Below are 144,179 nucleotides of genomic sequence, written 5' to 3'. Positions count from 1 at the left end.
TCTGGCTACCAACCATTCATCTTTGGTTTCCAGGTTGCGTTGTGGTTCGACCATCACAGTGGCCCCTCTTACGTGTCTTCTAGCTACCACAGGAAGGGGGCACACCAACTTTTGACGTGGGGGCATAATAACCCGATGACAGGCAGGGAGACGGATGACCCCCACTTTCTCTGTGTGTTTATGACTCTGTGTCTGAACAGTCCGACAAGCGTTGATCAGATTCTGCAGTTGTGGTTCTGACTGCCCGGATACTTGCGTTGACGCCTCCAGCAGAAGGCGAGTTAAGTCCAGTTCTTTTAGGGCGTTCATACCCAACACCACTGGAATTTCTGGGAAGGAGGACTTTCGGGTCACCACGACCCCGACCCTAGGGAGGGTTTGCTCATAAACTTTCATGGACATCCAAGTGACCCCTACTACGTTCTGTGCTCCCCGTCTCGCACAATTCCTTGTGACGCAGCCTAGCCGTCCACACTGCCAGCATTTTCGGTCAATTTCGGGGTCCCTCCGGAGGGGGTTGATCGCTGCCCGGTAGGGATGAGCTTCGAGTTCGAGTCGAACTCATGTTCGACTCGAACATTGGCTGTTCGCAAGTTCACCGAACAGCGAACAATTTGGGGTGTTCGCGGCAAATTCGAATGCCACGGAACACCCTTTAAAAGTCTATGGGAGAAATCAAAAGTGCTAATTTTAAAGGCTAATATGCAAGTTATTGTCATAAAAAGTGTTTGGGGACCTGGGTCCTGCCCCAGGGGACATGGATCAATGCAAAAAAAAGTTTTAAAAACGGCCGTTTTTTCAGGAGCAGTGATTTTAATAATGCTTAAAGTCAATCAATAAAAGTGTAATATCCCTTTAAATTTCGTACCTGGGGGGTGTCTATAGTGTGCCTGTAAAGGGGCGCATGTTTCCTGTGTTTAGAACAGTCTGACAGCAAAATGACATTTTGAAGGAAAAAACTCATTTAAAACTACCCGCGGCTATTGCATTGCCGACAATACACATAGAAGTTCATTGATAAAAACGGCATGGGAATTCCCCAAAGGGGAACCCCGAACCAAAATTAAAAAAAAAAAAATGACGTGGGAGTCCCCCTAAATTCCATACCAGGCCCTTCAGGTCTGGTATGGATATTAAGGGGAACCCCGGCCAAAATTAAAAAAAAAAAACGGCGTGGGGTCCCCCCAAAAATCCATACCAGACCCTTATCCGAGCACGCAACCTGGCAGGCCGCAGGAAAAGAGGGGGGGACGAGAGTGCGGCCCCCCCTCCCTCCTGAACCGTACCAGGCCACATGCCCTCAACATTGGGAGGGTGCTTTGGGGTAGCCCCCCAAAACACCTTGTCCCCATGTTGATGAGGACAAGGGCCTCATCCCCACAACCCTGGCCGGTGGTTGTGGGGGTCTGCGGGCGGGGGGCTTATCGGAATCTGGAAGCCCCCTTTAACAAGGTGACCCCCAGATCCCGGCCCCCCCCCTGTGTGAAATGGTAAGGGGGTACATAAGTACCCCTACCATTTCACGAAAAAAGTGTCAAAAATGTTAAAAATGACAAGAGACAGTTTTTGACAATTCCTTTATTTAAATGCTTCTTCTTTCTTCTATCTTCCTTCATCTTCTGGTTCTTCTGGTTCTTCTGGTTCTTCCTCCGGCGTTCTCGTCCAGCATCTCCTCCGCGCCGTCTTCTATCTTCTTCTCCTCGGGCCGCTCCGCACCCATGGCATGGGGGGGAGGCTCCCGCTCTTCTCTTCTTCTTTTCTTCTTTTCTTCTCTTCTTCTTTTCTTCTCCGGGCCGCTCCGCAATCCATGCTGGCATGGAGGGAGGCTCCCGCTGTGTGACGGCGCTCCTCGTCTGACAGTTCTTAAATAACTGGGGGGGCGGGGCCACCCGGTGACCCCGCCCCCCTCTGACGCACGGTGACTTGACGGGACTTCCCTGTGACGTCACGGGGAATGCCAGCATGGATTGCGGAGCGGCCCGGAGAAGAAAATGAAGAAGAGAAGAAAAGAAGAAGAGAAGAGCGGGATCCTCCCCCCCATGCCATGGGTGCGGAGCGGCCCGAGGAGAAGAAGACAGAAGACGTCGCGGAGGAGATGCTGGACGAGAACGCCGGAGGAAGAACCAGAAGAGCCAGAAGAACCAGAAGAACCAGAAGATGAAGGAAGATAGAAGAAAGAAGAAGCATTTAAATAAAGGAATTGTCAAAAACTGTCTCTTGTCATTTTTAACATTTTTGACACTTTCTTCGTGAAATGGTAGGGGTACTTATGTACCCCCTTACCATTTCACACAGGGGGGGGGGCCGGGATCTGGGGGTCACCTTGTTAAAGGGGGCTTCCAGATTCCGATAAGCCCCCCGCCCGCAGACCCCCACAACCACCGGCCAGGGTTGAGGGGATGAGGCCCTTGTCCTCATCAACATGGGGACAAGGTGTTATGGGGGGCTACCCCAAAGCACCCTCCCAATGTTGAGGGCATGTGGCCTGGTACGGTTCAGGAGGGAGGGGGGGCCGCACTCTCGTCCCCCCCTCTTTTCCTGCGGCCCGCCAGGTTGCGTGCTCGGATAAGGGTCTGGTATGGATTTTTGGGGGGACCCCACGCCGTTTTTTTTTTTTTTTTGGCGCGGGGTTCCCCTTAAAATCCATACCAGACCTGAAGGGTCTGGTATGGAATTTAGGGGGAACCCCACGTCATTTTTTTTTTGAAATTTTGGCCGGGGTTCCCCTTAATATCCATACCAGACCTGAAGGGCCTGGTATGGAATTTAGGAGGACTCCCACGTCATTTTTTTTTTTTAATTTTGGTTCGGGGTTCCCCTTTGGGGAATTCCCATGCCGTTTTTATCAATGAACTTCTATGTGTATTGTCGGCAATGCAATAGCCGCGGGTAGTTTTAAATGAGTTTTTTCCTTCAAAATGTCATTTTGCTGTCAGACTGTTCTAAACACAGGAAACATGCGCCCCTTTACAGGCATACTATAGACACCCCCCAGGTACGAAATTTAAAGGGATATTACACTTTTATTGTTTGACTTTAAGCATTATTAAAATCACTGCTCCTGAAAAAACGGCCGTTTTTAAAACTTTTTTTTGCATTGATCCATGTCCCCTGGGGCAGGACCCAGGTCCCCAAACACTTTTTATGACAATAACTTTCATATAAGCCTTTAAAATTAGCACTTTTGATTATTCATGTTCGTGTCCCATAGACTTTAACGGTGTTCGCATGTTCGAACAAACTTTTTTCCTGTTCGCATGTTCTGGTGCGAACCGAACAGGGGGGTGTTCGGCTCATCCCTACTGCCCGGGGTTGTTCGGACCTGCTCCGCAGAGTTGCCACCTCTTGCCTGAGGGAGGCGACCATATCAACTAGGTTTCGTACGACCTTTTCCATCGAGGGCATCCCCGCATTCGAGGCAGTGGCAGGGCATGGGGCAGTCGCTTCCTCCCGCTCCACTGGCCACCTGGCTCCATGAGTGAGGGTAACCTGGCTTCTGGCACCAACCCGTTCATGGTCCAGCTCTTCCTGTTCCCTCTCAATGACCTCTTGTAGGATAGCAGCGAATTTCACTGTACCATCAGCCCTCACTCGATCCCTTAAGTCTCTCTTTAATGAAGAGGACCATACACCAGCGAGGAATTGGTCCCGGATAAGCTGATCGGGGTTAGGGACCCCAGTTCCGGCGGGGGCCATTTTCTCATCCAACCAGCACCAGATTTCCTGTAAGGCCACTGCAAATTGAGGGATAGTCTCTAGGTCGTGCTGCTCCCGACAATAGAAACTTTTCCGGAGTTCGGCTATGGAGGTACTTTCGCCACTTTCTAGGTGACCCACAATAGCTGTTCTGCTATCCCTTTCCTTCTCGGGCAGAAACATCACAGCCCGGCGTGCTTCTCCTTCTAGCGCATTAACCCAAAATCTGCAAATTGTGCTGTGGGTATTTTGAACAAGCGGACCGAACTGTCCAATCTCTCCACCCAGCCTGTCAGGGGCATATTTGTGCCATTAAATTTTGGAAGCAGGGCCAAAGCCGCTCCATATGGTGCCATGATTGACCCTCTAGCCACTCCCCCCGCTTGAGGATGGTGGTTCAGAGATCCTGCCGACTACGCCAAAATGTAAGTGGGTGTAGGGTGTAGCGGCTTCACAGAGGGAATCACACGTACTGACTTTATAACCAGGCAACGTTTATTACCGGAGAGATGGTGGTAGAAAGAGTATTTACAGCAGTAATACAAGTAGTTTCACTCCAGACATGGAGGCATAGATACACAGCACAGTCACTTCTGATGTAAGCAGTAGTTGTATTCGTCAGCACTATAGTCACTTCTTACTGACTGACACAATATAAACCCAAGCACACAATGCGTATCTATAGAGGCTGATATTCACACACGTTACCCGGTAACAGCAATATTCCTTCAGCAGATGGATATAGGCATCTGATACACTTGTCCCTCCCTCATAGCGAGGACACCAGATTTATTATCCGCAATGGGGAGTCTTTCATCCCACCAGGATTGTTGATACAGGACTCCGGAGGAACCCTGAGCTATCCCTCACAGGCCGGAACACTCTCCCTAACTTCTCTTAACTCTCCCTGACAAGCAGGTTCACTCACCCTGTCTGTGTACACACGAGAACTCAACTCAATGTGGCTGAGCTTTCCTATATAAAATATCCACCCAAAAATGGCCGACCAAATCTCTCGAGATTTGCTTGTCCTATCAGACCAACAGGCTTCTCCAAAATGGTGCTGGAGACAATATAGAGGCCAAACAGCTCTGAACCTATGTACACATAATAAACATATCATAGAGGCTGGAAGTGAGAATATACACTTGTTAACCCACTACCTCCTGCAGCCAGCTAGGCTGCCCTGCACACAGCTGCTTACATACAGGTGGGAATTTTTAATGAATGGAAGAACAGAAAATGTATAGTTTCATCAAGAACTGTAATAAACACATGGGCACAAGACATAGAGGTATTCTTCACTTAGTCTACCACACTCCTGAATTCTTTCAAAGAGTGGTCTGCGAGCTGACCCTAATTGCAGTAAATGTAGTAGCCCCAAACCTTGAACCTTGATGAAACTTATCCATCTTCTTTGGCATTGTTCCAAATCAGTTTGTCCATTGACCCAATAGCATGTGTTCAAGGTTATTTTGACCCCTCCTTTGTGGACAAACATTGGTTAATAGCAATTACTAGGTCCCTTTTCGCAGCCTGTAGACTGATATCCCTATAATGGACTTTGGCAAACCCACCTATCCAAATTATTGGATATCAAAGCTTAATAAATATATACACTTAGTACCTGAAAAATGCAAGGCAAGTTTGACTTAATCTGGTTATATTGGACTGAGTTTATATGCCCTCTACTAATCAATTCATGGTGGTCTGCTGTGTCATTCATTGGTTGTTTAGTGTCAAATGATTTGCTGTAGGCCAGTGGTTCTCAAGTACCCCAATAGGCCATGATTTAGGAATTTCTCTTAGATAAAATAGCTGTCCAAAATACCAAGCCATTGACTCTGATTTAAAGCACCTGTGCAAGATAAAGGAAAACCTGCAAACTTGGCCTGTTGGGGGTACTTGAGGACAGGGTTGAGAACCACTGCTGTAGGTCGTCTAGCTGTCATTGAGTAATTATACTGACATCCCTGTGTTTTGAGCGGTATATGGTTTACCTTTGTTCTCCCTTTCTTTTCACATTATATTGCCCTGTATGGCAGAGAGTCTCTGTGTTTTTCTTATGTACAACAAAAGATTTAATAAAAAAAGATGATTGATAAAAGGATATATAGGAATTTGGAAATAAATAGGTTTGTCTAGTTATTTGGTAAATATAAAATTGATGGTTATTTTCATTGACATAAGCCTTGGCAACCTATCATAAGTTAGCCTATATTGTGCAATTGTTCAGTTTGTTATAAAGGGGCCTATGGGCCTCGAATTCTTGAACTTGCCTGTTGCTTGTTCCCAGCTGTTATCATTAAACCTGCTTCACTGGGGAGCCTGCCTGCTATGATCATTTGTTGTTCTACTTCCCGAAAGAGCTCCTTATTAGACATTGGAGACTGCTCCTCCAGGATTTTATCTGTTTTATAAATGCTTAAAAGCTTCTCCTTTAATTATCATCATCTCTCAACAAGATGATTGATTACGAAAATCGCTTTTGGTGCTCTAACACAGTAATTCATCTAAACCAAATCTACAGAAAATATCTGTAAGTAAAGGGCATCCAAAACCACATGTTGGTAGTAACACAAAGGGGTTGATTTACTAAAGACAAATAGACTTTGCCCTTTGCAAGTACAGTAAAACCTTGGATTGCGAGTATAATTTGTCCTGGAAGCAAGTTTGTAATCCAAAGCACTTGTATATCAAAGCGAATTTCCCCATAAGAAATAATGGAAACTCAAATGATTCGTTCCACAACCATTTATTCATACGTTCTTCAGTTTATAGTCCATATAAAAAGATTCTAGCAATGTGACCAGGTTGTGTAACCATAAAATGTCCATCCACAAATGGAAGCCTCCACAAGGGAATTAGAAGCAAAATCCAGCAGGAGCTACAGATTATAAAAGAGAAGAGAGGCACCTCTAAGTGTAGCAATATGGTTATATTTAATGAAGGTACAACATTTAGCAACTCACATGGTTGATGATTAATAGAGGCACATCTAAGTATGCAGGCATCCGGGGTAAAGCTGTCCACATAGACCATCCTCTGTACCGCCGGCTCTCACCGCTGTCAGTCTGCAATCGTGACCGGGAAGACTACCCTGCAGTAGAGCGATCTGAAAGCCTGGCTTGAAGCGCTCGTGGAGTGCAGCGTGGAAGGGACGACGTCAATGGAGGATGGTCTATGTGGACAGCTTTACCCCGGATGCCTGCATACTTAGATGTGCCAGTTTTAATCATCAACCATGTGAGTTTCTAAATGTTATACCTTCATTAAATGTAACTGTATTGCTAAACTTAGAGGCGCCTCTCTTCTCTTTTATACTCAGTTGTGACATGACGCTACTTGTATATCAAGACATCGCTTGTATATCAAGTCAAAATTTATAAAAAAAATGTTGCTTGTCTTGCAAAACGCTCTCAAACCAAGATACTCTCAAACCAATGTTTTACTGTACAATTGATTCAGAGCTTAATAAATGAGGGGAAGTTCTGCTGACTTTTGCCATCCAATCAAATGCAAGCAAATATAATGTTTTGTTTTTTTCCTTGCATGTGATTGGGTATTCTTTGTAAAGTGAAGCTTCACCTCATTTACTAAGCTCTGGAGCACATTGCACTTGCAAAGTGCACAGTCTATTTGCCTTTAGTAAATCAACCCCAAAGTGTTTTCCATGATATTCCATACCTCCCAACTTTTTATGATGGGAAAGAGGGACACCTGTTAGCAAAAGTATGTAAGCATAGGACACACCCCCTGCCACGCCCCCCTTAAAGGAGAATTCTACAAAAAAATTATTTGTTAAACCCACAAGTGCTTTTTTTAACCACTATTATTCCTTTATATCGGCTTTTGACAATTACAAATGCAGCAATTTAGAAACTGGATGAAAGATTTAGTACTGGGAAACTTTTTGAAAGATAAAAAGTGCATTTTATATACAGCTATATAGATCAGACAAAAATTAGGGACACATTAGGAGGAATGAAGGACAGAGGGGCATTGTTCCAAATCAGGGACAGTCCCTCCAAATCAGGGACAGTTGGGAGCTATGATATTCTATTCAAGAACAACAATAAAAGTAAAGTGGTTTTCTGGTAGACCTTGTGTGTCTATGGGCACTGGGTGTTTTGTATGATCCTTTATGATTCATCACTGTGTAAGGGCTCTTCCCTCTCCCTTTTTTTCTATATTTGTTGACAATATTACACTATGTTTTTTATTCAATTTTTTTTGGGATGAATTCGTATGAACTCATGTTTATCCTTTACGAGTGGAAGTTTTGCTCATATGCACCAGGACTGGTTCCTAAAGGCCCAGGCTGGGTTTAAGCCACTTGTTTGATTTGGCTTGCCATCTGGTAAGCATTCTACCTACCATTTGCTGTTCTATTTGATCCATCCGGTCATCCATCAATTTTGATTTATCATTGAAGATTTGAATTCACTTATTTTTTTGGACTTTATATGCACTTTAAAGAACTGTTTATATATTCTTTTTATACCACAGTGGTATCCACATGTAAAAGGTTAAGCGCGTTTTTTTCTGTTTTCTACAATATAAAGGAATAGTAGTGGTAAAAAAAAAGCTCTTGTGGATTTAATTAACCTTTTGTTTTGGTTAATTCTCCTTTAAGAGGGTGTGGCAGGAGGTGTGTCCTATGCCTACATACGTTTGCTAGTAGGTGTCCCTCATTCCCATCTCAAAATGTTGGGAGGTATGTAACACTATCTGTGATTATAGTTGACATTAAAAGTCCCACTACAGTTCTCAGATCAGCAGATGACCTTGATCAAGAGCACCTAAGTTGGCTGATCAGAACTCCCCCCAGCATTGCCACTCATCCCAACTACCCGCCAGCAATGCCACTCATCCCATTCCCACCAAGGAGTAAGAGAAGGAATAAAAATAGAGAATACATGGAAGGGAGAGGAAAAGAGGGGGAGGAACAAAGAAAAAGGGAGAGAAAGAATAATAAAAAGAACAAGAAAGACGGCTAGTGATAGGGATGGGGAAAAAACAAGAAATTAGGATAGAGAAAGAAAGGAGAACAAAGAGAGGGGTACATCCTAAAATGTACCATAAGGGGTTTCAATATTGTACGAGTGGAAGCGCTAAATGTGCATTAGGGGCGCAAATTTCTTGTCTTGCCTTGGGTGCTAACAACCCAAGCTACGAAAATAATTTCACTGTTAGGGGTCCCCACAACTTGGGAAATTTTGTCAAGGGGTTACGGCACTAGTAAGGTTAAGAACCACTGATCTGGAGGAATGAAGGATCATCTGAAGGATCTGGTGGGAGCACTCCGTTCATGGAGGTTGTCTGAAGACATCACACAAGCTTGTTTTTGTTTTGTTTTTTTTTGCACAATGTGGATTCATTCATTTTATGTTTTTGGACTTTTTTCATATTATTGCAATATCAGTGTTTATCACTATAATTGTTTATTTCACTTTTACAGCGCTGTCACACCTATATTGTTTTTTAGTGTAAATTTGCTGTCCCCTCAAAATAACTCAACACACAGCCATAAATGTCTAAACCGCTGGCAACAAAAGTGAGTACATCTAGAATTTGCAAAGCTTTCAGCAAGCTTTGAACATCTTTCTTGAAGTTTTTAAAGTACCCTACACCTTAATTTTTGGTTTTTAAGCTCAGGTTTAGGGGGATTGTTAACTGTTACTTTAAAGTAGCTGCTATCAGCCTTACAACACTCTTAAAGTGGTGTTAAAGTGTTTGTAAAGTCTTGTTTAAAAAAATAAATAAACAACAAAAATATATTTACCTGCTTTGTGCAGTGGTTTTGCGCAGAGCAGCCCAGATCCTCCTCTTCTCGGGTCCCTCGCCGGTGCTCCTGGCCCCTCCCACCTATCGAGTGTCCCGGATGGCTAAGACACTCGTGGACATGGCTGGAGAGAGATGGGGCTCAGGTAGGTAATTAGGGAGTGCTGGGGAGGCTGCTACACACAAAGGGTTTTTTTGTTTTTTTTTATCTTTGTAGCACCCTCTAGTGTGCTAAGAGAGTAGTACTGTGTTTTGGTAGAATAGGTAAATTTCCAGGCTTGGCTGTTTTTGATCTTGGTCTGGGAGTGACTCAGGGTAGAGCTGGGTGATTCACAGGCAGAATCATCAGGACATCTCACTTCTTTCCAGAATGTTCTGATACTTTCTGGAAGGAGAGGTGGAGCTGTTTGGGGTGTTTCTAAGGAGCCCTGACCAATCCCCAACTTGTATTGGCAGGGGGCAGGCCTCCTTAAATACCTAGGGTCAGCCCAGCTGAGGGGGGAGTTGTTCGGGAAGAATCTGGAGTGCTAGGCTGTCGGTGGCCTTGGAGGGAGCTCCCCAGTCTGGGGGGGGGGTGACCTTGGGCCTGGGCTCTGGTGCTGACAGGACCCTTTGAGAAGATGTGGAGGCGTCCTGGACTGGAGGAGACTGGGAGAAAGGAGAGGACAGGGGGAGAGAGAGCACTGCCAGGCAAGTCTCCAGGGAGGAACTACAGGTCGCAGCCGGGGGGGCTGGTGAGTGATGCACAGTCAGGAGGACTGGGGAGACACGCCTGAGAGGATTGGGAGGACTGGGATGGGTGCAGAACCAGAAGAGTGGACTGTGGAAGAATGGGCAGGAGAGAGAGGCAGCTGCAGCCATGAGGGCTGGCAGGGTCTGAAGAGGTGGTGCTGGGAGCAGTAGCCACTAGAGTTGCCACCTCATCCCTTTAAACCCGAACACCTTTGAATTACACAGGTTCTGAGGCTAATTATATGCAGCTAAGGCACCAAGTGAGTTTAATTGCCACCTTAATCAGCCACAGAACCTGTGTAATTAATATGTGTTCGGGTTTAAAGGTATGAGGTGGCAACCATAATAGCCACCTGTAAGACAACTAGCACCAAGGACTGTCATATTTTTGCTACACCATAGGGAACCTAGGTCCCTACCCGCAAAGAAAATTTAAAGGCCTGGCTGAGTCAGTGTTAGGCCTAAACCTGTGCTAGTTGGTCCTGAGAGTTCAAGCATGTGGTGTGTTGGAGGTGTTGAGGAGGAATAGTCAGCAAGGAAGTGTTGTGCTGGAGTGAAGACTGGAGTGTATATACAAGAAGTGTATATAGTGGGTCCCATGTAAATATTCTGCAATTCAGTGGACATCCCATATTCCCTTATCCCATCCAAGTTAATTCCTCTCAATAAAAAAAAATACAAAATGCATGGACTGTTTTCAGTCTAATGCCGTGTACACACGGGCGGACTTTTGAGCATCAAACGTCCGACGGTCTTTTTGACGGACTTTCGATGGAGTTACAATGGACTTGCGAACCACCGGACTTGCCCACACACAAACGGACTAAAGTCCGTTCGAAAGTCCTAAAGTCCATTAGAAAGTCCGGTCGTTTGAACGTGATGACGTACGAAGGGACTAGAATAAGGAAGTTCATAGCCAGTAGCCAATAGCTGCCCTTGCGTCCTTTTTTGTCCATCCGACTAAAATACAAATTAACTGATTTTTTGACCGGACTCGAGTCCGTCGGAAAGATGTGAAACATGTTCCAAATATAAAGTCTGTCTGATTTTCGACAGAAAAAGTCAGCTGAAGGTCCGATGAAGCCCACACGCGGTCGGATTGTCCAACGGATTTGTTCCGTTGGACCAATCCTAGCAAAAAGTCCACCCGTGTGTACACGGCATAAGAGTGACTGGAAATCGTGTGCCTGGCTGGACAGGGTGACAGGTGGACTACAATACTCAGCAGCCCTTACGGAGGTACCGCTACATCTTAATGCATAGAATGCATTAAGATGAAAAAAAAAAAATTTGCCTTTACAACGCCTTTAAAGCTTTCTGTGTTTTTTCCCCCTAAATAGTTAAAGTGACAGGTTCTCTTGATAGCCCTTTCTCTCTTCTGCTGATACTACCTTCATTGCATTTCCCTGCTTCTTATCTTGTCTGTTCAGAATACCCAGTAAGGGGGAGAAAATGACCATGTGATCTCCACCCTTTGCTCTACCTGTGCAGTATTCAATGCCTTAGCAGCCCATCGCCAAGTTCAGCCCACTACTTCTTTGATCTTATCCAGAGCTTTTAAAGTGAATGTATAGAGAAAGATTTAAACCCCTGTGGAGTTTTTACTTCCGACTGTGTACCCAATGAGGAGATTCACCTTCTCTTTTTGTCCCGGTAATCATTGTTTACAAGACAGAAAGTAACAGGAAGTCCAAAATTTTACGTCTGTCACCAGAACATGACCAGAGGGTAAATCTTTCAATGGGGACATATGTTTTCATGACAACTGTCTGCAGTGTGATACGTTAACAAAAATGATTTTAGATTTGTTTTTCAGTGCATTTGGCAGCCCATTCAAATGAACGTAACAATAATATGTGACATAACCCACACTCTACAGCTGATTGCCCTGGTGTGAATGGGTCCTTAAACTCTGTTGCTATACAATGTGGCCAAACCGTTCTACAATGCTATATTACCTACCTATCTCTGTATTTAAGTTGTAACCTGGATTGTAGCTGATAAACTTTTTCTTTCTTACTGCTGTATTATCCTTCTTCAGTGTGGACAGGGTTAAAGTGAATATTCTTTAACACAGAAGTGCAGCAGCCATATTTAAGAAGGACACTTTGCAATGCTTGTTTATGGAAACAGGGTGATGCAGGGGGAATCTTGGCTGGGTCTGGATCGACTTGAGGACAGCGATTGGCTGATTCAACAGAGCAAGAGGAAGTGTGTCTGCAGACTGGTGAGGAGAAAGGAAAGTCTGGGCTGGAAGCAAGCAGGTGGGGGAAAAAGCCTGAGTTGCTGCTGCTGGATGAACGGATCCCTGCTATAGCTGACCACAATTGGGTGAGAAAGCGACTAAGAACCTTCTCCCTGGTAGGGTGTGATTTGGAAGCCTGGTAAGATCAGATTGTACTAGAGAGCACCCCCACTGCTTGTAAGGAAGGTAAAAAGGGATTATCTAAGCAGAATTGAAAAAGAGACATTACTTCTTCTCTTTTACAACTCTTTTAGGATAAAAATGTTAGTACACATTGACACGGCTTGTTGCTGATTTTTATATCCAGTTCTTGCGAGATCCTAATTTTTCAGATATCTTAATTGGGGTTCAACAAAGATATGAAGGCATCAAGGTCTATTGATTGTGCAATCAGTCTTTGTAGGCATTGCATGTCAGCCTTTACTGGCCCTATTTGCACGCACTGTGATATTTGACCCTGTTATTGTTCTTATTCTGTTGGCTGTATTGATCTTTGGTACACAAGCTACTAGACACTTATGCCCTGTACACACGGGCGGACTTTTTGGCATCAAAGGTCCGACGGTCTTTCCGACGGATTTTCGACGGAGTTATGATGGACTTTCTAACAAACGGACTTGCCTACACAAGATCACACCAAAGTCCGACGGATTCGTACGTGATGACGTACGACCGGACTAAAATAAGGAGGTTGATAGCAGTAGCCAATAGCTGACCTAGTGTGGGTTTTAGTCCGTCGGACTAGCATACAGACGAGCGGATTTTTCGACTGGACTCGAGTCCGTCGGAAAGATTTGAAACATGTTCCAAATCTAAAGTCCGTCTGATTTTTGACCGAAAAAGTCCGCTGCAGGTCCAATGAAGCCCACACACGGTCGGTTTGTCCGACGGATTCGTCCTGTCGGACCAGTCCAGTAGAAAAGTCCGCCCGTGTGTACAGGGCATTACTCTTTATTGTCATATTTTGTGCATCTTTAACCACTTCAATACAGGGTATTTTCATCCCTTTCCTGCCCAGGCCATATTTCAGTTTTCAGCACTGTAACATTTTTAACCACTTCCCTACCCGCCTATAGTAATATGACGTCCACAGATGGGATCTCCCATCCTGGGTGGACGTCATATGACGGCCTCGGGTTTCCGGCCGCCTAGGGGGCGCGCGTGCCCGCCGCGTTGCTCAGGACCTGGTGCGTGTGCCCAGCGGCCGCGATGTCCGCGGGGAACTCGCGATTGCCCGTTAACCGGGCCGGACCGTGGATCTCTGTGTGTAAACACAGAGATCCACGTCCTGTCAGCTCAGAGGAGAGCGATCTGTGTTCCCAGAACGGAGGAACACTGATCGGTCTCCTCCCCTTGTACGTCCCCGCCCCCTACGGTTAGAAGCATTCCCTAGGAAACACATTTAACCCCTCCCCGCCCCCTAGTGGTTAACCCCTTCACTGCCTGTCACATTTACACAGTAATCAATGCAATTTTATAGCATTGATTGCTGTATAAATGTGAATGGTCCGAAAAATGTGTCAAAAGTGTCCGATGTGTCCGCCATAATGTCGCAGTCACGAAAAAAAATCGCGATCGCCGCTATTATTAGTAAAAAAAAAAAATAAATTAAAAAAAAAAAAAATGCCATAAATCTATCCCGTATTTTATAGACGCTATAACTTTTGCGCAAACCAATCAATATACGCTTATTGCGATTTTTTTTACCAAAAATATGTAGAAGAATACGTATCGGCCTAAACTGAGGAAAAAATTTTATTTTTTTTTTAAAAATTGGGATATTTATTATAGCAAAAAGTAAAAAATATTGTGTTTTTTTCAAAAAATTTTCGCTCTTCTTTTTTTTATAGCGCAAAAAATAAAAACCACAGAGGTGATCAAATACCACCAAAAGAAAGCTCTATTTGTGGGGAAAAATGACGTCAATTTTGTTTGGGTACAACATTGCACGACCGCGCAATTGTCGTTTAAAGTGCGACAGCACTGAAAACTAAAAATTGGTCTGGGAAGGAAGGGGGTGAAAAGGCCCGGTATTGAACCGGTTAATGACAATTGCGCGGTCATGCAACATTGTACCCAAAATTTTTATCATTTTTTCCCCACAAATAGAGCTTTCTTTCGTGGTATTTGATCATCTCTGCAGTTTTTATTTTTTGCGCTATAAATAAAAGAAGAGCGAAAAGTTTGAAAAAAAACACAGTATTTTTTACTTTTTGCTATAATAAATATCCCATTTTTTAAAAAAAACAACAATTTTTTTCCTCAGTTTAGGCCGATATGTATTCTACAAATTTTTGATAAACAAAATCACAATAAGCGTATATTGATTGGTTTGCGCAAAAGTTATAGCGCCTACAAAATAGGGGATATATTTATGGCATTTTTATTATTATTTTTTTTTTACTAGTAAGTGATTCTAACTGTAGGGGGAGGGGACTCACTTGGGGAGGAGGCCGATCGGTGTTCCTATAAACTAGGAACACACAATCTGTCTCCTCTCCCCTGACAGGTTTACACACATAGATCCACGGTCCTGCTATGTAACGAGCGTTCGCAGGTGCCTGGCGTACATCGCGGCCACTGGGCATGCGCATCGGCTCCTCGTCATATGACGTCTGCCCAGGATGGGAGATCCCATCTGCGGACGTCATATGACAATGGGCGGGGAGGGAAGTGGTTAAATAGAAAATTAAAAAAAGAGACATCACAGCAAACCCTCTCCCTGTCTGAGGACTTGAATTGAATCAATGCACAAGTCTGAAGACCCTGAAGAGGGCACCCTGGGTCTGGTAAGAGACTAAAATTGCACAAGTTAAAGTGGTTCTAAAGGCTGACGGTTTTCACCTTTATGCATTTTAATGCATGAAGGTAAAAAACATTCAGTATGCAGCTCGCCCCACAGCCCCCCAAAATTTACCCAAGCCCGATCGAGATCAAGCTATGTGCACAATGTGCTGGGTGGCTGCCCTCCTGGGTCTCTGCCTCCTCATTGGCTGATAGACAGCTGCTGACCCAAGCCCTATTGTGTGTGTCTTATGGACACACACAATGGGGCTTGGGGGTGAGCATACACAAGTGCCCCATAGCAAGCAGCTTGCTATGGGGGCATTCGGGGAAGAGGAGGAGAAAGGAGCCCCCGTGGGGCATCCCTAAAAGAGAAGGATTGGGTCTACTCTGTGCAAAACCATTGCACAGAGCAGGTAAGTATAACATGTTTGGTATTGAAACAAACAAAAAAATTCCACTTTAATCTGTTTTCTTCTGGGAACTGTTGTGCTTTTTTCAAGGGTTCCATCTTTGCCAGCCATCATTCATTGGCCAATGAGATAAAACGGGGACTCTTATAGCAAGTTAGGACTGTCTTTATATACTGTTGGTAGATAAAAGCAATTCAGTTCTGTTAATTACTGATAGTCAGAATACTGCAGGTATCAGAATACTGCAGGTGTTTAACCATATCTCCCAAAGTAACTTTAATGTCTTGATTGTATAAGTACACTTTCTTATTCCTTCTTCCTTTAGGCTATGCTTGGTCTAATAAATTCTTTGTTGGTAAGTACTGGATAAGCAAGGTGTCTCATCTTCCGTTGTACAAAGAAATCACAAAACATTTCACTGTCTCCTCTTGGGGTAGCGCTACATACACAAATTCCAAAGTTGAAAAATGGCAAACACAACAGATGAAGTGCAGTTTATCCTGCGTGGATTTGGAAAACTATATAACCCATTTCCCACCTTCAGCATCTTCCTCATAATTTATATTGTTACATTGTGTGGAAACCTTCTGATCATTGCACTAGTGTCTACATATCACCAACTCCATACTCCCATGTACTTATTTGTTGCTCATTTGTCTATATGTGATATTGTGTTTACTACTAATATTATACCTACCATGCTAAAAATTATACTAAAGGGTATGTATAAAATTTCCATGCCAAGATGCATCTTCCAGTACTATGTCTACAGCTTGTCGACAGCTGCAGAATGTTTAATTCTTACTGCGATGTCCTACGATCGCTATTTAGCCATCACCAAACCCTTACATTACACGTCCATTATGAACCTCAGCGTTTGTCTTCAGCTGGTTGGTAGCTGCTGGTTGACTGGGGCTCTGTCAACTTTAATTATGGTATTCATGATATTCCTGCGACCTTTCTGTGAGCCCAACGTCATTGACCATTTCATCTGTGATGTTGCTCCTCTCCTTAAACTGTCCTGCTCGGACACATTTGCTGTTGAAGTAGCCATTTTTCTATTCTGCATTCCACTGCTGGTAACTCCATTCATGTTCCTCGTGGTGACATATGTCTGTATCTTCATAACCATAGGTAGAATACGCTCTTCCAACGGCAGAAAGAAAACCTTCTCCACCTGCAGCTCACACCTGACCTCAGTTTGCACTTACTTTGGAACCCTCATGACAGTTTATATGGATCCAAATAGAGGGCACTCAACAATAAACAAGATCCTCTTTCTTCTGTACACCGTGGTAACACCATTGTTTAATCCAATCATTTATAGTATAAAAAACCAGGAAATTAAGAAAATTATTGCAATGGTGTTCAGCACAATACGGTCTTATTTTAAATGCAAAAATTAGGCATAATGCACTTTTCTCCATCAAACCGAAAAGGATAAAGAGACTATAGGATATCCTGTCAGACTATGGGGTAAATTCACTAAGCTTTACCGCATGCGGTAAGGGTACCATGTTGCTCATTTGCATAAATTATCCCACGCGGTAAATAAAGTCCAATTCATAAAAAAAAAAAAAATTTAAGATTTTGCGGTAAACAACAAAAAGAGAAAAAAAAATGTTGGTAAATATCGCAAAAAATTGTGCTGTTAAGTCCAATTCCCAAACTAAAGAGGAACTAAAAAAAGTGCAATATTTAACACCACCCTTTTGGTGGCAGTAACAAGTGCGGTACCATAAAGAGGGGCCTATTCAAACCCTCAGCCCTCCTAGAGCCTAATTCCACCCACAGAATGCCCACAGGAAGGGGTACTATTCTACCCACAGGAAGTTGTGCAATTCTACCCTCAGAGAAGGTCTAATCCCCACCCACAGAGGGCCAAAAGAAAGTTGACACTATTCAACCAGCAGTGGACACACAAAAATGCATTATACATCCCGAGTACACGAGTATTTTTATTTTTTTTATTAAATGAAAAAGTTATGACGTGCAGTCTAAATTAAATGCAATACATGGCTGAAATTTAACATCAAGAACTTAAAAAAAAAAGAGAACAGTCCAGTAAAGAGCACTTTCAACAGCTTTAGTAGGCCATACATTTACAAAACAAAAAAACAAATTTTTATGAATGTATGCCATGGTGGATTTAGTAAAGGAGCACAAAGCAACATAACAGTTATTTTCAGGCAACAGATCCACTTGAAAAAGATACGTCTTGGATTACCAAGCATCAGGAGACGTACATTTGAGAAGGTAGTTCAAATTTCAATGCCTCCAATTACAAATTACAGTAAAAAATGGTAGATTAAAAAAAAATTTTTTGCAAAAGAAAAATAACAAACATGTTATAACATAAAATGTTATATGGAAATGACCTTAAAGCGGGGGTCCACCTATCTATCGTTTTTTTTTTTTTTAGTTCATTCACAAACTTTTCTTCTCAGCATTACATACTCACATATTGTGTGTAATATGTCCGCCTGTGTCAGATTTCGTCGGAAAGAATAACTTATATTATTCACTGCAGGCGGTTTCCATCTTCATTGTGGGCATTTGAAGCCCACAAGCATTTATTTCCTGGATGTGGTGAATGCTGTGCTCCCAGCATTCACCGCTCGATCCCGCACATGCTCAGTGGCATCCTGGGAAGCCTGAGACTAGCTCCCAGGAGTCTGGGAGAGGCTGGAAACACGCCTACTCCCACGGGAGGAGAACCAGGAAGTGCAAAGAAGAATAGAAAAATAAAAGGTAATTACGGCGATTTAAATTTTTTTAAACGGCATGTCAGCATCTAGGCAAGGAAGAGAATACATACAGATATTGTTCAAAATTTGGGTGGAACCCCGCTTTAAACAACCCTTAAAGTAGTTGTAAACACTTACAACACACTTTTTGCTACAGGTAAGCCTATAATAAGGCTTACCTGTAGCTACCCTGGATATCTCCTAAACCTGAACGGTTTAGGAGATATCCCCTGTATTTACATGTGCCAACGTCATCAGCACATGCGCACTGAAGCAAACAGAAGCAACGGCACGTACATGCTGTTGCTTCAGTTAGGCTGTGCCGTTACCGGCGGCTCCCGCACGCACGCGCGGGAGTGACGTCATCGCGGCTCTGGCCAATCACAGCGTCCGAGCCCACGATACCCGGAAGTAGCTACGGGAGCGATGTCGCAGGCCGGAGCAATGAACGAGGACGATCTAAGGTAAGTAATACATAATGAGTGAGTATGCAATGCATACTCGCTCATTATGCCTTTGTCTTACAGGTTTTTTTTTTTGGTTTACAACTACTTTAAAGGAGAAGTTCAGCCTGAGCTTTTTAGGCCGTTCTTCTACTATGCGTCACAGGAGTGCAATTTGTTTTGCACTCCTGTAACCCGTTTTCAGCAGAGAGCGGTCTGAAGTCCGTTCTCCGCTGACATCACTACAATCAGTCCAGGCACCGCGTCATCCCGACTTCCGAAGTCTGGATCCGCCAGCTGCCTTGACTGATGGCAGTCTCAGCGAGCCGCTGAGACGGCTGCTCCCCGCCCCTCCACAGCTCAGCGCTCCAATGAGCGTGGAGGAGCAGAGAGGAGAGCTGCTGACTGATAGTCAACGGCTCTCCTCTCGGGGATCTGTGAAAACCGAATCATCCGTAGTGTTTGGAGGCTCGGTTCTCAGTGCAGAGACAGCATTCGTTATTTAACGCAAAATTCTTAGTGAATTGAACTTTCACAACTTATTTACCACATGTGCTAATTTACCACAGTTTATTTACCGTTATGTAACTCTTAGTGAATTGACCCCTATGTGTGCTTGTATATATACATACATACAAATACACACACACACACACAAAATATAAGTTAAAAAAAGTGTCAATTATGAGTGGAGAAAACTCTTTTTTCAGCTTTCTCCAGATTTTGGTATATTCCCGGATTGGGCTCCATTGTTTGTAGATTTCACAGTGCTTGGGGAGGGAATAAATTTACAATCCTAGTGTCTAAGGCTGGCCATAAATTATACAATTTTCTTGTACAATTTTCCTTTAGATTTACCATATAATATCAGGTCAAGCCTAAACACTTTCAAGTTATATGCAGTCAGGCAGGACCTTGCACTACATGGATGAAGGTAAATCTAAAGGAAATTGTATAATGTAAAGCCATCTTAAGTTTTGCAGAAGTCCGGCTGGCACAGTATGCAGGTGTTTACAGCCTTTATAGTGATGAGCTTGGACATAGCTCGGAGCTCCTATTTGGAGACAGGTGTGTGTTCTGGTTAGGACCAGAGGTGCTCTATTCAAGAGACAGCACTTCATGCTGGAGGAGAGATTCCATGTCCATCAGGCTGAGAGAGTTGAGGCAACTAAGCAAGTCTTGGCAACTGAGATAGGGTTGTCACCTTTTCTTTAAGCCAAACCTGAACCCTTTATTGACGCATGGCAAAAAAATGTTTGCTCCGCTTAGACTACCCCTAATTAGATCAGGGTCATCTAATATAGGCACTCCTACTTAGAGACCCCCCCATTAGATCAGAGTCTCCTTACATCAGTACCCCCTAGGCTACATTTACATTGGAGATTGGGGCCAGTGAGAATAGTAGGTAGGTGCAGCCACCAGCCCTGTTCATTATAAGAACAGGTCACCGGAGGCCTTCGCTATTCGCTGCTGTCCACACAACCAGCGTTTACCTGAGGTTACCTTCACAGTGAACAGGGCCGGCGGCGTCACCTAGCTGCCGAGAGCCACAGCAGGAATCTCAGATTTTTGCCGCTAGCTACTATTCTCACTGGCCCTAATTGCTGGTGTGAATGTAGCCTTAGAGACCCCCCTTTATATTAGAGTAACCTTATATAAGCACTCCCCTTACATACCCCCATTAGATTAGAGACCAACTATTAGATTAGCACACCCTTAGAAACCACCCTTTAGATCAGAGTCCACTTATATCAGCGCCCCCCCTTAGAGACCCCAATTAGATCAGGGACCCCCTTATATCGGTGCCCCTGCCCCTTAAAGACCCCCATTAGCTTGCCTTACCATGTGGCAGCCACTGCGAGCCAGGAAGTGGGAGCCGGAGTTGGGGGACGGAGCTGGGAAGTTGGGCAGCTCTACAAAGTGCTATTTTCCTCCCACTGTGCACAGTGCGTTATTGGTTGCTAGAATGCCGGTGGTCCTAGTAACCAATGACTGCAAAGGTAAATGAGGCAGGGAAGAAGCTGTAGCACAGGCAGGCGCTGCCAATAGGAATAGTCACTGGGTGCATTGTGTGAGAGCACATGTTGCACTCATTGAGGATACCTCACTGAGTGGAGCCCAGTTCCGGAACTTGCTCCTGCACTGGCTCCAGGACTCCAATCCAGATCTGCGGGACAGATTCACTTGAAATCCCAGGACAATTGGGAGATATGTGTCTGGGTTTCAGGCAGACTGAAACCCGGGCACATGATTCAAAACCCGAACTGTCCGGGTGAATCCCGGACAGGCGGCAACCCTAGACTGGGAGGGAATCTGGGAGACTGAGGAAGCCAGGACAACTTGGCGATTCCAGGGGACTGAAAGAGTCTGTAAGTCCCAGAGGAGTGATAGAGCCTTAATGTGTCAGGAGAACCCCTATCGAGAGGCCAGGAGTGGGCCTGTACAGCAGGGAACTGTAACTACAGGCTGAGTGAGCCAGGAAAGCCCAAAGAGCCAGGAGAAGCTGGGTGAGATGGCCCTGAGGGACCAGTGACAGAAGCAGCAGCGCTGCTGAAGAGAGAACCAGGTGGCTTGGTGTTTTTCATTACTTGTTTTTCTGGTAAAAAATCCGCTGCGCAGGCAACTGTTTATGGACTATTTACTTCCATTTGTTTAACCACTTGCCACCCGCCTTATAGCAAAATGACGGCGGCAAAGTGGTTTCAATATCCGGACTGGACGTCATATGACGTCCAGCAGGATAACAGCTGGCATGCACCCGTGGGGGCGCGCATCGCAGCGATCGGTGGTGTGGTGTGTCAGTCTGACACACCGTTACACTGATCTCGGTAGAGATTCTCTGATGGAGACTCTACCATGTGATCAGCCGTGTCCAATCACGGCTGATCACAGTGTAAACAGGAAGAGCCGTTGATCGGCTTTTCTTCACTCGCGTCTGTCAGACGCGAGTAGAGGAGAGCCGATCGGCTGCTCCTCTCACAGGGTGGTCTGTGCTGATTGATTATCAGCGCAGCCCCCCGAGGATGCCCTCACTGGATCACCAGGGATGCCACTAGGACCACTAGGGATGTCACCACCAGGTATGCCACCCTAGACCACCAGGGATGCCAATCAGTGCCCACAATGGATGCCAATCAGTGTCCACAATGGGCATCACTGATTGTTAGGCATTATTGTTTGGCACTGATTGGCATCCATCCGTACCAGCAATTACTGTACATCAGTGCCACCTATCAGTCCCCATCCATGCCCATCCGTGCCACCTATCAGTGCCCATCTGTGCCGCCTATCAGTGCCCATCTGTGCCACCTATCAGTGCCCATCCGTGCCCCCTATCAGTGCCACCTATGTGTACCCATCAGTGCTGCATATCAGTGCCACTTATCAGTGCCCATCAGTGCCGCCTATCAGTGCCCCATCAGTGCCGCATATAGTGCCCATCATCAGTGCCCATCAGTGCCACCTCATCAGTGCCACCTCATTGGTGCCACCTCATCGGTGCCCATCAGTGCCGCCTTATCAGTGCCCATCAGCGCAGCCCCATCAGTGCCCATCAGTGAAGGAGAAAACTTACTTATTTACAAAGTTTTGTAACAGAAACAAAAAAAACGTTTTTCTTTTCAAAATTTTCGGTCTTTTTTTTATTTGTTTAGCAGAAAATAAAAATCCCAGAGGTGATCAAATACCACCAAAAGAAAGCTCTATGTGTGGGAACATAATGATAAAAAATAAGTTTGGGTACAGTGTAGCATGACCGCGCAATTGTCATTCAAAGTGCAACAGCGCTGAAAGCTGAAAATTGGCCTGGGCAGGAAGGTGTATAAGTGCCCGGTATTGAAGTGGTTAAGCACTTGCTGACCGCCCACAGTAGATCAGATGTCAAGAGCCCCCCCCTTACCATCAGAAGTTAGGAGTCCCCCACCCTCCCTTACATCTCAGTGCACCCCTCTTACCTTGTTCTGCTGCTGGGAGGAACCTGGGGGCAGAGCTGGGAAGTAGAAAGTTGATGTGAGTACGACCAAGGACCTTATTCTCTCCTAGGCGAGAATTCCAGAAGTGTGGGGGGTTCTCCAAAAAAATGGTTTCCTCAAATTAAAAATAAATTCCTGATTGTGAGAGAGGAGAATAAAATGATCAAAAGTGGATGGGGAGGGTGAAGGTCGACTTGAAAAGATAAGTCCATATTTAGGTGTAAAATGAAACATGGTCACATTCTGCAGCCCTTACCAGCAAACTTCCCCCTTACAGAATCTTCTCCCCAGAGGCTCCTGTGATTTTTTTGAATTTGGCATAGCTGTACGTATTTCCATTCTTACAACTGCATCATTTTTTTTTGCAGGAACTTGTGAATGACAAAACTTAAAGTGGAACTTCACCCTAAACAGGAAGTACCACTTGTAAACCGAGGCTTTAAAAAAAAAAAATCCCCTGCAAGGCAATGGCATTGCATACTAGCACATTATGAAATACTTACCATAGAAGTCCTCCAGCGGTGCACTGCCACAGCTGATAGGGCTTCCATATTCCCTCTTGTACCCAAGAGCCACTGATTGGAATTGCAATGATTTACAGGCTCTGATGCAAGCAAAAAAAAAAAATAATAATAAATGCATGCTTTTTTAATAAATATGGGTGCATGTTTAAAGAGGTAATAAACCGCACCAATTTTTCTTCTTTTTTTTATTTTTTTTTAGACCCTGCAAAGTAAAGGCATAATGTGCACATTATGAAATACTTACCTTAGAACGAAGCCCTCCAGCACCGCGCTGTCAGCGCTGACAGGCGCTTCCATCTTCATATTATAGGCTTACCTGTAGGTACAAGGTTACAGAAAGGGTTTACTTCCACTTTAAGCCATTAAGCAAAATATTCAAAATCGTAAAGCATTTCTCTAACATACCACATGATGGCAGACATATTCCACCCATGTAACTGGTCTCTAAAAACCACTTGCTTTGTGCAAAGTTTATTGAATTATGCTCTAAAAATAACGTTGGTGTGCTACAGAACACAGTAGTAACCAATCAGAAATAATCACTGACTGATTAGACTACAGAAAAGTAAAAGGGTTCTTCTGACTGGTTGCGATGGACATGATGTATGAGGGTAGAAAGGTATAAAAGGTTTCTTGTTTGTAGAGCAACCAATCTGCTTTTTTGATTTGTGTCCTTAACCTGGATGTAGAAATGACAGTTCACTGGTTTCTGTAGGCAATAGGAAATTTCTGACCATCAATTCCTATAAAGCCGTGTACACACGAGCGGAATGTCCGACAGAAAAAGTCAGACGGAAGCTTTTCATCGTCTATTCCGATCGTATGCCTCATCGGACTTTTTTTTTTCGAAAATTCTGTTGAACCTAGAAATGGAACATGTTTTAAATATTTCCGACGGAACCAATTCCTATTGGGAAAACCGCTCATCTGTATGCTGTTCCGAAGGACCAAAAAGACGCATGCTCTGAAGCAAGTACAAGACGGAAGCTACTGGCTATTGAACTTCCTTTTTCTAGTCCCGTCTTACGTGTTGTATGTCACCGCGTTCTGGACGGTCGGACTTTGGGTTGACCGTGTGTAGGCAAGATGGCTTGAATGGAATTCCGTCGGAGTTCTGTCGGAGAAACCTTCAAAGTTTATTCCAACGGCAAAACCGGTCGTGTGTACGCGGCATTGGTGAATTTCTTAAGGCTGCTCCATAAAAGCGTTTTCCACTTGGTGACTAAAATGGGACATGTAAAGAGGGACTTCCCTCAAAAAATAAAAAAGGCCATTTTTGTTCTTGTTTTCTGTGCTGCCCCCCTTAAAGTAGAACTTTTTTTAATTTTGGATAGCGTAAGGAAGGGTTATACCCCTGTAATTTTTTTTTATTTTATTTTTTTATCTGTGTCCCTTGGAGGAGATTTAACTTCACTCTCTGTCCTATGTTTTATATAACGTTTCTTCTATTGTATTCTATTTTTTGCTGGTAAAGCAGGACTCCAGGCAAAAACTTTTTCCCATGTCCTTGTTGCTGATCTCCTACCTTCACCAACTATGCCATCCATGTTCTTCTGAGCTCTGTAGTTCCTCTGCAATAGCCTGCTGAACTTGCTGAAAAAAAGGTATTGCCCGGTGACTTCCTGTTTGTAAGACCTTCGGTTGCTATCCCTCCAGTAACCTCAGCCAGCCGTCAGACACGCCCCCTTGTGGTCCTTTGAAAGCGAGCAGGGAGTTCTATTTTTGCATGGCTCGCTATAGTGGTCTGAGGGGGTCTCACAGCCCCCAGTCTGTGCCGCCCATAGAGGTGGTGTCCTCCTCCTCCCTGCTAGCACTGCCGCCGTCCTCCCCGCCGCCACCACCCACCCGCCATCCCGCCATCTCTCTCCAGTGTGGGGATAGTTACAGATCATCGGAATGACAGAGCGGATCTCAGGCTGATAGGTCTGTATGTGAGAACACCACTCATGGTACAGCCCCGCCTCCCTGTACATTGGAACAGTGCGCTCTGTGCTGTCTATCACCACGAGCGGTGTTCTCACATACAGACCTATCAGCCTGAGATCCGCTCTGTCATCCCGATGATCTGTAACTATCCCCGCTCTACAATGATGGGCACTGATAAGGCACTGCTGTCACCACACTGTTGGGCACTGATAATCTGCACTGGTGGTCCCTGACATTTGGCTCTGGTGGTCCCTGTAGGCTGATTACAGTTAGAGAGAAGAGGATGTGATGTAATAACTCTTCTAATGCGTACACACGAGCGGACTTTCCGGCAGAAAAGGTCTGACAGAACGAATCCACTGGACATTCCAATCGTGTGTGGGCTTCATCGGACCTTTTCTGTCGAAAAATCTGACGGGCCCTAGAAATAGAACATGTTTCAAATCTTTCCGACGGACTCGATCCCTATCAAAAAAACGTTCGTCTGTATGCTAGTCCGATGGACCGAAAACGACGCAAGGGCAGCTATTGGCTACTGGCTATTGAACTTCCTTTTCTAGTCCGGTCGTACGTCATCATGTTTGAAACGATCGGACTTTGGTGGGATCGTGTGTAGGCAAGTCCGTTTCGTCGGAAGTCCGTCTGAACTCAGTTGAAAAGTCCTTTGGAGTTCAGTCTGACGAGAAGTCCGCTCATGTGCACACGGCATAAGAGAATCCTCCCTGCCAGAAAAGATGATGCATTTTTTGAATCACAGAGCTGACTTCCTGAAAATTAAATCAGTCATATCTCTTAAACGGTAAGAAATTTCACAAGCATAGTAACTGTTTAGTGTTTTGTGTGTGTGTGTGTGTGTGTGTGTGTGTGTGGGGGCGGGTGTACTAATGGGGGATTTTTTGAAATTCCTGGAGTTCTGCTTTACCCACTTCAGCCCCAGAAGATTTTACCCCCTTCCTGACCAGTGCGTTTTTTTGCGATTCGGCACTACGTCGCTTTAACTGACAATTGCGCGGTCGTGCGACGTGGCTCAAAAACAAAATTGACGTCCTTTTTTCCCCACAAATAGAGATTTCTTTTGGTGGTATTTGATCACCTCTGCGGTTTTTACTTTTTGCGCTATAAACAAAAAAATAGCGACAATTTTGAAAAAAATGCATTTTTTAAAACTTTTTGCTATAATAAATATCCCCCAAAAATATTTTAAAAAACATTTTTTTTCCTCAGTTTAGGCCGATACGTATTCTTCTACATATTTTTGGTAAAAAAAAAATTGCAATAAGCATTTACTGATTGGTTTGCGCAAAAGTTATAGCGTTTACAAAATAGGGGATAGTTTTATGGCATTTTTACTAGTAATGGCAGCGATCAGCAATTTTTATCATGACTGCGACATTATGGCAGAAACGTTGGACAATTTTGACACATTTTTGGGACCATTGTCATTTATACAGCAAGCAGTGCTATACAAATGCCCTGATTCCTGTGTAAATGACACTGGCAGTGAAGGGGTTAACCACTAGGGGGCGGGGAGGGGTTAATTATGTCCTAGGGATGTGACACTAACTGTGGGGGGCGTGGCTACATGTGACATGTCACTGATCTCTGCTCCCAATCACAGGGAGCAGAGATCAGTGACACTGTCACTAGGCAGAACGGGGAGATGCCTGTTTACTTTAGCATCTCCCTGTTCGTCCTCTCCGTGAGGCAATTGCGGGTATCCCCGCGGACTCGATCGAGTCCGCAGGACCCGCGACCCGACTCACGGAGCTCCCAGCTGGTGTGTGCGCAATGGCACGGCGGCAAATTCAAAGGGACGTATGGGTACACCCATTGGCCCAGCTGTGCCATTCCGCCGACATACATCGGCGTGCGTCGGTCGGGAATCGGGTAAAGTCCCATGGGAGAATTTTAAGTTGTTTCCCTTCCTGTCCCATAGCCCAAATAGGTGAGATAAGGGGGAATCCTTGCAAATTAAGTGAAACACTTGCCCGCCACCAAGTCACCATAACTAGAGTGCCCATTGGAAGATTTATTTTCTTTTTTAGTACTTTTCTTGGTACAAATCAAAATTTGGCATTTTCGTTTATTTTCACTTTCAATAATAATGGTAAACAGGACAAATAGAGAGGGTGAATCTCTACAGGGCAGAGGTAGCAATAAACACCTGACAGCTTGTCTAATCCCTCTCCACTCTATCCAATACACAAAAAAAGTTTTGCTCTTAGTTATACTTTAATGATGTGCGGCAGATACCCTGCATAAGCCCAGCGCTCTAGCAGGGAAATTCCCCAAACACTGCCAAATCCTGCGAATGCACACACTGGGGGTTATTTACGAAAGGCAAATCCACTTTGCACTACAAGTTCAAACTACAAGTGCAAAGTGCACTTGAAATTGCACTGAAAGTGCACTTGGAAGTGCAGTCGCTGTAAATCTGAGGGGTAGATCTGAAATGAGTGGAAGCTCTGCTGATTTTATCATCCAATCATGTGCAAGCTAAAATGTTGTTTTTTATTATCCTAGCATGTCCCCCTCGGATCTACAGCGACTGCACTACCAAGTGCACTTTCAGTGCAATTTCAAGTGCACTTTGCAATTGTAGTTTGCACTTGTAGTGCAAAGTGGATTTGCCTTTAGTAAATAACCCCCACTGTGTTCTAGCTGAGTGCTCTGGTCAGCACTCTTGGAGTTGCACTGTGGGCAGTACAGGCTACATTATCCTCTCCTCCCTGAGAAATGTGGGAATAGGGGAGGGGAAAGGTATTTACTGAAAACAAAACAAAAATATATGTGATTCTGGGAGGGAGTAAACCATTATTATAGGTGCCGCCTTTCTCAAACAGGGTTCCATGAAACTCTAGGGCAGGGGGATTGAATTAAAATTCACCAAGGTCCAGTCAGTAAAATTTTCTTCCAGCAGAGGTCTGAATCACGCTTGATTGTTAAAGGCACCTCTGTGCATTGGCAAACGCGGCGCGTTTTTGCGAGTGCCAAACCGCATGGTGCCACCGTACCACGCAGCTCGGTATGGTGCAATTTAAAAAGAGGGTAAGGGGCTTCTTTCTCTGTGTTTTGAAATAGTTGGGCCACCTACACGGAGAACATAGGATGCCATCCCAGGGCCCCTCTCTGCCACCATCCCAGGGCACCTCTCTGCCACCATCCCAGGGCACCTCTCTGCCCTCATCAAAGGGCCCCTCTCTGCCACCATCCCAGGGCACCTCTCTGCCACCATCCTAGGGCACCTCTCTGCCACCATCCCAGGGCCCCTCTCTGCCACCATCCCAGGGCACCTCTCTGCCACCATCCTAGGGCACCTCTCTGCCACCATCCCAGGGCCCCTCTCTGCCACCATCCCAGGGCACCTCTGTGCCACCATCCCAGGGCACCTCTCTGCCACCATCCCAGGGCCCCTCTCTGCCACCATCCCAGGGCACCTCTGTGCCACCATCCCAGGGCACCACTCTGCCACCATCCCAGGGCACCTCTGTGCCACCATCCCAGGGCACCTCTCTGCCCTCATTCAGGGTCCCCTAAAAGCAACTGTGATAGGGGGCTCAGGACAGTAAGGCCTTGTTTACATTTTCAGCTTGGGGCAGTAAAACCCCATAGTTGAGCCCTGTTTTTACTCCCCCCCCCCAACTGCACCCCCCTTACCTGGGGGCGTAGGGTGTGCACATGTCGCAGCTGCAGCAGGAATTATACACCCCGTCATGCTTGGCATGTGTAGCGCCTGTCAAGCGTAAGTCAAGTGAATGGGGCCGCACGACTAAGGCCGTGCAACCTTGTGCAGTACAGCGACCGAAGGGTTAAAGCAGGCAGGGAGGAGGCATTGTATCGCCTCCTCATCACCTGCTCAAACCCCTTGGATCCCACACTTGCACGCTGCAACTGCGTGCATTGCACATGGTTGCAGGGTGTTTGCAAAGTGGCCCCATTCACTTGAATGGGTCGCTATCACCCACCAAAAGCAACAAGGGGTATAATTCCTGCCGCAACATGTGTACATCCTCAGCTGCTGCCTCTGCAGCTAAAGGGGGAAAGGATGAACGTATGTAATGTTAGCAGTGTAATATGTAGGTGGTGCTTTGAGTGGGTGTGGCTTGAATGTGGACGGGGGTAAAGGGCGCCCCATGACCTCAAATTGCCTGGGGGCCCCGTGAGTTGTCAGTCCGCCCCCCTGGCTCTAGGGTTTTTTTCCAGAGGTTGCTAGGGGCTCCTTGAGAACACTGAGCAATACATATACATTTTCAAAAAGAGTGCGAACAGATAAGAATCCTTACTTGTAATAGAGGCATGCAATATATTTTCTGTAGTAGAAAAACTTGCACTGCACTACCTTAAGTTGCAATTGCGCAGTCACGCAACACTGTACGCAAATGAAATTTTTATCATTTTTTCCACACAAATAGGACTTTCTTTTGGCGGTGTACGTTTTTTATTTTTGTGATATAAATAAAAAAAAAATAAAACAAAATATATATTTTCTACTTTCTGTTATAAAACATATAAAACAAAAAAAAAATCACGTTTCTTTCAAAGTAAAAATTTCTGCTACATGTCTTTGGTAACAAAAACAATCTCAATAAGTGTATAATAATTGGTTTGTGCAAAAGTTCTAGTGTCTACAATCTGTGGTGTATACACATATACTGGAATTTATGCAACTATGATGCTTTACTGGTAATGGCAGTGATCAGAGACTTATAGCAGGACTGTAATAATGTGGCGGGTGATCTGGCGCTAGCTGATGCCGGCTGGAAGGTACACTAACTGACACTGACATCAACAGTGACACTAATGCCCCGTACACACGATCGGACTTTGTTCGGACATTCCGACAACGAAATCCTAGGATTTTTTCCGACGGATGTTGGCTCAAACTTGTCTTGCATACACACGGTCACACAAAGTTGTTGGAAAATCCGATTGTTCTAAACGTGGTGACGTAAAACACGTACGTCGGGACTATAAACGGGGCAGTGGCCAATAGCTTTCATCTGATTATTTATTCTGAGCATGCGTGGCACTTTGTCCGTCGGATTTGTGTACACACGATCGGAATTTCCGACAACGGATTTTGTTGTCAGAAAATTTTATATCGTGCTCTCAAACTTTGTGTGTCGGAAAATCCGATGGAAAATGTGTGATGGAGCCTACACATGGTCGGAATTTCCAACAACAAGGTCCTATCACACATTTTCCATCGGAAAATCCGACCGTGTGTACAGGGCATAATACAGTGTTCAGTGCTAATACTATACACTGTCACTGTACTAATGACACTGGCTAGGAAGGGGTTAACATCTACCAGCAATCAAATGGTTAACTGTGTTCCTAACAATGTATAACCTGTGCTGCTTTTACTGATCGCTGTTCACAGTACACACGGTTCTGTTTTTTAGTAAACACAGAACTCTGTGTGTGTGTCAGGAACCATGAAACAGACAGAGAAAGAACATGCAGTAAAAATCACACCTTTTAATAAAATGGGAAAAATGGTACAACTGGTAAACGTAGTCAAAACATAGCCAGGGTTTGGTAGCCAAATTGGGTAGTCAGAACAAGCCAGGAAATCAGGAAGCCAGAGATCAACGTAGTCAGAAGCAGCAGACAGAATCAGGAGCCAGAAGGAACATCAGCCAGGCAAGTCTTCAACAGGAACACAGCAGATATGTTGACCAAGACGAAGGCATTGAAAAAATGAACCAGGCAGTTTAAATAGCCAGAAGAGGCTGGCTGTGGGCTTGACTGACAGGAGATGATCAACAGGTGAGCCACTGTGGAATGATGAGTACTGGCAATTAACCGACAGCTGAGCAACCTGAGCACAGAGAGAAGGGCTGAGAGCCCAGCCCTGACAGTGTGATTGGCCACAGCCGATCTGCAGCCGAAATCATTGGCTGAAATCCGCTGCCAAACAATCACAGCACGGGTTGGCAGGGGGGCGCGCGCACGTGCGCCCCAAACCCGGAAGACTGGCAGCAACATACCAGTACGTCTTCTGGCCTGCACCTGCTGCCAGCTCACAGTACAACTACTGTGGGTGTGTGGACGGCAAGTGGTTGTACTTATTGTACAATATAAAAAATGTAATATGATGGCCTACCTAAACAAACCATTTAACATCTATACAATCAGACAGGCCCTTGTTACACACTGTAGATGTTGGTAGCTCCAAAAAAGATGGTACAATTCCATTTTAACGTATGTGGCCAGCTTTTGGGATTCTGTTGATGGTAAACTGTCTCCGGAGGCTGGATCTCCCTGTCTGGCTTCAGCTTTGGGTTGCTACATGTTTTTCGGGAGACAAGCATGAGCTTATCATATCTTTCCCATACCGGCCGTATCGGTAAAATTCCAACCAGGTCAGTAAAAGGCAGCCAACTGGCAACTCTACCTACCCAGGACAAGTATGCAGATAAGGACTTCTGATTTCTTGTCAACTCTCCCACTTGGCATATTTGTCTTTAGTCAGGGACTGAAAGTAGTGAAGCCTGTGATCATAGTCAGCAGAGTTCCCAACTGTCTCTTGTTTGGAACCAAATTCCTCCGTCCCTGTTTTTTTTTTTTAGCTGTCCCTCTTTTTGGTCTAATGTATACACCACTGTAAATAGATCCTTCTCAAAGGTGTTTCACTGCACTAAATCTTTCATCAAACTTCTAAATGACTGAAGTGGTTGACATGAAATATGAACAAAGCATATCTCTCTATAATATGTGCAGTTGTGCTCAAAAGTTTGCATACCCTGGCAGAAATTGTGACATTTTTGCATTGATATTGAAAATATGCCATGGCTCCTTTGGCTCCTTTGTAGATCATAATGATAAAAGAAATGATAACAGAAATCATCCAAATGGCCCTGATAAGTTTACATTCCCTGGAATGTTTGGCCTTGGTATAGACACACAAGGTGACACACACAGGTTAAAATGACGATGAAGGTTCATTTCCCACATCTGTGGCTTTTTAAATTGCAATTGGTGTCTGTGTATAAATAGTTAATGATATTGTTAGCTCTAACATGGATGCATCAAGCAAGCTGGATATTGAGCCATGTGAAGGAGAAAAGAACTGTCAAAAGACCTGCGTAACAAGGTAATGAAACTTTATAAAGATGGAAAAGAATATAAAAAGATATTCAAAGCCTTGAATATGGCAGTCAGTACTGTTCAATTACTTATTAAGAAGTGGAAAATTCAGCCTGGTTAAGATGTCTAACAACCCCCTCTGGCCCCTTCTAGGTCAACTCTAGGGCCACATTGGATTCATATCTTACCTGAGTGCTGACACCCCAATAATTATCCCTTGAGCGCGAGCCACATTAGTTAATCAATTTCACCTTGCCACAGCACTCGGGTTTTAATATACTGCAGTGCCTAATGGAGCCCCTGCGTTGGTTTACTGTCTGAGGCTGTATCAAGTCTGTTTTTGTGTTAATGTACATCTTGTGTACCTTTGTATGTCTTTATACACAAATAAAAAAATATAAAAAAAAAAAGAAGTGGAAAATTCAGGGATCTCTTAATACCAAGCCAAGGTCAGTTTGACCAAGAAAGATTGCAGCCCCTACTGCCAGAAAAATTGAGGATTTTTTTTTTTTCCATTATCGTGCTATAGTACGTTTAGCAAGCCAGTAGCATAAAGAAAATCAGTCTTTGCCTTAAGCAGGGAAGCTTCTCTACTGGTTCACTGAGTAAAGCAACCTGTGAAGTTTGAGGTACTGGGGCCCCAGAGGCCTTTGTGAATAAGACAAACACCCTATTCCAGAAGCATTGCAGATGAGGACGTTCCCACAAAATGTGATACAATGTGGCAATAGAGACAGCCATGAAAGCACAAAGGTGAGGAATTCAGAAAAAGCCTCGAAAGACAGGAAGGAACCATATTTTCAACTTTCATATTCGCTTCCACCAAGGAAATGTTCAAAACACCCTTGTATGCTAAATAGGAACAGCTATGCCAAAGGTCTACATCTTTCTCCAAAGCCAAATCTGAGTCCCAGGCCAACATATAAGGCAGTTTGTCAGCAGGGTCCACCAATAGCCTATAATTAATCAAAATGGCCCCTCTCTGACCCACATCCTGGGTGCACCATTTTTCATAAGGAGTTACCTTAGGATTAGACATGTGCACAGCCAAAAAATTCATTCATTTGCGTTTTCGTTTCATTACTTTATTATTTTTTTCGTTTTTCGGGTCATTCGTTATGATTGCGATTCGTAAATTCGTTCATTCGTAAATTTGTAAATGCGTTCATTCGTAGATTCGTAAATTCGAACATTCGTTCATTCGTACATTCAGACATTTTTACATTTGTACATTCGTAAATTCGTACATTCGTAAATTCGTAAAATCGTACATTTGTAAATTAGAAAATTCGGAAATTTGGAAATTCGAAGTTTGAAAATCCGAAAATTCAAAAATCTGAAATAGTAACTAACTATTAAATTATAGGTATTGTAATTTCCTTTCAAATTTGACTGTCAGTGAACGTAACAAATACGAATTTATCCGAAGTTACGAATTATCCAAAACAAATGCTGCATCTAAACAAATGGAACGGAACAAATTAATAATAAATAATAATAATAAAACGTTGTTATTATTATTGTTATTTGTTATTATTAATTCATTACGCTCCATTCCATTTTTTCGGATCATTCATAACTTTGGATAAATTTGTATGTGTTACGTTCACTAACAGCCAAATGTGAAAGGAAATTACAATACCTATAATTTAAAAGTTACTTGTAATTACTGATAGTTAAATTATTATTAGTTAACTATTCTTTCAGATTTCCGAATTTTTTAATTTACAAATTTACGAATTCACTAATTTACTAATGTACGAATGTACGAATGCCCGAATTTACGAATGTCCAATTTTATCGAATAGTCGGAAAAAATTCGTTAAACGCGTTTTCGTTAATTCGGATATTCCCGAATTAGCGAATTTGTCGAAATTCGTTAAAAAACTAATTCGGAACGAAACGAATTGCACATGCCTACTTAGGATCCACAAGAATCCCTGGGCCCAAAGACTATAGGAAATTGTACATTTGGTAGAATCAAAAGATTTCTGATGTAGGCATTTTCAGCTTGGAATGACAGTGTTGTATAGTAAAGGGGCCCTTAGGGGTCAAAAAGTGGCCAATCCTATAGAGACCTTTATTTAGCCACCAACGAAAATCCTCTGGATCTAAGCTCGGTGGAAAAGCAGGGTTGTTAAAAAGGTTGGACAGTGGGAAAAAAGGCGATATAAGGTTGCAATTGCAATGGACCCTGTCCCACAAAACCAGGGAGTGAGATAACATAGGAGCCGAAATTGGAGACCGGCATTGAGTGGAACTGAGTGAACCGCCGCTCTCAATATAGCAATCCACTCAGGTTTTTCATAAAACCGCCGAAAATTGGGTTAATTGGGCTGCCTGATAATACAGTGCGAGATGCAGAAGGCCAATGCCACCTTCGACAATCTATAGCCCTTATCTCCCCAAATATAGCGAATTATCTTGGATTGGAATTTGGTCTGTACAATTGAGATGGGTAAGGAGCGAAAATAATGAAGGAGACGTGGTAGTAAGGTTATCTTAACAGAGTGGATTTTACCTAACCAGGATAGACCATGATCTGCCCATCCCCGGAGATCCTCCTCAAATTTCATTTTTCTATAGCCAATTTGTTTTTTAAATGAATGATATTCTTAAAGCGGATCTCCACCCACCCACTCACCATTTTTTTTTCTTTTACCCCGTGAGTCTTGGTAACTAAGCATGTTGGTCTGTTAATGATTAAAAGTGGTTGTGTGTAAAAATAAAGGTCAAAGTTTATTACATAATGAAAATTGGTTTAACCCTTTCACTGCCAGATCCATTTTTGCATTTTTTTTTTTTTTTGCACATATGTTTACCCACTTCAGCTCCAGAAGATTTTTGCCCCTTTATGACCAGGTCATTTTTTGCTATTTGGCACTGTGCTGCCTTAACTGACAATTGCGCACTGTGCCCATACGAAATGTATATACTTTTTTCCCCACAAATAGAGCTTTCTTTTGGTGGTATTTGATCACCATTGGATTGTTTCTTTTTTATTATATAAAGGAGACCAAAAATTTTGAAAAAAATTCAATATGTTTCACTTTCTGCTATAAAACATATCCAATAAAAAAAAAATATCATTGGTATAGTGAGAGTATATAGTGCCAGGCCCATACACAATACTGCCATGGAGTATAAACCCTCAATTTAAACAATGGGAAAAGGAATATGTATTGGATTAGGGCGTTAAATGGTCTCCTCCAGACAATTAAAAAAACATGTTAACATTTAAATATTTATTAGAAAATAGAAAAAGACTTAAAGCGGAAGTAAACCCATCCATAAAAGCTTCATTTCCGGCACGTGCCGGAAATTTAACACTCTCATTGGTTGCGCTCTCAACCAAACTATCAAACCATCCAATGGCCGGTGTCTAAACTGAGCACATGTGCAGCATCACGACAGTTGTAGATTAAACAGAGGCATAGATGGCTTACACTTACACTTTAAAGACATGAAGTATAAAACAATAGGGGAATAACGCACACGCCCCTATATATATATAAAAACATTGGTGAATACAGTATACAAAAATGTTTTAATTTAAAATTTTACCATTTTTTGTAATTGTCTGGAGGAGACCATTTAACGCCTTAATCCAATACATATTCCTTCTCCCAAAAATAACATTTCTTAAAAAATTATAACCAAAATGTATTCTGCTACCTGTTTTTGAAAAAAAAATCCCAATAAGTGTACAGTATATTGATTAGTTTGCGTAAAAGTTAGAGCACCCACAAACTATGGTGTATATATACTGGAATTTTTATCTTTTAATTTTTTTTTATACTAGTAATGGTGACAACCAACGACTTGTAATGGAACTGTGATAGTGCGGAGCGCAATCTGACACTGACTGATGCTGGGGGGAACTGACTAACTGCCACTGACATCACCAGTGCCACCATTACAGTGATCAGTGATAATAATATACACTGTCACTGTACTAATGACACTGGTTGGAAAGGGGTTAAACTCTAGGGTCGATCAAAAGGTAAAATGTGTGCCTAACTATGTGTAAAGTATGCTGCTTTTCCTAAGAGATCTCTTAGTTTCCCATTGCTGCTTTGCAGGGATGAGAAACAGAGAGATCATTCTATCTGTGCAGAGCTCTGTGCCCATCAGTGACGCCAATCAGTGCTCATCAGTGCCACCTATCAGTACCCATAAGTGCCTCCTCATCAGTGCCACCTAATCAGTGCCCAAAAGTGCCGCCTCATCAGTGCCCATAAGTGCCACCTCATCAATGCCCACCAGTTCTGCCTATTAATGCCCATCAGTGCTGCCTCATCAGCGCACATCAGTGAAGGCGAATAGTTACTTAGTTACAAAATTTACTGACAGTAAAAAACATTTTTTTTTTTTCAAAATTTTTGGTCTTTTTTTTTCTTAAAAAATAAAAAACCCAGCAGTGATCAAATACCACCAAAAGAAAGCTCTATTTGTGTGAAGAAAATGATAAAAAATTTGTTTGGGTACAGTGTAGTATGACCGCACAATTGTCATTCAAAGTGCGGCAGCGCTGAAAGCTGAAAAATGGCCTGGGCAGGAAGGGGGTATAAGTGCCCTGTAGGCAAGTGGTTAAAGAGACAGTATAAAAATAACAAATATAATAAAATTAATAATATTAAATATATATATATATATATATATATATATATATATATATCTTTTTTTAAGGCGCTCCTGTCCCCTCATACTTGTACGCAGAAGTGAATGCATACGTAGCCCATATGTAAACGACGTTCACTCCACACATGTGAGGTATCGCCGCGAACGTCAGAGCGAGAGCAATAATTCTACTTCTAGACCTCCTCTGTAACGCTAAACTGGTAACTTGTAACAAAAATTTTAAAGTGTCGCCCAATGGGGATTTTTAAGTACCGTAGTTTAGCGCCATTCCAAGAGTGTGCACAATTGTAAAGCGAGACATGTTAGGTATCTATTTACTCGGCGTAACATCATCTTCTATATTTTAACAAATAATTGGAGTATATATTGTGGGTTTTTTTTACATTAAAATTCATTAAAGTGTATTTGTTCCAAAAAAAAATTCCATTAGAATAATCGTCAAGCAAATACAGTGTGACAATAAAAAATTGCAATGGCCGCCATTTTATTCTATAGGGTCTCTGCTAAAAACAAATACATATGTATATAACGTGTGGGGGTTCAGAGTTATTAGTTTAACAAAAACAAAAAACACAGATTTTTCCATCTATGAGGGAAGTGTCAGAACTGGCCGGGTACAAGGTAAGTGGATAATTGTGATAAAACATCTCCCTTGTCATATGTCTGGAGTTCTGGGCCACAATAACAGCCAGGTGACCTGGCATTTCCCTCCTGGCAGGTTTGTACTGTACACAGAGGACATGGACTAGGAGTTCTCCTCTCAGGGTTATCACAGCCCCGAGCACTCAGCTCCCGCCCACTCTACAGAGAGCCCTGCCAGAGCTGTGTGTGTGTGACTGACAGACATGGAAATGGCTGGAGGGGCCCGCCGACCAATCAGCGCGCTCCTCTCTTGCTCGAGAGAAGCTGTCACCGGCGGCCAATAGGAAGGCGCCTACGAGGCTGATTTAAAGACACGCAGAGGGAGGCGCAGCGCTAGGTGGCCGGGCACAGTGAGATCCCCCCGCAGTGATACACAGCGAGCAGGTGAGGAGGGGACGGGGGTGATCTGTGTATTGTGTATGACATCGGGAGGGGCGCCGCCCTCACCTGATAGGAGGCGAGGCTGCATTTGTTTATATTGTATTCTTTGAGAGCAGCGGGTCTTCTCTAGACAGGTGGGTGGAGATTTTATTCTTTATATGCTAATGGAGATCTATCTAATCTATCCTTAGTCCTCCCCCCCTTTTTTTTTTAATATATAATTTGGGGGGGTTCTTCTAGTCTTCTAGATAATTGGGGGGAAGGTGTGCTTATAAGCCCCCCCAATTATATATAGAAGGCTATAAGGCCCCCATAGGGGTGCTTATAGTGTGTGTGTGTGTGTGTGTGTGTGTGTGTGTGTGTGTGTGTGTGTGTATGTATGTATGTATGTATGTGTGTATATATATATATATATATATATATATATATATATATATATAGTTGGGGGGGCTTATAGTCTTCTATATAAATAGAATAAAACTACAAGCGCCCCCTTAATTATTTATATATATATATATATACACACACACACTTTTATTGTGGGGGCTTATAGATATAAACATATCTATCTCTGTTGTTTTTTTTATTTATTGTGGGGGACCTGATCACCTTCTAGCAAAAAAAAAAAAAAAAAAAAAAAAAAAATATATATATATATATATATATATATATATATATATATATATATATATATATATATATATATATATATATATATATATATATATATATATATATATATAATATATTTCTCTCTCTCTCTCTTTTATGGGGGGAGGGTGCTTACAGTCTTCTATATGAATTGGAGTGGGGGGGCTGAGATATATATTCTCTATCTATGCGCGTAGTCTTCTATATATGGAGGGGGGGGGGGGTCTGATGGTCATCTCTGTATATGGAGGGGGGGGGGGGGGTGCTTACAGTCTTCTAAATGAATTGTGGGGCTTGGATAGACAGATATATATCTATGCGCTTTGCCTTCTATAAATAGGGGGGGTTCTGATGGCCTGCTGTATTGGGGGGGGGGGGGGGTTCTGATGGCCTGCTGTATTGGGGTGGGGGGGGGTTCTGATGGCCTGCTGTATTGGGGTGGGGGGGGGGGGGTTCTGATGGCCTGCTGTATTGGGGTGGGGGGGGGTTCTGATGGCCTGCTGTATTGGGGTGGGGGGGGGTTCTGATGGCCTGCTGTATTAAGGTGGGGGGGGTTCTGATGGCCTGCTGTAGGGGGGGGGGGGGGGGTTCTGATGGCCTGCTGTATTGGGGGGGGGGGGGGTTCTGCTGCAGTGACCAGTACCCTGTACGAAGCGTTGGTTCCTGGCAGGGTGGTGTTGTTGGAACATTCATAATCTGACGGCTGATTTATTTTTTTCTTCTCGCTGGTTCCTGTAACACGTTGATATCGGAGATCAGGTGTTGCTGGCGTGTTCTTCATCCCCGGGGGAGCGATAATGATTGGCTGGGAAATGACGGCTAGCTGTTGACTTGGCCGGAGATGTGATTTGTGATGAGGTTTACAGCAGGGTGTGTATGGATGGGCGATGAGTGCCGTAGAAGAGAGCCCAGCATCAGCAGCAAGCAAGGAGGTTTTTGGGTGTTTTTTTTTGGTCCCCAAATTTCCCTCATATGACCACAACGTTGTAATGATGTGCGGTACCCACAGAAGTGTTTATAAAATAGATTTTAGGAAAAGTGTGGCCTCCTAGGAGTTACAAACACGGGGGTAACATTTCAACCTCCCAACACAAGTTCAAAAACCACTTGCAAGCTCAAAACATGTGGTTTATTTGCCAGCATTGATGGCCGGTGGAGACCATCCCCCCAACGCTTACCAATGTTGTATGAAGCGTTGGGAAGCTGCAGTACAAAGCCTTGCCCATGGAAATGGAATGTCCACACAGAGGACAGATCTGTTCAGTCTTAATGACCTGACGGTTGGTGGTCACCTACATGTAGGAACCTTCATTGCTTGTCCTTCATTGCTTGTCCTTCAGATGACTTGGCAACATGTCCATGAGGTCCCTTACTGCTGCTGGAATCTTCTCCCTGGTATGTGCCGGCAGCATAGGCTGTCCTCATTGGCTAGCGTGGAATGACATCACTCCTGCACCAGAAATATAAACTGAGCTGCAATTGTGAACCTTTTCGAAATTCGTGGTTTTTTTTTTTTCTCAACTTTAGGTTGGCGCCTCCCGTCGTAACGATTTTTTTTTTTTTTTCCCCACCTAGACGAGGATTGCTTATTTGCCGCACATCCCAGGAGGCCAAGTTTCAAGTTTTGTTCTTTACTCTCAAGTCCTATTCAAGACTGATTTGTACAATTTACATAGACGGGAATAAGAGAACCTCATCCGCACGTCCTATCCCATGCCGCCATCTTGAATCTCCCATAACCGGGTGTTGGTTGTCCCTTGCTTGCACAGCAATTATGGGAAATTCAAGATGGCGCCATGAGTCAGGACCTTGGCAGGAGGGCGCCTATAAATAAAGGTCAAGATTCGCTAGGATTGGACTTGTAGGAACCTTGTTAAGGTAAAATAGAAAGTAAAATTCGTAGGTGGGGGTGAAGTTCTCCTCAAACTGCAGATGACTAATGGGTTTGTTGTGGGCACTAGAAATAGTATAACCACTTCAGCTCTGGACAATTTACCCCCCCCCCCCCCCAACATGACCAGGCCATTTTTTTGCATTGCAGCACTGCGTTATTTTAACTGACAGTTGTGCGGTCCTGCATCACTGTACCCAAATAAAATGTCTCTCCCCCCCCCCCCCCCCTCAAATAGAGCTTTCTTTTGGCTGTATTTGATCACCCCTGCGCTTTTTTTTTTTTTTTTTTTTTTTTTTTTTTTAACTAGTCATGGCGGCGATCAGCGACTTCTTGCTAAACTGCTATTATTGCGGTGGACAAATCGGACACCTAATTTACATGTTTGATACTTTTTTGGGTACCAGTGCTAAAAATATGCACTGTCACTGCACTAGCAGGAAAGGGATTAAAATCAGGGGCGATCAAGGGGTTAACTGTGTGTGTAAACAGTGTTTCAGTGTAGTGGGGGGGGGGGGTTACTAGGGGAAGACATAGATCTGTGTTTCTGCTTTACATGATCTCTGCCAGTGATGGTGAACCTTGGCACCCCAGATGTGTTTGAACTACATTTCCCATGATGCTCCACTACACTGCATCCATCCATGAGCATCATGGAAAATGTAGTTCCAAAACATCTGGGGTGCCAAGGTTCACCATCACTGATCTATGCCTTCCTTACTGACAGAACGGCAATTTGCCTTGTTTACATAGACAGACTGCAGTTCTGCCTGTGTACAGAACGATCAGCGGGTGCCGGTGGACATCGGGACTCGCAGACTTTATACAGCTTGTCTGAGCTTCCAGAAAGCAAGGGGTGGAAGCTGAAGTTACACACTGCAGAGCTCAGTGAGGAGAACACTTGAGAGTTGATTTGGAGAGAATGGACACACCCTCCTTCACACAGCAAACAGGAACAGAACTGAAGCTGTCAATCACAGGCTGTGTGCTGGAGCTCCCCTGTCACTTTTTTTTTTTTGGAAAACATCAAGAGGTGACAGACAGAAATGACACTTGGTGCTTTGATTTGAGATAAGTACACTCTATAGAGCAGTGATGGTGAACCTTGGCACCCCAGATGTTTTGGAACTACATTTCCCATGATGCTCAACTACACTGCAGAGTGCATGAGCATCGTGGGAAATGTAGTTCCAAAACATCTGGGGTGCCAATGTTGGCCATCACTGCTATAGAGGGATATGCTTTTTTCATATTTCATGTCTGAGGTTTACAACTACTTTCTGCCAACTACAAGTGGACTATCGTAGTGCAAGAGACTGTTGGAGTCAAACAGAGCTGTCACTGCATGGTTGGTGAGTCCTAAAGGAGATTGTACAATCAGATTGTAATTTATGGTGAACATGAGAGGTAATTCCCATCCCTTTTAGAGGTGGAAATGAAAATTATGAAAATTCATGATGCACTTGGCGGAGATTGTTGTGTCTTGTGTGGTTTTATAAATGTATTGTAGGGCTGAAACAACTAATCGATTAATCGACAACTAATCGATTATGAAATTAATCGATTACTATTTTCATAATCGATTAATCGGCCAGTAACATAATGGGGTTAAAAATAATAAAATTAGCCCTTTATAGTACAAAAAGAGCAAATAATCGCTACTGTAAATATTACTTTCACAGTTCTACAGTAAAAAAATGAACCCCTTACAGTAGTGATCATTTGCTTTTTTTGTACTATAAAGGGCTCATTTTAGTTTTTTTTTAACCCCATTATGTTACTAAACATTTTAGACCTGTATTACATCTTTGTGTTTTTTGGTGCTTTTTGCAGAAACACACTACAATTCATTTAACATGGTTTTCTATGGGACACTTTCACAACTATACTTTTTTTCAGCCGCTGCATATTTGGAAAGGGTCAGGGACTTTTTTTTTTTTTTTAACGCAAAACGGTGCTTTTTTGGTTCAATATACTTCAACGGAGAAGCTGCAGAAAAGCATGTAATTCGTTTTTGCAACAAATTGGCCAAAAAACTGTATTTCTCTTCTAATAGTGTATATATAGTATATCTCTTCTGTCTGTTATTCTCAGAGTGGATTTAATATTTTGCTCCCTAACCATATAGTTTTTTATATTTACCACTGCATAGAGATATTTAAGAATACATTGTTTTTTTTTTAAACTTTACATACTAACTAAATTATACACCACACTTTTTTTTTAAGGTTATTAACCGATTAATCGATTAATCGAAACAATAATCGACCAACTAATCGATTATGAAAATAATCGTTAGTTGCAGCCCTAATGTATTGTATTCGACTTTTTAACTATGAATTCTTAAATTGGTATGAATTTGTCGGCCTTTATTGGCACCTGTTAAATCGTTGTTAAAAATCCTGCTTACTGCATTTTTGGTGCATAGTTGGTCAGGGAAAAAAAAAAAAACTTCACCAAAAATGTACCTCCCCATTGAAATGCATTGAAAACGCAGTTCCATTGCTGACAATAGGGCGCGACTTGTCATAACATTTGACAGTTCCAAATTGCATGAGAAGTCGCACCAACGTGAACGGGGGCTTAAAGAGTTGTAAAGGCAGAAGGTTTTTTTTTTTTTTTTTTTTATAGCTATGCATGAACCACTTCAGCCCCGGAAGGATTTACCCCCTTAATGACCAGGCCATTTTTTTGCAATATGGCAATGCATCGCTTTAATTGATAATTGCGTGGTCATGCGACGTACCCAATGAAAAATTGACGTCCGTTCTTTTTTTCTTTCCACACAAACAGAGCTTTCTTTTGGTGGTATTTGATTACCTCTGCGTTTCCCCCCCCCCCCCCTTTGCACTATAAACAAAGACCGACAAGTTAAAAAAAATATTTTTTACTTTCTGCTGTAATACATATCCAAAAAAATATAAAAAAAAAAAAAATCTGTGTCCTTTTTTTCTGTCTCCAAGGGGAGATGTCAGGGGTCTGTTTAGACCCCTGACACCTCAAAGGCCCCAAATTCAGCAGTTTATTAAAATTTAATTTCCATGTTCTGTGGGAGACCAGATCTAGTGAGTGCAGGGCCCTGAGTTTAGTAACACTTAAACTATTATATATTTTTAGGGATGCACTGAAATTTCGGCCACCAAAACATATCGACCGAAAACTGCCCTTTCGGCAAAAAGCCGAAAGAATTCTTGCCGAAAATGGGGCGGGGCTCCGGTGTCGCCTATCAGGGGGGCTTCCTATATCGTAGAAGAGAGGAGAGCCGCCGCCTGTTTGATTACAGCGCAGGGAACATCACAGCTTCCATTTCAATAGCCGTGTGTTCCCCGCTGCGCGCCGTCACATACAGCCCCCCCTTGTCCGGGGGACTTTGATAGACAGACCGATCATCTGTCCCAAGTCCCCCAGACAAGGGGGAAGGGCTGTATGTGACGGCGCGCAGCGGGGAACACACGGCTATTGAAATGGAAGCTGTGATGTTCCCTGCGCTGTAATCAAACAGGCGGCGGCTCTCCTCTCCCTTCACTGGCTGCCCTACTGGGGACACTGGCTGGCTGCATCTGACGGGCACTGGTGAGGCTGCATTGACCTCTTGTACCATGTCCCCAGTCTCTGACCCTCTCCTGTACCATGTCCCCAGTCTCTGACCCTCTCCTGTACCATGTCCCCAGTCTCTGACCCTCTCCTGTACCATGTCCCCAGTCTCTGACCCTCTCCTGTACCATGTCCCCAGTCTCTGACCCTCTCCTGTACCATGTCCCCAGTCTCTGACCCTCTCCTGTACCATGTCCCCAGTCTCTGACCCTCTCCTGTACCATGTCCCCAGTCTCTGACCCTCTCCTGTACCATGTCCCCAGTCTCTGACCCTCTCCTGTACCATGTCCCCAGTCTCTGACCCTCTCCTGTACCATGTCCCCAGTCTCTGACCCTCTCCTGTACCATGTCCCCAGTCTCTGACCCTCTCCTGTACCATGTCCCCAGTCTCTGACCCTCTCCTGTACCATGTCCCCAGTCTCTGACCCTCTCCTGTACCATGTCCCCAGTCTCTGACCCTCTCCTGTACCATGTCCCCAGTCTCTGACCCTCTCCTGTACCATGTCCCCAGTCTCTGACCCTCTCCTGTACCATGTCCCCAGTCTCTGACCCTCTCCTGTACCATGTCCCCAGTCTCTGACCCTCTCCTGTACCATGTCCCCAGTCTCTGACCCTCTCCTGTACCATGTCCCCAGTCTCTGACCCTCTCCTGTACCATGTCCCCAGTCTCTGACCCTCTCCTGTACCATGTCCCCAGTCTCTGACCCTCTCCTGTACCATGTCCCCAGTCTCTGACCCTCTCCTGTACCATGTCCCCAGTCTCTGACCCTCTCCTGTACCATGTCCCCAGTCTCTGACCCTCTCCTGTACCATGTCCCCAGTCTCTGACCCTCTCCTGTACCATGTCCCCAGTCTCTGACCCTCTCCTGTACCATGTCCCCAGTCTCTGACCCTCTCCTGTACCATGTCCCCAGTCTCTGACCCTCTCCTGTACCATGTCCCCAGTCTCTGACCCTCTCCTGTACCATGTCCCCAGTCTCTGACCCTCTCCTGTACCATGTCCCCAGTCTCTGACCCTCTCCTGTACCATGTCCCCAGTCTCTGACCCTCTCCTGTACCATGTCCCCAGTCTCTGACCCTCTCCTGTACCATGTCCCCAGTCTCTGACCCTCTCCTGTACCATGTCCCCAGTCTCTGACCCTCTCCTGTACCATGTCCCCAGTCTCTGACCCTCTCCTGTACCATGTCCCCAGTCTCTGACCCTCTCCTGTACCATGTCCCCAGTCTCTGACCCTCTCCTGTACCATGTCCCCAGTCTCTGACCCTCTCCTGTACCATGTCCCCAGTCTCTGACCCTCTCCTGTACCATGTCCCCAGTCTCTGACCCTCTCCTGTACCATGTCCCCAGTCTCTGACCCTCTCCTGTACCATGTCCCCAGTCTCTGACCCTCTCCTGTACCATGTCCCCAGTCTCTGACCCTCTCCTGTACCATGTCCCCAGTCTCTGACCCTCTCCTGTACCATGTCCCCAGTCTCTGACCCTCTCCTGTACCATGTCCCCAGTCTCTGACCCTCTCCTGTACCATGTCCCCAGTCTCTGACCCTCTCCTGTACCATGTCCCCAGTCTCTGACCCTCTCCTGTACCATGTCCCCAGTCTCTGACCCTCTCCTGTACCATGTCCCCAGTCTCTGACCCTCTCCTGTACCATGTCCCCAGTCTCTGACCCTCTCCTGTACCATGTCCCCAGTCTCTGACCCTCTCCTGTACCATGTCCCCAGTCTCTGACCCTCTCCTGTACCATGTCCCCAGTCTCTGACCCTCTCCTGTACCATGTCCCCAGTCTCTGACCCTCTCCTGTACCATGTCCCCAGTCTCTGACCCTCTCCTGTACCATGTCCCCAGTCTCTGACCCTCTCCTGTACCATGTCCCCAGTCTCTGACCCTCTCCTGTACCATGTCCCCAGTCTCTGACCCTCTCCTGTACCATGTCCCCAGTCTCTGACCCTCTCCTGTACCATGTCCCCAGTCTCTGACCCTCTCCTGTACCATGTCCCCAGTCTCTGACCCTCTCCTGTACCATGTCCCCAGTCTCTGACCCTCTCCTGTACCATGTCCCCAGTCTCTGACCCTCTCCTGTACCATGTCCCCAGTCTCTGACCCTCTCCTGTACCATGTCCCCAGTCTCTGACCCTCTCCTGTACCATGTCCCCAGTCTCTGACCCTCTCCTGTACCATGTCCCCAGTCTCTGACCCTCTCCTGTACAAAAATATTTTTAAAAACGGTCATTTCGGTTTCGGTTTTTGGGATCAAGGAAGATTTAGGAAGGAAGATTTATTTTTGGTATCGGTTTCGGGGAACACACGGCTATTGAAAAAACCCATTCTGTGCATCCCTATTTATTTTTAATATTAAGTTGTGAGGTGTACATGATCTGTCATGTGTCAGTTTATTGCCATACTACCTAAATTGGTCTTTTTCAGTGTCTTTATCTTGCCGGAAATGGCATTTTTTCCTGCTTCATGTATTTGTGGTTTGGGGTCATTTGGGGTCTCCCCAGGCTCTGGTAATCCCCCGCACTCTCCTAGGATAGGATCCCTCCACCCTCTACTTGCATCTTGTTGCCTTTCATTAGGATGACCTACATTACACTGAGAATTTCCAGAGACAACGGTTGGGGATTACTCCCAGCTGCTCGGTGTAGTAGTAGCAAAGCAATCTGTTGTGTTGTAGCAGTTATCAGCGGCTGTACAAGGGCGGTGTGTTCCCCGATCAGTATGTATGGGAAGACGCGGGCCCATTTACATAGGAGAGTGATTGATGGCGGTTTTATTGCCTGTCATAAATGCAGTGTTAATCAGGTGACCTCTACTCATCCGTGGGGCTCGCTGACGGCCATGTTTGCTATAGACATGCTTTTTGCCTAGACCAGAGTAATGATGCTTGACTGCAAGGTCATCGAGGTGATCTGTATTGTATTCACCGTCTACAGCAACATTATCCCACCTCTACACATTGTATATGTATAGAGCAACATTCTCCAACCTCTACACATTGTATATGTATAGAGCAACATTATCCCACCTCTACACATTGTATATGTATAGAGCAACATTATCCCACCTCTACACATTGTATATGTATAGAGCAACATTGTCCCCCCTCTACTCATTGTATATGTATAGCGCAACATTATCCAACCTCTACTCATTGTATATGTATAGAGCAACATTATCCCACTTCTACACATTGTATATGTATAGAGCAACATTATCCCACCTCTACACATTGTATATGTATAGAGCAACATTCTCCCACCTCTACACATTGTATATGTATAGAGCAACATTATCCCACCTCTACACATTGTATATGTATAGAGCAACATTGTCCCCCCTCTACACATTTGTATATGTATAGAGCAACATTATCCCACCTCTACTCATTGTATATGTATAGAGCAACATTATCCCACCTCTACTCATTGTATATGTATAGAGCAACATTCTCCAACCTCTACACATTGTATATGTATAGAGCAACATTATCCCCCCTCTACACATTGTATATGTATAGAGCAACATTCTCCAACCTCTACTCATTGTATATGTATAGAGCAACATTATCCCCCCTCTACTCATTGTATATGTATAGAGCAACATTCTCCCACTTCTACACATTGTATATGTATAGAGCAACATTATCCCACTTCTACACATTGTATATGTATAGAGCAACATTCTCCCACTTCTACACATTGTATATGTATAGAGCAACATTATCCCACTTCTACACATTGTATATGTATAGAGCAACATTATCCCACCTCTACACATTGTATATGTATAGAGCAACATTATCCCACCTCTACGCATTGTATATGTATAGAGCAACATTCTCCAACCTCTACACATTGTATATGTATAGAGCAACATTATCCCACCTCTACACATTGTATATGTATAGAGCAACATTATCCCACCTCTACTCATTGTATATGTATAGAGCAACATTATCCCACCTCTACACATTGTATATGTATAGTGCAACATTATCCCACCTCTACACATTGTATATGTATAGTGCAACATTATCCCACCTCTACACATTGTATATGTATAGAGCAACATTGTCCCCCCTCTACACATTGTATATGTATAGAGCAACATTGTCCCCCCTCTACACATTGTATATGTATAGAGCAACATTGTCCCACCTCTACACATTGTATATGTATAGTGCAACATTATCCCCCCTCTACACATTGTATATGTATAGAGCATTTGTTCAGGTAGAAAAGTGTTTAGGCCTCATGCACACGGGATGTTAAAATAATGTTCTGAAAACGCCAGTATCTTTGTAGTGATTTTATTTAATTTTTTTTTTAACTTCAGCGTTTTTCAATGTTATTGCAATAGCGGTTTTTAGTGGTTTTTAGCGTTTTTTTTTTTTTGCTTTTTTCCGCGTTGGCGTTTTTCAGCTTTTTTTTAAAAACGTTGGTGAGCGACGTTTTTGAGCGTTACAACGTTTTTTACAGCTGAAAAATGTCTCTCAGAACCCACTGGTCCTGGGTTTTTTTACAGCTTAAAAACGCCTATGCCACTTGCAGCTCAAAAAACGCCTAGGTGGGCATGAAGCCATAGACTAACATAGACAGACGTTTTTAAGCTGCAAAAAACGCTCAAAAAAGCGGCTGTAAAAACGTCCGTGTGCATGAGGCCTTAAAGTGAAGGGAAACCCCAACGATGAACTTATTCCCTTTTGGTCTGATAAATGCATAACATTATATCTGTATGAAAAGTGCACAGTTGTAATTGTTTCTCCTGCCAGAAAGCAGTGATGACCTGTTCACTCTCCATCCTATCTCGGGCCCTGCCCAGTACACCTCTGTGATCTGCAAAATGAGAGAAAGAGGTGTTCTGTAGTTCTGTCCTAGGGAGATGTATTTTGTAGTCCTGTCCTAGGGGGAGATGGTCTGTAGTCCTGTCTTAGGTAGAGGTGTTCTTTGGTCCTGTGCTAGGGAAAAGATAAAAGGCAGAGGTGTTTTGTAGTCCTGTCCCAGACAGGTGTTCTGTAGCCCTGTCTTAGGGAAAAGGGGAGAAAAGATGGGGGAGAGATGTTTTGTAGTCCTTTCCTATGGAGAGGTGCTAGGGAAAAGAGAAAGGCAGGGGTGTTTTGTAGTCCCATCTAAGGGAGAGATGTTCTGTAGTCCTGTCTTGGGAAAAGGGGGAGAAAAGGTGTTTTGTAGTCCTGTTCTAAGGAGCAGTGAAACAGGAGAACTGTTCTGTATTCTTGTCCTGGAAGGGGGTGTGTTCTGTAGTCCTGTCCCCTGGGTGAAAAGAAAAAGGGAGTGATGATCTGTAGTCATGTCCTGGGATGTGGTGTTCTGTAGTCCTATCCTAAGTATATATACACACATGTGCCAACGCTCAGGACCAATGGTGATCTAACATAAATTACAGTGTTTTTCTCATGTAGTCCTATCCTAGGGAGAGCTGGCCTGCGATCCTGCCCTTTTGGGAGAAGGGAGAGGTCTTCTGTAGTCCTGTGCAAGGGAGAAGAGAAAGGGGAGGTGTTCTGTAGTCCTGCCATATCAAAGAAATAAAGGGAATATTTGGGACTTTAAATGAGACGCAACGGGGAATATTGCGCCTCCATCCCTGGTTTCTTTTGCAAAAAGAAGGGGGGGGGGGGGGAGGTGGGAATTTAGGTGAGGTGCGGGGGGGTAGAGCCAGACAAGTCCATATACATATGTAAAAAATTTTATTCTTTATTAGACCAAAGATAGGGCATGGATCAACCCATATAAATGCATAATAGCACATTGGCATATAAAATAAAAAGTACTAACATACATATTGAGGATAGTCACCAACATTACACAAAGTAAATATTATACATCACAGTCCCCCAAATGGAGTAGGCATAACCTTTATATCTGGGTGGTAGAGCAATAAAAACCTTCTAGAATCATAAATATGAGATGGATGCATCAAAATAAGCTTGACGACGTTTCGTGGACTTCTTCTATCCACTCATCAGGAGCAAGTGCATCCATATATTAAAAAGGGGATAAAAAAAAAAAAAATCACCATTATAGTTTGATATAACCACAGACTGGAGGGGGTAGAGGGATTGAGTATGATGAACAAATGGCCATAACTGAAAGTACTCACATAAGAATAGTAGTCCTGTCATAGGGAGAAGAGGTGTTCCTTTTTATCCCTGTCATATGGAAAAGAGAAGGGAGAGGTGTTTGGTACTCCTGTCCTAGGGAGAGAAGATCTAGTGGGCCTGTCGTAGGGAGAAGAGAAAAGGGAGAACTGTTCTGCAGTCCTATCCTTCTGTTGGGAGAAGAAGATATGTTCTTGCCTACAGAACAGTGTTTTTAGTCCTTTCTTCCTGCCATAGGAAGAAATGAAAAGGAAGAGGTGTTCTGTGGTCTTGCCTTCCTGTCCAAGGAAGAAGAAATGTGTTCTGCCGTCCTGTCCCAGGGGGGAGCTGTTCTGCCGTCCTGTCCCAGGGGGGAGCTGTTCTGCCGTCCTGTCCCAGGGGGGAGCTGTTCTGCCGTCCTGTCCCAGGGGGGAGCTGTTCTGCCGTCCTGTCCCAGGGGGGAGCTGTTCTGCCGTCCTGTCCCAGGGGGGAGCTGTTCTGCCGTCCGCCCTCCTGTTGCAGGGAGAACAGAAAAGGGGAAGGTGTGCTGTAATCCTGTCCAGGGGTGACAACATTGCTCCTCCTCTGGATGCAATACAATGAGTACTCTAGCACAGTGTTTCTCAACTCCAGTCCTCAAGGCGCACCAACAGGTCATGTTTTCAGGATTTCCACTATTTTGCACAGGTGATTTGATCAGTTTCACTGCCTTAGTAATTACCACAGCTGTTTCATCTGAGGGAAATCCTGAAAACATGACCTGTTGGTGCGCCTTGAGGACTGGAGTTGAGAAACACTGCTCTAGCAGGTTGTGTATTACTGGCAGGATTTACATACTTTATAATATATCTGCCTTTTTTTGAAAACCACAAAAATACTACATGGTGAAAAGTACCTAGATGTGCCTGTACTTCTAACATCCCCTCAACCAGAAGTTAGAACTTTCATATTAGCGATTTGGTTGTGCAGAGGAGAATATGTGCTTCAAGCAGTACACCCCCAGTGACCCTGTGAGGAGCTTCCTGGATTCTGATTGTAGTGGTTTACAGGCAACGTGGATTAAGGTAAATGGAGGGAACGTTGTAATTGTAGAACAGCTGTGGTGTGCTGGAATGGATTCAGATTTTTTTTTTTTTCTGGTTTTACTTGTAGTTTTGGATTAGTTGTATAATTGTATTATATAAATTTATTTTATGCTGCTATTAAAGTCCAATTCCAGATATGTGTAAAAATAAAAAATGTTAGATGCCAAGTATTAAAAAAAAAAAAAAAAAAAAAAAAAAAAATACACACCATCTAGTGCTGCCAGTACAGTTTGTGTAGTATGACACCCAACATCCTGTGACTGCCTGTGAGCCCAAGGTGTCATGGGGGACATCATTGTGCTGACCTTAGGAGATGGAGGTGAGATGCTGAAGGATGAATTGGTTGAGCCTCGTGGCTTGAGTTCAGCAGCTGTCCCCAAACTGGGAGAATCTCCAAGGTTCAGAAATCCACATAGGTGCGTTTAGAGAATGAGTGCCAAATGATTTCAAGAGCCTCAACACCCTTTATTATAATCACAAGTAACAGGAAAGCATTTCAGTTCCTCAAGGTTTAGACAATGTAGCAAAAGTATCTATTGGACTGGAAGTGAAAACTCCTGGATGCAGAACTCAAGTAATGACTGGAGGGGAATACGCTGATCAGCCATAACTTTGACCACCGACCAGTAAAGTCAATAAAATTGATGATCTCGTTACAATGTCATCTGAAAGTAGGTGGGATATATTGGGCAGCAAGTGAACATGTCCCTGAAATGGTTTTCTAAACCAAATAACGCTCCATTCACACTTGTGCCACTTGTCATGCAACTTTTGACATCAAAGTTGCATGACAAGGCGTTCCCCCATGTTTTCCAATGATACGTATTCATATATGCGTAACTTAAAGTTGCACCGACTTTAAAATAGTTCATGCACTACTTTGTTTGGACTTTCATGCAACTTGAGGGCCATAGACGTCAATGTTAACCCTCAGAAGTTGCATGAATGTTATACAATGCAACTTGTGTTCAACAGTTGTCCATTATCACTGGTCAAAGCCAAAGTCTTATCCGAGTTTCACCCATCCAAAGTTGCACTCCAAAGTTAGCAACTTTGGAGTTGTACAAGTGAATGGAGCCTTAACGGGCATCGCTGCTTAGCCACAGACCAGTCAGGGTGCCTATGCTGACCAGTGTCCACAGCCATAAGCCCCTACAATGGGCATGTGCGAATCAGAATTGGAGCAATGGAAGAAGGTGGCCTGGTATGAATCACATTTTTCTTAAGTCATGTGGATGGCCGGGTGCGTGTGCGTCACTTTGAAGATATGGCACCAGGATGCGGTATTGGGAAGAAGGTGAGCTGGCAGAGGCAATGCTTTGGGCAATGTTCTTGGTCCTACCATTCATGTAGCTGTTACTTTGATATTTACTACCTCCCTAAACATTATTGCTGACCAAATACACCCCTTCATGGAAATGCTATTTGCTGATGGCCGTGGCCTCTTTCAGCAGGATAATGCACACTGCCACACTGCAAAAATCTTTTGTTTGAGGAACACCACATCGTGTTTGAAGTGTTGACTTGGCCTCCAAATTCTCCATATCTCAATCCATCAAGCACCTGCGGCATGTGCTGGAAAAAAGTCTGATAAATTGAGGCCCCACCAACTAAGTATGGCTTTGTGGCAGATACCACAGCATCGGAAGGAAAGGAGAATCGGCGCCAAAGAAATGGTGGATAATTGTGGATTCCAATTCTAAATGATGCCGCTCAGTCCTAGTGCCTCACTAGTTTGTAATCAGTAAACAAAAAAAGCAGCGCAAATCTATAGAAATTACACAATTGCATACAAAATTCTGAAATTTAATAATGGACACCTTATAATTTAGTGCATATACCAACACCTCCTTACAAATACTATCCCCTTCCCGCCGACCGTACGTAGATGTGCGTACTCGGTTTTCCGGGGTTATACCAGGATGATGCCCGCAGCTGCAGGCATCATCCCGGTACCGTTGTTTACAGCGGGCGATCGGCTACCCGTGTATAACAACCGATGCGGCTAAAAGCCGCTCGGTTGTTATACCGGAGGAGCGGGAGGGGACAACCCCCCCCCCCCCTCCCGCCGCTGTTACCGGGCCTCCCGTGCGATCAGAAGGCCCGGGTGTCCAATCGGGTACCTTCGGCGGCTGGGGGCGGGCTGGAACGAAGCTGTGAGCGGCTTCGTTCCAGCCTTCTCGTTGTAAACGCGGAAGCGACGTCATGACGTCACTTCCCGTTTACTCGGCTGCCAATGGCGCCGAATTTAAAAAAGTACACAGTATTCAGAATCGCCGTTTTCAGCGATCTGAATACTTTGAAGTGCAAAGAAGGGATCGGGGGTAACCCCCCCCCCCCATCCCTCCATAAAGAGTACCTGTCACCACCTATTACTGTCACAAGGGATGTTTACATTCCTTGTGACAGCAATAAAAGTAAAAAAAAAAAAAAAATTTTTTTAAAACACAATTTATAAAGTAAAAAAATAAATAACATAAATTTAAAATAAAAAAATTTTTTTTTTTAAAGTGCCCCTGTCCCCGCGAGCTCGCGCAGCGAAGAAAACGCATACGGAAGTTGCGCCCGCATATGTAAACGGTGTTCAAACCACACATGTGAGGTATCGCCGCGATCGTCAGAGCAAGAGCAATAATTCTAGCCCTAGACCTCCTCTATAACTCAAACCTGGTAACCGTAAAAAATTTTTAAAGCGTCGCCTATGGAAATTCATAGGTACCGTAGTTTGTCGCCATTCCACGAGTGCGTGCAATTATAAAGGGTGACATGTTTGGTATCTATTTACTCGGCGTAACATCATCTTTCACATTATACAAAAAAATTGGGGTAACTTTACTGTTTGGATTTTTTAAAATTCATGAAAGTGTCCCTTTTCCAAAAACTTGCGTTTAAAACACCGCTGCACAAATCCCGTGTGATAAAAAATATTGCAACAATCGCCATTTTATTCTCTAGATTCTCTGCTAAAAAATATATATATAATGTTGGGAACTCTAAGTAATTTTCTATCAAAAAATACGGATTTTAACTTGTAAACACCAAATTTCAAAAATAGGCTTAGTCATGAAAGGGCTATACCACTACTTCATATACCTATTGAACCTGTAATCTAACTGTTATATAAAAAAGTGCAAATATGAAAATATTCTCAAACTAAAACCATATTTCATAAATAAGTGAAAAGTGTCTTATTCAATCGAAAAAAATTCAGTTTTAAGTGCTAGTGTGCAAAAAATTAAAAAATCTAGATTTCAACCCCCCCCCCAAAAAAAAAGTATATCAAAGAATAGAAAGCGTGATCCAGCAATTTATATTCAGATTTCCGATGTGCTGCTTTCATCTCTCCTAAAGTGACTCGTGAGAGGCTGTGGCTGGTCAAATTATAAACCGGCAATTGCGCGGAGTTATATATTTAGGAAGATCCACTCTGACATGTCGTCCTGTCAGTCTCTCTCCTGCATTAGACCTCCGAATTTTTTTTTTTTTTGAGGAAGAAAGAAGGGAAATCTCCATAGCGTAAACTTTATATCATATAATATAATATATTTTAAAGAATCTTGCTTAAACACTCGCATTTCTTAAGGGTCAGCCCGACACTAGGGAACAATGGTGTGTTGGTATCATGCATTTCTCTGCTCCTGGCTGTGATCCCAAGCCGTGAGCCTGATCCCTGCAAAGCCTGTGTCAGCATCCTAGCCCTGCCCTACCGACCGCTCCGTGAGGATGTTTAATAACGAAACTAGTAGGGCGGGGCTAGGACGCTGACACCATAAGACAGTGGTTCTCAACCTGGGGGTCGGGACCCCCTCTGGGGTCGAATGACGATTTGCCAGGGGTCACAAAATCCTGAGCTGTTCCTGAATCCCGCACCGCTCTCCCAGCCTTTTCGCGGCTGTCTCTGGAACCTGTAGCCGCCCAGGTGGGCTGTTGCTGGAGCCCACGGTCGCCCACTCAGCCTCTTCCTAGCCGCCCATTCAGTTCACGGAATAGCTGGGGGGCAGCGACTAGAGGTTCCTCATGGTGAGTAATGTGAACTGGGAGGGGCTAAAGGAGACCCTATCTCTTGATTTCGTCATAGGTGTCACTGCTGCGAGACACCACAAATTCAGAGACATAGTGATTAACACTACCTGGAATAAGGAGGAAGGAATAAAAATAGTGAATACATGGAAGGGAGAGGAAAAGGGGGGGAGGAACAAAGAAAAAGAGAGAACGAGAAACAAGGCTAGAGAGAGGGATGGGGAAAAAAAACAAGAAATTAGGATAGAGAGAGATAAAAGGGAAAGAAAGGAGAACAAAGAGGGTGGTACATCCTAAAATGTGCCATAAGGTGTTTTAATACTGTACGAATGGAAGGGACTCGAGGAGCACGAAATGTTCATGGGTTAGGGGCGGAAATGACTTGTTTTACCTTGGGTGCTGACAAACCACGCTAGAAAATTCTTTTACTGTTGGGGGTCCCCACTACTTGGGAAATTTTATCAAGGGGTCTCGGCACTAGGCAGGTTGAGAACCACTGCCATAAGACTTTACAGGGTTCAGGCTCACGGCTTGGGATCACAGCCAGGAGCAGAGAAATAGATGATATTAACATGTGATTGTTCCCTAGGGTCGGGCTGACCATTAAGAAATGTGAGGGTTTTTTTTTTTTTTTAAAAAAAACATGATTATGCTATGGAGATTTCCCTTCTTTCTTCCTCTTTAATAATCTGTTCAACATGGGAGAGAAACTGACAGGAGGACACATCCTGAGTCAGCAGAGTGGATCTTCCTAAATTAGATAATGCCGCGCAACTGCTAGTTTATAATTTGACCAGCCACAGCCTCTGGTGAGTCACTTTAGGAATTTTTTTGATGAAAGGAGCACATCGGATATATATGAATTGCTGGATCACGCTTTCTAATCTTTGATATACCTTTTTTTTGGGGGGATTGAAATCTGGATTTTTGGAAATTTTTTTTTTTTTTTTTTTTTGATGTTTTGTACATGCATTTATGATATGTAGATGTTACTACAAATAGTTTTTGTGCAGAGAAAACTTTGATTCGGTTGCACAGAAAATTGTGGTGATAAAGATATAAGACAGAGCTTGCAGGTTAAATATGTATATGAAGTAGGGAGGTGTTGGTATATATGCACCAATTATAAGGTGTCCATCAGATTTCAGATAACCCAGCATGCCTTCAGAGGTCTAGTGATGTCCATGCCTCAGTAGGTCGAGGCTTTTTGGGCAGCAAATGGGGACCTATTCAATGTTAGGTGAGTAGGCATAAAGTTTTTTTATGGTGTCTGTGTGCACACGAATATTTTAAGGCTACTGCAAAGATTTTTTTTTTTTTTTTTTTTGTAATTGCTACTTCATATTGTGCCTACACTTTCTCCTGCAGAGAACAATGAGCTATTCACATCCCTCTCTCTGGCCCCAAAGGCATTAACAGGCGACTGCCCCTACCAGAGTCATACGTGCAGAAGGGACATCGTTGGGTGAAAGCCAGTCAAATTACCAGCAGCTTTTCGGATTTTGGGAGGACGCCAGAACATCTGCAGAAAACCCACAAGACTTGATTACATTCACAGTATCTTGTACATGGAGGAAACGGACTCCAAAAGCCTTCGCAGCAAGGCTGAACGTTATGTACTGCCCCTTGCAAACTATTCTAAATCCACCTGTGTACTAAAACCCATTAAATACTTTTCAGTGCTCCTTGATGGGGATGATCATTAACGTTTTTTCAGAGTGTGTATGAATGGGCTCAAATCGCACTGCAAAGAATTGAATGTGATTCCTGTCCGAATTGCATGTGGTTTCATGCTGGGTTCACATGGGAATGGTGCGGGGAATTACATGTGATTCAGACCGGAATCGCACTGCACAAAAAAGTAGCGGTTTTAGGTATCGGAGCACTTGCACGAGTAGAAGTACTCATGCAAATGCTTAGTATCTGTGTAACCCTACTGCTTGTATGCGTTCCCGATATCTGCCTTATATAGGATTATTGTATTCCATAATGCATGAGCAGGGTAGGGCCTGCATCGTGAGCCACTTGGAGCTTAATTGCATAATGCTTTGCATTAAAGGGGTTGTGAAGGCAGAAGGTTTTTTATCCTAATGCGTTCTATGCATTAAGATTAAAAAAAACCTTTTGTGTGCAGCAGCCCCCCTAATACTTACCTGAGCCCCATCTCAATCCAACAATGTGCGCGAGAGCCTCGGCCATCCGGGACTCCCTCCTGATTGGTGGAGGCACAGCAGCAGTGCCATTGGCTCCCGCTGCTGTCAATCAGGAGAGAGGGGGTGGGCCGAACCACAGCTGTCTCTCAATGGACACACGGAGCTGTGGCTCGGCTGCCCCCAAAGCGCATTCGCAGTAAAGTCGAGTCACAATCACCATAAATTCACAACAAAATCGAGTGTTTTCAATGCCACTATTGTCACCTTTTTCTCTTAATGCTGATTAACGCAATTTTCGTCCGACATATTTCGGTGGCCAAAATTTCGGTGCATCTCTAATTTTTCTCTTTTTCAGACAATTCTCTGTGAAAATCCCAGTAGATCAGCATTTTTTTTAAAATACTCAGACCAGCCCGTTTTGGGACCAACAACCACGCCATGTTCAAAGTCACTTATATCCCTTTATTCCCCATTCTGATGCTCAGTTTGAACTTCAGCAAGTCCCCTTCACCACGTCTAGATGACTATAAATGCATGGAGTTGCTGCCATGTGATTTTTTTTTTTTTTTTTTTTGTATGATTAGCAATTTATGTTGCCAAGCGATTGAACAGGTGTACCTAATGAAGTGGCCAGTGTTATGTAAATTTATTATTTAAATTAAATTCTGGGAATGGATTGTAAATGTTTACTTGCCTTTACACTAGTGGCTGTTACCTTCAAAGTAGACCCCTTGTGAAGCGATGCGGTTCAAGTTTTTCGTAAATTTATTTTTTTTTTTTATATTATATTTTTTTCTGGGCCACAAACACTTAGACATGTAACACTTCATATGTGGGAGCATTGTGGTGGAGAATCCATTTGTCAGACCAGTCCTGATCATTTCCCCCGAACAGAATCTCATAACCTTTTTAGAATTCCCATAGAACAATGTGGTGGGTTCACCGTTGTTCTATGAACTCGTAGTGAACTCTCCCCTTGTGATCCAAAAACATACCAGCATGGTTTTGAATGGAGAACGAGACATGCATGCTTTCTTCAGATGAGATGATTTTTTTTTTTTTTTTTTTTTTTTATGCTCTGGCATTTGTTTCTGTAAACACCAGCTTTCATCACTGGTAAGTAACCCTTTAAAATTCCTCCTGCATTTTTCAAAAGATCAGATGAAATTTGAAAACAACGTTCTTTCTGATCTTCTCTCAAGTTTCAAGCCACCATCTTTGGAGAATTCTTTCCCATTGCCAAATCCTCCATCAGCATCTGCTGCACGGTTTGCCTGTTCATGTTCAATTCTTCTGCCACTCGATTTTTTTTTTTTTTTTTTCTCTGCGTGTCTACATTTGCATAGGTCACTTGTGTTTTTGGCTGCCCACTTCTTGTGTCATTGTAGACATCCTCCTACCTCTCAAATCGCATAAGCCAATCAAAAACACTTGATTTTAAGGCTGTTGCTGATTACAATTTTTGTGTTCGATTTTAATCGAAATTTTTTTTTTTTTTTTTTTTACTAATTTCGATTTAATTATAACGCACATACAGATCCAACTACTTTTAGTTGACCTCCTTGCATTGCAACTCTGCATTAGTCAGTGGTAAATGTGGTATACACTATATACAATCACCCGACACTATTTAGTTTCCACAATCCATGACTTAACTTCGCAGTTCACACAAATACGTTTTAAATTCAAACTGTAGCACTGATGTAAGTACTTTTTTTTTTTTTTTAACTTTAATTATAAAACGTATCTGGTATATTGACTGTCAAATTTGCCTACACTTAGCTCACTGATCCCAGTTAACCACATACATATTTACCATCGCTGTCCAGTGACGTCAATTTTAATGCAAAATTGGATATTGATCCACTGTTCCAGACTTGTGTTTTTTTTTTTTTTTTTCTGCTAATTGCACAGTGCGCAAGTGGGTCCCCCCCCCCTGTAAAAATTGGGTCAACTGGTCAGCAGCCAGGCGAGTGCAAGTTAGAAAATATTAGAACACATGCGCAAGTGTGACTCTCCATTGTGGTGCGATTCTGCGGGCATTCTGGCAGTTGGTCACACCACACACACATACTTTCATAATCTTGCTTACCGCCAGCAATACATTTACTGCTGGTGGGAGGCATCCCCGGGCACCGTATCCATGTGTTGCAGTGTACACTGGCACGCCCTTTGGAGCAGCGCAATCCCATAACATGTAAGGCCCCTTCCACACTGCCTTGAACTTGAAAGTCATGTGACTTTTGGCATGATTTTAGGGAATGCCGGTGTAAACTTGAGGTCTATGGACCTCAACTCGTATCAAAGTCAGACCAAAGTAGTACAGGGACTACTTTTTGAAGTTGGTGTGACTTGAAGTCGCACAGATATGAATGGTACTCATTGGAAATCGTGGGGTACGACTTGTCATGCGACTTTGCAATCCCGAGTCGCACAAGTGTGAAAGCGGTCTAAGCACAACGGTCTTGATTGGCCTTCATTCATGACAGATTGTTTACTCTTGTGATGCTGTGATTGGCCCACTGTTGTGATTCTGTGATTGGCACACAGTTATCACATTGTACCTGGGCCAATCACAGCACCCTATACCATGTTGGCTGTGGGCCAATCACACCATCACAATAGTTAGAGGAACTGCAGTCTGCTCACATAATTTGTAATAAAAACCTATTTGCCATTCTGAAGCTTCCCTCCAACCACTTTGCTTATTTTTATATATACTGTGATTGATTCTATTGTGAGAATTTTGTTACTAAATTTCGTTTTCCAAAAAATTGTTGCAAAAAATTACAGATTCAAAAAAACTTGCCATGCCTCTTCCTAAATACCTTGGACTGTCTACTTAACAAAAAGGGGGACATTTTGGGGGATATCTGTACTGTCCTGGCATTTTGGGGCCTCTAGAAATTAGATGGTCCACCGGTACATCATGATTGGTCAATTTTTAAATGTATATCCCATGGTTGTGTAGACTTTAACTTTCACACAAACTAAATACACTTTTATTTGGGTTTTTAACAGCAGAATACATGTTGGCCTAAATTTATGCATCAAGATTGTTTGCAAAAATGTTATAGCAGAAACTAGTGTGTTTGTGTGTGTGTGTCATTACTACTAAAAATAAATTCTAAAAATAGTTTGTGTACAAAAGTTTAGTAATGAATAGATGTGTTGTAGGCCGTACTCCATATTTATCTCATTGGTGGCTGCGTAACTTGACACTGACTTCAATGTAGGACTCTTCTGTACATTGTGTACCTGTTCTAATCTAAAGCACCCACACTAAATGTTCCTGGTTTTTGTATAATCAGTTATAGAACCGTCCCCCCTAAAAACCAATCAGATCGCAGTTTATTGAAGTCGGTGCTGGCAGATTTTCTCATTGAAGAGGAGCTCCAGCCCCCCTCCCCCACCAAAAAAAATGAAAAGTCAGAAACTACAAATATTGGGAAACTTACCTGTTCAGGGTTCCCATGATGTTGGCACCCCAGCCGAAAATAAATTATCTATCTATCCCTGCCACCGCCATTCCTGGTAAGGGAAACTGGCAGTAAAGCCTTGCAGCTTCATGTCCGGTTCCCTACTGCGCATGTGTGAAGCACGCTCTGCTTTTGTGAATGGCCCGGTGGGGGAAGGAGGGGGCAGAACTTCCCGGTGTGGGACTCGCTCCCCCCCCCCCCCCCCCCCCCCCGAAAGGTGCCAAATGTGGTAGCGGAGGGGGGGAAGCAAACAAGCAGTTTCCCCTCTTGGGTGGAGCTCTGCTTTTAAACCCGGTTCACACTTGTGCGATGCAGAAATGAGTGCGATTCCTGTGCAGGTTCCTGCATTGCATCTCACTCACAATCAGCTCATATTTCTCTCTGCGTACCACTGCAGGTGTCAATGTAGGGTTAATGACACCCCAAAATCCATCAGGAATCGGATCCTATGGATGTTAACCAATTCCACTGCAGACCAAAAAAAGGTCCTGCACCATTTTGGTGCAAATGCTGAATTCCCATCGCACAGACATTGCCTGTGATGTGCACAGCAATGCAGTGCGAATCGCATAAGATGTCTGTCTGGCATCGCACTACTGTGAACCCAGCCTGAAAGTCATTGATATCCTGCACCCTCAGCTCTGAGCTAGGTGGCCTGGAATTTTGCTATTTACTCTTTAATGTGGGCAGTGGGCACTAGATGCTGTACTGCAAGGACTTTGTTCATCATTGCCAACCACAGTGAGCTTCCGGCACAGTTTAGGCTTCCAGCCTCTGCTAGAAGGTGGCCTGTAAAACTAGAAACGCTGTACTTTAGAGTGCAATATATAGGGCTGCAACTATTTTCATAATCGATTAGTTGTCCGATTTAAATTTTTTTTTTTTTTTTCCCCGATTAATCGGGGGAAAAAATAATAAAACGTAATATGCGTTTTTTTTTTTTTTTTTTTTCCCCTTGTTTATTTAAAATTAATGAAAAATGTGTTACACAGGTCATATATAGGTATCCTGTCATGATGGTGGTTTATAGTACAAGAAAAGAACCCCCCCCGCCCCCCCCCAGAACAAGAATGATGGGGCACTATTCTACCCCCCCCCCCCTCCCAGGAACACCAATGTTGGGGCACTATTCTACCCTCCCCACCCGGGTCCTCTCTTTATTCCTGCATGTCCTACCAACCACCTTTCTCCCAGGAATCCTCTAGGTGTAAGATTCCTCCCCTCTCTGTGAGCTGCTGGGAGGTGTAGTTTTTCCACCTAGGGATTACAGTGGGGGGCAGCCTGTGTTGGGGACTACATGTCCCAGAATTCCTTGCAGATCTTGCAGTCCTCCCTGGATTGGCCAGCTCCCCCTGCCAATGGAGAAACTGGAAGGGACTAAGTGGCGGCCGTGTCTGTGTGGGGGGAATCCCCCCGCAGCTGCTGACAGGCTGTGTCCCTGTTAGCCTGCCTGTGTTTGTGTAAAGCCCCATACACACTATTAGATTTTCTGCAGATTTACCAAAACCATGTAGTGCAAGGGGCTGCCTGATCGCATACATATAGAAACTCTTATGCCGGACTGGTCCAACGGAACGAATCCGTCGGGCAGTCCGACCATGTGTGGACTTCATTGGACCTTCAGCTGACTTTTTCCGTCGAAAATCAGACGGACTTTAGATTTGAAACCTGTTTTTAAATCTTTCCGACTCGAGTCCGGTCGAAAAATCCATTTGTCCGTATGCTAGTCCAACAGATAAAAAAACGCAAGGGCAGCTATTGGCTACTGGCTATGAACTTCCATATTCTAGTCCCTTCGTACGTCATCACGTTCAAACCAACGGACTTTCGAACGGACTTTAGTCCGTTTGTGTGTGGGCAAGTCTGGTCGTCCGAAAGACCGTTGGACCTTTGATGCTGAAAAGTCCGCTCGTGTACGCGGCATTAAGGTTTGACCTCATATGGTTTTGGTAAAGCTGAAGACCAAAATCTAATAGTGTGTATGGGGTCTAAGTCTTGGGCTGCATCGGGAGATACGGGGACATAGATGGGCTGAGCAGCACCGGTGTATCCTGTTCTCGGAAATTCAGGTTATCAAGGGGGTTACAACAGTGCAAAGGGGGATATGCACTTAGGATATACCACTTGTGGGTACCTGTTCTCCAGAATTCATATTGTGCTTGCTATTATAGTATAATTTTAAACGAGGCACTTGACGTCTAACTGCTGTGAAGCAAAGCCGGACTCAACATCCCGGTTTAACCAAAACGCTAAGATAACAGGCTAACGTTATAGCATTACACAGTATACAGTATCGGCTTACGGGTGAGGATTCTATTTCATGTCCGCTAAAGCAGACTCCGGGTTTAAAATGAGCTTCTGTTCTACCAACCAATCCCCCAGCCCTGTACTAATGAGTAGTGTAAATTTGTGAGACCAAGCTGATTGCACTAGCTAGGTTTGGTGCTAGGCATATAACCACTTGGTGGGTCACATGATCAGAGATGAAGATAGAGGCTGCATTCACACTTCAGCATTTAGAGTCGTGGGCAGATTTGCCACGGATCTGCCCGTGATTTGAAAGCACCGATGTGTGAATGACAAATCGCGAGATGCCATTCATTTGAATAACACCTTAAATGGCAGTGCGAGTCTGCTGCGCTTGTCGCGCAATAAATCGTGCTGCAATCAAGGCAAACCATATCATGGTGAAACATGTTGCCCAAAAGTAGCTCCTGAACTTTTTTTTTTTTGGCGACATGCTTCCCGCAGTTGTAGCACGTTTTATCGTGTGACAATTGCAGCAGATACTCATCACGATTTGAGGTGTCATTCAAATGAATGGCATCTCAAATGCGAGTCCCGCGATTTTTGTCATGCACACTTTGGCGCTTTCAGATCGCAGACAGATTAGTGGCACATCTACCAGCTATTCAAAATGCTAAAGTGTGAATGCAGCCTCTGTTTTAGGCAGGACAAAAAAAATGTAGACCATTTTTTCTGGGCTGTACTACGGGTACATGCTGCTACTAGCAAGAAATGTACAGTTACATTTTTAAAGTAGGTTTTTTTACTGTTTTGGGTAAGGGTTGTTGTGGTGTGTGTGTGTAAATTTTTTTTTTTTTTTTTTAATCCAAGAAAAAAAAAAAAAAAAAAAAAACATCGGGAGATATCAGTAGTATTTTACCACCAAAGCCCAGTTTGTCCTGGAAAAAAATGCAGTATAATCCACCTGGATGCACAAATTGGTGATATGTATGGCTTTACGAACAAATGTCAAAGGTGCCAAATTGGTCTTGGTCAAACATGAGATAAGTGGTGGGGCAGTGGGGCACATGAGGCACACATCAGGGCACCTTACATGAGCTTAGAGGAAATGGCAGAGAAGCTGAGTTAAGCAGGGAAGCGGCTGTGATCAGTCCTTCTGCCGTGCTGTTCCCTGCCAAGCCCCTTCCTGTCCATCCTGGGTGATGTCACATACAAGCGGCAGGGGGCAGCGTTTCACAAGAAGAGCTGCTTGTTTGTGTAGCTGGACATGGGTCAGCAGAGGTGATGTGATGAACCTGTCAGCTGCCTGTGATTGACGGAGAGAACGCTATTAATACCTGATTGAGAAACCCTGTCTAAGCTTATAGGTCTGCTTTAGTATTGGCCTAGAGATGCATGATGTGAAAGTTTGAGGGCACCAGACCATTACATGTATAGTTTGTTGGACATCCTCCACTCTTCTAAGAGGGCTTTCCACAAAGTTTTGGAGGGTGCCTGTTGGAGTTTGTGTTTAGCCAAAAGAGCAGGTACTGCTGTCAGACCAGAGGAGTTGGCTTGTTTAGCGTTCCAGTTCATCCAAGAGATGTTCAGTAGAGTTGAGGTCAGGGCATTTCAGGCCACCCAAGTTCCAAATGCCTCCTCCTTTTGGGTTTTGGGGCATTTTAGGGTAGCTATCACACTGGTTTAAAGTTGTGATAAATTTTTACAATATAATCATTGCTTGCAACATCTGTGTCAGTCAGCGGAAATTGAGGAAAGAGAAGATTGGAAAGAGTGTGGTCTGAACTCTCCCCCATCACTCTGGAGGGAAGGTGATGCTTTGCGGTGGAAGAGGAAAGCGCCAATGGCAAGGCGGATTTGATTATCACCTCCTCCTGTGCTGCTAATTTAATTTAATAGATTTTTTTTTTTTTAATTGTGTTTTGCTTTAGACACAAGATCATGTGTGAATTTACTTTTCTTCAAATTGGGTAACCTTTTCCCTTTTTTATGTTATACTGTAAACAACTTGCAGATGTACGTCATGGCAAAATTATAAACCATGCTGAGTGTCATAGCTGGGTCAGTGCTGGGTATGTGTGTGCGTATGTGTTCTACTAATCCTTACTGATTAGAGGCACTTCTCTGCTCCCTGTACATCCATTCTCCATCTTAACTAATTGGAGGAATTTTATTAAAAATTCCTCCAACGGCTCTTGCCCCACATAAGGTAATTTGAAGTTTAGCGTTCCAACCAAACATTGGTTCCAGCATCTGGCCAACCCTTAGTGCTCCATCTTTTCCTGTCTTTCTAGAGAGATCAATAGAGGGCATCAATCTTAGTGGGGCCGAAGACCGCTATAACAATTTAAGAGGTTCTAATCCTTCCCTACTCCATTCAAAACAAAAAAGGGGTTTTGATTATACTGTAAATCTCCCCTAAAGTAGCACATGGAGGCTGCCAGGTCATTGCTGGGAGGGGACAGAGCTAAGTTGCTGAATTGAAAGTCTGCTGTAAATTTTAGAACAAATTACTTGCATAGTGCCTATGGCTACAGGGGTCACTGAAGGTTTTGATTAAGGGCCCCTTCATACAGGTGGACCAATTGGGTCCACCTGTCAGTTTTTCAGGTGGACCAGATCTGACCCTCCAGTCACTTTTTATGGAGGGGCAGGTATCCGTTGAAGACCGCCCACCTCCGATCTGATCCTGTCCACTAAAAACAGACGGATTGTGGTCCGTTCACCATCTGTCGATCGGATGGCAGTCAGTGTAAACAGGCAGTCCCTTTCCATTTGACCGCCCATAGAGGAGCACGGGCTGTGGACACAGACCAGCCCGTCCGCCTGCTCAGTGGGGCTAAGCAAACAAATCCCCCCCCCTGAGCAGGTAGACTCCAGTGGGGACCGCCGCATGTGGAAGGGGCTTTACAGTTAGTTTCTACTGCCTTTAGAATATGGAGGCTACCCCCAAACTGTTCCCACAAAGTTGGGAGCACGAAATTGTCCAAAATGTCTTGGTATGCTGACGCTTTAAAGTGGAGGGCCACCCTAAAATAAAAAATTGCATAAAACATTTTTAAAAAAACATTTGAAAAAAAATGTTTTAAACTTGCCTAAACCCTTGTTGCTAGGCAGTCTTCCTAATCTGCCTCTTCCTATTCCGCAGCGTGTCCTGCTCCTCGGTGAGTGGCCCCGTTGCCTGCTCCTTCTGTTCCCAGAAAACCACGGAGCCATTCAGAGTAACGTGCGTGCGCAGTAGGAAACTGGCAGTGAAGCCGCAAGGCTCCACTGCCTGTTTCCCTTACTTAGGATGGTGGTGCCGAGAGCCGAGGGACGGGTCGGCCTCAGGCGGCCGACATTCCGGGCACCCAGGACAGGTAAGTCTACTTATTTAAGGTCAGCAGCTACAGTGTTTGTAGCTGCTGACTTTAAAAAAAAAAAATATCCTGGCCGGAATCGCTCTTTAAGAGTTCCCTTCACTGCCAAGTTCAACCCCTGAAAAACAACCCTACCATAATCTCCAGTACCTGACCTCACAAATGCACTTCTGGAAGAATGGTCAAACATTCCCATAGACACACTCCTAAACCTTGTGGACGGCCTTCCCAGAAGAGTTGAAGCTGTTATAGCTGCAAAGGGTGGGCCAACTCAATATTGAACCCTACAGACTAAGACTGGGATACCATTAAAGTTCATGTACGTGTAAGACACCCCAATACTTTTGGCAATATAGTGTATATACAATGGCAGATATGCCTTTTATTGTTAAAGAAGCACCGTGTACAAAACAATATCCTCTCCAGGTCTGCTTAAAGCAAAGCAAGCATTTTTAGCAAACTTTATTGCTGTACCTTACCCGGAAGTAATGTTTCCTTTTAAGTTGATGATATTAATATTATGGTAAGATGGAAATGTGAAAATACCCCTTAATATGAAATGCTTGGTGAACCTTAAAGGTTGCAAACCCTTGCCGTCTTCCACCTTAATGCATACTATACATTAAGGTTAAAAACCTCCTTTGCTGCAGCAGTGCCCCCGAGCCCTGTAATTCCCAGGATGGGAACGAGCACACCATCTCCGGCCGGTGTCTTGTGTCCTGATTGGATAGATTGATAGCAGCACAGCAATTGGCTCTCACTGCTGTCACTTAAATCCAACGACACGGGCGCCGGGGGGGGCGGAGCTGAGTCCTGCTGTCTGTCTACGGACACAACAGGACACGGGAGCGTGCCTGCTAAGGGGGCACTCGGAGGAGCCAAGAGTGCTGCTGAGGTACCCCAGAAGAGTCAATCAATTATTTTATTGACTAGTTGAAGTCCAGAACAGAATGACACACAGCCAGTGTGTTTAGGGGGCTAGAAAATATCCCCCTTAATCAGGGTGTTAGAATATTTCTGAATGTCAAAAGTGGACTCCGAAAGGAACACCTGGATCTGTTAATCCAAATCGGTAGAACTTTAACGGGTGTCTTCTGTCGGCAGTCTTCTGAAATGCAGACATACTCGAAGGCCCTGATGAAGGGAGATTTTCCGACCCCTAAAACATGTTGGTCGCCTGTCATCCTGTACGTTTTTAATGTTTGATGGACTCAAACCACCTTTTTGCTCCTGTATCTTTAGTCCAAACACGTATGAGTCTCTCCTTTAGCAGAGAGCATGTAACCAAATGCCTAAACTTTTGGTGATGTGGCCATCTCTGGAGGGAGCCTGAAGGAGCATTTTCTCTAGGAAAGCCTAATAGTTTAGCTCTACTGTTAATCTTTAATTGTCCACAAGACTAATAACACAACCTAATTTTGGGTTGGGTCTGGGCACCTTTTTCTGCCAGTTTTGTCCATCTGTACAAATTGGTTTTTCTGTGAAAAGAAGCTGCAGTTTCTCCATATGTCGTATTTGTCTTGGGCTCTGGTAGGTTTTAAATCTGCACTAAAGATCGGTAACAATGAGGAGATCATGTTGAAACCCTATTATCTCCTACTTGTGTTTCAGCGGTCTCCTCTGTAGGCTGCTGTCTTCCATTCTAATAGCTGAACTATTACATAGATGGCTTTCTTTGTTCTGCTGTGTATTTATAAACCTTAATAAGGCATCTGTTCCTAGGTGTAAATATAACCTGAAATCTTGCAAATTACTTAAAGCCATATAATTGGAACTGTGAGCTTTTTCATTATCACTTTGGGAGTTAATGCAGCTGCTGGCTTCTGTTCCCCCAGTAATGTATATTCATGAAGTTTCCATTGGCAGAACTCGTCTGTAGCATTAGTCGGGGCAGATGTGGTTCTGTCCGTCACAACGATCGCCACCTTTTTTTTTCTTTTAAGGGTCAGGTCACCCAGAGATGAGACTGAAGTGAAACCTGTTATCAAAGAGGATGAAGAAGATGAATTACTTCAATGCCTGGCACTTTCACCCCTTCCTGCCCAGGCCAATTTTCAGCTGTCGCACTTTGAATGACAATTGCGTGATCATGCAATACTGTACCCATATGATATTTTTATCTTACACAAATGGAGCTTTCTTTTGGTGTGATTTAATCACCACTCCTGTGTTCTTGAAGAAACAAAGCTGCATTTTTAAGGAAACCTGCGGCTTTCTTCATTTCTGTTTATACAATTTTGCAAATCATTCTTCGTAAATTCAGGCCAAAATATAGTCTGCTATATTTGATGAAAATAACCCAAATTTTGTTTGTAGGAAAGTTGGTCCATAAACTATGGTGTGTAAATATATCAGAAAATTTTATCAATTCTGATGTACTGGCGGCTTATGATTTCTTGAGGCCCAGAAATGTCAGGACAGTTATCTTCCTCAGATTACCCCTTTTTGGAAAGTAGTCTAAGGTATTTAGAGGCACGGCACATTTTTTTGAAGTTGTAATTTTTTGGAAAATGAAGAAATGCAAGTTATAAAAAAAAAAAACACAAACAAAAAAAACCTGCTTTTAACATGTTTCCAAAAGTGAATGTCACTGCTATAAGCAATCAGTTTTATTGAATGAAATGGATTCATTCAGTGTATATTGTGATTCGGCTACAGCTAATCACATGGCGCAGATTGGCTATAATTGGCCCAGTCTGTACCTTGTGTAGCTAGCTGCGATTGCACACAGTGATCACATGTGTATGCATTAAAATGACATAAATCAAAGCTGTTCATTGTTTACAATTGTCATGTGATCTGCTGTGATTGGTCACAGCGATCACATAGTACTGGCAGTGGGCTGTTACTAATTAGTCATTCGCCAGGGCTGGAAGTGATTAAAAGCCTATACCATATATTAGCACTTGATGGCCATTGTCTAAATGCTTTTGTTCCAACAAGGAGCCTGTAGATGAGAGGAAAATACAGCAGAGGGTCGGAATGTATCGGCCAGTTTGTCACTATACAATGTTTCAATTGCAGTAGCGAAGTCAGATCACCAGCCTGGCTTTAGTGCCGGTTCACACAGGGGCGGCACGACTTGCAGGTCGCCTCAGCGAGGCGACCTGCAAACGACTTCTGAGGCGACTTGCAAAACGACTTCTGTATAGAAGTCTATGCAAGTCGCCCCCAAAGTAGTACAGGAACCTTTTTCTAAGTCGGAGCGACTTGCGTCGCTCCTATTAGAACGGTTCCGTAGCACAGAACGGGAGGCGACTTGTCAGGCGACTAGGTCGCCTGACAAGTCGCCCCTATGTGAACCGAGCCGTACCATCTCAGGACTCGCTTTGCGAAAATACAAGTCCTTTTGGCAGGTAAAACTTTTTTCTTTTTTTAACATTGTAACAGTAATTGGCTGTTTCTCTGGCGCTCCGTTTTAAAGAGACCCTGTCATTAAGTTAAAAATCGGAAAAGCCGCAAAAAAGATCAACACTTTCCAATTGCTTGGATGTGTGTGGTGTGTTTGCATAAAAAAAAAAAAAAAAAAAAAAAAACGATGTGCCTCTGAACTTGCTAGCAAATGGGACTACTTCAGGAGGAGTCTAGTCTGTAGCGTAGCTCCTTCCCTCCCTACACGTTATAGCCCTCTCATTTTAGGAGTGGCTAACTGTCTACATTGGCCCAGCTGCATTATTATTATTATTATTATTATTATTGATTTATATAGCGCCAACAGTTTATGCAGCACTTTACAATGTAGAGGGGGGACAGCACAATTACAGCACAGCTCAATACAAAAGGTACAGGAGGGCCTGGCTCGTAGAGCTTACATTCTAAAGGGAGGGGGTGTTGGTACAAAAGGTAATAGCTGCAGAGAATGATTTGATGGGGGTTCATTAACGCTTTTTATTGAATATTTTTTTTTTTTTAAGAAAGTACAATGATGTATGCAGAACAATTATTTTGTATGCTAAACCCTTCTGCAAACATTATCAAAATAAACACCAGCAATGACAGAGGTACACCATTGAGGGCCGCTAATGTGGAGCACTTAGGCTGCGTTCACACAACAGCGGTTTGAATCGCGGGCAGATTTGCCACGGATGTGCCCGCGGTTTTACAGCGCTGAGGTGTGAATGACAAAACGTGGGGTTCGCACTCGAGATGCCATTCATGTCAATGATGCCTCAAATCGTGGTGCGGATCTGCTGTGTTTGTCATGCGATAAAACGTGCTGAGATTGCCGCAACTCGCAACGCAGGACGCTTGTCGCCCAAAAAATAGTTCAGGAGCTACTTCGGAGCCACATGCATCCCCCCTGGGTTGCAGCACGTTTTATCGCACGGCAGACCCACACTGCGATTTGCAGTAACATTCAAATGAATGCTTTCTCGAATGCGAGTCCCATGTTTTGTCACTCAGACCTTGGCGCTGTCAAATTTCCAGCAGATCCGTGGCAAATATGCCCGCGATTCAAAATGTGACTGCAGCCTTAGAGCAAGTAATTATGACTCGGAGAGCTAGCAATGTGACAGCATTCAAGTAACAAAGGCTCAAAACTGTAACAGTATTGGAGCTTATCAACTGAAGTTCAAGATATCTCAAAATTAAAGAAATGTGTATAAAATATATCTTTTTATGTACTCTTACCCGGGATGGAGGCACAAATATTGTGCCTCATTTAAAGTCCCAACCCCCCCTCCCCCTCTTGATTTATAAAATGGCCCAAGCCATAACAAACGGGGGGGGGGGGGGGAGAGATAAATGAATAACTGCCGAAGAATTTCAAAAACCTCAATGAGGACCTAGCAGCCAGAGTTGGGCTTCATGTTCTCTGGATGTTTGAAAACCTCTCCTGAACACTGGAACTTGACAGCTAGTAACCGACGGTTAAATGTCTTTTACCACTTTTACATTACCTGTTAAGTGGCGTTTGCTTTTTTGCGTTTAGAAGCATTTTTACATTGTAAATGGTCAGAAATGTATCCCCATTGAAAACTCTTATAAACACGCGTTACTGCGTTTAGGCACGTTTACACACTGTTTACAAGCAATTGGCTTTTTAAATGCCACTAAACTACCATCCTGAACACTATTTTTTGCTTTCAGAAAAATGCTTCTAACCTAAACTGCTTCCAAACTACCATAAACTCCTGTACATGTACCTATAAGATAACATTGAGGAGAGTTCAGGGGCTGCTGAAAAATGCCCAAATGCTCCTAAATGTCCGTTTACTAGCTGGTACACAAGGCCTTCGAGTGAACACAAAGGGCATCCTTCATGCTGGATCTTCTTTGAGGTGCCATTTCTAAACCAGATTGTGAGCCTCTAAATTTGTCAGATTCTAGCTGTCAATTTTTCTATTGGACCCCTTTCACACATGCGGACCGTATGTCCGTATTTCATCCATCCGTTTTTGGATGAAATATGGACATGCATGCATCCCTATGGGATAGCGGGTGTCAGCAGATGAACATCCGCTGACACCTGATATCGTCTGTCCCCGCCATGGTCCGATTCTGCAGATGGAGGATAATCCTATTTTTCTATCTGTCTGCAGAGCGGATCGGATGAACATGGATAGACGGTCCGTGTTCATCCGATTTCCCCCATAGGGGAGAGCGGAGATCTGACAGCCGGCTCAGCGGGGATCAACGGAGCGATCCCCGCTGAGCAAGCGGATGTTCACAGGGCAGATCATCACGGATCCGTCCCGTGTGAAAGGGGCCTAAATCCTATACCTTTTAATTCTATTGTACAAAGCAGCCAAAGATGAGGGAGTGGGTTTTTCCAGTTGAGTGCAATAAGGCATCTTGCGGCAGTAAGCACATGGTGTAACGGCTTTTTATGGGGCTTAACAAGATTCAGAGGACAGACCCAACAGAAATTTTTTGGGGAGGGGGGGGTGGGTACCTCCAAAGAGGTGATTTAAGAGATTTCGTACTGAGTTTCAGATTTTCGGTGGTGTACCTTTCTGTAGTGCAGCAGAGCCCCCCTTTTTTACTTGCCTGAACCCGATCTTGGCAGCGACGAATGAGCCCAGCTCCAGACACTGTCTCGGGTCCTCATTGGATAGATTGGCAGCAACCATTGGCTCCCACTACTGTCAATCAAATCCAGTGATACGGAGCCGGGGGGTGGGGCTGAGTCTTGCTGTCTGTCAATAGACTCGGGAACGTGCCGCTGGGGGACCCCAGGAGAGGATCGGGGCCACTCTGTGCAAAACCCATGCGCAGAGGAGGTAAGTATACCGTGTTTTAAAAAAAATTAGAAAGGTGAACCATTACAACCCCTTTAAGCCCTTACATAGGGGGACCATCCAAAATTGTTCTATTAAAGGGGGTCAAGGGGGAAATTGTAAAGTAGGGGTGATTTGTCTGAGCGTAATGGTGGCTCTGTAAGTAGTCATAACACATTTGATCGGGAAGGTCAAATCTGTCCTGAAGTGCAGTAAACGTTTACGGGTCTTAGGATCAACCAGATGTCCAAATTGAAATAAGTTCTGTGTTGCCCAAGGGGAAGACATCGAAAGTGTCAGACTATCAGGCCCTCTGGGGTTATATAGAAAAGCAGTCAACCATGATGCCTCAGTGTGAAGGGCATGTTGGCGCGACACTGCACGCCATATGCTTCTGAGCTGAGCCATTGCCCCCAGTAAATGACCAGGATCTACCTGTGCATTTGCATTCCATTAAAGATTGTTAGGGTGGACAGGCGCTAACCATAGTTTTTCAGTCAACTGGTTCTGAGCCAACTTCCCTAAACTAAGTTCTTGCTAGAATATAATTGGGATAAAATCTTAGGAACAAAGAACACAGAGGAAAAATGGGTATGCTTCAAGAGCATATTAAATAAGGGCATTAGCCAGTGCATCCCAATGAGAAATTTTATAAGAGCTCATAAAAATCCTGGCTTAACTTCAACTTAAAAATGCATATAAAAGCAAAGGAGAAGGCCTTCAAAAAAATACAAGGCTCATCAGCATTCCAACTTTACAAAGAATGCAACACGAAATATAATGGCACAATCAAGGCAGCTAAGATGGAACACAAAAGGCACATAGTGGAGGAGAGTAAAAAAAATCCCAAGAATTTCTTTGAGTAGATGTAAATGTAAGAAAGGAAGGTCAGATCATATTGGACCCATAAAGAATGATGGAGGTAATCTGGTTACTAAGGATGGAGAGATGGCGAAGGTATTGAATTTATTCTCGGTCTTCACAAGGGAATCAGGGGGCCATCAGTAACCAAAACTGCAATGTTTAGCCTCATGACATATCACTGGAAGCACCCTCATGGCTAACAGAGGACTGAATTAAAAATGGACTTGAAAAACTTTTACTTTAATAAGTCACCGGGATCAGATGGCTTGCACCCAAGGGTCCTTAAGGAACTCAGTCAAGTAATTGCCAGGCCATTGTTCTTTATTTTTACAAACAGTTTACTGACTGGAATGGTACCAGATGATTGGAGAAAAGCCAATGTAGTGCCAATATTTAAAAAAATGGGCCAAGATACATCCCAGGGAATTAGACCAGTTAGCTTTAACATCAATTGTATGCAAGCTCTTGGAGGGAATAAGGGACTATATACAAGATTTTAGTAATGACAACAGTATCATTGACAGTAATCGGCATAGGTTCATGAAGAATCGTTCTTACCAAACCAATCAATTAACCTTCTATGAGGAGGTGAGCTGCCATCTAAAGGAAGGCCCGTAGACATGGTGTTTCTGGTTTTTGCAAAAGCATTTGATACAGTAGCCCCATAAACGTTTATTAAGTAAGTTGTACAAAGTAAGGTCCGCATGGACCATAGGGTGAGTACATGGATTGACAATTGGCTACAGGGGAGAGTTCAGAGTGGTGATAAATGAGGGAGTACTCGTTATGGTCCAGGGTGGAAAGTGGGGTCCCCCAGGGTTCTGTCCTGGGACCAATCCTATTTAATTTATTCATAAACGACCTGGAGGATGGGATAAACAGTTCAATCTCTGTATTTGCAGACGATGCTATGCAGGGCAATAACTTCTCCACAGGATGTGGAAACCTTGCAAGAAGATCTAAACAAATTAATGGGGGTGGGCAACTAAATGGCAAATGAGGTTTAATGTTGAAAAATGTAAAACTCATTTGGTTGCCAAAAATATGCAATTTACTCACTATGGGGAGAACCTCTGAGGAAATCTAGGATGGAGAAGGACTTGGGGGTCCTAGTAGATGACAGGCTCAGCAATGGCATGCAATGCGAAGCTGCTGCAAGCAAAGCAAACAGAATATTGGCATGCATTAAAAAAGGGGATTAAAGTGGATGTAAACACAATTTTTTTTTTTTTTTTTTTTTGTCATACTGTAGCGTATAAGATTTCCTATCATTTGAACCCAGTCTTGCCACAGAGTTAATCCATCTCTGAGCAATCTTTTATTGTTCAGTGAGATAAAACTTGACAAACAGAGAAAAACTTTGTCAAATCCTCCCCCTTGCTGTGAGTGACAGGTGATTTACATATCTCGTGCACTAGCCTAAGGGCTCTTTCACACGGGGTGGATCAGTGATGATCCGCCCCGTGAACACCCGCTTGCTCAGTGGGGATCGCTCCACTGATCCCCGCTGAGCAGGAAGATGACAGGTCCGTCGCTGCACACTGTGCAGCGATGGACCTGTCAGAGCGCCACTTTCCCCTATGGGGCATCGGGTGATGACGGACCGTAGAGTCCGTCGTCATCCAATCCGAAAACAGATGGAAAAGTAGGTTTTTCCTCCGTTACACTTTTTCGGATCGGAGCGGGTCAGATGTCAGCGGACGTTCATCCTCTGACACCCGCTATTCCATAGGGATATATGTATGTCCGTTTTTTCATCTGAAAACGGAAGGATGAAAAACGGACATACGGATCGTCCATGTGAAAGAGCCCTAAGACATGCATTATTTTAATTCCCTCCCACTCCTTTCTTCAGCAGCTCTGCAAGGATTGGCTGTTCCACACCTCAGCATGATTTGTCATGCTGAAGTCATGTGATTACTTTCCTGTCTTTTCACTGGATATTAGAGATCATAGCAGAAGTTCAGTGTAAGTAATACACAGGAGAAAATGCATATTGACAAGGGGAGTGTAGAGGTGGGCGGGGAGTCTACTGACATCACGACTCCACCCACCGAGCTCCAGACAACAGACCCACCCACAGAATCTGCAGTTTTTCGGGTCTCATAACAGACAGAGGGGAGACATTTGACAGGTAAAGATACATGCAGGAGGCATGTATATCCTTATAGATAACCCCTATGGCAGTAGTTTAGAAAGGATGACATTGGGTTTACATCCACTTTAACTCCAGAGATGAAACCATAATTCTCCTGCTTTACAAGACTCTGGTCCTGCTGCATCTGGAGTATGCGTCCAGTTCTGGGCACCAGCCTTCAGGAAGGATGTACTGGAACTGGAGAGAGTCCAGAGAAGGGGAAACAAAACTAATAAAGGGACTGGAGGACCTTAGTTATGAGGAAAGGTTATGATCACTGAACTTGTTCTCTCTTGAGAGGGGATATGATTTCAATGTACAAATACCATACTGGTGACCCCACAATAGGGAGAAAACTTGTCCACAAAAGGGAATTTAATAAGACGCGGCCATTCACTAAAATGAGAAGAAAAGCGGTTTAACCTTAAACTACGTAGACGGTTCTTTACTGTAAGCGGTTAGGATGTGGAATTCTCTTCCAGGTGGTGGTCTCAGCGGGGAGCAACAATAATTTCAAACTATTAGATAAGCACCTGAACGACCACAACATGCAGTTATATACAATGTAATACTGACACAAAATCACACATGGGTTGGACTTTTCTTTTTTCAACCTTGCCAACTATGTTCTAAACACACTGTGTAAGCCAGGATGCTACAGCTTGCTTTACATAACTTTTTATGTAGCAGCCAGAGGAGCAGGGGAGTACTATAATAATATTACTAGCATGACCAGTGTTTGCTGGGACTGCTGACCTCGCATCCAAGATGGCGGCACCCAGCAGCAGTTTTGGAGCTTTTGGATATCTACCCAAGGTAGGGTTTACATGTACATGCTAAAAGTAAATTTTGGCTAGAGTAAGGGCGGGTTTTGCTTTTTTTTTTTTTTTTTGCCATCTACCGTTTGTCCAATTGGGGAGATATTCCTTATCTTCCTGTCCTGTAACTAAAACCAGAAGTGAGAGGAAATCGCTCCAAAGTGAGGGAATCCCAGTGTGTCACCAGAACTAGGGTACCCATTGCATGCCTTTAACAAATTTTGGGTTGCCACCAGAACAGTATATTCTTACTTTCACTTTCTATGATGGTAAGCAGGACAAATAGAGGATGAATCTCCCTAATGGGGGCCCAGACCACAATAAAAACTGATGGGTTCTAATCTTTTGGATAAAAAAAAAAAATTGGTTAAAAATCCTTTGTTATACTTTAAATTTACAATGCTATAGAAAGATCTTTGTTAAAATTAATCTGGTTACCATCCAACCCTAAATGTGTAGCTATTGCAGCATTCAGCTCTTGTCCTTGGACCGCTTGTCGGTAAGACTGCTCAGAATTGTGGGGACTTTGATTTTTCGTTTTTTTACTTTGTTAGTTTCCTTTTTTAGATTACTGTTAATGGCTTTAAGAATGTGGCATGATGAATCTTCACAGATGGAGCACAGTTAGCTGGAAATCCCATGGTTGGTTTCCATGGTGAAGGAACTTGGAGGAACATGTGGGGGTTTTGGTACTTTTCTGCTTCAGTCCTTGAAACCTAGTTTTTTTGAAAGATCTGCGGTTTGGACTGTAGACAATTTCACTTTAAGATGCACTTTGAGTTTTCTTTTTAACCATTTCATACAAGTTCTTGTTCTTTGTGGACTTCAGCACTATGCTGTTGGGGTATTCATGCAGAGCATTCTCAACCAGGGTTCTGTGGAACCCAAGGGTTTCTTCAGTTGTTGCTGATGGACCTCCCATCTGATAGTTCCTGCATAGTTTTGAGGCCAATCTCACTTGGCAGCACTAGCAGGATTACGCCAATGATTATTTTATTTATTTATTTTTTTTTAGCTTTCTAAGGGTGGTATTCTGACCATTACTGTAAGGAGGCATTCTTCCCAGTGCAAGGCTCATCATTCCCAAGGAATTTATTTTAGCAGGAGTTCCCTTGGACCTGCAAGTTTAATTTTAAAGGTTCCACTGGGGTCTTTGTCAAGTGTTACTGCGAAATAGATTTTCGGGTTTTCAAAATCTTCACACTTTGAGTCAGTCCTAGGGATGCACCGATATATCGGTTGCTGAAAATAGTGTTATCTGCGTTTTGCCAATAGAAAAAATAAAAAGCATGCCGATAATGGCATGCTGTGTCCCATTGACTTCAGTGTGAAGTTGCAAGTCTCTTTTAATTAAAAAAAAAAAAAAAAAAACTGTCCATTTCAGTTTTTGGCCAGGTGCATCTTGAATTTTCAGTTTCTGCACCAGCATTTTCATTTTGGGGCACCACTAGTCAGTCCACCTAAATCTAAGATTTTATATGCTGGAAAGTTACACTTTCCGTTCGAGGATTCCATTTCTGAATCTTTACTGTAGGAGGAGGATAAGAAACACACAGGTGATCATGAACAGGAGTTGGATATTCTAGCTGGGGGACCTTCCTTCTCTTAAAGAGGAAGTAAACCCTGATGGGTTTTACTTCCTCTTTTGCTCCCTGCAAGGCCTGCAAATTAAAAGCATAATGGGCTAGTATGCATTGCATACTAGCCCAGCCTTTCTCAACCAGTGTGCCGTCAGAGGTTCTCAGGTGTGCCGCGGGATCAGGGGAGAGAATGGCTGTCAGATGAGCCCGATCTCCTGATCCCCTGCCGAACTGTACATCGGCACTGTGAGAAGCTCCGTCAACCTCAGCTAAGTGAAAGTAACGTGCAGGGGAGTGTGCTGTGCTCTCTGCTTCCCCCTACAGTGCAGTACCCGGCTGAATGCGGAAACTGGAAAGGTACTGTGCTAGAAGCTAGATTGGTTTTAAAAGGGCTTTGTGTGTGTGTGTGTGTGTGTGTGTGTGTGTGTGTGTGTGTGTGTGCGCATGCATGTGAGTGTCTGACTGTGTCCATGTGTCTGTATGTGTGTGTGTCTGTATGTTCGTGCATGTGTCTGCATGTGTGTCTGCATGTGCGTATGTACAAGTGTCTGTCTGTATGTGTCTGTATACGTGTGTGTGTGTGTGTGTGTGTGTGTGTGTGTGTTACTTTTAATCCTGACACCCCCCCCCATTCCTGTACCATCAGAACTGCTTTTGTAGGTCTTGTTTGTGATAGCAGCAAGGACTGCTTCTCCTCTGGAAAGCAACCTATGCACAGATCGCTTTTCAGAGGCATTTGACAGGCGGTAAAGAGGCATTATGTTGCCTCCTCACCACCTGTTTTAATGCAGCATCACTACACCACAACCGTGCAATGTACACAGTTGCAGGGTAGTTGCAGTTCAGCCCCATTCACCCTGGGTATACCTCCAGCTGCAGCCACAACATGTGTACACCCCCAGCTGTTGTCTCTGCAGCTAAAGGGGAAGAATTTGGGGGTGGTAAAAACAGCTTAACCATGTGCTTTTACCACCCCTCCAACCCGACATGTGAACAAGCCCTTGGTTCACATCTGTGTTGCTGCATGCTGCGTGTAGTGCAGCCCATTCATTTCAATGGGCTTCCCTAACCACAAAAATTCAGGGAAGGAAATCCCCGACCTTTTTTTTTTTTTTTTTTTTTTTTAATTGCACTGCACCAAAAGCACCCCACATTTTCCAATGTGTAAGGTACCATTAAGATTTAATGGCACCCCTAAAGAGCAGAGCATTTGTCTGTGTGTCAGGAACGAGTGCGATTTTGCGCATGTTCCGCGACACACAGTAACGTGAACTAAGCCTTGGACTGGGGTGCCTCGAGACTGAAAATTTTTAAGGGTGTCCCGACTGGAAAAAGGTTGAGAAACACTGTACTAGCCCATTGTATCACACTTGCCTGCAATCAAAGCCTGCGCTGTCCCCTGTGCAGGCCGCGTCCCTCTTCGCCCCTCTTCCTTCGGGGGCCGTGGACTCTGGCTCTGTGACTGTCCGGAGCCATCAGTCACAGCACATGCTGGGGGAAGAAACTTCACAGTGGTTAATTTCTTCATAGTGCATGCGCCTATGTAGTCATTACAAGTGAAATATCTCCTAGACGGCGCACGTTTAGGAGATATTTCCACTACCTATAGGTAAGCCTTATTCTACGTTTACCTATAGATAAAAAGTAAGACAAAAGGGTTTACAACCACTTTAAAGTGTGTGTGTGTGTTTAATTTTTATTTATTGTGTGTATGGTGTTCTAAGCTATTTTCTCGTAAAAAAAAAATAGTGGTTTTAACTTGTAAGCAAGAAGGCTGTCTTTAACCACTTGACCACTGGGCACTTAAACCCCCTTCCTAACCAGACCAATTTTCAGCTTTTGGTGCTCTCACATTTTTGAATGACAATTACTCAGTCATACAACACTGTACCCATATGAAATTTTCATCCTTTTTTTTCACACAAATAGAGCTTTCTTTTGGTGGTAATTAATCACCGTTGGGTTTTTATTTTTTGTGCTATAAAAAGACTGAATTTGGTAAAAAAATTAATTTTTCTTTTGTTTCTGTTATAAAATTTAGCAAATTAGTAATTTTTCTTCGTAAATTTTGACAAATTTATACTGCTATACATCTTTGGTAAAAATAACCCAAATCGGTGGATATTATTTGGTCTTTGTGAAAGTTCTAGAGTCCAAAAGCGATGGTGCCAATATCTGAAAATTGATCACACCTGAAGTACTGACGGCCTATCTAAATTCTTGAGACCCCAACATGCCAGAAAAGTACAAAAAAAACCCAAATGACCCCTTTTTGGAAAGACATTCCAAGGTATTTGAAAAGATGCATGGTGAGTTTTTTTGAAATTGTAATTTTTTCCCACAATTCTTTGCAAAATTTAAGATTTTTTTTTTTTTTCACAAAATTTTCATATTAGAAGGTTATTTCTCACACACCGCATATGCATACCACAAATTACACCCCAAAACACATTCTGCTATTACTCCCGAGTACGGCAATACCACATGTGTGAGACTTTTACACAGCGTGGCCACATACAGATGCCCAACATGCACGGAGCACCTTCAGGCCAATTCTAATATTTCTCTCCTACATGTAAAAATCATTTATTTGCTAGAAAATTACATAGAACCCCAAAACATTATATATATCTTTTTAGCAAAGACCCTAGAGAATACAATGGCGGTTGGTGGAACTTTTTATCTCGCACGGTATTTGCGCAGCACTTTTTCAAATGCTTTTTTTTTTTGAAAAAAAAAAACTGTTTTGTGCTTTAAAAAAAAAACCAGTAAAGTTAACCCAATGTTTTTGCATAATGTGAAAGATGAGGTTACGCCGAGTAAATAGATACCCAACATGTCACCCTTCAAAATTGCACACGCTCGTGGAATGGTGCCAAACTTCGCTACTTAAAAATCTCCATAGCTGACGCTTTAAAATTTTTTACTGGTTACAAGTTTTGAGTTACAGAGGAGGTCTAGGGCCAAAATTATTGCTCTCACTCTACCGATCGCAGCGATACCTCACATGTGTGGTTTGAACACCGTTTTCATATGTGGGCGGGACTTGCATATGCGTTCGCTTCTGCATGCGAGCACACGGACAGGGGCGTCTTAAACATTTTTTTATTTTATTTATTTTTTTGTTCATTTTACTTTATTTTAGTTTGACACTCCCCGCCCCCCCCCCCCCCTCAAAAAAAAATTTTTTTGATCACTTTTATTCCTATTACAAGGAATGTAAACATCCCTTGTAATAGGAATATGGCATGACAGGTCCTCTTTACAGTTAGATATGGGGTCAATAAGACCCCAAATCTCACCTCTAGGCTGGGAAGCCTGAAATTAAAAAAAAAAAAAAAAAAAAAAAAAAAGATCCTGGCTTTGATCATAGCGGTGAGTCGGTAGAAGCACTGGGGGGTGGCATCCCCTCTTGCCTCCCATAAGAACGATCAAGCAGTGGAACAGCTGCTATGATCATTCTTATGGTGTAGGGAATCGCCGGCTAAAAAAGCTGATATCTGAATGATGCCTGTAGCTGCACCCATCATTCAGATATCCCCGCACAAATTCAAGGACATCATATGACGGCGGGCGGGAACTGGTTAAAAATTGCAGAGTGTTGCGGGGTAGTGCAGGATATATTGAGCGGTGTGTGTGCGCATGTGCGGTGCTGCCATCCGATCCCTCCCCCTCTCCCCTCGCACTGTACCGATCGGTACAGAGAGGGGAGGAAGGAACCGGCGTCATGACATGACGCCGGTTTGTTTACATGTGATCGCTCCGTCATTTGACGGAGCGATCACATGGTAAACAGACGCGATCAGCGGCCGTTTACCGTGATCCGCCGGGTCCAGAGGAAGTTCTCGGGTGCACGCGAGAGCAGGATTCTGGGATGAAGTCCCACGGACGTCCACTCAGAACTAGCCGACCGCGCTGCAGCCTTCTTTCGGCTATGGCCCGGTCGGCAAGTGGTTAAGTTGTTAAACTGACATCATTTACAGACCGAAGGTCATCCCTTTGAGCTAATGATGCAGTGTTTTTATCTCAGCGCTGAGCAATGTTGTGATGAATTTTGTCGGGTGTTGTGTTTTTTTTTTTTGTTTTTTTTTTTTTTGACAGCTCTGACCAGAGACCGGCTCTGCATTTGTTACATAGAATTGTGGAAGTGCAGGATAAAGATCAGTTTGAGGGGGTGAATCAAAATCGCTGTTTTTAACGATTAATCGTGCAGCTCTAATGGAGAAGAAAAAATAGATATTCTCTATATAAATATTTTTTTTTTTTTTTCTTTTTTGTGATCATTCCCTCTGTTCTCAACTGCATAGGAGTTGGGAAAGCAGAAACAGCGGCATACTGAGTTTCCCAATGAATGGCTATGGGGGCCCTTATAGGTTGGTTCCTTGGACATAATATATATTCTATTATATTGTAATATAATGTAATTTTTTTTTTTTCCTAGCATGAACCTGTCCTTTTTTTTTTTTTTTTTTTTTTTTTTTTAATACGATAGGCTTGTAGGGACCTTTCACTGTCCTGATTTTGACCAAACAAGAAATGCTTGATCAGCAAAATGTGAATGTAGGAGACACTTTTCACTCACCAGTGCCACTCTCCCTCCCACTGTTCAAACTGTCAGTCTAAAGGTTATGCAGGTCTGAGTGTACAATCTTCTCTCGCTCTAATAACTTTATGTAGAGCAAGAAAAGTCTCTCAGCAAGGACTGGCAATAGGACACATGCAATGTTATTTCTGAGCCTGGCCCCTTCAGAATACTAAAGTAAAGGTGCAGGCATTCATTTGACTGTTGGAGGTCTTGTGGTCAGATGTAGGCTTCAGTTCATGTATATGCCAAATGGGTAGGACTGAGCAAAAAGGGCACTGCCTGTGTGTTGGCACCACATTGTGGTGATTGATCAGGGTTTTTGGCACAAGCCGCCATTTTCACATAATGGTGAATCAATGTGTCCTTTAACTACAAACATGAGTTGGCTGTCAGCACCTCTTTGGCCTGCTTAAAGAGGATCTTCAGTCTCTCCCCCCCCCCCCCCCCCCCCTTTGCCTGGCCCTCGACGGTCTTCTGTTCCCCAGCATGTATAAGGGAAGTCGGCTGTGACTCATTGCAGCTTCACACTGCGCATGCGCAAACTGCGCTGTGCTTTGTGAATGTCCCTTTGGCCTTCTGGCGTCAGACTTGTTGCATGTCCCAGAAGCCTGAGGGGCTGAACTTCTGCTCGGATCGCCTAGGCCAGGGGTCCCCAACCCCCAGGCTGCATGCTGGTCCATGGCCTGTTGGAGGCTGGGTTGCATGACAGATGGTGGGTGGCTCCAGAGTGAGCTAGAACAAGCATCGCCACCCTCCCACCACCAGAGATCACCCGCCTCCCCTTCTAGCACCACCTCTCCCTTGCCTCTATCGTCTTCTTGATGGTGAAGCGGAACTTTTCCTTTTTGGGTGAAGTTCTGCTTTAAAGTACAATTAAAGGCTCCTATATGACAATGCTGCAAGGACTTCTCATCCCACTCTAGAGCAATCGGGCACTGCCTACATGAGTGGCAAGTTGGCAACTATGCTTCAAGTCAGGAGCAGTGCAGCATCTTTGTCAACCAAATCACAGAAAGCTGCATTAGGTGGAATTCACTGGTAGGATCAACAGGTGAGATGAAGAGAGGAATGCAGATTCACCAGAATTTAGGTGAGGGATGAACATTAAACTTTTCAGGCATTTTTTGACTCCTCTTGGGGAAAAAATGCAGGCACTGAAATTGGGGTCACGTTCTGCAGGTCAACTGTTTAACTTCGAAGACGTGGATATAGAGGGCTCCACCTGAATATCTACTGAATATGCAGAAGAGTGGCTTAGTTTATTGGCATTGTGACTGCTTCCTTGACCCCTTGCCCAAAAGACCTTTCTGTTCAGTCTACCTAATAAGACTTCCAAATAGTTCATATGTCTGTTACTTGCAGTATGATGTATTAGAGCCTCTTACAGCGTATGAATACAAAATTTCCTACTTTTTTTTTTTTTTTTTTTTTTTTAATTGCCTTTTTTCTTCCAGAAGACAAACTGAACATGTTTACATCCTTAGAATATAAAGTTTTTTTTTCTAGGCTGCTTTCACACTGGGGCGACGGGTCCACTGTTTAACCACTTAATGACGGGAAGGATTTGCCCCCTTAATGACCAGACCATTTCTTGCGATACAGTACTGCGTCGCTTTAACTGACAATTGCGCAGTCGTGCAACGATGTACCCAAACGAAATTGACATCCTTTTTTTCCCACAAATAGAGCTTTCTTTTGGTGGTATTTGATTACCTGTGTGGGTTTTATTTTTTGCACTATAAACAAAAAAACCGACCATTTTGAAAATAAAACTATTTTTTACTTTTTGCTATAATGTCCAAAAAATTAGGGAAAAAGGTCGATTTTAGGCCAATGTGTATTTTTTTTATATATTTTTGGTAAAAAAAAAAAATATTGATTTGGTTTGCGCAAAAGTTGTAGTGTCTACAAAATGGATATATTTATGGCCCTTTTTTTTTTTTTCCTCGTATTGCCGGTGATCACCCTTTTTCTTTCTTTCTTTCTTTCTTTCTTTCTTTCTTTCTTTCTTTCTTTCTTTCTTTCTTTCTTTCTTTCTTTCTTTCTTTCTTTCTTTCTTTCTTTCTTTCTTTCTTTCTTTCCTTCCTTCCTTCCTTCCTTCCTTCCTTCCTTCCTTCCTTCCTTCCTTCCTTCCTTCCTTCCTTCCTTCCTTCCTTCCTTCCTTCCTTCCTTCCTTCCTTCCTTCCTTCCTTCCTTCCTTCCTTCCTTCCTTCCTTCCTTCCTTCCTTCCTTCCTTCCCAAATACAGACATTTTAGCCGTAATTGGTGCAAGATTGATGCTAAGTCATACTATGAACTGGTTAATGATTGAGGTTTGCCATAGGCTAGGTGAGAGCCTATGGAATATGAGAAAAACATAAGAGGAAGTAGAAGAGGGGAAAGAGTTGAATAAGAAAATAAAGGAAAAATGGGAAAGTAAAGTAGTAGCTCAACCATCGGCTCAGAGCAGGTCCTCCTAGCGATGCCACACCTCCCAGACCTTATCCTGCATTTCCAGCCTATCTTGTAATCTAGCTGTCAATTTTTTTTTTTTTCCCGATTTAGCTCCATGTCTTTTATTCTGGCTTACAAAGTGTCGCGGGTGGGGGGCGCCACTTCCAGTTGAGGGCAGCCAGACATTGTGCTGCTGTAAGGATATGTTTAAGTAGCTTCTTGGATGGTTTGGCAATTTTGTAATGGTGACACCCCCAAGTAGGAAGAATTTTGGCATCATGGGGACCTGGACCTCAAAGTTGGGGGACAATAATTGCTGCTTCGTAGTCCAGAAGGGCACTATCGTGGGGCAACTCCAGTAAATGTGGTAGAGGGTACCTTTGTCCCCCTGACAGCGCCAACACCGATCAGAGCTAGAGGGATAGATGACGTGGAGTATGCGCAGCGTCAAGTACCAAAACAAAGGATTTTATATGCATTTTCTTTGTAAAGCGTACAAAAAGGAGCTCTTAGCCGCTTGGGACCAGATCGTCTGCCACGTCATCTCTGGGATTTCTTCTCCTAGTATCTTTTCCCAGCGGAGCATATAGTCATGTTTACCCTGATTTGGTATGATCAGCGATTTTTAGTGGGACAGCGACATTGCGGCGGACAGATTGGACACTTGACATGTTTTTTTGGGACCATTGACATTTATACAGCGATCAAAATAGCCACTGATTAATTTTTTCTTTTCCGTGTCCCGCAAGCGCACCGCCCCAGTGTGAAAGCACTTGCGCTGGGGAGGCATGAGAGGCAGTTTTCAGGTGCTATTTTTAGCACTAAAACACCTAAAAACTGCCTCAGTGTGAAAGGGGTCTTAAGAAATAAAAAAAAAATCAATAGGCAAAAAATTTTCCCTCCCACTATAACCACCCCTAGCTAGTCACTATTTTTATTTAAAAATAATGACCCTCCAAATATCTGAAATGGTCACGTAAAAGGTGTCATCAATTGTTCCTTTCTGCTTATCCCCTGCAACCTTTAGTCCTAAAAGACTGGTTCTGCAATGTCACAAGACGGCGGGAACAGTGGAGACCACTGGAAGAGGTGACAAGGAGTCATGTGACTAGATTCAGTTAGTGGAACTTTACAGCTAACCACTTTAGCACGGAACATACATTCCACCTTAATTATGCTGCCAAAATTAGTGTGTGCTGTAAATTTCCTCCAGCAGTGCTCCTGTTTCTTCTTGCTGGAGGCTGCCATTTTGTTGAAGCCCAGAGCCCCCTGAGCAGTAAATTTTTAAGCTGTCAGCAGATTGACCTCTACATTTTAGGCACAGTGCCAAAAAAAAGGGAGCAACTGAGCTTGTGCAGAGCAGGGTGAGTATTACTTGATTTTAAACAGTATAGGCACTTATTTTAAATGTTTTACAAAACTACACCTGAAAAATGGGCAAGCATTATCTAGCAAGAATTAATTTTCTGAGTAAAGTTCCGCCTTTAAAGTGTTACTAAACCCATAACCACAAAATCGGTATGTAAAGCATGCTGGTTATACTCTCTGTGGAACCAAATGGGTTAATCCTCCGCTTTGTGTAAAAAGGCAGTTTGAGTCCGTCTTCTCTGATCCTCCCCTTCCACTGTCCCCAGTTTATCTGCTGATATAACAGCGCTTTGGGGGCACTCTGCACACGCTCAGTTTGCTGTGTATTGCTAGAGCGGTTTATTTTCTTGGGAGGGTGCATGTGATCGGCACAGGGCCAATCGGCACTGTCCAGAGGGTCAGGGGTCCTGCAGCCTCATAGGACAGTCAAAGTAGAATGAAAACTCCTCCTACAAGCTTTACCTGACACTGATAGAAGTCACAAGACTGCTATAGGAAAAAGAGGGGATTTTTTTTTCCAGTGTAGAGCACTGGGAAGGCGTAGAGGTTGTTATTGGTGACAATGCTTGAGCAGAATCTAAAGAGCTTAGATTCTGCTCAAGCATTGTCCATTGTCACCAATAATAACCTCTATGCCTTCCCGGTGCTCTACACTGGGGACAATCCCCTCCTTTTTCTCCTATAGACTATGGTTATGGTAACACCTTACATGGTGAGCGGCAAGGGAGCATTTTGCATAATTAAAGTGGACATGGTCTTACCTGTTTACCCGTTTTTTTTTGTTTGTTTTTTTTACCTGTTATTTCTGCTCTTGCTTTTGGCTGTTACAAGACTCCTATAAACTGCTGATGAGAAAAGGTATTTAGTGGTTTATATTTTACTTTAAGATAATTGCATTTCCATGTTCTGTGTACTTCGGAGAACAGATATAGTGAATGCAGGGTCCTGGGTTTAGTAACACTTTAATTGAATGGTTTCAAATTTTTTTTTTTTTTGCCAGATGCAGAAGGTTGGAAATAATTAATTACTATTTTTAATATTGCTGTATTTATTGATAAAAAAAATATATAGTCCTTATTTTTAGAGATGGGATGTTATTCCTGGGACACACATTTGGCTGGGGACTTCTTCCCTTGAATATTTACAAATACTCTTCTATTGATTTCTCCGTATTCTGTGGTCTCTTTACAAAAGCGGTGTCCCTTGGCAATGGCCACAAAATCGATTTACAGATGAAGCTTTGTGAGACGCCAACTCGGTTCCTCTGCTTCCTTTATTCGTTCTGTTTGTTGCTTTTGTATTGGTTGATGTGATCTCTGCGATGCGCAGAAGTTACAATATTTGTCCTTTTTTTTTTTTTTTTTTTTAATATGAATTATTGATGAGCTCAGTCTGCTATTGGAACAGGAGTGATTAAATTAACGTCTTGCAGGAAGAGCCTTTTGGGAATAGAAGAAAATTTGCTGTTGCAACAAAGACCTTAAACAAGCCCTGCATGTTGTATTTGTTTTTAATTTAAAGGCCCAGCAGTAATTAGGAAAGATGGCAGGGTAGGTGTGTGTGTGTGTGTGTGTGTGTGTGTGTGTGTGTGTGTGTGTGTGTGTGTGTGTGTGTGTGTGTGTGTGTGTGTGTGTGTGTGTGTGTGTGTGTGTGTGTGTGTGTGTGTGTGTGTGTGTGTGTGTGTGTGTGTGTGTGTGTGTGTGTGTGTGTGTGTGTGTGTGTGTGTGTGTGTAAATTTTTTTTTTTTTTTTTTTTTTTTTCATAATGAACATTAATTGTAAATGGCACCTCAACACCCCATGATGAATAAATGATAAGCACCTGTGCATTGTGGTGTAGTACATGAAAAAGAAATGGTGCACCAAATCTTTTGTCCGTTGGGATGCATTGGCAGCTCATTTAATATTAATGGGCTGCCTTAACATAATGCAATGCATAGAATACAGCACTGCTACACATGGGAGGTGTGAAGGGGGGACCTGAGCTGATCTATATCACTTGTATATCTTTTTTTTAGCTCTATAGTCAATCTTTTATATATACCTTTTTTTTTTTTTTTTTTTACAGTGTGTGTGTATGCACCATACATGCATTTGCATATGTTGTGCAACCCAGTCTGCATTCGGTGGTGACAAGGGCTCATCCTTCCAGAAATGAGGATATTTGTTTTCCATTATGCACAGGTGCAGCGGTGTGGGGCGTCAGTCTGAAGCTCTCAGACAGCACGTCATCCGGTCGTGTATGTGTGCGCCAGGTCTCAGCTGGCTTTTGAACACGGCACACTGCTCTGCATCTAAAATGTCAGCATAATTCTTCAAACTGAACTGGTTGCTCGGCTACTGCAGTGACGCAGGGCGCCTAATGAATGTAGTTGTCTGAGTTTTGGAAGCTTAAGAGAAGAGAGGAATCTGTTGCCTGTAGTAACCAATCGCATATCACTTGTGTACTACATAAATTATTACTCGAGTCTGTTGCTATTTATATTATCTCCATGTTTTACAGATTTGTGTGACTTTTTTTGCCGTATCTTTGCCACCTGACTCTACCGCTGCATATACTGTCGTCAGCTCTTTATTGCTCCCGTATGTCACAGCTCTCCAGCAATCCTTAGATCCTTTCTTGCCACTGGGGTTAAATATCGATTTTTTTTTTTTTTTTTTTTTTTATCTGAACCACTAGATGGAGTCAAATAATCCTTTTAGATATAAGTGGGTTTTTTAATTTCAAAAAAGGGTCATAAAAAAGGTCATAATTTTTAATACAATATTCTAAAACGCAAGTTTTAAGTCAGCATTATACAGAGTGTAATATTTATGTGGATTGTGCAATACTACAGTGGAACCTTTGGTTAAGAAGTAACACACTTAACAAGCGTTTTAGAAGACTAGCAACCTTTTTTTTTTTTTTTTTTTTTTTTTTTTTTTTTTTTTTTTTTTATATACTCTGGACAGTGACAGGTCCTCTTTATTGGGGGGGGGGGGGGGCAGCAGGCAATCGGTGTGTTGGTGTGCACTGTAAGCAGTAACAAGATGTTAACGCAATCTCCTTCTCACACGATCGGTGTGTGAGGAGGAGAACCGGTAACCTCTTGTTACCACTCTGTATTTACATTTAGTGATTGGCTGTGAAAGGATCACATGGTAAACAGCCGCCGGCCAGTGGCTGTTTGCCAGCATCGGTGACTAGCAGTGTTCCTGGGAATACGCCGCCACTGACGTGCACGCATAGATCGCTCAAGATCGCATGCATGCGCCGTGCAAAGTGGAGTGGTACCATCTGTGTTCGGCCGTGATGAAGTCACGGCCGATCACAGATGGTACCACTCCACGTGGTGAACAGCCATGCCCAATGGCTGTTCACCCCCCCTCGGTGGTGAGCGGTGTCTCCGTGACGTGCCACCACCGAAGGAATAGGGATGCGTGCACAAGATCGTGCGCATTCCCTGTTTAAATGGACGGACGTCATATGACACCTGCCCAGAACGAGAGCCGCGCCGCCCGGCCGGCAAGCGGTTAATTCAGCTGAACAGGCATTGCACACGGAGGTGGTGGTAATTACTTGTCGGCACTTATTCTTTGCAGAGCCCATCGGAGCATGGATTGAGTTCACGTTTTTTCAGCAATCAAGAGTTCCATTTATTTAACATTGTGCATGTGGACTTTTTGCATATTTCTTTTAAGATCCTGTTTTGTCGCGCCGCCCCCCCCCCCCCCCCCCCCCCCCCCCAAATCTATGGGCTAACTGGTTTACTGGTCAGAACTCTGGTAGGAGCCCCATCAAAATCCATAGGGTTCCGCTGACAAACTTGGCCGGGAAGTGGAGAACTAGCAGAGCGGGATGTAAATCCCTGGAGGCTGCAGGCGTCTGATCTCAGTAACTATGCATCTGCGAAGAGGGTGGCCTCTGTTAGTTCAGCATGGCGGGGAGGAGGCAAAATAAGTGCAACTTGGCGGGGAAAGTGCACTTATTTCTTAACTAATTGCCTTTTAGATTTAGTAGTTAGTAGAGAACTGCCTTTTATTTTGTTTAGTTTTTTTTATAAAATAGCAGATTCCTTCTCTTTGATATGTACTGCTCAGCTTTGTTAAACATCGCATGTTGGAGGTATTAAGATGAACCTGGGGCAGTAGTAGACGCAGGCAGTGTTTTTGTATGAATCAGGCCTGAAGTAAGAACATAGCTTTTAACATTTGCCCAGTTGTGTCTGTATGTGCAGCATTTGGTAGAAGGCTGGGCATACAGGGAGCATTGTGTTTTTTTGAGAGTTGGAGGTACAGAAAGCATTGGACGGAGGGTTGGGCTTACAGGTAGTATTGGTTTGAGAGTTGAGGGAAGGGGAAGGGGGGTGCTTTGGGTGTGGGGTTGAGGAAACGGGGGTGCATTGGGCAGAATGTTGGGCATACAAGGTGTGTAATTTGAAGGGTTTGGGGATACAGGGAGCATTGGTTCAGTTGTTGGGCTTACAGTGAAGGTCGTGCATTGGTTTGGGGTTTACAGGGAGCATAGGGTAGAATGTTGGGCATACAAGGTGTGTAATTTGGAATCTTAGGCATACAGGGAGAGTTGGTTTGAGGGTTGAACTTGCGCTGAGTGTTGGAGATACAGGGAGTTTTGATTTAAGGCTTGAGCTTACAGGGAGTATTGGCTCAAGGGTTGGGCTTATGGGGAGCATTGGTGAAACTGGGAGAGTTGGTTCCAGGATTTGGCATACAGGTAGTGTTGGTTCAAAGGTGTGTTTGTTTGAGATACAGGGAGCATTGGTTATAGGCTTGGGTAAACAGAAAGCGTTAGTTCGACTGTTGGGGTATTTTAGGGAGCATGAGGTGTACCGGGAGTGTTGGTTGGACATCCAAGGAGTGTAGGTTTGAGGGTTGGGCATACAGGTAGTGTTGGGCAGTGGCTGGGGGAGTAAGAGTGTTGGGTGGAAGGTTATGGGGAGTGTTGGTTTGGGGGTTGCGTATACTGGGAGCGAGGGTCACTAGGTAGGGTGATTCAGGGTGTGCTGGCTGAAAAATTGGGCATAAAGGGAGTGTTGGGCAAGGGGGCATCTTTATGTACGTAAAGTGCGTCATGTCAACTACCAACCTTGAGCTCCTGGTGCTGAAAAAGAAGGTACTGCTTTTCGAGCCCATTTTTTTTTTTTTTTTTTTTTTTCCATTGGTGTCCTTCTCGATCTGTGGCGGCTCTTGTCACTTGAAGTCTCTGCATTTAATTCTTTGTAATTAATAAACAATGATTCGCACCCTTCAATAAACTAGTCCAGTTGAAATTTCATTTAAATTTCAGACACCTTTTTGTAAATGCCTGGGATCTCTATTATATAATTAAGTTCTCAGTAAATATCTAAATGGTTCTATCCTCACGATTTATGATGTAGCTTGTTATTCTGCATATCTTCTTTTAATGTAAAGTTCTGAAACTCCTCTACACCCTTCTGTCCGTAGTTGATTTTCTTTCATTCCTAGTTGTGTGGTAGGTTTTATAGACCTTTTTACCACGCCCCCTCCCATAGAATTACCGTACTATTGTTTGCTCATTTTGAGTGCTGTGAGTTTTTTATTGAGGGTGGTATTGGCAGGACTTACAGGAACAGCTGAATGGCCGTTGTGTTCTATGTGATATGACATGGTTAATCCACCTTGTTGTGGGGCCTCTGGAGAGAGGGTTTATTGGTTTCCCTGGCATCTTGCAGTGTATGTCCTTGAATTTTACATTGAAGGTGACATAAATCTTGCATGAACCTGCACTTTTCTTCCATGTCCTAGGGGAATGAAAGATTCATGGTTATTTAATGGCTGACGCAGGACACGGTATAGCTCACGTGGTTTTAATAGTTCACTACAGTAATCCACTCAAGATCAGAGTGGAGCATGGGGTGACATTTGCAGAATGTGACAATTTTCTGCAGCACTTGGAGGTGTACATGATTGCAATGCAGAGCAAATTTTTCAAGGCAGCTTGTGCTTGGGAAGCACAGCTGTTGACTTGTGATTGAAAATGCTAGTTTCCTGGCTATCCTGCTGTATCACTGGCTTCTGTACTTCTGAGACACTTGCCTAGAGCAAGAATTGCAGGTTCAAAGTTTATTTTCTAATACAGTGGGGCAAAAAAGTATTAAGTCAGCCACCAATTGTGCAAGTTCTCCCACTTTTAAAAAGATGAGAGGCCTGTAATTGTCGTCATAGGTATACCTCAACTATGAGAGACAAAATGTGGAAACCAATCCAGACAACCACATTGTCTGATTTTTTAAATGTATTTGCAAATTATGGTGGAAAATAAGTATTTGGTCAATATCAAAAGTTCATCTCAATACTTTGTTATATATCCTTTGGCAATGACAGAGGTCAAACGTTTTCTGTAAGTCTTCACAAGGCTGTCGCACACACTGTTGCTGGTATGTTGGCCCATTCCTCCATGCAGATCTCCTCCTAGAGCAATGATGATTTGGGGCTGTCGCTGCTCAACACTGACTTTCAAGTCCCTCCAAAGGTTTTCTATGGGGTTGAGATCTGCAGACTGGCTAGGCCACTCCAGGACCTTGAAATGCTTCTTACAAAGCCACTCCTTCATTGTCATGCTGAAAGACCCAGCCACGTTTCATCTTCAATGCCCTCGCTGATGGGAGGAGGTTTGCACCCAAACTCAGGCTACATGGCCCCATTCATTGTTTCATGTACACGGATCAGTTGTCCTGTTCTCTTTGCAGAGAAACGGCCCCAAAGCATGATGTTGCCACCCCCATGCTTCACAGTAGGTATGGTGTTCTTTGGTTGCAACGCAGCATTCTCTCTCCAAACACGACAAGTTGTGTTTCTACCAAACAGTTCTACTTTGGTTTCATCTGACCATATGACATTCTCCCAATGCTCTTCTGGATCATCCAAATGCTCTCTAGCAAACCTCAGACGGGCCCGTACTGGCTTAAGCAGGGGGACACGTCTGGCACTGCAGGATCTGAGTCCCTGGAGGCGTAGTGTGTTACTGATGGTAGCCTTCGTTACGTTGTTCCCAGCTCTCTGCAGGTCATTCACTAGGTCCCCCCCATGTGGTTCTGGGATTTTTGCTTACCTTTCTTGTGATCATTTTGACCCCACAGGGTGAGATCTTGCATGGAGCCCCAGATCGAGGGAGATTATCAGTGGTCTTGTATGTCTTCCATTTTCTAATTATTGCTCCCACAATTGATTTCTTCACACCAAGCTGCGTGCCTATTGCAGATTCAGTCTTCCCAGCCTGGTGCAGGTCTACAAAGATTCTGGTGTCCTTCGACAGCTCTTTGGTCTTCACCATAGTGGAGTTTGGAGTGTGACTGTTTGAGGTTGTGGACAGGTGTCTTTTATACTGATAATAAGTTCAAACAGGTGCCATTAATACAGATAATGAGTGGAGGACAGAGGAGCCTCTTAAAGAAGAAGATACAGGTCTGTGAGCCAGAAATCTTACTTGTTTGTAGGTGACCAAATACTTATTTTTCACCATAATTTGCAAATAAATTCTTTCAAAAATCAGACAATGTGATTGTCTGGATTTGTTTCCACATTTTGTCTCTCATAGTTGAGGTATACCTATGATGACAATTACAGGCCTCTCATCTTTTTAAGTGGGAACTTGCACGGTTGGTGGCTGACTAAATACTTTTTTGCCCCACTGTATGCATGCACGCTCTGGGTTACTGTCCAAAAAGCATGGGGTCAACCAGGCAATTTGCGTTACAAGAAGGATCACTGCAATAGCAACGTGTGTGTGTGTGTGTGTGTGTGTGTGTGTGTGTGTGTTTTTTTTCCTTAAAGCTAACCATGTCCCCAAGAGGATACTTTACATTGATGTCCCCCCCCCCCCCCGGTGCAGTGGTTTTCGGAGGTGTCCGCTCCCCCCCCCCCTTTTCAGGCAGTGTTTTTTGGGGTCCCCCCCCCCCTTCAGGAGCAGTGGTTTGTAGGGGGAGGCACCACGCCCAGGAGTGAAGTTTTAACACGCTGCCCACAAAAGTATTAAGATGCTTCTCAAGAACCCTTTGCTTTCCAGAGACTCACTTTAAAGGGCTAGCTATGCATTAGTAGCCCAGATCCCTGTGCTGACCAGAAGCAAGCTGATAAGAGTAGGGTGACTGATATGAGTTCTACACTCTGTTTCTTCTTTCACTGACAATTTTCAGGCTTATGTGGGTCCGGAAAAACCTGGGCTCGGGTAGTGAGTTGAATGATGCTGGCCAGCAGACTGAGGACCTCTTGTAGTCGAAAAAAGTACTGCAGGGGGAATCTCTGGATTGAAGGAGAATATTGCAGCTGTTTTTTTTTATCTTTTAGCCCTCGTTCACACTGAACACGGCTTTGAAATCGCGCGACTTCTTCATCTGAAGCTGCTCAATTTCAAAGCAGCATGTCCATGCGACTTTGGGTGCTACTTGAAAGACATCTATGCGGCTTCATGTACAGAGGTCTATTGAAGTCACACCCAAAATCGGCAAAAGTAGTACAGGAACTACTTTTGCTGCTAAATCGGCGCCGCACCGATTGGACCGGTGCCATTGCTGGAAATAGGCTGCGACTTGTCATGACAAATCGGTTCAGTGTGAACGAGGGCTTAAAGTGGTTGTAAACCCTTACAGACCACTTTTACCTACAGGTAAGCCTAGATTAAGGCTTACCTGTAGGTGCAAGAAATAGCTCCTAAAGCTACACGGTTTAGGAGATATTTGCAAAAGACAGACAGGCACCGCTGTCTATGGCTATTTATTTTTTATCTTGCTAAAATTTTGCTTTAGGAGTGTGTGTGTGTGTGTGTATATATATATATATATATATATATATATATATATATATATATATATATATATATATATATATATATATATATATATATATATATATATATATTATATATATATATATTATATATATTATATTATATTATATTCCCTGACAATGAAGCTTCTCCCTGTTAAGCTGTGTGCACTCTGGGTAATAATTGACTGGTTTAGTTTGGTAGAGCAGCTTTTCATGACATTTTAATACTTTTTAACTGCAAAGGCACCTGCTTTGAGATACTTAGCCATAATCTGTAAATGATATTGTGTAAGCCGAGTGTTTAACCAGCGTGCCACAGGACATGCTTCAGGTTTATGATCTGCACAATATGCAGTTGTTGGTTTTAACCAGTCTTTTTATTGTGTTCCAGAGTTGCAGATTTCTGTTCTTCAGCGGAATCTGAAATATGGATGAACTGCAGGACGTCCAACTGACGGAGATAAAACCTCTTCTGACGGATAAGGTAAGGCTTCGGCTACCTTTGCTGCTATGGTAGTTTTGAGTCTGGGAGTGTCTGTGGGCCAGACTGGCTATGAAAAATTATCTTTCGTAAATGGTCACAATCCAAGGCTGAGGTCACGGTAGATCGGACAGCTGCCAGAGCGCGTAACCTGTCTGGCGACTGTCCACTCCGGACTGCAATGGGGACAGTGTGACGCACAATTCAGCACATCACATCGCATTTTGTTTGTTTTGTTTTCTAGTGGTGTGGTTCTACATGGGGGGGGACTCCGGTTTTTATTTTCCATCCAAAGGCTGAGCTTTAAATATATTGTGATATTGGAACATCAAAAATTACTTCTTTATAGTTGGTAGATACAGTGGCAAGACACAGTCCATCCCACATAGGGGGCCGACTCAGTTTTTATATTCCATCCAGAAGCTGAACTTTAAATATATTATCAGTATCACATGTGATTCACAACTGCACTGCGGTGCCGATCGCATGCGATATCTGTGTGTGAGTTCAACCATACAGTTATATGGCTGAGCTTTCATTGAAACCGCAGGAAAATCCGCACTGGAATCGTATCGCATGGGTGTTTGCCAGCTATAAAAAAGACAGTGGGGGTTATTTACTAAAGGAAAATGCACTTGAAAGTAAGGTCGCTGTAGATCCGAGGGGGACATGCAAGGAAAATAAAAAACAGCATTTTGGCTTGCACATGATTGGATGATAAAATCAGCAGAGCTTCCCCTCCTTTCAGATCTACCCCTTAGATTTAGAGCGACTGCACTTTCAAGTGCACTTGCAGTTGCAAGGTGGATTTGCCTTTCGTAAATGACCCCCAGTATCTCACAAAAGTGAGTACACCCCTCACATTTTTGTAAATATTTTATTCTATCTTTTCATGTGACAACACTGAAGAAATGACACTTTGCTACAATGTAAAGTAGTGAGTGTACAACTTGTAAAACTGTATTTGCTGTCCCCTCAAAATAACAACACACAGCTCTTAATGTCTAAACTGCTGGCAACAAAAGTGAGTACACCCCTAAGTGAAAATGTCCAAATTGGATCCAGTTAGCCATTTTCCCTCCCCGGTGTCATGTGACTCATTAATGTTACAAGGTCTCGGGTGTGAATGGGGAGCAGGTGTGCTAAATTTGGTGTTATCGCTCTCACACTCATACTGGTCACTGGAAATTCAATATGGCACCTCATGGCAAAGAACTCTCTGAGGATCTGAAAAAAAATTGTTGCGCCACATAAAGATGGCCTAGGCCAGTGATGGTGAACCTTGGCACCCTAGATGTGTTGGAACTACATTTCCTATGATACGCCATGCACTCTGCAGTGTAGTTGAGCATCATGGGAAATGTAGTTCCAAAACATTTGGGGTGCCAAGGTTCGCCATCACTGGCCTAGGCTATAAGATTGCTAAGACCCTGAAACTTGGCTGTAGCACGGTGGCCAAAACCATACAGCGGTTTAACAGGACAGGTTCCACTCAGAACAGGCCTCGCCATGGTCGACCAAAGAAGTTGAGCGCACTTGCTCAGCGTCATATCCAAAGGTTGTCTTTAGGAAATAAACGTATGAGTGCTGCCAGCATTGCTGCAGAGGTTGAAGGTGTGGGGGGTTAGCCTGTCAGTGCTCAGATCATACGCCGCACACTGCATCAAATTGGTCTGCATGGCTGTCATCCCAGAAGGATGCCTCTTCTAAAGATGATGCACAAGAAAGCCTGCAAACAGTTTGCTGAGGACAAGCAGACTAAGGACATGGATTACTGGAACCATGTCCTGTGGTCTGATAAGTCAAGCGTGTGTGGCGGCAACCAGTTGAGTACAAAGACAAGTGTGTCTTGCCTACATTTAAGCATGGTGGTGGGAGTGTCATGGTCTGGGGCTGCATGAGTGCTGCCAGCACTGGGGAGCTACAGTTCATTGAGGGAACCATGAATGCCAACATGTACTGTGATATACTGAAGCAGAGCATGATCCCCTCCCTTCCGAGACTGGGCCGCAGGGCAGTATTCCAACATAACTCCAAGACGACCATTGCCTTGCTAAAGATGCTGAGGGTAAAGGTGATGCACAGGCCAAGCAAGGTCTCCAACATCCACCAGCTCCGTGATGTCATCAAGGAGGAGTGGAAGAGGACTCCAGTGGCAACCTGTGAAGCTCTGGTGAACTCCATGCCCAAGAAGGTTAAGGCAGTGCTGGAAAATAATGGTGGCCACTCAAAATATTGACCCTTTGGGCCCGATTTGGACATTTTTACTTAGGGGTGTACTCACTTTTGTTGCCAGCGGTTTAGACATTAATGGCTGTGTGTTGAGTTATTTTGAGGGGACAGCAAATTTACACTGTTATACAAGCTGTACACTCACTACTTTATATTGTAGCAAAGTGTCATTTCTTCAGTGTTGTCACATGAAAAGATAGAATAAAATATTTACAAATATATGTAAGTGGTTCACTCACTTTTGAGATACTGTGTTTGTTTTTTTTTTTTTTTTTTTTTTTTTTTTTTTTTTTGGCTTTCCAGCCTAGAGGTGTAAAGGGCCTTCAAACCACAAACGAGGTATCGCCACAAGCGCAATAATTCTAGCGCTAGACCCTCTAACTCCAAACAGGTAACTTGTAAATTTCCCCATAGAGGACAGCCGGGCTCTGATAGTTCCATCTCTGCACAGTGAGCAGACACTGACCTTTCATCCACCTGCTCAGCGGGGATCAACGTAGAGTCAAAACAGATTCGCCCATGTGAAAGGGGCCTTACATGTAGGAGAGAAGTGTTAGAATTGGCCTGGGTGGCAAGTGGTTAAAAGGAACATCAAAAATTACTTCTAACCCCGTCTGGCACCCGTCCAACATGGGGGGTCAACTCCTGGTTTTTATTTTCCACCCAAAAGCTGAGCTTTAAATACCGTATATACTCGAGTATAAGTCGAGGCCCTAATTTACCACAAAAAAATGGGGAAAAACGTATTGACCCGAGTAGAAGACGAGGGTGAGAAATGCACAGCTACTGTAAGTGGAAAAGAGGGTCAACAATGCCCATTTTCAGCCTCACTGTGTTCATTTGCAGCCATAGGTCCCCTGAACATCAAACTCGGTAGTTAAGGGTTCCTGGATGCCCCCTAGCTGCAGCCAAAATTTGGGGTCTCTGAACCCAAAGGGTCCTGAAATGTCATTGCTGCAGATGGACACAGTTGATCGAATTTGGGGCCCCGTATCTCGGGGCCACTTAGTGCTAGGAACTCCAAATTTGGTGTGCAAACCCAGTGGAACTAGAACCATAAAATGTCCAATTGCTGGGGTTTCTAGCACCAAGTGACCCCAAGATACAGGGCCCCAAAAATCAGTTCAGAAAATGTCAAGCACTTTTCTGCAGCAGAGAATGACATTTTCTGAACCTATTTGGGGCCCCGTATCTCGGGGCCACTTGGTGCTAGGAACTCCAGCTTTGGATATGTTGTGGTACCAGTTCCACTGGGTTTACAAACCAAATTTGGGATTCCTAGCACCAAGTGGCTCTGAGATACGGGGCCCTAAAATCGGTTCGGAAAAAAATTTTTTGCTGCAGAAAAGTGCTTGACTCCAGTATAAGTCGAGGGGGGCACTTTCAACACAAAAAAAGTGCTGAAAAACTCTACTTATACTAGAGTATATACGGTATATTGTGATCAGTTTAAAGGGAACATCAAAAATGACTTCTATTTAGTTGGTAGGTACAGTGGCAAGAGTCTGCACAGTGCACACCTCTTGGAATTGTTTTTCTGCGGTTATATGCAATAATCTGACACCGCTGACTCCGGCCCTCGTCCTCGGGGTGGGGCCAGCAGCGGCAGCCGAGACAAGCCTGAAACATCGCTGGAGCTTGATGGGCTTAGGTAAATATTAGGGGGGCTGAGAGTGGCTGGCTTTACAACCACTTTAAAGAAACTCAAGCAAGCACAGGATAAGACCGCAGCTTGGCTGGTAGTTTGAGTTGAGAACACAAGTGCAGATATCTCCCCATTGAACACTTGATTATCCATCTAAAGTTTTATTTTTATTCACAATGTCATTGGAACTATTTTCTGCCATGATATATTAAGTGAAATGTTTTTATATGGTTCTTCCTGGTAACACCACATCCCCTGTGCTTCTGACATTAACTGATTCATGAATCAGAATTCAACAAGCATGGCTCTGTAGGCCTAATTTGCATGATAGGACATTTGCACTGTACTTGTGCCAGTGGAGGACTGGTACATTGGATCTTCAACGAGCTTTTTGTATTCTGCAGACTCGTTCCATTGACACTTCATTGTACCGTCTCAGCTTAATGTATGGCATTTTTAAGTGTGTGTGTGTGTGTGTGTGTGTGTGTGTGTGTGTGTGTGTGTTCATAACTGATTTAAAGTGTATGTTAAAAAAAATAAAAATAAATTGAAACGGTGTAGGGAAGGGTTAAACCCCTGCTAGCCACTTTAGCTCCAGACGATTAACCCCCCTTCATGACCAGGCCATTTTTGACAATTCCCGTTCACTTTAATGGGATGGCTGGTGATGCGGCAGTGACACAACAAGGTGAGGGATGTGGGATGCCCGCTAACAGGCGCTGCCATGATGGATCTGAAAAGACAGGTGCCTTTTTAAATGTAAGAACTTATTCTTGCTAGTAGTTAAAATCTTTATTATTTGCAAACAAAATTAAGGTTTCCTATTTAGCATAATAAGTTGTCAGGTTAGTAAAATGGCGATATCAGAAATATAATATAATATATTTTGTGTATGTCATGGTGGCAATCGGTGACTTATAGCGGGACTGCAAAATTGCGGCTAACATTCTGGCACGTTTAGGCCTCATGCACACTGGATGTTTATACTGCGGTTTTTGGCTATAGGCTTTTTTTTTTTTTTTTTTCTGCAGCCAGTAAACTCCCCAGCATTTTATCCTATGTGTCCATGCACACATGAGATCAGCGTTATTTGGCAGGGTGTTTTCTGGCTGGAAAAAAACCCCCAGAACTGGTGGGTTTTAAGAGGAATTTTTCGGCTGTTAAAACGTTCTAACTCTGATAAAAGCTTAAACTCTAGAACACGCTGAAAAACTTGACTATTCAGCGTTCATCAGCGTTTTTTTAGCCATAAGCTTTTGTGGGAGTATCGTTTTTGCTTTAAAAAATGCTAAAAAACGCTGCAAAACTCATTCTACAGCTAATGCTACTGGCGTTTTTAAAACGTCCAGTGTGCATGAGGCCTTAAAATTTGTGGGAACCAGTGACACTAATATAATGATCAGTGCTAAAAATATGCGCTGCCACTGTACTAATGACACTGACTGGGAAGGGGTTAAATGTGTGCCTAACCAGTGTTTGTGTACGCTGTGCGGTGCTTTTACTAAGGGAAGTGATGGATTTTATTCCCTGCCTTGTAGGAAAAAAAAAAAATCTATTCCCTGCTGACAAGACAGAGCTCTGCCTTGTTTACATAGGCAGAGCTCTGTCCTGCCTCTCTCCCCACCGATCAGCGCGTGCCAGTGGACATCCATTAGCCGGCACCCACTGATCGGCTTGTGCTTTGTTTCAAGGGGCGCACGCCCTCTACCCAGGAGTGCTAGATCACATATTGGGTAAGATCTGGCACAGACAAGCCTCTGCCACCGTACGGCTAAGTGATGAGGTCAGAAAGTGGCTAGTTTACTATCTGTGAGATTTGCTTTCACCTCCCGTCCTAGAGATTCAAGAGGAAGAGAGTGGAATTCCCCTCTTGGAGAGTTGTCATAGGTACAGGTGCCCTTGTGACACCTGTAAAATTCCAGATTCCTCATCAATCACTGCCTGTAACTGACAGAGTGCACCCCCCAGTGGGGAAATGGACAGCTATAAAAACTTGACAAGGGTTCCAACTCTTCTACACTCCACCCAAAGCAACAGTAGCTAATGGAGCCTTTTTTTGTTTGTCTCAGTATTGGCCAGTTTCTGGTGTACTTTTTTTTTTTTTTTTGTACAGGTTGTCCTGTTCAGCCCACCTGGTCTGATATTCACTGGGCATGCCCAGCTTTATGTACAAAATGTCGTCATGCTGGGTTGTCTTCTGCCTTGGTTCAATGGCTCTATTCATTCCTATCGAGAGATGTATTCTGCAGGTCCAGAGGAGTACGACTCCCCTTTGGAATGAACAGGATTGCGGCGTGCAGGCTGAAGGGGGGACTTGCACGGACACTTTGTGTAGCAAGGCTGTGCAGTTCCCAGTGTGATCGAAAAGTGAAGATTGCAGGACCAAGGGTGACTGAGTACAAGCCTAGGTGGCCTGCACTGTGAGTGGGGTTAGACCTTAAAGGACAACTTGTACCAAAGTTTAAAGTGCTTTACCCATGCAGGTCAAAGTTGCAGTTCACTTTTTATGGTCACATGAAGTAAGTTGCATGCTCATTCATACTCTGAGGTGCTGGGTGGTTCTTACTGCTAGCCAGTCTTGTGATTGCTTCACATTTGCCACACTGCACAGCCAGCAGGTTGCACACATTGTGGAACTTTTTTCATTCCTTTTAAGCGCAAGTTTAATTTGAAATATTTTAGGTTTTTTTGTTCTTATTTTGTTCTGCTTTACCTCCTAGAATGCCGGTCGGAACTTTGAAGACTTTGATGGACAGGTGAGACTACATCTTTTCTTTAGTATGGGATATTTGCTTATGTAATGTACCTGTTCTACAGATTTCTGGTCATATTCAAAGTATCTAAAACAAAAAAAAAGCGAAAAACATCTCTGTGTATTAAGAGCAATAGTTTTAATAAAACTCCAAAAGGGCCACTCATATGTAATTAAGAGGTTCATCTGATGGCAGTGGCGTCTAACTGCTCCCAGACAACCGTGGAGAAGGAAGGGGTGGCCGGCAACTCTATCCACAGTCCTGATGAGTTGGCAGGTCTGATGGAGCGTAGTGTGAACCGCAACGCCAGCGGGATAATGTCACCAGGAGGAGGGCAGCGCAACGTATTTCAGAGCCATGTTTAGGCATGTGCGCTCTTTCAAGATAATAGATTTAGGAGAGCGGTTTAAATGGGCACAAAACTATGGAACTAAAACACCCATCATAAATGGAAGATTCATAATGTGCTATGCTCCTTCACTGTCCACAAAAAGTGGAAGTAGACCTATGGGTAGAGGGACATGTTGGTGTGGCTACTTGGAAGCTTGGTAAGTGTGTCCAATTGATCCTCCCTTTTTTTTTTTTTTTTCCTCCTCTTCCTACAAAAGAGTAAGTGGATGTCTGCTGCAGGCAACGTAAAGAAAATCTGTTCAAGCCTACAAAAAAATAGGTTTCGTTTAATGCAAAGCTGTGTCTATTGTGATGGTGTAGTGGAGCTGCACTTGCCAAGTTAGTTGTGCAAACAATTCAGTATAAAGTGCAATTACTTGAAGTGCTGTGTATATGTAGATATAGTTAGTCATGTAAATCTTCATCTGATAGTCCACAAAATCCATATGTAATTAAAATCACTTGATTTTTATAAAGGGCAGTAGTCCTCAAAGTGTAAAAGTCCCAAAATCGTGACCACAAGCAATCCTCATTAAATTTAAAAGTGATAGTGCTCAATGCGATTCAGCAATCCTCTGACTGTTGTTGCCACCACCAAACGACCCCACTGGAACTCCTGAATGACCTGCCGATAAATCTATCGGCACCACAATGGAGCCAGCGTGCGTTCCAGATGGCATGAGTGATGTGGTAACTGGAAATCCTGCCCCTGCGTGTTTCGTCACATCCAGGACATCAGGAGGATTCTTTTTAGCAACTAGGTAGGAAAGGCCAGTGAGAAAGGGCAGTTAGTGCTATGAAATGACATTGGGTTGCAGTTGCAACCCCTCCTGTAAATTGTACTTTTTATTTGTCTAGTATGGGTCAAGTACAAGTTTATTTTAAGGTATCCATGAATCTAATGGCAAGAGCCTCCAGATACACAATAGGTGCATTAATGTGCATGCTTTAATCTTCATTGACCTTATTTATACTTTACTAGACTGCAAGTCCCTTTTTTTTTTTTTTTTTTTTTTAAAGTGGACCTTCCAGAAACTTTATCTGCAGGCATAAATTCCTTTCAATAACACAGCAGCAGTGTCATTTTTCAGAAAAACGCCATCTTTGTATGCTTAAAAGCCATTAAGCTCCAGTCCTGGGATTTTACCAAGGTTGAGATGATGCTGCGTTGCAGGCAGATCTTATGCTGAATTGGCTGAATTTTAAACTTGGATGGCTTTGGCACTACACAGCTTAAGAAATGTAAATTTCTAAATCTACATTTGTCAAGGGAGCCTGATTGAAAATTGTCATCCAAACAGTCACTGCATCCAGACAGATTCAGTCAATGTTTGGTTTTTCTTACAGCTGTGGGTATTGGCTGTCAGAATACAATAGCTGACGGGGGAGTTTCCTTCATCTATGGTGGATAGAGATTTGTCAGTGTCGTATTGCAGGATCTTAGACACCACCTGGTAAAGAAAGGAAATGGAGGCAGGAGGAGGTACATACAATCCCACAATAACTACCTCCAAATTGATTATATTAGCATGCGTAATCACACACCGCCCTCCAGGATCCACCTCAACCGCCAGTAAGCGAAAGGGCAGGGATTTGCGTATTAATATGCTATAATATGCTAACCTCTCGAAGTTAGAGTAAGTTGAATGATATGAGTGACCCACCCATGGCCTTCTGAGACTCAGGAGCTTACCCCCGGTTAGGTGGGTCTCTTGGAGGATACATATGTGGGGCGACTGTCTCTGCAAAAACTGGAACAACGGTGACCTTTTAATTTTGGAATTCAGGCCCCTGGTGTTCCAGGACACTGTTTTACAAATTGACATAGGGTCCTGCTATCTAGTATATAGGAGGATGAAATACACATTGAGCGGACTGACCACCCACCACACCGCCACTTTTTTGCACATATAACCGATTCCTTGAGTGAACACTAAACATGTAATGCAACAAGTATACTGACTCATGTATGCATGAATTAACCAAAAACAAAACAATAACCAGTAACACCCCCCCCCTAACCGGGGGGGGCCTTATACCCAAAACAAAGAAGGGCAACATGCCCATGTGGGGATGCAATGTGCAAAAGGGCACTGGAGTCCAAACCCGTTCCACAGGATGGAGTCCGGATAAATGAATCGGTGCAGTCTCCCAGTTTGTGCTGGGGATACAAACTTGATGTTACAACAAAACTGTGGCAAACATTGCGTAACAGCAGCCAAAAAATAGTTTCCGCGGAAGGATTATATATAGGAGACTTCAGGCCAATGCTCCAGAAAGGGGAGGACGTGGGAGTGGGGCGTTCCAGCTTTCGGCAGGGTGTAATGTCCTTGCGTCCATCTGTTCCCCCCCCCTCAGGTTCTAGTCAGCACCCCTCCCTGGAAACCCCCAGGACGAAGTGGCCAACAAAGCGGGTAGGGATCCATTATGAAAGGGAAGGGAGTAAGTCCAGGGTGTACACCATTGCCCCTATAGGCAATGAGAAGGGGCTGGAGGGCCACATGACAGCCTGACACCCCTCACACCGCTACGCTACAAACTGGCATATCTAGACTGCCGAGAAAATGGTGGGCATCATCTAACAGGCCATTCAGATTATTCCAAGGTGCAGTTGGGTAGCAAAGACTTTTTTCAGGGGGAAGATCTCCATTTGCCATGCGGGGTACAAGACCTTCAGTGTCTGCGGACTGTTTCAATCCAGGAGGATGTCTCCTCAGGGGAAGTGAAAAAACGAGCTGTCTCTCCATCTTCCACTCTCAATCTGGCACGGAAGAGCATGCTATATTCGAGCCCTTTTGCACTCAGTTTGGCGCGCACCGCATCAAAGGACTTACGCTGCCACTGAGTTTCCACAGAGTAATCGGGGAATATCATCAGTCTGCTATTTTCAAACCTCAGCTCCTGCAGGGCCCTGGCCTCTCTCAGCACCATATCCCTGTCCTTGAAGTGTAAAAGCTTAAAAATAAATGTGCGAGGGGGAGAGCCCTGGGGTCCTCTGGCAGCAGGCATGAAGTGAGCCCTCTTTACTCTAAAGAATGGGGAGAATCTGGCATTGGGCAACAAATCTTTGAGATGCTCAATAAACGTGACAGGGTCTTTACCTTCAGCCCCCTCCGGGAGGCCGATGATCCACAGATTGTTGCGCCTATTGTGATTTTCTGCGTCCTCAGCGTGGCTTTTCAGGGTTTTCACCTTGACTTTCAGGATGTGCAGGTCCCCCAAGTGTTCCCTTACGGCGTCCTCAGTCGCCGAGACCCGCTGTTCCACCTCCGTCACCCGGCCTCGGAAAGAATCCAGGTCCCGGCGAATAAAATCCACGTTTGTCTGCACATGGTCGATTTTGTCCATAAGTGCCGCCTGACCCGATGCAGTAGTCTGCATGGCAGCAGCAAGATCCGCCGCTGTGGCAGGGGGAGACTCCACTGCCTCCGTCGACGCCATGTGGTCAGTGATGGCAGTCTGGCCTCTCGTCCTGGCTCTGTCTATGGATGCTGCTGCAGACTTGGAATGCCGATTTTTGCCGCTGGGCATGACCCGGAACTCCCGCAGTGCACTGAGGATTAGTCCACCACTTTTTAAAAGCAGCTCTGACATCGGGAGGGAGAAGGATAATCGGCCGGACGCCAGGAGCTCCGTTTACTGAGCTTCCTCTCCCGTCGCCATCTTGGACAAGCCCCACTCAATCTGCTTCTAACTTTAGCTTATTCAATTAAGCTTTGACAATAAAACCTGGAAGCTGATTGGTTACTATGCACCACATTTTGCCTTCTCCAGTATTAGTAAATCTCCTTTTGATGCGTCCTGCCTTCCTGTTTCAGGTTGACAACCCTAAACCACTATCTCACAGTTAGCAGAGTGTTGTCTTCAGCTGGCCATTGGAATGCCTAATTTGCCTGATTGGCTGCCCAAAGGCATACTGAGGGAGACCACATAGACTGAAAACGCTGAACAGGCATGATGTCAAACGTACTAGAAAACATTTTACTTTTGCATATACTTTTAATAACAATAATGAAACCAAGGAATACCAGCCTACATCCGTTAACCTGCATTTAATCACTTGTTTACACTGTAGTATTCAGAGGAGTGGTTATGTAACTTGCGTACGTGTCATTAATGAGTCTCCCTTGATCCTTCATCCTTATTACAAGCTGGAATCCAATTAGTACGAAACTAATCCCTGCCACTTCACTGTTTAACAAATGTTTGTTCGAGTGTCTGCACTGCCGAGAAGTAACATACTTCTTCCCAATGGCTTACTTGGATGTCGATCACATATGTTTTGCATTGAAGCCTTCGGTAAGTCCTCATTATGGCTAATTTTGCTGATGGTAAATCTGTCTGCCCCCTGTGTGGAAGCATCTAACTATTGAAATGGTTTGTTACAATCGTTCTGATTTTCTGTTTTGTTTTTAAAATTGGCCTGGAAACATGGAAGGTAGAACCTGATTGGAAGAAAAACTGCCCCTTCCTTTAAAATTGTAATTGCTGAAAACTGACTGCTCCAGATTTGCCAGGCCCATAACTATTGTGAAAGCATGGCTCCCCAACCTTTGCGATCAAGTCCAGATTAGTGCTTTGCACTTGATGTAAGGCTTGGATGCAGCTGCTTGGCCATGGAAACCCATTCCATGAAGCTCTCTGCACACTGTTGTGCTTATCTGGAGGTCTGTAGCTACTGACTCTGCAGACAGTTGATTTCTGCGCACTGTGCGCTGACCCTGCTCTATCATTTTACATGGCCGAGTTGCTGTTCCCAGTTGCTTCCACTTTGTTATAATGCCACTAAGAGTTGACCGTGGAATATTTAGTAGCAAGGAATTTTCACAGATGGACTTATTGTACAGGTGGCAACCTATCACGGTACCAGGCTTGAATTCACGGAGCTCCTGAGAGCGACCCATTCTTTCACAGATGTTTGCAGAGGCAGTGTGCCTGGTCTAGGTTCTTGATTTTATACACATGTGGCTATAGAGGTGACTGGAACACTCGAATCCAATGATTTGGAGGGGTGTCCCAATACTTTTGGCAATATAGTGTGTAATATAAATAATATTATAATTTAATAATATAAATAAAATATATATATATATATATATATATATATATTTATTTCGTATTCTAGTATTGGGGGAAGGAAATGCTCTGAATAAATGTTGATGCATCTAAGAGTTTTCCTAACTTTGGCTCTGAATAAAGTAGGTGGGACTTTAGTCCAAGTTTGATAGGAAATTTGCCATGAGTGCCATTTAGGCTTACTTTTAAATCTTGATGCAGGAGGGGTAAAAGGTAGGCCTAGTAAGTAAAATGTACCACTTTTAATTACACATACAACCTTTTTTCCCATAGGAACATGATATTGAGACTGCTCATGGCGTGTTGCATGTCACCATGCGTGGTGTCCCGAAAGGAAATAGACCAGTGATCCTGACGTTCCATGACATCGGCCTGAATCGTAAGATGCTTATTTATTCTTTTTTGTTTGTATGTTTTTTTTTTTTTTTTTTTTTTTTTTTTTTTAAATGGCCATATAAAAATTAAGTGAGACACAGAGGAACCGTAAAGCTCAGTTGTTTCTCAGCCTTGCTAAGTGGAAAGCACGACTTGCATTGGCAATGAGCAAACCTGTGTTCTCCACTCAAGCTGTCACCTTTTTGTCCCTCTGAAGTAGCTGTTTCTGGCCACCAACTAAGGGAGTCTGGTTAATTAGTATTTATGAATGCCTTTTTTTTTTTTTTTTTTTTTTTTTTTTTTTTTTTTGTGAATCAAGTTGATGCAGCACAAGACGGCCCTGAGCAGGTATTTTCAGACAACCAAGCAAGTTAAAAATTGTGGACCTAAACAGGGGAGCTTGTTTAGAGAGCTTCGGTTTAGGGACCGACTTGCCTCATTGAGTGCATGCGGTAAATTCTTGGATGTGTACAGAGAGCGCCTGGTACAAACGTTCATCTTGAAGGACTTTTTAAAAACATTTAATGGTTAAGAACCTCAAATACAGCCCATGTGTTTCTGGGGAAAAGGCCCCTTTTTTAGGGCTTCAGCAGTCAATGAGTAAGACTAACTTCTGATGGTCAGATGTTAGTCTTTAGGAGATGGTAATCTTTAGGAGACATTGGTCTTCATCAAGCCTTAACGGTTGCACTCTCATGCTTTTATTAACCTTAATTGCTACTATGTCCCTCCGGTTGTTGGGAAACTACACATCCCATGAGGCATTGTAAAATTCTGACATGACTAGGCATGATGGGAATTGTAGTTTCTGAACAACTGGAGGGCCACAGTTTGGAGACCCCCTGCCTTAACCATTAAATGTTTCAAAATGGCCTTCAGGTGGGATGAACTTTTCTACCAAACTCTCCTCGGTACACCTCCAAGAATTTGTCTGGCGCGTGCATCCTTTGTTGCTATCGGAGGTAGAAGCCTAGAATCGGCATAGGGTCCACCTATTGTATGTTTCAACCACTGGTCTGCCCACAATGCTGAATTGAGTAATGCACTTGGTGATTTTCTGTAAAATTTATTGGCTGCTTTGCCCTGCATCCACTGCCTTGCAGGTCAACTCTTAAGCCTAGTACTCACTACAAGTTTTCTTTTACTTTCAACCCAGCAGCTCAGGTTGGAGCTGCTGCACTAACAATCCGATGTTGGTACAACATTCTCCCTGCTGTGCTATTGTTCTGACACAGGAACAGCTCCCCCGGCCAGAACACTCCGGGAGTCGGTCAGCTGCTGGTTTTCCAGTATGCTCGTCCCACAGAAGCTGGCCTGGCTGCCATACGCACGGGCCGAGTGTTGGATGTTTTTTATTGAACTGGCCGATGTTGCCCGACATTCAGCCTGTGTGTACTAGGCTTTAGGACTCTTTCCCAACACCATGCATGTCATAACGAGCATTTATAATGTGCATTCCAGAGATGGCAGCAGGGGTCCCCAAACTTTCTAAACAAAGGGCCAGTTTACTGTCCTTCAGACTTTAGGGGGCTGGATATTGGTGTCAGTGGGAGCAATAGTGCCCCATTGGTGGCGACGGTGGGAGCAATAGTGGCTTGTATCAGTGCGAGGAACAGTGCCCAGGGCCACAGTTTGGAGACCACTGACATAGAGGATATGTATTAATTAGCTTGGGCCACCTAGACAGTGATCACTGTCAGTTGAGAATGATCTGGTAGATCAGTAGATTTGTTTGTTTTTTTTCCATGCTGCAAAATCGATTGGAAGTCATTTAGATTTTGTTTCCAGCAGCATGAAGACACACACTTTTTTGTTCATCTTTGATGTTAAATAACGAAATCCTATTTTCTTTTTATCTTTATAGACAAATCTTGCTTCAACACATTTTTTAACTATGAAGACATGCATGAAATCACACAGCATTTTGCAGTTTGCCATGTGGATGCCCCCGGACAACAGATGGGAGCGCCTTCATTTCCATCTGGGTGTGTATGCCGCTTTCTCTGAGTTCTGTGTCTGTGCAGCCAACATGTCCGAATGAATTGGGTTCCTTGATAGGTGCACTAGAAGTAGAGAAATCATGGGAGCTGCTGATCTGGATTTAGCCGCTGGGCTCTCATGCTGGAACTTTGGCTTAGTTTTAAAATCACTGACCTGAATCAGGTATCCAGTGAGGGCAGAAATCCCTACCGGCTGATTTGTCTCCAGTCAAGTGGATCATGGTATTAGATGCTGCAGGGTTAGCATAATGGTAAGACAGCCAAGTCTTATTTCCATATGGTTACCCTGCAGAAAAATTGGGAGGGGTGTGTGTGTGTGTGTGTGTGTGTGTGTGTGTGTGTGTGTGTGTGTGTGTCGTCGTTCCCCCCCCATTTTATTCGTAGCTTTTGCGTTGGGAAAATTCTTATACCCTTCTAGTGATCTAATATGTAGTACCCTATCCTGAATACATACACTAAAGGAAAAAAAGTGTTTTGTGGAATCTAAAGTCAACACACAGGCTGATTATTGAACTGGCTGATGCCGTTCAACATAAACCAGCTGACATTCGGCCCTTGTGTACTGCAGTCGGTCTGGCAGAAGCCAGTCGTTGACTGGGCCATTCTAACACATGAATATGCTTTGTTCTAAACCATTCCATTGTAGCTCTGGCTGTATGTTTAGGGTAGTTGTCCTGCTGGGAGGTGAACCTCTGCCCCAGTCAAGTCTTTTGCAGACTCTTAACAGGTTTTCTTCTAAGATTGTGCTGTATTTAGCTCCATCCATCAGCTCTGACCAGCTTCCCTGTCCCTGCGGAAGAAAAGCATCTCCACAATATGATGCTGCCACCACTATGTTTCACAGTGGGGATGGTGTGTTCAGGGTGATTGTTAGTTTTCTGCCACACATAGCGTTTTAGTTTTAGGCCAAAAAGTTCAATTTTGGTCTCATCTGACCAGAGCATCTTCTTCCACATGTTTGCTGTGTCCCCCCCACATGGCTTCTCACTAACTGCAAACAGGACTTACTATGACTTTCTTTCAACAATGGCTTTCTTCTTGCCACTCTTCCATAAAGCCCAGATTTGTGGAGTGCACGATTATTAGTTGTCCTGTGGACAGATTCTCCCACCTGAGCTGTGGCCAGAGTTACCATGGCCTTTTTGGCTGCTGCTTTGATCAATGGTCTCCTTGCCGGACCTGTCAGTTTAGGTGGACGGCCATGTCTTGGTAGGTTTGCAGTTGTGCCATATTCTTTCCATTTTCGGATGATGGATTGAAAAGTGCTCTGTGAGATGTTCACAGCTTGGGTTATAAAAAAAAAAAAAAAAAAAAATCCCAACCCTGCTTTAAACCTCTCCACAACTTTATCCCTGACCTGTCTGGGGTGTTCCTTGGCATTCATGATGATTGTTCACTAAGGTTCTCTACCACTCCTCTGAGGGCTTCACAGAACAGTTGTATTTATACTGATAATAAATTACACACAGGTGGACTCTATTTACTAATTAGGTGACTTCTGAAGGCAATTGGTTCCACTAGATTTTAGTTAGGGGTATCAGAGTAAAGGGGGCTGAATACAAATGTACGCCACACTTTTCACATTTATTTGTGAAAAACCATTTATTTTCCTTTCACTTAAGAATTATGTGCCACTTTGTGTTGGTCTATCACATAAAATCCCAATAAAATACATTTACGTTTTTGATTGTAACATGACAAAATGTGGAAAATTTCAAGGGGTTTGAATACTTTAAGACACTGTAAAGTATTTACTAATGCTAGCAGCACAAGGATTTAAAGTGGAGTTCCACCCAAAAATTGAACTTCCACTTTTTTGATTCCTCCCCCCTCCGGTGTCACATTTGGCACCTTTCAGGGGGGAGGAGGGAGCAGATACCTGTCTAATACAGGTATTTGCTCCCACTTCCTGGCATAGCTCACCGCGGCGCTTGCGGTGACCTATGCCACTTCCGGCGCCTACCCCGTCCTCCCCCGCTGTATTCTGTGAGACACAGAACACAGCAGGGACCTAAGAGGATGCGCAGCGCGACTCGCGCATGCGCAGTGGGGAACCAGGAAGTGAAGCCGCACGGCGTCGCTCCCTTATTCCCTTACCCAGGATGGTGGCGGCAGCAGCCGAGAGCCGAAGGATGGTCGGTCAACTGTGTCCATCTGCAGCAATGTCATTTCAGGACCCTTTGGGTCCAGAGACCCCAAATTTTGGCTGCAGCTAGGGGGCATCTAGGAACCCTTAACTACAGATTTTGAAGTTCGGGGGACGTGAGACTGCAAATGGGCATTGTTGACCCTCTTCCACTTACAGTAGCTGTGCATTTCTCACCCTAGGCTTATACTCGAGTCAAGTTTTTCCCAGTTTTTTTGTGGTAAAATTAGGTGCCTCGGCTTATATTCGGGTCGGCTTATACGCGAGTATATATGGTATATACTCGAGTATATATGGTATATAATGCTGTTTTTGTCTATTCCAGGTACCAGTATCCTACAATGGATGACCTGGCTGAGATGTTGTCTGCTGTCCTAACACACCTAAGGTAAGAAATACAAGTGATCATTTATGTAAAACTTGAATCATTTTGCTGGACAATATACATGGTAATTTTTCTAGCAATTTGCTGGCCCTGTAGGTAATGAGATTTCTGGAGGAGTAGCACTGTGGATCTGGCTCTGTAGCGATGTTAATGAATTGCAAGTCTAGCAATATATTGCATGCACTATTCAATCGTGTGTGTGTGTGTGTGTGTGTGTGTGTGTGTGTGTGTGCGCGCGCCGTAAAGCCGATCCAATTTTCTTGGGTCAAATTTTACAAAGTGACCAGACAGGTTGGCAGTAGTTATTTGAGGCATTAAAAACCATGTATGTTACATTAGATCATATCTGAAAGCAAACTGATTCACATTTTGGTTAGCGCTGAGGATCAGAGCCGATGTAACATTTGTTTTGTTCATTGAGGGCCAATTCACACCACATGCACTCCAGTGCGTTTTTTTTTTTTTTTTTATTTTTTTTTTTTTTTGTCTTTGTGTTTTTTTGTTTTTTTTTCCCCCTGCATCAAAAAAGGGGCATAGTTCACACCAGCGCGGTCAGTTCCAGGGCTTTCCAGTTTCAGAAAAATAAGTAGAACATTTTTCCTGGACGTAAATACAGTGTAAAACCAGGAAAAAAACATCTGGAGTACATCTAGAAACTCATCCAGAATGGATCTGGAGTGTTTTTGGAGGTGTGAACCGGCCCCAGTAGAATATTCAGTCCTGTAACACGCTGGTGCCAGCTTAACGTCATACATTGTAACCAGCCATCTATGAGCTGCCAGGATGCAGCGATGCCGTGCTACCTACCTTATCACCAACACCTTCTCCAGAACTAAAAGATGCCGCTGTGCCATGATCTAAAAGTATATTTTTAGTTTACTGGAGTCAGATTTGTGAAAGATTCGTTCTGAGTGGTTGCTGTGACCACCTGCAGTCTGTCTTGTGTGGACCAGAAATTTGAAAACTCATATTTTATTTATTTATTTTTTTTTTTTTCAGCCTAAAATCCATCATAGGGATTGGGGTTGGAGCCGGTGCCTATGTGTTGTCCAAATTTGCAGTAAGTATATTTTATACTATAGTAGAAAAATAAATACATTCAGCCAGTTCAGACTTGTGCACTTTCCTGCTGTTTTTAACGAAGGCTCGCACCGCAGGTAGAACTGCAGGATGCTGGCAAAATTAAGTGGATGTCCTGATCACCGCAGGCAATCTTTTACACTGCAGTTTTACTTGGAAATGTATAGTAATGTTCAATAATACTCTGGTCATGTGTTGTGATCTAATGTGTGCTACGTACAGAAACTTTTATTCCTTTTTTTAGGAAAAACCAAGTTTAAATCAAGTAAAATTTATATTTTAACTGCTTTAAGATCGGGCCTATTCTGACACTTCTCAGATATGTTACTCTGAACCCCCAAACATTAATATAATTTTTATATATATATATATATATATATATATATATATATATATATATATATATATATATATATATATATATATATATATATATATATATATATATATATATATATATGCAGAGGCCCTAGACAATAGAATGGTGGATGTTGCAAATTGGTCTCTAGAGGCTAATTAGCTGCTGGATCACTTTTTACAAGCGGCAGAATGGTCCACCTCTTAAATGCTCCTATCCCAATAGGACGGAATGTCCCCAATTGTCTCTGTGGCCTTAGTGGTTGCTTGCTTTTAGAGTGACAATGCTGCTGGGGCGCACGCACGCGTTGACACCCTTGGGCAGGAACTCCTTGCTGGCAGGATCAACAGGTGAAATTTGTAAAGACAGCCTGCATTACAAAAAGCAAATCCCTCAGAATATTTGACCAAGGGTAAGCTGCGGTTGGGGTATTTTTAATACCCTATACATCTATATAATGTATGTGTACTATGAACTAGGACAACCGATTTATTGGGGGTGATATTCACAAATTTTAAAATAATCTATCGGTCAAAGTCCAGTTTATAGGTATTTATGCCATTTTTCTATGTTTTGAGAAGCCAGGTAATAAGTTATTTTTCAAGCACTTTTATTTTTCCCAGTTTACTTTTAATGTTTAAATTTTTAATAAACATGTTCAGTTTATACCAGATTTGTGTAGAAATTGTGTTTATTTTTCAAAACTTTAAATGTACAGAATATCAGCACCTGCTATCGGCCTTAAAGGTGGCCAAAAACTGGTATCGGCCCTGGAAAAAAGAATATGGAATTGCATTCCCATATTCTGTGTACTGAGACCAGATATAGTGAATGCAGGGTCCTGGGTTTAGTAACACTTTAAGCTGGCCATACACAGATCATCTTTCCAGGTCAAAAAAACATTGATCTGAATATCGATGGAGCCGGGAGAGAAATGGTCAGCTGATAAGTGACTGCAACCAATCAGATGCAGTCACTGACCCCATTCGCAATTGTGAATGGGACCTTAGGGTGACCTTAGTTAAAGATTTCATGTTCTGTATGAAGTGCTCATGCCTGTGTTCTATGTGGTTGGATTAGTTCTGCTTGAATATTTCCTAAAACCTTTTCTCTAATGCAGCTTGATTACCCTGAACTGGTGGAGGGCCTTGTACTCCTCAACATTGACCCCTGTTCCAAGGGATGGATTGACTGGGCAGCTTCCAAGGTATAGAATTTGGTCTTCAGGAAAAGATTGGTTGGTTTGTACTACTTTGTATGCAGGAAGCTAGGATACCCATGGACATCAGATATGGCTGAGTTGGTGGCCCATGGACCACGGATGACATTTTTAAGGCTATTTGCCATTAAAGGAATGTGTAGACTATTGCTGACTTCCCTTTTGGGGGGTGGGGGGGGGGGGGCACGCGCGTCTCTAGCCTTAACCACTTATCGACGACGCTATAGCCGAATGACGGCTACAGTGCGGTTGTCTAGTTCTGGGATTCCATCATATGACTACGTCCCGAGACCACGCCTGCTGCTGGGTGCGGGCAAAGCGCTCTGTGATCATAGTGTCCTCCGGACACTGCTGATCAGATTGAGGTAAAGAGCCAATCAGTGGCTCTTTACCATGTAATCAGCTCTGTCCGATCACAGCTGATCACGGAGGTAAACAGATGTTGGTTATCCGCATTCCTTTCCTTACGCTGACAGCATAAAGAGCCGATAACCAACATCTCTAAAAGGGACATCTACACCGACAATCGGGGCACTCCCACTAGTGCTGCCAATCTGTGTCACCTATCAATGCAGCCTCATTGGTGCCTGTCGGTGAAGGAGAAAAATTACCTGTTTGCAAAATGTTATAACAAACGCTGAAAGTGTTTGTTTTCCAAATTTTCTGTTTTCCAAATTTTCCCCCAGTGGTGATTAAATACCACCAAACGAAAGCTCTATTTGTGTGAAAAGAATGATAAAGATGTTATGGTACAGTGTTGCATGACCGCGCAATTGTTCAAAGTGTGACAGCACTGCAAATTTGCCTGGGCAGGAAGGGGGTAAAAGTACCCAATAGGCAAGTGGTTAATACTTTGAATCGCTGACCTGTGAACATGCATACAGCAGTAAAAAAAAAAACTCATTTGCAAGCTTTTTAAAAGTTTGAGAGTATTGTAGCAAGAGCAGTCAAATCTAAAGTAGTATTTTATTAAGTGTAGTGTAAATATTATATTTTTTATTTTTTTTTATTTTATGAGCTGGTTGTCTTTACACAATTTTTTTAATCCAATGTGTCCTCCTGTTACAGCTTTCAGGATGGACATCTAATGTCGTGGACACTGTTCTGGCTCATCTCTTTGGTTATGTAAGTATATTTATCTACTTCGTTTATCTAAACCCAGCAATAAAAAGTTGTATTTCACCTGACCAGCCCTTACATGTAGGGGCTAAATTGGTTGTCATTCTATAGCCCTTCTCCCCCCCTAGTGTTCCTATTAGTTTCCTGTCCTAGGATGTCAATGCTCACTCACTGTATTGTATGGAAGCGCAATGTTGTCATCCTAGTACAGGACGTGTTAGGACTACAGAATCGCTCCCCTTTTTATGCATCAAATAGTCTCTAGTGCACAGAGAACGGGAAACAATAACTGGTTAGTCAGCAGAGCACAAGTAGTTATTGGCTTAAAATATTTCTGGCAGAATCTACAGTTTTTTTTTTTTTTTTTTTTTTTATTTGGTGTTTTTGATATCCTTTTTCTCATTTTAATAAAAAAAAAATGTATGTGTGCCATTAATGAATTGCCCTTAGTGACGTGGTGCTTTATAGATAGAGCAGATTTATGATCCATTTCCTGTAAGATGGCTACAATTCTACAAATCTTCTATTGGCTCACTTTCTTTTTGTATACCAGACCTCTGCCCAGTGATGCCTGGTTTTTGATCTCGCTTGTTTTTTTTTTTTTTTGTTTTTGTTTTTTTTAATATTATCGGTAACTTCATGTGTTTCTTACAGGATGAACTTCAATCAAATCTAGATCTCATTCAGACCTACAGATTACATATTGCTCAAGACATCAACCAAGATAACCTTCAGCTTTTCGTAAATTCCTATAATAGGTAATCATGCCATTTTTCAATCAAAGCCCAAATCAAGTATGTTGTATAGTTTTTTTTTATTTTTTTTTATTTTTTTAAAGGCGGAGTTTAACTTTTTTGTAAAAATGCACTTTCTTCCCCCCCATCTGGGGAAAAAAAAAAAGTTGCGTATATTGTGGAAACAAAAAAAAATTTTTTTTTTTTTGCATTGCCCTGTGATCAGCAGATTGTGGGTGCTTTTCTTGGATCTTGCAAACTTTCAGTACACTGTCTGCCTGAACCTCTGATACAGGCTGGCAGTAAGGCTCCATTCACTTGTATGACTTTGGCTTTGACCAATTATAATGGACAACTTTCGCACAACTGTCATGTAAAACATTCAGGTGTGAATGAAGCCCTATGCCGCGTACACACGAGCAGACTGTCCAACAGAAAAAGTCAGACGAAAGCATTTCATCAGATATACCAGTCATGTGTAGGCCTCATGGGACTTTTTATTTCTAAAAATCTGACAGGCCTAGAAATGGAACATGTTCTAAATCTGTCCGACGGACCCAATTCCGATCGGGAAAACCGATCGTCTGTATGCTGGTCCGATGGACCAAAAAAGATGCATGCCCTGAAGCAAGTACGAGACGGAAGCGATTGGCTGCTGGCTATTGAACTTCCTTTTTCTAGTCCCGCCGTAAGTGTTGTACCTCACCGCGTCCTGGACTTTCAGACTTTGGGTTGACCGTGTGTAGGCAAGACTGATTGAATGGAATTCTGTCGGAGAAACCGTCAGCGTTTATTCCCACGGCTAAACCGGTCCTGTGTACGCGGTATTACTGAATGGCAGGAAGAATCGTACAAGAGTGCTCACTGGCACCCTTGCAGTTCATTGAGAAGTGCTGCTGATGGTACTTGTAGTCTATTGATTTCACAGGAAACTGTCAATGAATGACACAGCCATGTGGGTGGAGCCCCACGCGTCCACACAGTTTTCAAGTAGTGACAATGGGTACAGAGAGCAGATAATTCCTCGGCCCCCTGCTGTGGCTGCTGTCAGAGCGGAGAGTGCTGATGGTGGGAGGTGGCGAAAGATAACATGCTCCTAAAGGTGAACTTGGCCTTTTAAAAAATAAAATAAAATTTAAAAAATGGAACTTTGACTTAAATATTCACCTCTCCAGCATTGTTCCTTAAGACTTAAAGGTTTAAAGTCCAAAGTTAGTCCTCTTCTGGATTGAGTGGCACTTGGCATTATCCAGCCTACTATTGCCAGCTGGCAGACTCAATACACCGGGGGGGGGGTGCACACCCTGGCACCCTACCACCAATACATTGCTGCAAAGAAAGATTGTACTGTTCTGACTGCATTGGTGCCACTCTGCATCTAGCATTGTGTAGTCAGTGAGGAGATCGAGGGAACCCTGGATGTAATACGTCAAAATATTTATGTAAACAAAAAAAAGTTTTTTTGTAGAATCATGTGGGGAAAATAGGAGTTGAGCTTGGAACTGGGCTTTAATATTTCTTTTTAGAGAGGCATACTTTACTCCAGAGATCTTTCAGTCCATGGTCAGCCTTGTTCCCATGAAAAGCATTATCCTTATTTTTTTTGGTGTTTTTTTGGTGTTTTTTTTTGGTGGTTTGTTTTTGTTTGTTTTTGTTTATCACTGTAAATTGATTAAACGTTTTTATTTGTTTTTTTTTCCATGAAATAGCCGCAAAGACCTGGAAATAGAAAGACCGCTTCTTGCAGCGAATAATTCTTCAGGAACTCTGAAGTAAGGAACTTTTAGAAGCCGGAGTTGTATGTCTGTTTCCCTATGTGTATACCATGCGCCCATTTGATTAGAAAAGTTACTTTTGGTTAAGTTCTTAAATTTTCAGCCGTGTCGCTGATTACCTTAGATGCCCATGTGTTTTACAAAGATCTGACTTTGCAGAGGTAATCTTGCAGAGTTCTTTGCTTCAAACGCTACAGATCAGTACAGTTTTTTGTTTTTTTGTTTTTTTTGTTTTTTTTTTTCATAGGGGTTAATTTACCAAAGGCAAATAAGCTGTTCACATTCCAAGGGAATTTTTTACTTGGCATTGTGAATGTGGTAAAAATTCACTTAGCAAAAAAATACAAGGACAATAGCAAAGTGTATTTTTGCTTGTAGATGATTGGGTGGTGGAAGTCAGCAGAGCTTTACCTCCACTAAGTGAAGGGAAAATTCTCTCTACAAACTGAATTGCCTATAGTAAATCAACATCATAGAGAGATTGAATAAGGAGTGATTCTTTTATGGGATTTCTGTCCCCCCCCCTCCATTTTGTCTTTTCTCAAAGAGGCAGTTGGCTATATTTTGTCACGTTTTTGGGGTTGTGTTTGGTATGTGCAAAGATCACACAAATACTTAAAAGTATATCCTTTTTATTAAAAAGTAATGACCGATAATATTAGAAAATATAACAGGAATACTTGACTAAAGATGCTGTTTTGCCATGGAGTCCCCCCCATAAAGGCTTATTCAGGTAATCGAACCAGACACTTGCATGTTGCAGCTCTGGATGAGACTAAACCTACCAGTGCTTGCTAAGGTATATAGGAAATGGTCAAGCCCACTCTCAGAGCAATATGATCTAAGGAAAATGGCACAGAGTGGGCTGGCTTGTTCATATAGGCAGTTTACAGTCGCACATTCCTTTGGTATGAGTTTGCCAAAGTAATCAGGAATACCAGGATATTAGACTTTCTTAGATATTTGTGTGTGTGTGTTTATACATCACCGTATGCAAATAAAGCTACCACAAGCAATGTGCTAGAGTGGGATGCAGTCCTGTAAAATGTTGGCGTGTTGGGCACTGGGTTGACGCCTTGACAATGTGGTGGCACAAGGACTTTATATATTTTATTTTACTTGCGCAAAGAAGCAATCTTTAGATTTTCACATTGTTCCATTACAATGCACGGTAATTTGTTTTGAGAAGGGTAGCTGGGTGTATCTGTCACTTTCTGTAGAATCTCTTGGGTCAGGTAATGGCAGTCTGCCGTTACCTTTTTTAGGGGTATATGCCGTTTCATTGATGTCCAATATTATGATTGCCATTAAGGGAAAGTGTTGTCTTCTAGGTGCCCTACTCTGCTGGTGGTTGGTGACAGTTCTCCTGCAGTTGATGCTGTGGTAAGTGGCATTTTATGTTTTTTTTGGTGTGGAAATTTTCCCTTCTGATCTCTACAGAGGGGACAGAAGGGAAGGTTTAAAGGACAAATTTACCTCTGGGATAGAGCTGCCCGATTAATCTTTAAAAAATCGTGATCTCGTTTCAACCCCTCTTAATAACGATCATAATACAGCATTTCCACGATTCATTCATGTAACAAGTGCAGAGCCTTCCCTGCTCACTCAGCTGTCGATAAACTAACCCTTTTTTTTTTTTTTTTTACATTGTCAGCACTGAGAGAACTCTAAAAAAAAAAAGTATCTTTTTAGTTTTTAGCTCAAAGGGATGAACTTCTGTCTGTAAATGAGGCCAGTTTACCCACCTGAAGACTAAACCTTTTTCTGACACTTGTTGCATTACAAGTTAAAATCAGTATTTTTTTTTTCTAGAAAATTACTTAGAACCTTCAAACATTTTATAGATATAGATATATATCTCTATATTCGCACTGTATTTACGCAGCGGTTCTTCAAATGCAATTTTTTGGGGAAAAAATACACTTCAATGAATTAAAAAAGAAAACTAAACAGTAACGATAGCTATTGTTATTGTTGTTATTATTATTTTTTTTATTTTTTTTTGTATAATGTGAAAGATGTAATGCCACGAGAATCGTGAGAGAATTGTGATCTTTATTCGAAGCAAAAAAAATCATGATTCTCATTTTAGCCAGAATCGTGCAGCGCTACTCTGGGAACATGTTACATATAGTCAGTAAAACGCAAACTGTTCCGTGGCACTATTGCCTAATGTCCTTGGCGATTCTCTCAGGTGTTAAAGAGCAGAAAAACACCAAGCATCCCATACCTTATACTTGGGCGACCTCTGTGTTAAAAAAATAAGTTTTTCATAAGCTAACACTTTATTTACAAACTGAAGCCACCTACGTATGAAGGGAGGGGTGGGTTGAATCCATTTAGGCGCTACAGCCTTACGAGCCAAAAAATGGCGTTTCCATTTACATAATCCTAGTATGTCCCGGCCACTGTTCCTTGTCCTAGACCCCTAGCAAACATACCAGTGGGGTGCATGGAGCAGGAACAGACAAAACTACAGTTAATACCTCAGTCCCCTGTTGCCAATACCTTGCTATGACAGAACTTAACCTGTGCAAAGTCTGCACGTGGACATGTGGCTAAGTACAGAGTTCATGTAGAGGTAGGCAAATGATGCACTGCATGCAATCTAACTGGGGTCAAGTATGATTGCTGCAACATATAAAGGTGAATCAATGTATTAACAGCCAGGGATACAGATAAATGGGATGAGCATGCTTCTTCCCAGTCCTCATCGGATGTGATTAGTGATTTGTAGTGGGACTGCGACATTGCGGCAGCCAAATCTGACACTAAGTGACACCTTTTGGGGACCAGTAATCAGTGCTAAAAAAATGTGCTGTCGCTATATAAATGACACTGGCTAGGAAGGGGTTAGCAGGAGGGGCAATCAAAGGGTTAAGTGTGCTCTTAGGGAAATGCTTTCTAACTGTGTGGGGGATGGACTGACTGGAGGAAGACACACATCTGTGTTCCTGATTGGCAGGAACACAAACCTCTCTTCCTGTCTGACAGAACGATAGTCTACCTTGTTTACATAGGCAGACCGCCGTCCTGCCTCTCCTATGAACAATTGTGGGGGCCGCCGGACCCTCTGATTTGTCTCCTGCTGATTGGCGATCACCCCGGAGCTGACGCCAGGAATCTCGTACAGGTATGTGATTTTGCGCTTAATGGCCACCCTGCCGCAGTAAATATACATGGGGTGGTTTTTAAGTGGTTAAAGCCTCCGTGTTTTAGTTGCTGTGTGTTTGTCCTAATGATCCCCGTTCTCCTCTGTTCTTGTCCCACTGTCATAGGGATAGAACAGAAGCATATATTTATCCAATCCACACTATACCTGTAAAAACTTTAACAGCGATGCCTTCTTTCCAGGTGGAATGTAACTCAAGATTGGACCCAACAAGAACAACTCTTCTTAAGGTATTCCTATATGTTAAAATGTTAAAGAAAAAAAAAATCTGTATTAACTGGATATTGGAGATCATCAGCCAGCTTCTATTTTTGGGATGCATCAAGATAAGGGTTTGGAAACTGAGTAATCTTAAACCCAGGACCCTGCATTCACTATATCTGGTCTCCCACAGTACACAGAACATGGAAATGCAATTATTTTTAGTAAATATAAATTGCTAAATACCTTTTCTCATCAGCGGTATATAGCGGTCTTGTGACTTCTATCAGTGTCTGGTTAAAGCTTGTAGGAGGAGTTTTCATTCTACGCTGACTGTAATGAGGCTGTAGGAGCCCTGACCCTTTGTCTGGACAGTGCTGATTGGCCCTGTGCCAATCACATGCACCCTCCCAAAAAAACCACCTCTAGCCATATACCAAACGGAGCATGTGCAGAGTGCCACCAAGGCTCTGTACTATCAGATGGATTGGGGACTGTGGAAGAAGCGGAGGATCATAAGACAGGATCAAACCGCATTTTTACACTATGCACAGGATTAACCCCTTAGGTTCCACAGTGACTATAACAAGCCTGCTTTACTGCATATACAGACTGATTTTACTGTTGTGAGTTTAGTAACACTTTAACCTGGCTTTAGTTATTCTATGATGGATGTTCAGGGAGGATGTTGCTCCAGAGCAGAGCTTCCCCATGGCAGTTGTAAGCTAGGTGGGCGAAAATGTCTTGAGGCTTTTGGATCAAACTGTAAAAGATTAACAAAGATATGTGTGTTGATGTGCTCATAAGTTTACATATCCTGGCAGAATTTGATTTCTTCGCCATTTTTCAGAGAATATGCATGATAAAACAAACTTTTCTTTCACTAATGGTTAGTGTTTGGCTGAAGCAATGTATTATCAATCAACTGTTTACTCTTTTTAAATCATAGTGGCAACAGAATGTACCCAAATGACCCTGATCAAAAGTTTACATACCCCAGTTCTTAATACCGTGTATTGGCACCTTTAAGATCAATGACAGCTTGAAGTCTAACATGGTATTTGTGGATGAGGCTCTTTATCTTCTCAGATGGTAAAGCTACCCATTACTCTTGGCAAAAAAGCCTCTAGTTTCTGTAAATTCTTGGGCTGTCTTGTATGAATTGCACGTTTTGAGATCTCCCCAGAGTGGCTCAATGATATTGAGCTCAGGAGACTGAGATGGCCACTCCAGAACCTTCACTTTATTCTGCTGTAGCCAATGACAGGTCGACTTGGCCTTGTGTTTTGGCTTATTGTCATGTTGGAATGTCCAAGTACATCCCATGCGCATCTTCCTGGCTGATGAATGCAAATGTTCCTCCAATATTTTTTGATAACATACTGCATTCATCAGCAATCCACCTCCGTGTTTCACAGTATTAATTGTGTACCTTTCATCCTAGGCCTTGTTGACTCCTCTCCAAATGTAGTGATTATGGTTGTGGCCAAAAAGCTCAATTTTGGTCTCATCACTCTAAATTAGTTTGTGCCAGAAGGTTTGAGGCTTGTCTCTGTGCGGTTTGGCGTTTTGTAGGCGGGGTACTTTGTGGCAGTTGTGTAGTAATGGCTTTCTTCTGGCGACTCGACCATGCAGCCCATCTTTCTTCAAGTGCCTCCTTATTGTGCATCTTGAAAAAGCCACACCACATGTTTTCAGAGTCCTCTAGTTACCTGAAGTTATTTGTGGGTTTTTCTTTGCATCCCGAACAATTTTCCTGGCATTTGTGGCTGAAATTTTAGTTGGTCTACCTGACCGTGGTTTGGTTTTAACAGAACCCCTCATTTTCCACTTCTTGATTAGAGTTTGAACACTGCTGATTGGCATTCTCAATTCCTTGGATATCTTTTTATACCCTTTTTTTTCCTGTTTTATACAGTTAAACTACCTTTTCCTGCAGATCCTTTGACAATTCTTTTGCTTTCCCCATGACTCAGAATCCAGAAACGTCAGTGCAGCACTGGATGAAAGATGCAAGGGTCTGTTAGGAGTCCAGAAACGCATTGACCTTTTAGGCCTGATTAACACCTATGCAGGTTGCAGTGTGCATTTTGCAATACACATTTTTGATCCATTGAAGTCTATGGAACCAAAAACCAGAAAAGCCCCTGGCCCTTTTTGTAAAATGCACAGATGTGAACTACATTCATAGGAAACCATGTTAAATGGACTGTAGTGTGTTTTCTGCAAAACTGAAAACGCGCTAAAAAAAATGCAAAGGTGTGAACCATGCCTAATATGCACACACACTAATTACAAGCAAACAGATCACAGGTGAGGATGGTTACCTTTAATAGCCATTCATACCCCTTTGTGTCAACTTGTGTGCATGTTATCAGGCCAAAATCACCAGGGTATGTAAACTTTTGATCAGGGTCATTTGGGTAGTTTCTGTTGTCATTATGATTTAAAGAGTAAACACAGTTGATGATGGCTTCAGCCAAACACTAACCATGAGTGAAAATTGTCATCATTCATTTCTCTGAAAAATGGCCAAGAAATCATCATAGATTCTGCCAGGGTATGTAAACGTATGAACGCACGCATGTGTGTAATAGATGTATATCCCTCTCCCTCTATCTGGAGCAATGCCCAAGATCCAATGTGAAGGTTTTGTGCAGCTTAATCATTGACTTGTATTAACCATGAGAAGATGGACTCTGCAACAATGGCTGCCTCCCCTGCCTTTGATGGCCTCCTTGTTATACAGTGATTTTGGTCTTTTTCAATATTGGTATTGCCTTCTGCTGTGAGTTCTTCTGTGGCTTATTGAATGTATATAAAAAAACTAAAATTTGGACATTCTGACTTTTTTTTTTTTTTTTTTTTTTTTTTCTCATGACGTGTTTAATTTTATTCCTAGATGGCAGACTGTGGCGGATTACCACAAGCTGTACAGGTTGGTCTGTTTTTGCTCTACAGAAAGGCATTTAAATGCATTTTGGAAGTTGAAAGAAGACACAAGCACATTTTCCTTAGTTATGGGTACAATAGAAAATGTTTAGAACCTGTCATTTTTATTGCTGTCACCATTGGGAGGGTCTTCCCTCATTCCCTGTCTTGGTGACCTCTTGTCAGAACAAGTAATGACCACCTTTCTGTAAATGCTAGTTACATTCAAATGTGTAGTGGTCAGGGTTATGTAATGTACACAGTCGGGACTGTAACATGAAACATGCAAGGTGCGTTCATTGCATGCAATGTACAACATAATGAATGTGGTACATCCAACAGGACTTTGTAGCCTACAACATAGCGGGTAGGGTTCAGCCATAAGAACTATGTAACACACAACATGGCATATATAGAGTGCAGTGGTTAGGACTGTGTGTATTGAGCTGAAGCATTTTATTATAGTGGTATAAGAAATCTAATGCGTTAAAGGTTTTTTTTCTTTTTTGTTCTGGAAGATGGCATCCTTCTAAATAGGTGAACATCCATGTGATGCGTTTCCACCTTACTGTTTGCCTAGAATCCTGACCTCCATTTTCATATTTGTTTTCTTTAGCCTGGAAAGCTGGCAGAGGCCCTAAAATATTTTATTCAAGGAATGGGATACAGTAAGTTCTATTATGCCTTGTCTATCTTTTTTTTTTTTTTTTTTTTTTTTTTACCTTAAAGAAATCGAATGATTGCAGTCTCTTAATCTTTTTGGAACATTTGATTTGCCATTTTCCTGTATGAATTGTTGGTCTGGAAAGGAATTCACTATTTAGATATGGGGCATACAAAAATATAATTTAACCTGTTGATCTTTTGTGTGCATCGCTTGCTCAAAAAAAAATCAAAAATCTTTGAGCGTGTGCAATTTACCAAGCCCCTCCTCCTCTGCTCTTCATCTGCATTAACCTGCAATTTCCAGCTGTTATTTTGACAGCCGGGGCTTGTTTAATTTACTTAGGAAAGAGCTTTCTGCTCCTAACACCCGAAACGGTGTCTGCAGTGTCACGAAGAGTCCTAATGAAGTTACACTAATTTGCCCTAAATTTCTTACTTCCCTTCTAACCTTAGCTATTTTGCTTCTGTTTTTTTATTTTTATTTTTTATCTTATAAATAGTTTTAATAACTTTTTTTTTTTTTTTTTTTTTTCCTTCAATTAGTTTTTTCCTTAACTGTTAGTGATTAGCAAAAAATATGGTTCCATTGTAAATAGCTTCACTATATTCTGTAATAGTAACAATTTTAGTGTGCTTATACGCAGGAGAAATTATAAAATATAAATTTCTTCACATTTTGTTTATAAAGCCCTGAATGTGACATCAAACATTCACTGCACCCAAATCCTCCTGGTGCATGTATTTCAAATTGATTCAGTCTTTAATTGTTTTTATTTTTTCTGTTATTTTTGTTAAAAATTGATTCACGTGAATGATTGAGTCACATTGTCTGACAGTTTTTTTGTTTGTTTTTTTTGTTCTTTTTCATCCTTTTTTTCTTTCTTTTTTTTTTTTTTTAAGAATATAAAATTATATACCAAAAAAATATTTTGGTGGGGGGAAGCCTTGTTTTGCATTAAAAAAAACTTTTATTTATCAAAGTCCATCTCCAGGCAAAAATATATATTTTCCCCATGCATCGAGGCTGTGCCTGCACTGCATGGGTCAATGGCTTGTTTTTTTTCTAAGGGTGAGCGCAAAGACTATGCTGAAAACCGCAATTTACCCCCCACGGTCCAGCAGTGTACAGTTCCTGCCTTTGGAGTGTGCTGACGTCAGGAACAGTCCATTTTTAAGACCACTGCAGCGCTGGACTGATTTTGTGCGGGGAGGATCAGTTATACTCACCTGATCCTTCGGAAACCCACACTCCCCCCACACTCCAGCGGTGTAATGTTCCTGTCTATGAAGCTTGCTGACCTCAGGAACAGTCCATTTTCAAGACTGCTGGAGTGCAGGGGTGCCAAACTGATCTTGTGCGGGCAGGATCAGTTAAGTTATATCTCCATTGTCTTCCCCTGGAATAAAAGGAGCAGTTAAGCCGTGCAGGCACAGCACCACTGCATGGGGGGGGGGGGTTTGGAGAGTTCAGCTTTAAGTACATTATTGCTGAATCAATAGGCTCATAGCTGAAATAGAAAGATTGCTCTCATCTGTAATGGGTATACAAGGGTGAGAGCTGAACTGGTTCAAGAACAAAGTGACAGCGGAAAAAAAAAGCTCCTGTCTGTCCAGGTGTATGTAATAATTTCCAAAATGTACCTTTTCAGAAAGTCTACAGTGCTCAACCTGTGACCCTCCAGCTGTTGCAGAACTACAAGTCCCATCATACCTCTGCCTTTGGGAGTCGTGCTCATTTCCAGCTGCTGCAGAACTACAAGTTTCATGAGGCATTGCAAGGTTGTCAGTTAAACAAGCATGGAGGGTCACAGGTTGAGCACCCATGGTCTACAGGCACCGCCCTGTTCCCACCAGTGTGATTTGTAAATCCGATGCTGCATGATGCCTCCTAAGCCCTTACAATGTAGTGCCCCACTGCATTTTAATTGTTTTAGAAATGTCAGAGCTGCTAAACTTATGACTTGTCACACCACATAAGACCTCTCGGTAGTTTTCTGAGATCCTGCTTTGCATTGTGGGAGGCAGTAGGGGTGTGCCTCCATATCAACTTTTTCAAAAGTTGTACATTGCATTCTGCAGGTGCCAAGCTTCTATGGCATCATGTAAAAACTGGTTCTCAAGCCCTGGGTAATGATTGGCACCTGTTGATATCTAGTTATCTTTTTTTTAAATGAGTGTTGTTGTGTTTTTTTTTTTTTTTTTTTTTTTTTTGTTCTTAAAGGTGCTGTGTAACTGTCAGGAATTCCTATTTATATTTTCTATAATCCTATGGCCACCATCTGAAATCAATTCTGAAGGATCGCGGGAATGGCTTTATTTTTTTTCTGCAATGGGGAAGAGTGGAAATGACTGACAGATTTGGTCTGCAGGGTGTCCTCTTTGTAATAGACTCTGTGTCCTGTGTTAGGCTTGTTTCACTTGGGCTTTAGAAGATATAAGAGCGTTGTGAACAGCAAGCTTTGACAAAGCATTTGCAGGGCTTTCAGCAAGCTGTGAATTTTTTTTGGGTACCGTTCAACTTCGGTTTGTAAATGTTGAACATACTGTGGATCCCAATCACAGTGTGGTTTGCTGCTTTTAAGCAAGCTGCTAGCAGGCTTCAGTAGGCCTTCAACACCTTGAGTGCTGAAGCCTGCTAGAAGACCGCCCCATGCAGATATACTGTGGCAGGGTGGCCCTCCTGCACGAAATCGCGTACCTGTACGTGATTTCGTGCACAGGGTCTAGGGCCCGTGTGTTGCCAGTGACCTGTTTTAGCGGTGGTTGGACACAGCGGGAGCCAATCAGCGGGTCCAGTTGACGCAATGTCCACCTGGACCCGCCGATTGTTCTGAGGAGAGGCAGAACAGCGGTCTGCCAATGTAAACAAAAGACAGATTGCAGTTCTTCCAGAGGGGAAAATAAAGATCTTGTGTTTATGCTAAGCAGAAACTAAGATCTCTCTTCCCCCCCAATCAAAGCATCCCCACACAGTTGGAAAGCACCCCCCTAGGGACACACTTAACTCTTTGATCGCCCCTGATGTTGACCCTTTTCTCTGCCAGTGTCATTAGTACACCTGTCAGTTTTTAGTGCTCTCTGTGCCCCATTAAAGAGATTTGCCCCCTTTTTTGTCTTGTTTACCATCATTGAAAGTAACAGGAAATCCTACATTTTGGGTTGTCTCTAGAAAAGTAATAGAGGGGGGAAATCTTCCCTTGGCGACACTTGTTCTGGTGAATTAAGGGGGGGTTCCCTTAATTTGCAGGGATTTCCTCTCATTTCCTGTTTTGGCTATAGGTCAGGAACGGGAAATCTCTCCCCATTGGGACAAAATGGCAAAAATAGACCTTACAGGGGTTACAACCCTCCGTACTCTAGCAGGGGTCTCCAAATTATGGCCCTCCAGTTCAGGAACTACAATTCCGTCATGTTTGTGAATGTCAGTTTTACAATGCCTCATGGGACGTGTAGTTTCGCAACAGCTGGAGGGCCATAGTTAGGAGGTCCTGTCTAGGCAAGACTTTATACCAAAAAAAAAAAGTTCTACTTTAAGTGGCAACCAACACTCCCATTAGGACCTGTATTTAACATTTTACAAACTGGAGTTGAATGGTACTTTAAAAGCATCAATAAAGTTTGCTGAAAGCTCTGCAAACGCTTTTGTCAAAGCTTGCTGTTCACACTGCTCTTATACATGCCGAAGCCCGCGTGAAACAGGCCTAACGTAGTGTTGCATGAGGATGGTGCTTGGTCAGCAAAGGATTTTAGTTTATACGTGTGTCGGGGTGAGAGTAGGGCTGACCATACATTCTACAATTTTCCTTTAGATTTCCCAATACCATATAATATGAGGTCAAACCTAAACTCTTTCTGTTTGTATTACAATCAGGCAGGCCTTTGCACAGTTGAAGGCAAATCTAAAGGAAATTGAATAAGAAAATTGTATAATGTAAGGCCAGCCTTAGACCCAGTTAATGGTCACATGCAACTTGCCATTCTGCCCACATAAATTTACATGCATTCCATTAAGGTCTTGTGATACTCAAAAGACATACTACAAAAGTAAAAGTATTTAAAAAAAAAAAAAAAAACTTTGTACAATTTCTTTTCCATCATTTTACTTTTGAGACATGTCTCTTGAGCCTGTGCTGATTTAGTCCCAATCTAAGAGGGTTTCCACATTATCTTTACATAGAGAAGATGGCACTATCCAACACATTACCCTACTATACTACTTAAATAGTGGTCCAGTAATGAAGACCCTTGCTTAGAAAATAACATTTATAAAGAATGCCTGAAAAGGATGATTCTTAATGTTCACTTTTGTTGTGGGTGACTAGTTCTCATTTGGCCTTCAAGAGCTAAAGCTTCCAGGATGTGTTGTCTACCTGGTCCACCATCATGTACTGTGGTTCCTCCCTCTGGCTGGTATATCACTACAGGACACAGTCGTGACCCGGGGGGGCAATGGGATGAACCACAACATGCAGCAGGAGGTCCATGAAGGGATGAAAACTAAAGCTGCAGGCGGCCATAGCTCTTTAAGACCACAAACTCTTCCCTAATTGTGTAAAGCAGACCATAGTTTTTAAACACTTGAGACCATCTAAAATTGAGCTTGACATGAGTCTAAATGTTAATAAAACGGTTCTTTAAAGACTGCAGAAATACTTTTTGAAATGTTTGTCTATAGAGTCCTTTTTCTCACTTTACTAACCTGTTCCTGTGTCTGTCCTTTCCCCTTGTTGAATGTTACCGCAGTTCCATATGTTCAGCTCAGTCATCTGAGCAGTGAATCAGGTACTTATAGCCCAAAATGGTGTGCAGCACGTCTTGGATTGGTCAGAGTAGTCCTGTGCTTTGCTGGGTGACGTGTGGTTCTAGTTTCACATTCTAGAACTTTGCTTCGTTTGCATCAAACAGCAGCTTGGCATGTTGGTGTCTGTGGTGAAGTTTTTTTTTTAATTTTTTCCATGCATGACTTTGCATGATGGTTGTAAATGTATTTGTGTGACATTTAAAATGCCAATGCATTGTGGAAAGAACATTTCTGGAGTTTCCTTTTTGCTTAGTGCTCAGACCTTCTTTCCCTTTTTAACCACTTACGGACCGCCCGTCGTAGTTTTATGTCAGCCGTTCGAAGGAGGATATCGTTGTTATGGCAGCAGCTAGCTGCCATAACCCCGGTATCACCTTCAGCAGGCGATCCGCTACAACAGGGATATGCAATTGGTGGACCTCCAGCTGTTGCAAAACTACAAGTCCCATCATGACTCTGCCTCTGGGTGTCATGTCTGTGGCTGTCAGTCTTGCTATGCCTCATGGGAATTGTAGTTCTGCAACAGCTGGAGTTCCGCTAATTGCATATCCCTGCGCTACAAGATAAAAGTGGTCTCTGCGGCGGATTCATCGCAAGATCACTTTTATCGGCGGTGGACTCTGACGAGTGAGGGGAAGCGATGTCAAAACGTCACCTCTGCCCACAGCTCTTAAAGGGTGGTGTTTTTATTTTGTTTGTTTTGGTGCTTTTTTTTTTTTTTTTGTCTAAATATGAGATCTGAGGTCTTTTTGACCCCAGATCCTATACTTAAGAGGTCCTGTCATGCTTTTTTCTATTACAAGGGATGTTTACATTCCTTGTAATAGGAATAAGTGACTTTTTTTAGATGGGGGGGGGGAAGAGGAGAAACATTTTTCCTCATTTTATACACCCCCCGTCCAGATGAGCTCGTGTGCAGAAACGTGAGTAGCGCCCGCATATGAAGACTATGTTCAAACCACACATGAGGTATCTCTGCGATCGGTAGAGCGAGAGCAATAATTCTAGCCCTAGACCTCTGTAACTTAAAACATGCAACCTGTGGAGATTTTTAAGGGTAAAAGTTTGTCGCCATTCCACGAGCGGGCGCAATTTTGAAGTGTGACATGTTGGGTCTCCATTTACTCGGCATAACATTATCTTTCACGATATGAAAAAAAATTGGGCTAACTTTACTGTCTTACACTTTTTTTTTAAATTATATATATATATTAAAAAGTGCGCTTGTAAGACCGCTGCGCAAATACAGTGACAAAGTATTGCAACAACCACCATTTTATTCTCTAGGCTGTTAGGAAAAAAAAAGTGTGTTTTGGGGGTTATAAGCAATTTTCTAGCAAAAAAAAAACGTTTTAACTTGCAACAAATCTCAGAAAGAGGCATAGTCCTTAAGTGGTTAAAGTGTATCCAAATTCAAAAACTTTCAGCTTACCAACCCTTAAATGTGGTGACTACATTAGTGGTTTTTATGTTTTGATTTTTTTTTTTTTTTCTTTCCTTAATTTTAGCCTGGTAATCCTGCCAGTAACACCCTTCTGTCCTAGGGTGACAACGCACTGTATCTATGGCGAAGCAGTGTAGCTTTAGGTTGCTCCCCTGATTTGGACAGAAAACTCCTCTTTGCCATATGGAGGAGATGCTTTGTGCCATATGGAGGGATTGCTGTTTGGGTTCATTCTGACATGTGGCAGCCCTTGCCACCACTCAGCAATGTAAAAAAAATGTCAAACTTGGGTGCTAAAGCTCATCCACTCAGACTGGATGACCAGGTGTTGTATCATGCCACTATTTGGACATTTTTAAAACCACTTCCACCTAGAGTGTTTATCTGGTAATCAGGCACTTCCTTCCACCCTTTCACCAAAAGGATTTGTTGCAGGATGGTCTACACCTAGGTTACCACATACTATCAGACATGCTTACTAGATTTACCACGCTCCTTTTGTGAGAAGCCCACAGGGTTAAGCTTTGTCCAGTGCCCAAAACCTAATTTCTTCACCAGTCGGACCCTGATATGCCAGCCCTAGATGAGACAAAATCAAGGTACAATGACCAAGATGTTGAAAACAGTGCTGGAGGTAGATGCAGAAGATTTCTCTCCCCCACACTGTCATTATATTGAAGAGGGAGCTTACTGTAATATGCTTGCTAATAGAGAAAAGCTTGTTGCCTCTGTCTGCAAAAGCCTTGGCATTGTGCAGGTAGACTCCTGCACCTTTTGGCACTAAGACTTGCAAAACCTCCCTTGTTCACGAACCAAATGGGCTGTGATCCACCATAAATGCTTAATAGACCCCCGCTCAGGCTGACCAGGTCCAATGAATTGGATGCCACTGACTAGTGAGGGTGCAGGCTGGGGAAAGGTTCCACCTTGATAAGAGTTTCCAATGTGTAACTTCCAGTATATCGCTCGGTTCAGTTTTGTATTTGCTCTTTTACGGTCTTTCAGCTAATTAAACCAGAGATTGACTTGAACCTGATTCAAGAGGCAACTTAACTTACAGCCAAAACGTTTTTTTTGGGTGCTGTGTTTTGGAGAATGTTTTGGATTTTTTTTTTTTTTTTTTTTTTTTTTTACTGTGCTCCACAACAACCCTTATTGAAGCTTTCCATTTACTGCTGAGTCTTGACTTCCCAATCAGTTGAATTCTTGTGGTAAATTGCTTGGTGTTTGGTAGATTGCTTTTTGGAGATTTCCTGCAATTGTATTTGCGATTGCAAGAGGCTTGTAAATGCTTTAGACTGTATGAAAATTTGTCATATGTGACCAGCTTTACAGAAAGCTTCAGTACAGAGTTGGGGATCACCAGGGGAAATTCCAATCTGCATCTTCATTGTTGCTCCCTCCATGAAGTCAAGTTCTATGTTAGGTATAGAGCTATTAAGACAATCTGCTATTGGAACATAAATGCCAAAGTTCACCAGGCTATGCTTTTTAATTCAACTTTTTCTTTTCTTTCCCCCCCTTCTTGTAGTGCCAGCGGCAAGTATGACCAGACTCGTCCGTTCCCGCACTCACTCCGCCTCAAGCAGCGGCTCAACAGAAGTCCCCCGCAGCCGATCTCAAACAAGCAATGCCCACCTAGAGACCACAACCGGCTCGGCCGTCACAAACGATATCCAGGAAGCTCCACAGACACTGGAATTATCTTGCTAAAGCACTCCAGCACTCATTTCCTATATCAGTCGAACAATGGACCCATCCAGACCAGCAACTCTGGAGAAAAAAAAAATATTCCCATTTCTTTCTATCATTTGATCTTCATGTAACTTTGTGCATGAACTTTCTAAATATCTAACCTATTAGTATTGATACTTCTGGAAAAACTAACAGTTCTATGTATCTTTCCGTGTTTAAAGGGGATTGCCAGGAGAATGTGGTTATTTCCTTTTAACGTGACCCCCTCAGTTTCATAGTATAAAGGGGTTACTCTTCCCCTCCGGCTGCTCTTGGAGGGGGGGGGGTTTAACAGATGCTGCAATTAGGTTTCACGTGCAGCTCTCTGCTTGTGAATGTGAACTGGGCTTTTGGTATGGGCACACAGATGAAGTTGCCGTTTGAGAAACATTGGTTAGTTGGACTTCAATGAACCTGTACTCCATTTTAAACCTTTAATAGCAAGTCTTCTAAAAACACACTCCCCTGCTATTTTGTGCCCATCTGATTTAATGTACCTTGGTTAGTGGGGCTTGACTTTATGGCCATGACATGTCAACTGCTATCCTTTTGACTAATGGGACTGCATCAGTTGGCATTAAGGGAACATTCATTGGATAAGGGAGATGATGGTTGTTGGTTACCCATTTAGTTGGGTAATGAAGTGAAAGCAGGTACAAAAGGCTTGTGGTGTCTATCCTTAAACAGGTCAATTTTAAGGTGGTGTACAAGTTCACTTCAAAGCTGAACTCCAGGAAAACTAAAAATCCCCTCTTGCAGTTGGGCTAGGCCTGCACTTTGTAGGGTTAGCTACTAATTTATATTTTGGGGAACCAATAAAAGTTGCCTGATCCTTTGTACTCTGGCAATTTTAAAGTCTTTTAACATCAAGACTGAATCAGGGTCAATAGTCCTGCTCTGGAGATGATTCAGAGGGGCAGTCTGCTGCTTGAACAAAGGGGTGCACCATTTGCCAGGGGAGCAGGATCAAGCAAGTGCTCTTGCCATCCCCTAGACTAAATGAGCAGTTAACCCTTGCAGTACCACTGCAAGTAAGGACTTTTAGTGTTCCCAGAGTTCAACTTCAAAGGGAATTTTCCAGGATGAGTATGTAGGGAGCCTTTCCTCAGGTATCTTATGAAGGTATCATGATGAACATCCTTATCATTGGTTTGGTCAGTGACACCAGTAAAGCTTACTCATGGCTTCACCTCCCAGTGAATGTTGGTTTGGTGTTGCTGCACAGATAATGTTGCTGAAAAAATATTTTCAGGTTTAACGAAAACTTGTCAGGATTGAAGTAATGAGCTGCCATTGCAGACCTCATTTTGATGGAAGCAAGTTCCAAAATGGTCATTCCATCCCCCTTCACTACTGAGCTAAAACAAGCATACACCCAGAGAAATGGGAGCTCCCGACTTGCTTGCTTGTTCTGGGTTAATGACTTCCTGAGCCCTAGAAGGTCGCCCCAACAAATTGGCAATGGTATCTTCCTGGTGGGTTTTAAGTTCTTCAAGCACTTACAACTATTCTAAGATGACCACTTGAAGGATAGCTCTTTTTCATGCCCTCCCTTTTGTGTAGAAAATGTAAACATTTCATTGGGTTTGTTTTTATATTGCAGTTTATATTTTGACTTTTTCAGCTTTCACTCTTATTAAAAAAAAAAAAAAAAAATCCTTTTTTTAAAAAAAACACTAGAAAGATGGGGAAAAAAAACACACTTTAGGTGTGGTACTTTGGAGCCTCTAATCCTCTTTGCATACTTCTCCCCCTCGTGGTGGTGTAATGGTAGTTAGGTTTTATGCACTTAATAATGTCTTCACTGCTGTGTTTGGGGTAGAAGATGACACTGCCAGCACTTCACAGAAAAGCTTATCTGAGCCTTTTGCTAGAAGCGTAAAAGGGATCTTTTATAATGCTTTAAAAAAGGCTCTTGCTGACAAATAATAGATTTCTGCTTTAAGAGAAATCTCTGGCTCCATTCTTACTACTGTATCTTTGGAGCTCTTACTATAGTTTCCTGGATTAACCAGGAGCTAAAATGTTCAGTTTTTCTTGCAGTGCCACCTGTTGCAAGACTTCGGTATTGCAGCTCATCCATTTTTGCTATATTGCTTTTGTGAGTTCAAGTATATGAATATGTGGGCTTTACTCTTATCGTAAATAACAGGGATGAAACCTTGTCATAGCTGCGTGTGCAGTTTTTTTTTTTTTTTTTCTCCCTTGTCTAACTGGAATTCTTATATAGTATGTGCCTGCTTCTTCTGGTCGAGACTGCACTTATTGGGTCTGATACCAACATATTCCAACTTTTGGAGGATTGTGCTTTTAAGTGAATGTAATTATCCATTAGTTCCTGACATTTTGACTGCTGGTCACATACTGTGCAGCTTCCATGCTTTCATTTTGTCTGCAGTTTACTTTTGGTGGCAATGCTAAGCAGTCAGGAACGTAGACTAGACACTCATACTGCAGTCTGATCTCCTACTTACATCATTGCTTATTTAGCCACCAGTGCAACTTGTCATGCGAGTTTAAAATCGCATAACAAGTCTTGTCCTATTGTCAACAATGGAAGCAGTCTGATGGAGTTGGAGTCTCACCAATTTTGAAAGTAGTTCTTGCACTACTTTTTGCAAGTTCAGGTAAGACCTGCATGGATATCTGTGCATGAAGTCACAGATGTCTTCCAAGTTACACCTGAAGTAGTACTATTTTGAAATTGTGCTACTTCAAGTGAAGTAGCATGGTTTCAATGTAAAGATTGGTGTGAACGGGCCTCAGAGAGCCTGCGGTTGTCCATGCAGGTTAAGCAACTAGTTGATGTACCTTCCTCTCTCTCCAGCTGCACCTTCATTGGTGGCTCCATTCTGTTGGTGGGAGTAGAGATTATGCTTGGTACCTCCCTGGGTTTGGGGCGCATGGGACTTAACTCTCTTCCCAATGTCACTGGTGATTGTCTAGGCTGAGAAGAGATTGTTTAACACTATAAGCTCCAAGACTTGCATCTTACTCAAGGCTTTCTATCTTCACTCCAAAAAACAAACAAAAGCAAGGCGAGTATGAGAAGCTGTAGAGGGGTTGGTAAGCTAAATGCTTTTGCCTGCATTGGCAAAGCACAGGTCCTCTTTAAACATGGTTACCTTTCTCTTTCACCCCATGTGGTCTCTGCCAATTTGACACACTTAAGATAAACTTCCTGTACAAAAATCTACGCACTGTGAACATTTGATCAGTAAAATGTTAGTGGGTACCCACACTTCTGTTTAACCACACAGAACAAATTTTTGCTTTCACAGTTAACCCAGGAGCTGGTAAGCACAGGCACCTTTGGAGATCAGTACATCAATGAATGCCCTTGACTACAAACCCTAAGCTGGTCTTCAATTCCTTTGGTGCTTCAGTCTGCCCTTTTCCTAGCTGTACATTATATACTCTTTTGCTTTTGATGTCCTTTCCAAGTGTTTCTTCTGTAAGAGTTCAGATGAATTATGAATGTTCTTTTAAACTACGTAAGGGAACATCTAATACTAACCCGATTGTATTCTGTTCATGTTATTAACGTTAATATATATTGTCCACTACAGTGTTTGTTTACTTATGTATATGATAAAGCAATAGATGGTTTTATATGGAAGCCTTAATGACTTTACAGGGAAAATAGTGAGTGAAAAAAAGTGAATTTCAAGGTCTGTCAGCTTTCAGTAGAAAAGGAGAACTTTCATTGGACCTCTATGCCAAGTGCAAGGGCCTCACTTTTTTTTTTTTTTTTTTTTGCTCAGTACTTGGCACAATGGTTGGCCTAAGCCAGTAGTCAAAGTTCATTCAATGGAAATTCAAAGAACAATAACCTATAGCACCCAGATTTAACTTTTTTTTTTTTTTAACATTTTACAATTGTCAGAATAGATAATTGAGTGCTATGCTCCCGGGGCTGCCCCAGCTAGAGTACCTGTCACGTTTTCCAGAATGAGTACAGTGATGGGTTTATTTAAGGCCATTCAGAGGCAAGGAAGGCTGACACTGGTGATTACCTTCTTAAAAATGCTAGTTCCCTGGCTGCCTCTGGATTTAATCCTTTGAGTTGCTGTCCTTGCACAATCGTGTGGAATAAAAGTAAGACTTAAAGGACAACTGTAGTTTACGCAAGCACACCCCTACCCCAACTTCTTAGCGTGGAAGTAAACCCGTTGATTTAATAGTTTCAAAAAAAGTTACATTCCTGGCATGTGCTGGAAATGTAACTGTCATAATGGTTGTGCTTGTAACCATCCAGTGACCAGAGTCATAACTGATCACATGTTCAGTACCATGACAGTTGAAGATTAAAACACAACCCAAGATGGCCGGTTCCTTGGCTGAAATGGATAGAAGGGTTTACTACCACTTTAACCTGTAGCAGAGCTGCATCCTAAGCAATTTTTTTTTTGGGAAGCTGCTTTCCTCTGTTGCCCCTGTGTATCAAGACTTTATAGACCTGTATGTGACAGTCCCAGACATTGCAGCAGTATCTCAAGACGGCCATATACTAGCCGAGGGCAAAAAAAATTGCACAGGCTATGAGACAAGAGTGTATGTAAGAAGGTGTTGGAGGTGGCAGAGGATTGTGTATTAAAAGTATAGTTGTCCTTTAAGTCGGAGCTTCTAATCTGCATCTTCGTGCCAACTCAAATTATTGATACCATTTAATCAACACAGCTGGCAAGGAGTGTTTTCAGAAGGTGAGATCATGAATGGTAGCCGCCATCGTTACTACAAGTTCCTCTGAAAGACAAAAAAGTTCCTTGCGCTGTGGGCAGAGTTTAAACCTGGAAGACATTGACGACCTCACCAAATATATGCTTGGGTGGGGTGTCATGGCATTCCCATTGGGAGTCTTTGTTCTCTGGACCCACAGCAGGTTGACTTCCACTCCAGCAATGGCCATGACTGGAAAAGTTATTCTTCTCATTGGCCCCAAGTGAACCTTTCAAACAAGACACCATACTGCACCAGCCATCTTCGGCAGAATATATGTTGGATGCACTTTGGCCACTGACAGTCTAGAAAGAGGTCAAACCCTGCTCCCTTTGGGAGGAACTATTGTACAAGCTGAAAACTGGGTAGGTTGACCAAGGTTTAATTCTTCATACTTTCCATTTGGGTAACATGCATGCCAGTGTCATTGTTTTGTACCAAAAAATCTATTTATGCTGAAATACAAAATTTCAAAATCGGAACACCTAAAATATTATGAACAGTATACCTTTAAATAGATATATATTCAAGTTTTTGTTAAATATATACTTCTCTTCCCTTTTTTGAAATGTTCGTTTTTGTTGTTGGTTTGATTTTTGGTGTGACACCCAAAAGACCCGCCTTTAGAACCCACCCACTTTGGTGTTAGGGACGGATGTGCATCTTTGTGGCTAGCGACTTGGTATTTTTAGACCAATAAAACCTAAAGGGATTGTTTTGAATTTGTATCTTACCAACGGACCTATATTATATATATTTTTCCTGTAGCTGAGCAAGAATGTAGACTTGACTATAACTGTTATCAATAATTTTCTCCTGTTTAAATAAAGGCATTGTCAGTCTAATTGACTTTGTACTTGCTAATAAAACTGAAGTGTGTTGTATGGTTTTGTTACTTGTGCAATATTATAGGTTTTAAGGCTACTTCTATCCTGTCACCAACCTAAAGTCTTGTTTAAATGGGTGGCCCGAGGGCATTAAAAGCAGGTGTTTGAGTGTTGGTTCTACTGTCCACCTAGAAACAGACCTGTAGCCACTGTGTGCTGTACATATGCTGTGGGGAAAAAAGTAAAAAAACGTTGGGAAGTACCACCACTGAGTGTGACTCATTTGAGATGGGTCTATTCTGCAACTGTGTGTAGTGGTTGTGGCGCGGTGGGTTGGAATTTTGAGGCCATGCAGCAACCTCCCTGTAACTGTGTGCAATGTGAACTACACGGGAGAATCTTGTCAATGATCTCACGGCAGCTGGGACCATAGTCACCAAGAAAACAATTGGTAACGCTACGTCGTGAAGGATTGAAATCCTGTAGCGCCTGCAAGGTCCACCTACTCAAAAAAGAACGTGTTCAGGCCTGGCTGAAGTTTGCTAATGAACATCTGAATTATTTTGGGGAGAACTGGGTGAAAGTGTTGTGGTCAGGTGAGACCAAAATCAAGCTCTTTGGCATCCACTCAATTCACTGTAATGGTGGGGGATGGTGTTCTTGGGGTCATAGGCAGCATTCCTCCTCCAACCAAACATGGGGGTGGAAACATTTATGCTGTGTTTTTCGGCTGAGGGGACAGGACAACTTCACTTCATCAAATGGACGGGGCTATGTACCATCAAATGCCACAAATACCATCAATGACTCAGCCAGGGCATTGAAAATGGGTCGGGGATGGGTATTCCATCATGACAATGACCCAAAGCACATGGCCAAGGCAACAAAGGAGTGGCTCAAGTAGAAAGAAGCACATTTTAGGTTGTGGAGTAGCCTTGAACACCCCCCCCCCCCCCCCCCCCGCTGCTCTTCCCTGGCTTCCCAAGCCACTATTCGGCGCGTCCGCCGCCTAAGCTGAGACCCGTACGAAGCCGGATTTGGCTCCGATCTGGTCTCCGCTGTAAAATCACGGAAGCAACATCACAATGTCACTTTCGGTTTACTCGGCTGCCAATGGCGCTGATTTAAAAAAAAAAAAAAAAGACAGTATTCAGAAAACAATTTTGGCGATCTGAATACTTTTAAGTGCAAAGGAGGAATTTTGGGTCCTATTTCTGTCACAAGGGATGTTTACATTCCTTGTGACGGCAACAAAAGCGATCAGATTTTTTTTTTATTTTAAAATGACAATGTTAGAAAAAAAAAATTTGTTTTTTTTTGTTCTGTCTCTCACTGTTAATTTTAATGGTAGGCTTATTTTATCGACTGATCATTTCTTTGTCAGTGGGCATACAAAATCAGCAGTTGATCAAATACCTTTTTCCCCCCCTTCCCTGTATATGGTTTGTTTTATTTCTTTCATATATTTTAACTTTTTATGGTGGGTCTATCACTTTTTCTTAGGTGTTGGTTTTTTTTTTTCCCAAGGTGGGTAGAAGTGTTACTTGAGTGACAAGTCTGTTTTAGGGGGCTGCTGCTATCGCATCCAAGATTGTGGTACCCGACAGCAGTCTTAAACTGGCCATGGATCGAAATTAGACATTTTCAGCAGGTACTAGCTGAATTTTGATCCATTTATTGACTGTTGCTGTTCAAGAGCAGAACAAATCCTATAACAGAACACCCTCAATGGCATTACTTTTATTTTCCACTAACAGTATGTGCTGTGTTTTTTTTTTTTTTTTTTTTTTTTTTTTTTTTTTTTTGGGGGAAATGTGACATTTAGGAAGAATTATTTGTCAAGCATTAATGTAATTTTGTTTAAAAAATAAATAAATAAATAAAAGCCCATAAAATAAAAACACTGCAAAGGATCACATCATACAGCATCACCAAGCAATTGAGATCCTCTTGTCATGACTCCTGGCTGCTCCTGGGAACTTGAGAGCGTGGGTGTTCCAGACCATCTCTGTGTGGCCTAGCTCCTTCTATTACATTTGCCGTTACATAAAATAAATACAAAATCCAATAGGCATGGTGGGGGCCCATCATAATGGGCACAGCAGGGGTGCAGACCTGCAATCTCACCAATAGCGTCCATGAGAGGAAGACAAAACTGAGGCTGGGTTCACACTGCGGTGTGGAGCAACTCACAGCAGGGGTCCGGTGTGTCCCTGTTCACTGTTTCAGGTCCAAATTTTTGGCTGAATTTGGACCAGAAAGGGACCAGAAGACGCACAAGACTCCTGTGCAATTTGCTCCGTAGCCGTCCCCGAGCTGTGTGAACTAGCTCCATAGAGAACTGGTCACAATCTCCTGATGTGCCAATTAGATGTGTAGAAAGCTGCATCCAATTCGCAATAGTGTAAACCCAGCCTGATGGTTCAATTCTCCAGCATTCATCCAACTCTGACATTTGGATTGACCTGTCACACATGTGAGGTATCGCCACGACCAGTAGAGAGCGAGCGCAATAATTCTATCACTAGACCTCCTCTCTACCGCAAAATATGCAACCTGTAGAATTTTTTTAAACGTTACCTATGGAGATTTTTGAGGGTAAAAGTTTGACGCCATTCCACGAGCGGGCGCAATTTTGAAGCGTGACATGTTGGATATTAATTTACTTGGCGTAACATTAGATTTCACAATATAAAAAAAATTGGGCTAACTTTACTGTTGTCTTATTTTTTTATTCAAAAAAGTGAATTTTTTCCAAAAAAAGTGCGCTTTTAAGACCGCTGCGCAAATACGGTGCAAAAAAAAGTATTGCAACAACTGCCATTTTATTCTCTAGGGTGTTAGAACCCCAAAACATTATATATGGTTTTTCTTCTAAGTCCAAAACGAGGCTGGTCCTTTAAGTGGTTAACCTGCTATAAGGTAACAGGATTTCTGTTTTTTTTTTTAGGGTTACAAACACTTGTCATAGTGTCACTATAGAGCATAAGTCCACAAATGCTTATATCCAAAAGAGCTTAATATCTCAGGCAGAAGCTGTTGAGGGAGATTCAAGACAGATATTACAGACTTTAGAGAATTTATTAGAACATCCATGGGAGCAGTGGCTGCTCGTCCATAGGGGCGCACAGGCACCGCCCCTCCCCCCAAGCTATAAAAAAAAAAAAAAGGGGCCCCTTTAAGAGAATGTCCAGGCGCTGGCCACTCAGCAGTCTATGGGAAGTTTCCCAGCTTGCAATCAGCTGATTGCAAGCTGGGAAGCGGATTTGCCTGTGTGCTGCTCTCATGCACAGTGCTAGATCGAGACTGGCTCAGGTAAGTATAATGGGGGTCGGGGGGAGAGCAGGCCTGGTTCACACTATTGCGGCCTTCATTTGCTCAAGCACGGCCCCCCAATCTTTTGAAAAAAAAAAAAGCTCCTGCAGCATTTTGAAAATGCAGTGGCTGGAAAATCGCATGGTGCTTTTGAAAAAAATGCACACGCATTTTGGCTGTGGGTCTGGGAACAGGTGCCATTGCTGCACTCGCAACCACCCGCTATAGTGTGAACCAGGCCTTAATGCAGAGCCCTAAACCTTTAGAACCACTTTGGTAAACATCCCTTGTAATAGAAAAAAAAGCATGACAGGACCTCTTAAATATGAGATCTGGGGTCAAAAAGACCTAAGATCTCATATTTACACTAAAATGCAATTTAAAAAAAGTCATTTAAAAAAATGTGCCTTTTAAAAAATTCTACAGGTTGCATATTTTGCGGTACAGAGGAGGTCTAGGGATAGAATTATTGCACTCGCTCTCTACCGGTCGCGGCAATACCTCACATGTGTGGTTTAACCACCGTTTGTGTGGTAAACATCCCTTGTAATAGAAAAAAAGCATGACAGGACCTCTTAAACATGAGATCTGGGGTCAAAAAGACCTCAGATCTCATATTTACACTAAAATGCAATTTAAAAAAAAAAAAAGTCATTTAAAAAAAATGAGCCTTTAAGAGGCGTGGACGGAAGTGACGTTTTGACGTCGCTTCCACCCAGCAGTGTCATGGAGACGAGTGGGCACCATCTTAGCCTCACTCGTCTCCAGGCATAGCCGGAGAAGGATGCGATCACCTCCGCTGCTACCGACGGCTCCGGTAAGCGGTGGAGGGCACCGGATCGCGGCGGGAGGGGGGGGGGGCACCTCTCCTGCCACCGATAAAAGTGATCTCGCGGCGAATCCACCGCAGGGACCACTTTTATCTGAAAGCCGGCCGCCGCACGAAAACGGGGATACCGGGGTTATGGCAGCTAGCTGCTGCCATAACGATATACCCTTCAAAGTTTGGACGTACATCGTCGTGCGGCGGTCGGCAAGTGGTTAAACAGCACAGTGCTTGTGCTGTCTAACCTGCCCCTCTGGATTCTGCCAGTTTCTGCCCTCACCTCTGTAAACTGCCCATTGTTTATCATGGCTGCTGAGCCCTGACACAGTAGTCAGTTTACATGTTTCCGTCATCCGCAGCCTGCTCTCCTCTGTCCTCTCCCCCCTCCCT

At 43.1% G+C, this 144,179-nt stretch overlaps 2 protein-coding genes across 5 annotated transcripts; both read left to right on the top strand.

Moving 5' to 3' along the window:
* The first annotated feature begins 16,121 nt into the window (after positions 1-16,121).
* LOC141113396 (olfactory receptor 10J4-like) lies at positions 16,122-17,060 on the top strand. Its single transcript, XM_073606454.1, has one exon. It carries the CDS (start codon positions 16,122-16,124, stop codon positions 17,058-17,060), a length of 939 nt encoding a protein of 312 aa, XP_073462555.1.
* A 20,813-nt stretch (positions 17,061-37,873) lies between these two features.
* Positions 37,874-139,690, top strand: NDRG3 (NDRG family member 3). 4 transcript variants are annotated; one of them, XM_073606620.1, is made up of 17 exons: positions 37,874-38,024; positions 95,777-95,869; positions 102,464-102,499; positions 108,236-108,341; positions 110,202-110,322; positions 112,809-112,871; positions 113,868-113,928; positions 115,427-115,513; positions 116,594-116,650; positions 117,299-117,402; positions 119,088-119,150; positions 120,485-120,536; positions 122,508-122,555; positions 125,429-125,464; positions 126,074-126,125; positions 130,867-130,905; positions 133,900-139,690. In XM_073606620.1, the coding sequence occupies exons 2-17, from the start codon at positions 95,813-95,815 to the stop codon at positions 134,079-134,081; spliced, it is 1,164 nt and encodes a 387-aa protein (XP_073462721.1). In that variant the 5' UTR covers positions 37,874-38,024; positions 95,777-95,812; the 3' UTR covers positions 134,082-139,690. The 4 variants fall into 4 exon arrangements, with proteins under 4 accessions (XP_073462721.1, XP_073462723.1, XP_073462722.1 ...); XM_073606621.1 differs by having other exon boundaries at positions 38,023-38,155; XM_073606622.1 differs by lacking the exon at positions 130,867-130,905.
* The last annotated feature ends 4,489 nt before the right edge of the window (positions 139,691-144,179 follow it).

This window comes from Aquarana catesbeiana, linkage group LG12 (genome assembly GCF_042186555.1).
Source record: "Aquarana catesbeiana isolate 2022-GZ linkage group LG12, ASM4218655v1, whole genome shotgun sequence".
Taxonomy (NCBI): domain Eukaryota; kingdom Metazoa; phylum Chordata; class Amphibia; order Anura; family Ranidae; genus Aquarana; species Aquarana catesbeiana.
This window is presented reverse-complemented; position numbering and strand designations above follow the sequence as displayed.

Coding starts and splice junctions, on each gene's coding strand:
- LOC141113396 (XM_073606454.1), top strand. CDS start 16,122: ATGGCAAACACAACAGATGAAGTGCAGTTTATCCTGCGTGGATTTGGA.
- NDRG3 (XM_073606620.1), top strand. CDS start 95,813: ATGGATGAACTGCAGGACGTCCAACTGACGGAGATAAAACCTCTTCTG. Junction 120,537..122,507: donor CTCCTGCAGTTGATGCTGTG/GTAAGTGGCATT, acceptor CCTTCTTTCCAG/GTGGAATGTAACTCAAGATT. Junction 125,465..126,073: donor GATTACCACAAGCTGTACAG/GTTGGTCTGTTT, acceptor TGTTTTCTTTAG/CCTGGAAAGCTGGCAGAGGC.